Raw genomic sequence first — 121,896 nt, forward strand, 5'->3', positions numbered from 1 at the left:
GCCTGAGGAAGGGTTATGCCTGCTGAGAGTGCATTAGTTAGTAGTTTTTGGGTCTATTTTAGGCAACCAACCAACCAAATTTTTTTAATGAAAATTTAAAGATACAGCTCACCTTAGGCGAACTGTATCGAAATAAGGATTAGGCGTGTGCAGGCTCTTCCTGCTCTGGCCAGCTGCTGGCCTGAAGAAGATGCTCACTTTTCTCACCTGTACAGTTCAGCTGCCTTTGATGGATTTTTATTGAGTGTCTGCTCTGTTGGCCACCACGGAGCTACTGTTAAGTTGGAGGTAACTGAGAGAGAAGAGGTTCAGACCAAGTAAAAAGTAGAACGTCAGAAGGAGACCAGCAAGGAGCTAATAGGGGTGAGACTCAGAGGAGCTGAGGAGGGAGAGAAAGGGAAAGGCAGGGTCAGGAAGGTCCTCCATGAGCCCTGGCCCCCAAGAACACCAGGTTTCTCCCAAGGCACAACTACTCCAAAGCCCTAGAGAAAATGCTCTGAAGTCTTGGTGGTAGAAATTTCATTGGAATTCGGAAGTGGGTCTATTTGGTTTCCTTCTTTCTACTCCTTCATCCTTCTACCTGCTTTCCCAAACACTGGCACCAAGAAGAAAACAAGTCTCTGATGCACAAGCTCCCGAGAGCCCAGCAGCAGGTCTTCCAGTTTCTTAATTGGAGACATAAAGGCAATCATGCCTGCCTCCCGCCTCCTGTAGAAATGAATACATTTTGGTAAACTATTTGAAGATGCACGGGAAGATGCAATCATTCCTGGCTGAAACGGACCATTGCAGGCTCACCTCATGAAACACATCTCATCTGCCCCCTCTCATAATCGGATTATTAGTGTGAAAATGGAGGCTGAGTGCCTGATGAGGGATATCCCTACAATAATATTGATAATATTTACAATGTCTAGAGCGCCTTCCTTTGGTCTGGTGGTTGGGAAAGGGGTTGGAGTGGTTCTAACATAATCTTCACTTCAGAAGCCTTGGTCCTACCAAGAGCAGAGGCCCTGAAACAGACGCTCTCCTGAGAGTCCATGAAGGAACAAGGCTCCTTTCCGTTACTGGGCGGACCCAGTAACTCCTACTTCCAAGCACGTGGCTGGGACAGCTCCATTTTCCAGGGAGCCGGTGTGATGGTTTTTGACCTGATAGTAGTGACTTGGTTCAGTTGTTTCCTGAATGTTCTTACGGAAATAATCAATGTATTTCCAGTGCGGTGTTCTACCTTAGCCGACAAAACAAGAGTGAGGCTCAGCCTGGAGTGATTCCATTAAACCGGATGGGCACAAGATACAGGCCTATTTGGTTACCGTCCTGGAAGAGATTTCATCTAGAGGCGGCTAAACAGGAAACTGGAATTTCTCTCCTCTCAAATGATTCATTATTGCTGCAACATCTTAATAAAACAGACAAGGGGTCAGTAATTCGAGCTCGGTAATTAAATGGAAAAAGAACAGCTTAGTGCAACGGTTGAGCGTGGTAATAGATTCTGACATATAATGATATATAAATGAAGGGAAGGGGAGTGGGGATGACAAGGTAGATGAGATATTAGACAGCTGACCCCAAGCTTGTCATTTTCCAGTTGGTGCAGAACGGAGCTTTGTTCGGGTAACATGGCTTTTGTTGGCCGGGGCCATTGTTGGGGCCTTTGACAGGCGACCCAGGCAATTTCATTTATCCAGATATAAGACAATTAAATGAAAATGAAATGTTTGCGTATTTCCATTTCTTTTAATATTGGCACATGTGAAGTTTCCTAAGAAGCTTGCCTGGAAAAAGAAATTTATCTCGGCTTTCAAAGTGGGTGGGGTGGAGAAGGGCTAGTAAAATTCCTCCTGTGACTTTGGGGGCTATACGAGTAAGAAGGAATTCCACAGGAAAATGGAAAGAAAAAAAACCACCTCCAGCTGTCATCTTCACTGTGCTTATCTCTTGCCTAATTATGAGATTGAGAGGACGTTGCCTCAGGCAGTGAAAGGCTTGGTTTAAGAAAGAGAGCTGTAAGGATGCTTGGTTTACCTAAATAATAGGCTTTGTCAAATACCTATGGAGCGGGTGAGCTGTCATTCTGGGAGCTGGTTTTCCAGCACTCTGAACTGTCTTGTGCCTTCCAGCAGCCCTGCTCTGTAATTAAACAGCCAACCTAAAGATTAGGGGCTCCCGTGAAGGGATTCATTGCCGGTACTGCACATGTCTGTAGCTAGAACCCAATTTTATAGGCCTTCTGGTTGTCAAGTTTTGCTCTCATTTTCCTTTTCCTCTTCAGAGATAATCACACAAACAATTTCATTTGTCTTTCATGCAGAGAGAGAAATAGCAGGTTTAACAGTCCTGGACACCCATCTATGGTTATCTCAGTCAGGGGAATTTTCTACTCTTGACAATGGTCCATCATAAAATGGAGGTGGCACAGGAAAAAGTGCAGGCAGGACCAAAGGCTACCAGCAAGCCACATGCGCAGGTGGTTCAAAGCTCCTTGCCTCTGCCTCTGCTGTGCCACTTCCATTTTCTAATGAAAGTCCCCTAGATCCCCCTTTGAGGGAGGCCTTGCTGCCTGGCTGCCGGCAGGGCAATCAGTAGAGAGCCTTGAGCTGACATTTCCTCCAGGGTCGGCCTCAGCTGTGGAGAGCTGCCCCCCCCAGTCTCTCCCTTCTGGGGGCCAATGACATGAGGTGACTAGGCGAGGCCTGGCCATGTCAGACGGATGAAGACCACCCTGACCACAATGCTGTGTCTCATGCACTTCGCTGGATGCTCCAGGGTGTTTGGGGCCTGCATAGTTCACCTCTTCCCTTTGCCCAAGGCTGCCACCACCCTCGTCCTTTAACAAGTGCTGATCTTGGATAATCATCTCCCACTTCACATTCCTTTCTGGCATCTGCTGCTGGAAAACAACCTTCCCAGAGACCCAGCAATAGAGCAGTGATGTAAATCTCCACAAATGTTCTTCTTGCTCAAATAACAGGTCTGTGTAGCTGAATCGTTTGGTGAGATGGTTTCATTTCCAGGCTGGTAGTGGCTCTGCCATCTGCAATACTTGGGTTCCAAGGGTATCCTGCTCATTTCTCTGCCAGCCCATTGGGGGTAGGGGTGGAGAATGTGAAAAGGAGACGCACCTGCTTCTTAAATGCCTCGGCCTCAAAGTGACACACTTCACAGGGCCACATTCACAGAACAGGGGGTGGGGCAGCCCCGGCTGGGTGCCACCTGCTGCCCATGTGGTCTCCCTGTGGTCTCCCCTTGGTCTCGTGTCAGCAGAAGCTGACATTGATGCTAGCAAGTGAATGTAAGCTGTATGTTTGGAAGATGATCCTAGAAAACACTAGGAGAGGATGGAGAATGACACAGAGGGAGGGAGAAAACCCATAATAGGTGCGTTTTCAAGCAAGTTGCCACCTTGTACAAGCAGAGTTCACACCAGCATAACTCGGGGAGGAGGCAGGGTAGACCACGCCTGAAGTCAGCCCCCCGGGAAGGAGGTAACCACATCCCCCACCGACCCTCTGCTCGTGGTCACTTGAGGCTGACCCTGGCGGCGTCAACTCTCTGATGCTTTAGGTGTTCCCTGCGTGGAGAGTGGCAACAACTCAACCGGCAGCCCTCAGCCTGTGGGTGCAAGTGCAGGGAGGAAACACCGCATCAGCCTCACACTCTTCGTGTGGAAGGGAAGATAAATTTTAGTGGACTATTAGCCCAACATTATCTACTTAATATTGTTCTTCGAAGCTACTCACTTAAAAATGGATTTACTTTTTGAAATATTTGGCCTCCCTCCCTCCCTCCCTCCCTCCCCCCTTTCCTTCCTTCCTTCCTTCCTTCCTTCCTTCCTTCCTTCCTTCCTTCCTTCCTTCCTTCCTTCCTTCCTTCCAAAGCACTATGTTTCAGGCACTGTGCTAATCACCCGGATTGTAGCAGTGCAGGAGGCTCAGGACCAGCCTTCGAAATTTCTGTTTGGTACACAATGACAGAAGAGCTAGGTTGAAGCCAATGGTAAATTCCATAGAACTGAGGGGATACCCATGACCTTTCCATGAATTTTTTAAACACCCATTTTATTTGTAAACAAGGCATCTCCAAATATTGTTTTTTGTTGTTGTTATTCAGGAAAAATGCACACGTGCAAGTGGAAATGATCTCTGTGTTCATGTGTGTCTGTGCACACGGGCCTGTGCCTGTGTGTACCCGCATGTGTGTGTGCACATACCTGTGTGTGCCCGTGCGTGTGTGCACACGTGCCTGTGCCTGTGTGTGCCCGTGCATGTGTGCACATGTGCCTGTGCCTCTGTGCCAGTGCGTGTGTGTCTGTGTGCACGTGCCTGTGCCTGTGTGTGCCCGTGCATGTGTGTCTGTGCACACCCGCCTGTGCCTTGTGTGCCCGTGCATGTGTGCCCGTGCGTGTGTGTCTGTGTGCACCTACCTGTGCCTGTGTGTGCCTGTGCGTGTGTGTCTGTGTGCACGTGCCTGTGCCTATCTGTGCCCGTGCGTGTGCATGTGCCTGTGCCTGTGCCTGTGTGTGCCCCGCGTGTGTGCGCATGTGCCTGTGTGTGCCCGTGCATGTGTGTGCATGTGCCTGTGTGTGCCCGTGCGTGTGTGTCTGTGGCATGGTGACAGTGCGGTCCTGGGGAGCCCGGCACATCAAAGGGTCACTGGAGGAGTGGTTTGCTTTGCTTTTGAAGAGCCTTTCTGCCTCTTGAATGCAAACACAGCCCATCCATCTTTCCTCCAAGTTTAATAATAGTTTTGTGAAAGCCCCAGGGACTCTTTCCCTTGCCTAACCTTCAAACCAGATTTACAGTCAAGGAATGTTAGACATGAATTAATTACCCCACTAAATACAAGCAAGACACAAGTGCACATAAAAGGGAAGAGAGAGGTCCTTATCTCCTATACAGAAAAGGTTACCAGAAAATGCTGTTGTGTGATTCCTCCTGCCGTCTCACCCCCAATGCATTGGAAAGCCACCTGCTCCAAGTCATTTTCTAAGGAGAATCCCTCCCTCCCCCAACTCTCTTCTCAGCTCCAGATCCACAACCCTGCATCCAGGCATGGATCCCTCACTTTCAAGGAGGCAGAGGGGCAAAGCCCCTGTCTTTTCTCTTCTGGGATGGCGTTTTAATTGCCTCTTGTTGCAGATGTGATTTTTGTGCAATTATTTCTAGCTTCTGAGGAGGTAAATGCTTTGTGCTGTGTCAAAGCTGCTGTGCATTTTGTCTTTTAAATTGACTTTCATTTGCCTCAGCTGTGATTTCACCAACTCCATCAGTGCCATCTCTGGAAACTTCTCAGGGAAATAATAAAAAAGTTCAAAGCAAACAGACAATGAAAAACCAAACAGCTCTTCATTGCCAATCTTCCTGTGAACTGGCATGACTTGGGATGCCTTGATTTCAGAGGAGGTCTGTGGGGATTAAAAAAAAAGAGAGAGAATGTTAATTGCTCCCTTTTCAATTTGACTTGAAACTTATATGATAAATAAAAGTATTTGACTTGAAACTTACATGACAGATAAAAACACTTTAAATACACACACACACACACACACACACACAGAGAGAGAGAGAGAGAGAGAGAGAAATTGGTACCAAATCTTTTCCATCAAACTGCACTTTCAAAGTTCTTCTTGTAAATAAATGCTAGAAAAGTAACTTCATGGCTCAGGGCAATGTTAGGACAATTCTGTAAACTTGGCCCCTTTAGAATGAAAGTTTCAAGATGTGACAAAAAAAAAATGGTGGTGGAGTGGGGGAGGAATAAAAGGCCTCTGGAGCCACAGTTTATTCAATATATTGAATTAAGATTTCATAAACAGCAAAAATGTCATCCCAGAGAGCATATGCAGAAATCTGTTTTCTTCAGAACTTCTAAAGTGGAAACTGAAACATACAATGGAGACAATTAGATGAAATTTGAAAAATGTCAAACCAAGGAGAACTAGGGCAGCTTTAGTCTGAGACAGCTCGGAAGGGGATCCATGCCTGTATACATGGGTTGGAGGGGGGTGGTGTTCCTAAATGAAGGACTGCAACTGCCCGGAATGACAGGATCCAGAAGTAATTGAATCAATTAAGTCGAGGAGGGCAGAACATTTTTGAAAATCTGCACTGCCGCTTTGTAGGTTTTTTAAAAATCTAATCTTGATAATTCCATGTCCAGGTGACACTGACTGTGCGAGGCGGCTTTGCCTTCCAATTCCCCATGCCAAGGTCAGTCTTATTTGTAAACACAAGGGAGGGAATAGTGGTTTGTAAAGTTTGACCTGGACACAAATCAGGAGGGAGACCCTCCATGGGCATGCATTTGGAAATTCAGGCTGACCCAACCTAGTTGGGGGTGGGGGAGCCCAGGGCAGAAGAGAATGGGTGGTGTGGGGAAAGGCCCAGGGGTCAGCAGCCTGGCTCCAGACCATGTCTCCCTTCCTCTCTCACTATGGTTCCTTCAACTTCTTGGAGTCTATTTATTTGCCTTCACTTTAAATGGAGAAAACGATGGCTGCTTTTCCAGCTTGTGGTGAGGTTTCCAGAGCAAGCCTATGGAGTGAGCTTTTTAAGCAATTGGTTTGCTTGGTGATTACTGTGGTCTTTGAATAACCCCTCATTCTCCATCCTCAGAATCACTAGTCTCTTGTGTATTGACCAGGCCACTTCTAGAAGGCAGCATTTTCATGAGCCACCCTAAGCATTGCTGAGGTTGACAGGGGGCATGGCTGCTGAGCACCACACAGGGAGTATCTTAGGGAATCCTCACTGCAAAACAGGGGGTGTGTGGTCTTCAAGCTGTGAGTGAGGAAACTAAGTCACAAAGAAGTTGGAAGATCACACCTCGAGGAAGGGGTCTGTCTCCGTTGTGCACAATCGTGCCCAACTGTGTGGTCCCCACAGTAACTGCCAGCCCTAGGAGCTGCTTACATGTAAATGAACTAACATTTAATTTAAAATTCCATTCCTCCATCACAACAGCCACATTTCAAGTGTTCAAAAGCCACACAAAGCCCGTGGCTCCCATACTGGTTAGCGCTGACATGGACCATCTCCATCACTGCAGAAAGTTCCACAGAACTGCACGAGTCCTTCTATTTAAGTCTCAACCCAGGGACAGAGGGCTTATAAAACAGGGTAAATTTGGTAGTGATTATTCACTTGTTAAAAAAGAATTGTAGACTCCCAAAAGGAGTTGCCCAAATGACTTCTGTTAACCAGAGGATTGAAAAGTCTATTTTCATATCATTAACTGCTTGACAGAAAAGGCTGTTCAGGGAGAGGGGAGGGAGTTGGTGATGAGGCTCTGGAGAACATCTCCAAATGTTGGGAGATGCTTTTTCATGAGGAGGGTCCAAAATGCAGATGGAGCAGAGTCCTCCTCTGAAGGGGACACCCTCAGGCCAGCAGGTTCCAGGTCGCCTCCTCAGTATTTTCTTCCAGCTGGATTTCAGCCGCAAAACTGGGATGCCCAGCTGCACAGAGCAGGTCAACAGTGAGTCTGGAATGTTCCATCTGCAGACTCCTACCTCTCTCCCCACCTGGCTTCTGGTCCTGGCTTGACCAACAACTTGCTATGTGACCTTGAGCCTTTGACTTTCCGTGCCTCCACCTCCCCACCTGTAGATGAGAAGGCTGGGTAGCCCTGCAGCACCCTACACATCCCCTTCCATATCTTCTCTCGGTCACTCATTATTTGTGTGAGGTGGGGGCAGAGGTCAGAGCATGAACAAGACAGCATGACCCACTCATCCCACGCTGTCAACAGCACGACCCACTCATTCCATGCTGTTGAGACACCTACCTGTCCATCAAGTTCTCCAAGCCGGCCAAGTGTGAGGTGCTCGTGGGTAAATGATAGCCTGGATGAGCCACTGAGTTCACCTTAGGGTTCAGTGTCCCTGGAAGTAAAGTAGGAGCCAGAGATTCTTGTTTAATGAAGACATGCTCTCAGGAGCCACCTGTAGGGGAATGAAAGAGAGGGCTGGAAAAAGAGCCAATCAAAGAGGTGGATTCAGGAGGATCCACTCAGCCCCACCCCATAGCAAAGTCTGGAGCCTCCGTTGCTCCTCAAAGTCTCTCCACTTCTGAGTCCCAGAGGCGAGAGACCTAGGCTGGTAGACTACCCCATCAGGCAGTCACTGATTCTGCTCATTCATTCATTCCATATTTCAATATTCCCCCCCACCCTTAGAGGAGGAGATACAGCCTCTCAGGCAGCCCCAGGCGAGGCGGCTTCCACTGGCCAGTGGCAGTCTTCCAAAGATCAGTGCCTGTGTGAGCCACGAGTTGTCGTGGGGTGGGGGCGAGTGTATCAGGCACGTAACGGGGCTTTGGGTGGACACCCATAGCTTCCCCCACACAGTTCTAGTATCTTTGTTTTCACGATTCTTCTATTGTTGAAAGGCAAGGAAAGGCCGTTTGATTTCTGTTTGAACCTCTTTCACTCCAGGTTCTTGGTTTTGCTTTGCCTTTTTTCAGGCAGAGGTACATTTTCATTCCTTCCACTGTTTATTGAGGTCCCTCAAATAGCAGTGATACCTCCTCCCCAGGAAGAAATGAAGCCATCTGGTTTTGTCCCCAGCTAGCTGTGCCATGATAAATGACAGCTCAAAAGTTTCAGCCAGCACAGAGCACAATGGAAAGTCGCCTCATTAACAAAGTGTATCATTGCATGTTCTGGAACAATCCATCTCAAAGGGGGCTGCATTAATTAGAAATATTTTCATTCAGCATGAGGCTGTGATAGAACATTTGGCCGTCTGGAAACAGGAAAGAGATACCCAATTGCCCAGTTCACCAATATGTTTTGCAAAGCCTTGGTATTTAAATGTCCCTAAATAGACACTGCATTTGGCTTGATGCAACCTCCCCCTTTAAGATTCCCATTTAAAACTTTTGCCTTGTACATGCGATACTTTTCTCATTAATCAAAGTGCTTCCTTCTAATAAGGTAAGGTGGTCAGGGAAGTTGAAAAGATTTCTTTTCTTACCAGACCAGAAAGAAAGGAAACGTTTTGAAAGACTTACTCTTTTTTTTTTTTTTTTTTGAGACGGAGTCTTGCTCTGTCACCAGGCTGGAGTGCAGTGGCACGATCTTGGCTCACTGTAACCTCTGCCTCCTGGGTTCAAGCCATTCTTCTGCCTCAGACTCCCGAGTAGCTGGGACTACAGGCACGCGTCACCACGCCCAGCTATTGAAAGACTTACTCTTACCTTTCATGATACACTAGGCTTGTGTCTGTGTCTCAACAGCTGAGAGAAGCCTCTGGCTTCAGCTTATCCATCTCCAAAGCCTCAGATGTCTCAATGCCCTGGAAGTAGCAAAATTAAATCTGACAATGATTAGGAGAGTAAGAATGTTACAGTATGTACTCTTCTTTGTAAAAGGCCGGAATTAGGTCTGGGTTGCCCCTGGCTTCCCATTCGTAGCACAGATACATTGGAAGTGGTGTTGGAAATGGCTCAGTAGGTAGACCATGAGTTGGGAGTTCAGATGGACTTGAATTCAATATCCCAGTCCTGCTACTTATTGGCTGTGGATTTTGGATAATTCATTTAACCTCTAAGCCTCAATTTCCTCCTCTGTAAAATGGGAAAAATAATATAAATCTTATAACATTGCTGTGACAATTAAGTGTGCAGAGTAAACGCTTAATACACATTAGCTATCATTATTGTTAATGACAGTATTACTGGCCTAAGGTTCCCATAGGGCTCAAAGGCAAAGTCCTCGAAGAACAGTCCTCCTTCCTGGAGGGAGTTTATTTCACATGTATTTTTCTGGAGCTTTCTCATCAATGGGTATTGGCATTTCAGTTTCTGGTCTTCACCTCAGGGAAGAGAGTGTGGGTGGGAAGACCCCTCTTGGGAGCTGGGCTTGTCTTGACTCCTACTTGGGGGAGTTTCATACTAAGTAGTGAGGTCAGCTTTCTTTATGGAAACTCAGCCTTCTCCCTGGACTGGGCAGCTCAGAGCCACACAGGCTGCAAGAGAGCTTTTGTGTCTTTTTCCAGAAGGCAACAAGGCTAAGAATGTAAGAGTGTAGGTCAGTTGGTGACCCCAGAGCTCAGAATTCTAGTGGACTCTGATGGTCCTGCTGATAAGATGTAATGAATGTTAGAAAAAAAAAAAAATTCTAGAGATAAGGGTTAAAGAAGATTCCCATGCCAATCACTTTCCCTCCCAATTGTGGGAAAGAAACACATAGAATATAATATCATAAAATTTAGAAGATGATAAAATAACCTTGCCTTTTCTCCTTGGGTGAAGCTTTTTCCATTTTTGGACCCGTTTCTACTTCGCTTCCCAGCTCACATATGTCTGCATAGGTTTAATTAGGATGAAACATCCATGGTTCAGCACACTCTTTGGCAAATGAGGGAAATAAGCACAGAAATAAAGACAGGAAACCCCACTTGCATGCCAGTCTTGATCACCTGGGATTCATGGCAAATCTTCCCCTTGGGCTCTCCAGGCTGCGTAGGATACAGATTTAAAGAGGGAAGCAGGAGATGGCCTGGAGCGGGTGGCGAGGCTCTGGTGGTGAGGCCTCGAGGGCAAACACAGAAGTTCCCAGGAGGAGAAGTTCCTTGCACCCCACGCGCTTCTGCCCTGCTGACCAGACCAGTGTCGTTTTTTTGCAAGAAGGAAAAGGCAATTAAAAGTGCTTCCAGACACTCCTCTAATGGATCAAACAATTAAATTCAACATGTGTCTCTTTAGCTCAGATATTTTGTTGAAACATAATGAGCATTCATTCGCCTCTTATTGTAAATGAAATATTCTCCAGGCTGCCATAATTTGGAGAAGGGGATTCATGAGGAGCTTTTCAGCTTAGCCAGGCACAGGGTGGCATGTGACTGTCAGGGTAACTAACTCAGCAGAGGTCTGAGAAGATTGTAGGGCCTCAGAGGATGGACTCAGGGCATGGTGTGAAAGAGGAGGCACCGTGAGAATTTGTGAATGTAGGAAGAATGCATGGGAAGGCGGTCTTTTTAATTCGCCTGTTTCCTAACCAGATCCTTTCCTTTCCTTGCAGTTAGGAAGTTTTTAGAGGATTCTGAAATGAATCAAGGCATACTATTAGAATGATACCATCTACAGGACACAGATGCCCTTGCTTCTCCGAGTGTGGAGGGAAGACACTCTTGGCGCTTCTTATTACTCATTTCTGGCTTCTTTGGAGAGAGCCTAACAGTTGTTCCCATCTCCTGTGGGCAAAGGAGGCTGCGTGTCTGGGTGAAGCTGTAGCAGCACCCAGGCTCAGAATTACAGATGCAGGGGTTCTCTATGGCATCCCAGGGGAAAATGACTTGTGACAAAGCCATTTCCAGACAGAGAGCCAAAGCTATTTAGATGTATGATGTCTCCAGTAAGAAAAAGTTCCCAGATAAATAAATACAACCCAGGGATTTTACCCTTGACCACTGTGATCCAGAGCCCGTAATGTCAGAAATGGGCTATAGGGATCAGGGATAGCATTCAGAATGTGCCTGATTCAAACGAGTGAAAGTCTGTCAAAGGTAAGATTACATTTGTCTTGACTCCAACAATTGATTGTTAGGTCTGTAGGGTATTTTTTTCCCTCACTCCCTCCCTCCCTCCCTCTCTTCCTTCCTTCTTTCCTTTCTTCCTTCTCTTTTCCTCCTTTCTTTTTCATTTTCCTTTCCTTTCCTTTCCCTCCCTTCCTTCCTTCTTTCCTTCCTTCCTTCCTTCTTCCTCCCTTCCTTCTCTTTTCCTCCTTCCCTCCTCTCTCTCTCCCTCCCTCCCTCTTTCCTTCCCTCCTTCCTTCCTTCTTTTTTCCTTCCTTCCTTCCTTCTTTCCTTCTCTTTTCCTTCTTTTTTTTTCCTCCCTCCCTCCAATTCTTCCTCTTTCCTTCCTTTTCTGTCCAGGACATTCTAGTCCACTTGTTTATAGAGATGAAATCAACTGGCTAATTGTCAGTTTTTCTCTCTGCTTTGTAATAAGCATGTCTTACCTGAGCTAGGTGCTTACTCACGCAAGATAATAAGAAATACAGAAAGCCACAGGAGCATTTAGAAGACAAACCAGTCATAAAATTGCCTATTAGGAACTCTAATTTAAAATCATGTCCAAAAGCTTCTGCATTCTTTCTGTTCACACCCAACCTCCACCCCCTTTTAAAAATTTCCAGCACTACATGCAACAACGTGGATATTTTCAAAGGTCATGTCCACCAGGCTCCCCTGGAGCCTCACTTACTTTCTCATCAAAGGAAAACAGGGTGAAAAAGACACCAAGAAATTCTGGGAAAATGTTAATTAGGTACAAAAAGGCAAATGCAAATCTCAGATTTTTCCAAAAGCTAAAATGAAATTGCTTTTCCGCACTACCTGTTGCTGAGAAAACGTACTGAGGCAGGTGGGTGAGTGGGTTACGTGTATGAAGATGGGGGACGCTGCAGCCTGAGTCTGTGTGTAAAAGTGCTATTCTACAGAAGCCAAAAACTCCTTCAAAAGGTTTCTGTAACCAAATGAAGATAAAAATGTGTTATTTTCATGTCATGTTAATGTGCTTTTTTTCCCCCTGCCACTAATTATGCTATTTCAAGAAAATAATTGGAATTAGCTAGAAGAAATTAAGACTAGAAACTTGCAAATTATATAACCTAATGAATCTAACTTTTGGTAATGAACTTAGTTGCTACTTAGCATGCATCACTAAAGCCGGCATGAAACAGAGGAGCCCTCCTAATTCCTTAATTCTACTGAACCATTCTTAATAATTCATAATTAAGTCTGCCTCAGAAATGATAGTCTCCATGACAATATTGATTTATTTTCTTTTTGCATCTTGGCCAAATGTTGAGAATGATAGAATTCTGAGTCACAAAAGGCTAGTGCCATCAACAAAGATCACAGAAACAAAAGGATAATAGAAGGGCGTCACCAAAGCCCTTTCTCTCTTAACTTCCAGAAAAAGGAGATAGGAAATAAAAGAAAACGGAGCGTGGGGCTTATGTGCTCACTAGTTCGTTTTCAGCATGAGGTAGCAACTGAGAACACATACTAATACCTGAAAAATAGAAGCCCAGAAAGATATGTATCTAGGATATGGGAGCAAATGTCTTCCGAAGGCTGGAGGAGAGACCCTGCTCTCTCTCTCACCTCATCTCCAGCTTCCTTTCTGCTTGAAAGATCATCAAAGTCTGCATTTACAGAGAAAGTGAGTTGAATGAAGAAAAATTCGAAAAATGCCCTGTTTAGTCTTCATCACCTTCTCACTGGGTCCTTTAGTTGAATACACTCTGGACTTGAGAATGTGCGCTGTTACCATGAACTTGAAGAACTCCAAATTGCCCTCCAACTGTGATCACTCGTTTCACCTGCTCTTCATAAAAATGTTCTGCTCCTGCCAAAAGAGTCCCCAAAGCCCCATCGTCTGAACCCTGAACTCTGACTTTGAAGAAAATGAAGTCCACTCAAACGCTCAGTTCACAAAGCAGTGCTATTATTTTTAGAACATGTAGTAATGAAAACAGTAATACTTACAGTAAAAGTAATAGACTCAATTAAAGCCTATCTTCAGAGATATAAACAGGAGTCAAACAGTGCATAAGCCTCGTATTTTAAAAGTTCAATTAAGAGTCTGCCTTTAAGGGGGTTAGAAAAGACCCAGGGCGTTAATGGGCCTGCTTGAACATGCTATGTCTTGGAATGCCAGATTCCAAAAGTCAGAATTTTGTTAACTCTTCAAGATCTGTTTGTGATTTATTGTGCTTTTTCCTTTAATGCCTTCTGGCCAGTTGGGAAACAACATTTTATTGACTGAGAGTCTGATGTGTATTGAATGGTGTGCTAGAGGCTTTTTAAAATGACATAAAATTGTCCAAGGCCAGCAACATCTTGCAGATGAAATTGCTGAAGCATCATGCAGACAGAGGACTCCCTTTGGGTGAGAAATGTAACATTTGAAAGGCTGGGTTGAGTTACACATGAACCCATGCCCGCCACCCCAGACTGTACCCTCACAGGGAGACTTTGAGTCCTGAGTAAGCTTGGTGATGTGTTGAGAATAGTAACAGAGAGGCAGACAGTCCTGGGTTCGAGTTTGAGTTCTGCCATCAACTAGTTGTGTAACTGTGGCCAAAGTCATGGCATCTCTCTGAACCTTCATTTCTTTAGCTATGAAATGAAGACAGGCTGGGTGTGGTGGCTCATGCCTGTAATCCCAACACTTTGGGAGGCGGAGGTGGGAAGATTGCTCGAGCCCAGTTCAAGACCAGCCTGGGCAACATAGTGAGACCCCATCTCTATTAAAAGTTAAAAAACAAAATTAACCAGATGGGGTGGTGCAAACCTGTGATCCCAACTACTCAGGAGGCTGCAGCAGGAGGACTGCTTGAGCCCCAGGAGGTCGAGGCGGCAGTGAGCCGTGATTGAACTGCTATACTCCAGCCTGGGCGACAGAGTGAGACCCCTCTCAAAAAAAAATTAAAAAAAAAAAAACCCAGAAATGAAGATGATTACCTCTGCTCTACTTGCTTTCTAAGTTGTTGAGGAATTCAAAGGACATAGGAGACGTAAAAGCAAAAGGTAAAGTGTTTGCACGTTGCAAACAGAGCTCTCTCTGTAGCAGTTGTATGACTTGACTTTAAACAAGTCACTGAACCTCTTTGTGCCTCGGATATCTTGCTTATAAAATGAGGATAATAGTCATATCAATCTCATAGGATGATAGTGACTATTATGTGAATAAATATGAAGTGCCCAGCACATCATAACTGCTATACACATGTTTCTCGTTCTTACCATTAATGTTCATGTTTTTTTGAAAAGAAAAGAGAAAAATAGATTGTTATTTTTCCTCCAAGAAGGACCCAGATTTTGTCTATAAAGGCATGGGACCTTTATAGAACTTCCTGGGAATTCCCTGAAATAAATCCTGAAGGACAACAAAGCCGTTAAAAAATGGAGTCAGTGATATAATTTTAAAAGCAACATGTGGGCCAGGCGTGGTGGCTCACGCCTGTAATCCCAGCACTTTGGGATGCCAAGGGGGGCGGATCACAAGGTCAGGAGATCGAGACCCTCCTAGACAATATGGTGAAACCCCATCTCTACTAAAAATACAAAAATTAGCTGGGCCTGGTGGTGAATGCCTGTAATCCCAGCTACTTAGGAGGCTGAGGCAGGAGAATCACTTGAACCCAAGAGCATGAGGTTGCAGTGAGCCAAGATCATGCCATTGCACTCCAGTCTGGTGACAGAGCGAGACTCCATCTAAAAAAAAAAAAAAAGCAGCATGTCATACCCACAACATGGAAACAAATGAGATTTTACTCTCAGATAAATGGATGTCCAATGTACATGTTTATCTATGAGGATTCATGCAATAAACAAATAGCAGAACACTTGTCCATCCACCTAGAAGCTAACATGTGTTGAGCATCTGCTGCGTGTCAAGTTCTTGCTGAGTTCCAGGGATGTGCCTGTGAGAGAGACACCTTGACGTTCTCAGAGCTCACAGCATAGTGGAGGAGAACGATGATGAAGTGAAGTACCCATGTGTCAACAGAGGAATAAAAAGGAATGGGTGGTGGATTCTTTTGGGTGTAGGGGAAGGGGTTTGGAGAGACTCAGAACTGGGGAGAAGCTTTAATTGGATGGAGAAGAAGTCGCCCCTTCTGGGAAGAGCAAGCAGCACAGAGGCATGGCCACGTTGGGCATGCGGAAGGGATGGCAGGTCAACCCTTTGTGGGAGCAGAAGGACGGAAGAGCTGGGACAAACTCACAAGGAGCCTTGGAAACCATGCTGGGACTTTAGGCTTCAGTGTGGAGGCAGCAAGCAGGTAACAAAGCCCATAAACTCATGTGGAATGTGAGCTGTTCTTTATTTTTGAGTGTTCACTCCAGGTGGGGCAAAAATCGGACCAGAAAGGGCAGAGACCAGGCCCTGGGAAGTCAGATAGAGGCTTTGGCAAGAGACAGTTGCCAAGATGAAACTGGCCCAGATGAAACTCCCTCATCTCCTGACTTTGACACATGTCAACACACATCTCTCATCTTCTAATGAGAGGTGACAGAAGAGAGGTGCAGGGAAGGGGCATCTCGCCATCAGCAGCATTTCTCACCCCACCCTATCTGGGAAACCCAGAGAAATAGCACGGGAAGTGGAGATGGGGGGATGAGTCCTCTCTACATGGAGGAAACCCAGGAAGAAAGAGAGGGCCTGGAGTCCCTTCTCTCCATCCTCTGGGATTGGCTTTCTGGAAATGAAGGGAAGGGTGAGGAAGCCCTGGTGTGATTTCTCAGGGGACGAGCTGCAAGAATTGGTAGAATCCCTGCAGGACTAGCATTGATAGTGGAGATGGAGGTCATAGGAAAATCATTTTATCACCCTGGATAGAGTGGCTGCCCGTAATGAACATGACACTTTTCAATTCACACTGAATACATTGATGGAGGAGCACATGGCGGGCTGTATACATTCCTCATTGATATGTGCCATTGGAAACCAAGAACTAATATGGAAAAAGATTGTGTGAGCATCTTCAGCAGTCCCTAGGTAATCATGAGGTGCAAGCACATCCACAGGTAGCCTTGGGAAATGTTCCAATCCCCTTTCCCCTTGCTGCTGCTGCTGCTGCTGCTGCTGCTGCTGCTGCTGCTTTAATTTTAAAAAGTTAATGTTGGCCTGGCTCAAAGATCCCTGTTTTTCTATTCAAACAGCTTTCTTGAAGTTTGGAAAATAGAAAATATTCCCCTGGGTGTAAAGAACACACATTTCAAGAATGAGTAACCTGGCAAAGTGAAATTAAAAAGCTGGCCGTAGATACCACAGTTGTCAGACACAGTGTTTTATTATCCAGGTTCTTAAAAGTAAGTGCTAAGTAAAGGTTTCTTCCACCGCTATGCACAGAGGACTATTAGCTTGCTCTCAGATTCAGTCTTCAGGCGCTTCTCAGACATCACCTCCAACACCTGCTCAGCTGAATATCTGATATTGCTTTTTTCCCTCTCTCTCCACCTTCTCTCTCCCTGAGCAATAAAAGCCCAAACACATACTTGTCATTTGCCCTCTGACATAGCTAAGATTTAAAATGTTGACAATATCTGAAATATAAAACAAACCCACTGCTTCTAAAACAACAACCACAACAAAGCCGCTAATAGTTACAGTGTCCCTGTCAGTCCCTATTTATGAGACACCGATGCCTTCCCACCACAGACGTGGACCCTGGAGCAGCTGGGGAATGGGAGAAGCTATGCCATGATATAGGGTGACAGATGATGGAATGACACTGAGAAGTTGAGTGTTTTTTAAATTTCATAGGAAATGATGATTCCTCTTGGCATGGAGACACTTGGATCTCCTTTCTCTCCCGAGGATATAGTTATCCTCAGACTGAGTTGGAACAAACATTCAGCCGGGGATGAATTTACGACTTTAGCTCATACAAGATGTGATACATTTGCACATAGCCAATTAGCGTCGGGCTCCTCAAGCGGATGTCCAGATTCACCCTCGGGTCCTCAAAAAGCTTCCAAAAGACAGCTGGGTGTGAAGCCGGAATGCCCCAGTTGGAAAAAGCCTCCACTATTTATTGGCTCTATTATTCAGAGGGCAAGCTAAGCCATCTTGAGGCCTCACTTTCCTCTTTACAGAAGGATTAACACGGTTTACATGTGGTGTCAAGATCATGTGAAAGCGTGGACATGCAATGTCCTAGCATGGTGTCCAGCCTTCCTGTCTCTCTCCAGGCCTCCCTTTCTTATTCATTCACTCATCCATCCATCCATCCATCCATCCATCCATCCATCCATCCATCATGAATTCCCATTCATATACCAGACACCATGCTGTCACTGGGCACAGAGCTGTAAACAAGAGAGATTGTGTCTGCCCGTGTGCGACTCACAGACTGAAGAGGAGAGAGAACCTTTCCAGACTTTGCTAAGTGCTGGGAAGAGAGCAAAGCAGCGATGCTTCACAGAGCACTGGGCAAGAGAGCCGGGAGTGGTCAAGGCCGGCTGCTGTGGGGTGGGAGAGAGGGGACAGTCGTGTTAACACCCCTGCAAGGGCATGTTTTTGAGCACCCCACCTGTACCAGGCACCCTGCCAGACTCTGAAAACGACATTGGTTAAAAAGAACATCCGTGGCTACCACCCTCATGAAGTTCACAGTCTAGTAGGGGATATGGCTGTTACCAAAAGAATCACACAAAGAAGTAGAAAATGATGAGATTGGTGTGGGCAAAAAGAGGGGCTTGGTGCCAAGATGGCCTATGTTAGGGGTATTTGGCCCATTAAAGGGTCTGAGAACATGGCCCTGAAGCAACCATGTTTGAGCTGAGCCCTAAAGGTGGAGTACGGTCAGGGCAGAGGGAACCACTAGGCCAGGCATGCCTGGGGTGTGGGGCAGTGAAGACCCTGAAAGGAAGCAGAGGGCAGGGTGCAGCTGAAGGAGGTGTGGGTGTAGGGGAGCCTTGTGGGAAAGCCTGGCCAGGCTAACAATGCAGCAAGGTTCTGCAGATTGCAGGAGGCGGCCTGGGTGCCGAGCAGCGCATGAGCCACCCGAGCATCCGGGGGAGGTGCATCTGCCCTCAGAAGCCAGGCAGAGTCGTCCTCTAGTCTCTTTTGCTCTGTTTCCCATCTTACCCCTCCTTGTCCTCCCTGGGTCAGAAGGACTGAAGGGGGCCCAGCCCAGTGAGTTGGGGAGCCCAAGGTGGAGGTGACTGCCCCCTTAGTTTGCTGCCCTAAAGGTACTGCCCCCGGAATTCCCTTCCAGGGACATCTTATGTATGTGACTGTGTTCTGCTCCTTTCTGGTCATCTCAGCGGTACCGCACTGCAGACACCGGAGTACATTTTACCCACAGCAGGACAATCTAGGTTGAAAATTAGTTTTTGCGGCAATGTTTATAAAGTAGAAGATTGAAAACCCTGTGTCATGTCCATCAGTAGGGAATGGGTTGCACAGCTCACAGCAGGACTTCTTAACTCCGGCATTATTGACATTTGCGGGGTGGGGAATTCTCCGTGGTGTGGCCTGTCCTGTGCATTGCAGGATATTTAGTAGCATCCTGGAGGGCAGAATCACCCCGCAGTTGAGAACCACTGGATGAAGATTCATAGACACTATTGTCTTGTTGCTCAAGAAAAGAATGGAGGGTCCCTTTTCTGATTAGGAATCCCAAGCAGACCCGGCATGAGCACCCTCCCTTGAAGCCAGCAGCTCAGCGTAAAGAGCTCCCAGACAGCCCTTGTCGGGCCTGGGGACAGAAGAGGGTGAGGACTTGAAACATCACCAGCAGAGAGTAGAAATGGAAACCACCTGTGCAGTTTTCCTCCATGCAGGCTGGCTCTGCAGCTGCAATAAGAAACATCGAGAAAAGCCGATGAAGTGAAGAAAAGGATCCAGAACAGATGTGTTTCCTGTACACATTTCAAACGTGCCGGGCAGAGGCCGGCGGAGGCCCTATGGGACGCAGAGAGGCCCCGCTGTGTTGAGGTCCCAGCTGCCATTTTGCCTGCCTTCTTGGGCTCCAGGATGTTGGCCTCAGGCTCCCTGATGACCAACCCTGTTTGGGGTTAAGTGAGCACCGCTGGACAGACATCAAGTCATTGAGAAAAACTCCACCCTGAGAGGCATCTTAAGCCTCTTGGGATTTCAGTACGCTTAATTGATTCCAGTTGGTGTCAAATCAGCATGTTTTGCCTAATTATATTCATTTTTGCAAGTGGTCGTCACCGGTTTCATTTACAAGAACTCAGAGTAGCCCCAAGAAATGAACTAGATAGCTGGCAGAGCAGCCCACAGTGGGGAAAAAAAGTCTGTTTTTGTGAACATTGATTGACACATGCCTTTCCACAAACCCAGGCTTGCAAGGAGTCGTGCTCATGGCCGCCTTGTCTGCTTTCCATCTCTCAGTGTCTCTCTTTTTAAGGCCTCCTTTGGACGACTGCAATGTAAATCAGTGGCCTACATCAAGTTTTCTCACTAACGTTTTTCCTTTCCCTAAAAATGGGAAAAGGGGCCTCCACAGGTCATCAAAAATGTGACTTAGGCCTGGTGCGGTGGCTCATGTCTGTAATCCCAGCACTTCGGCAGGCCGGGGTGGGTGGATCACCTGAGGTCAGGAGTTCGAGATCAGCCTGGCCAACATGGTGAAACCCCATCTCTACTAACAATACAAAATTAGTTGGGCATGGTGGTACATGCCTATAATCCCAGCTACCTGGGAGGCTGAGGCAGGAGAATTGGTTGAACCTGGAGGTGGAGGTTGCAGTGAGCTGAGATGGCGCCACTGCACTCCAGCCTGGGAGACAGAGCGAGACTCCGTCTCAAAAGAAAGAAAGAGAGAGCAAGAGAGAGAGAGAGAAAGACAAGAAAGAAAGAAAGAAAGAAAGAAAGAAAGAAAGAAAGAAAGAAAGAAAGAAGGAAGGAAGGAAGGAAGGAAGGAAGGAAGGAAGGAAGGAAGGAAGGAAGGAAGGAAGGAAGGAAGGAAGGAAGGAAGGAAAGATGTGGCATAAAAACAGAGCATCTGGCCAGAGATCATTGTTTAATGGAATCCTCTCCGAGGGTTCCCTCTCCTGCAGACCCCTCCGGGGCATTTCAGAGAGAAAAGCCTCGAAGCCCAGCCCCGAGAGGCAGACCAGAAACAACTGAAAGCATGCCCCGACTTACAGATCCAGCCCATGTCAGCCTCCCCGATTGCGGGAGTCAGACACATGTACCCTGGAACAGAACAAGGTGTGCAGTTGGGGAGGAGACATGCCACTGTCTAGCTTGGGGCCCACCTGCAATGTAGCCCTCAAATAACAGTGAAGTGGTTAAGGGCACTTGTTCTGGAACCAGGTAGACCCAGGTCCAAATGACAGCTTTCTGACTGACTTTCAGTCATTTGCCTGTGATCTTAGGCAAGTGACTGGCAGCACTGGGGTCCTGCAACATGTGGGCAACCATATCTCCCCCAGGGGTGACTGTGAGATCAGAGGAAATGTGTGCAAAGCACTAGCACAGGGTGAGGCTTTGGCACACCGTGCACTGGGCTGGCTGTGATACATGGTAGCTGGCACAAGGTCAGGCCTCAGACAGCTGCAAGTATTACAGGGTAGTGAGACATTGTGACCACTGGGTTATCAGCAATGTTCCCCAGCTCTGATAATTCTCTCTCCTCACCCCAACCTGTGGGAGTGTGGAAAACGGGTACTAGTAGGAAAATAGCCGAGGGTTTGGCAGGATTCGGGCCATTTCAGGGCTGTTTATGGATGGAAACTTCTCGGTCTTTGGATCACAGCAAGGAAATTTCCAATCCTTGGGTAGCTCATTTGTGAGGCAACAGCACCCCCTGTGGGCGGAAAGCAGCATTTCTTCTAGAATTTTCTCTGGGGCTTCAGGGAACCTGCACCCAAAAAGTAAACAGGGGTGTAAATGAGTGTGGTCTTTATTCAAAGAGGTAAAGGCGGCATCAGCTTCCCCCCTCTTATCTGTGGGTGATTGCATCCATTTCTTCCCCCTCATTCTTCCCAGCTTTCATTGCTTCTGAACTGCTGGCAGTGGGGACAGTGGGGACAGTGGGGAGGGAAGTGTCTGTGTCTGAGGAGCCTGCAGTACCCCCTCGCATCCTCTCAGGCTTAGCTGCGCCGGCTGCCAGCTCCAGCTCCACCCTCGGGGACAGCACTTACTCGACACATCCGAGTTTTGGTTTGTCCTGGCCTTTTACAGTCCTGGAACTGTGACCGAACCCCCACTCACACTGACCTCTCCCCAGCACCCTTCACCACCACCACTACAGAAACTTGCAAGCTATTTGGTTTGGAAATTCCAGAAGGCCAGACTCGCCTGCGGGTCCGGCTTGCCCCTGCCCAACTCCCAGCTCTGTGGTCTCAGGCAGGCCAAGCTGCCTCTCTGAGGCCCTGGAGCCTCAGCCCCTGAGGGGCCGTGGTGGGGCATTCACAAAGCAATCCATGGTCATACCTGGCTCCAGCAAGCCCACAGGCTGTGCCTGCCATGTTGACACGCCCCTTCACACTGCCAGCGAGTGTCTGTGCGGTCCTGTCTCGGGGGCTTCCCCCACCTGTGGTCGGGGCGTCGTCCCGTTCAGCCTTGTGACATCTCTGCGAGCTCCCCTTCTCATTGCCAACCTACCCTGAGAGATGCAGCTCGGAGAGGGGAAGGGGCCCGGCCTGCTGGGGATGTCCCTCCAGTCTAGAGCAAGATTCTCACCCAGTCCTCCCATGGCCCAACAGAACCCTGGGGGCTTCCAGGCCCCACACCTGCTACTCCTCACGCCCCTTTTCTCAGCCTCCATGGAAGCTTGGAGATGCAAGTCGGAGAAAACAAAAGCTCGGCAGCCCTTCCCAGCCACTCCCAGCCTGGCAGTCCGCAGGCTGGCAACACAGAGAGGGCTTCAGGAGCAGGCCGGCTTTGCTCTCACCTGCTCTCTTGAGCAATCTGTGATGGCTGTCAGAGAATCGCCTGCTTTAATTAGTTCTTCACTGATTACTATTAAGTGGCACGTTACGTAATTATCCCAGGGCCAGTCCCAAATGGAGTCTATTTCAAGCAGTTACCTGAATTTTGTGAATGAAAATTATGGTGATTCCATCTCTACTACACCACCCAGCACCCAATCAACATGTATAACGGCAAACTCAATAACCCCCCAACGGGCGGTGAACAATGCCATGGCTCCTGCGTCCAGGCTGTCTGGGAGCTCACAGGATGCTCACAACAGCCCTGACATGCGTTTGTCTCACAGGTTGGAAAACTGAGGTTCAGAAAGAGTGGGTAATTTGCCAAAGTCACACAGCTGGGCAGTCATACAGCTGGGAAGTCACACAGCTGGGACTGGACCTCAGGCAGTCCAGCTCCAGAGTCCCAGCTGCTAACCTCTATGCAGTTTAGTTAGTGACTACAACTGCTGTTTATTTAATGGCTTATGTTGTTAGTTAACCACAGAGATAGATGGTTTGTACGCATCATCTTTCCTAATCATCACTACCAAGTGGAGGTGGTATTACGCCCATTGTACAGATATAGAAACTGAGGCACAGAAAGATCTAGCTAGCTAGAAATGGTAGAGATGGTTTTCTAGGGCTTGACAAGCCTGTTAGCATGTACTCTTAGCTAGGAGGCAGCACTGTGGAGAGGTTTGCCTTTGTCCAGAAATAGAACGTGTGAGACCGCATCGGAGCTAATGCACCTGCTCCGTCCAGGCACTTCCCTTGGATCATTCAAAGCCCACATCACCTTTGTGGGATTGGTCTGATTATTATCCCCCTTTCACAGATGAGGAAACTGAGGCTAAGAGGAACTGAGGGAAAGACTTTGCCAAGGTTCCACAGCTGGTGAGTAGCAGGACCAGGACATAAGGTTGCTAACACCACAGCCTAAGCTGTTAGCCATCACTCTCTCAGTTACCAGGATTAATATCACCATGCATGGACTGACCTCTGTTTAGGGATGTGCTTTGGCCAGAAAATGAATTCTAAATGATTGTTCCTTCAGGATGGGCAGTAGGGTGCTAAGAAGGCACTATTTCTTCACTGGTCTCTGCTCTGAGAGAAGGGATGTGCTGCACATGTAGTTGCCTGGGACTGGGGTTCTGGGAGGTGATTGGCTCACGGAACTGGTGGTAAGAAAACCCAAGATGCACATTCTTTTTTTTTTTTTTTTTTTCTGAAACAGAATCTCTCTCTGTCGCCTAGGCTAGAGTGCAGTGGTGTGATCTTGGCTCACAGCAACCTCTGCCTCCTGGGTTCAAGCGATTCTCCTGCCTCAGCCTCCCGAGTAGCAGGGATTACAGGCACCCACCACCATGCCCGGCTAATTTTTGTATTTTTAGCAGAGATGGGTTTCACCATGTTGGCCAGGCTAGTCTTAAAACTCCTGACTTCAAATGATCTACCCTCCTTGGCTTCCCAAAGTGCTAGCATTACAGTTGTGAGCCACCGCACCCAGCCCCAAATGCAAATGCTTATTGCTTTCCCCGAGTCTGCTGGGAATCCTGTCCTTCTTTCTAGACTCCCATCCTTCATCTTTCGTATCTTAGGTCCTCTGCCTACTCCTCCAGTGACACTTCCACAGAGGACAGAGGCTTTTTCATTTGTGTAGAAACCCGTCTATTTCTTTGTCTGCTCAGCATCTACGTGACTTTCTTTGGTAGCAGCAACTTATTCTACCTCGGGGAGGAGCCCACACTCACTCTCAGTCCACACTGCTGCCATGGGATTTACCCTTCCTCCTCCCTGACCTAGTGGGCAAGCATGTGACTCAGCCTGGCCAATCAGAGTCACAGTCATTTGTTAGTGATGGGCATGTGACCAAATTCAGGCCAGTGAGATCAGGTCTGGGAATATTGCTGAGATTATTGGGAAGGTTCTCCTTTTCTCCTGCTGGGATGGTAGCCTGGAACTGCTTTTCTGCAAGGCCTGAGAAAGACGCTGTGGTTCTAGTCTTCAAGATGTCCCCTCACGAGTCTCACCTCCTAGTATTCATGTCCTTATGTAGTCCCCTCCCACCTTGGATGAGGCTGACCTGCGTTACCATAGAAAGTTGCAGGAATGATGGAGTGTGACTTTCAGGCTAGTTCATTAAAGACATTGCAGCCTTCACCCCGATCTCTTGGGCCTCTCTGCCTGTCTGGGGAAAGCCTGTGGCCATGTTGGGAGGTCACTCAAGCAGCTGTGTGGTGATAGCCACATGGAAAGGAACTGAGGCTTCCTGCCAATAGCCATGAGAGTGAGCCCTTTTGGAAACAGATTCTTCAGCTCCAGCAAAACCTTTAGATAACTGCAGCCCCAGCTACTATCTTAATTACAATCTCATAAGAAACCTCAAACCACTACACCACTTCTAAATTCCTGGCCCGCAAACACTGTGAGATAATACATGTTTATTGTTGTTTTAGGCAGCTTAATTTTGTGGTTGTTTGTTGCAAAGCATTAGGTAGCAAATACAGACACAAACACAGAATACAGCACTGAGAGGTGGAGAATGTCAGATTCCTCATATTTCAGCCACCTAGATCCAGCCATGCCTAAAGTCAGCAAGCTTTGATTTCTCAGTTACATGAGCCAATCATTCCTCCTTTGGCTCAAGCCAGTATGGATTTCTTTGCAACTGAGGAGCCCTCATCAATACAGAGGTTGTCACGAAAATGTGTGCCCCAGGAGCCAAGAAAAATCTCAATCACCAGTTTCCAGGAAGGGCAGGAACCACAGGAGAGGACTTGGGGGTAGAGGCAGCAGGTGGTGGAGGCCCTTTCCACTAATGTCTGCCTGAGCACGCCGCAGCCCCTGCTGCAGGACCTCCTTCCTCCTCGCACACAGCCTCACCTGGATTCTCATCTTCTCCTTGTCCTTCTCCTCCCTGCCTCATGCTTCCTGCTTTCTTGTTGTTCCAGCTTCTTTGTGTCTTCACCTTCACCTTCACCACAAGCTCCCCTACACTCAGGCTTCTCCTTGGGTTCAGCCTATAGAGACCTTCAGCAGGAGCTCAGCCAGAGAGAAGAGACTGAGATTGGTTGTTTATCCCCCTGGTCCCCCACATAAGGGGCTAAGTGTCAGTGGCACCCCTCTGCTAGCCCTCAGGTCACTGGTGCTGTCGTCAGATTCCGGTAAGCATTCCTTCCTTTTGCCCCATCTGGCACGAAGGTGGTCGTGTCCTCCCACCTGATCTGGGCCCACACTATTTTTCTTTCCAATTATATAAATAAAACATTTGCAATTTTAAAAACTCTACAGTTTGCATGCGTGAGGGTGGGGACGACAGCACCAATCAGGCCATGGGGACACAGTGTCCCCTGACAGCAGCATCAGGGCTCAGGCAGGCTGGGAGGACACACAAGAGCTGGCGACCTTGGATGGGGCAGTAGCTCCCCCGGCCCGAGGAGTGCCGCCCCCCGTGTGGCCGTGCTGCCCAGCAGGCCAGCTCCTTCCCTCTAGGGTGCCAGCAGCAGCTCCTACTCCTCACGAGTCAACTTGATCATGGCCTCGGGTGAGCGGTAGAGTAACATGAGCTTGGCAGACAGCTCCTCCTCCAGCTCCAGCTCACGGGTTTTGCACACCAGGAAGATGTCCTGGCAGAGCTCGAGGATGTGGGCCACGCACGGCAGCTCCTCCAATATGATGGAGTGCAAGATCTCTCTGAAAAAGCTGCACACGAACTTGCCCATGACCAGTGTGACCCCCTCAGCCCACACCTTATAAACTGTCCCTGTTCTCAATTCCCCTCCGCTTTCACAGTCTCCTGCCCATGCCCTGGCTGATACAGTGATCGATACAGTCACTGTATCAGTCATATCTGTTTTGCAGAGGAGGAAGCTAAGGCACAGAGAGGTAAAACAACTATGCACTGTCACACAGCGAGAAAGTGGCAGAGCCAGGATAGCCAGGCAGTGTGAGTCCAGAGCTTTTCAGCTGTGTTCTGAAGGCAATGTAGTGACAGGCTTTGATCTGTGGTTTAGAACAAAAGCTTGGACTGAGGTGTGGATGCTGGGCTGCAGTGAAAGACCCTGACATTTGGAATTAACAGGCTATGGCTATCGTCCAGGTCTGAGATGATGCAGTGGGGTGGGAAGGAAGAGCAGTGGATGCCACACTGGCAGAACATGGTGGAGGGTCCTGGATGGGGCCTGGGCTTGTGATGTGGGTGACTCGGGGGATGGTGATACCATCCCCTGCGATGGGAACAGATATGGAGGCGCCGGTATGGCTCACGGCTCTGAGGGCTGGGTTTTGAAACTCTCAGAGCATCTTGGAGTTGGCGTTGGCCTCAGCTCCTGGGAAACAGGATGCAGACCCCCTCAAGCTCATGGACTTTCTTCATCCGCCCCCTGAAAGCTGGCAGCATCTGTGGCTCCCATTGCAGTCGTGGGCTGTGTCTGATCCTCGAGGCTGGGCTTCAGCCTGCCCTCCACCCCCACAGGCATCTGAGAGCCTACTTTGCGTTAACACCGAAATGCGTCAATGGGAAGCTCAACGCAAGCCCCTGCTGGGAGCCTTAACAGTTTCCAGCTAACTAACCATGCCTCATGTATGTTTAAAATAGTTTTTGCTATTACTGCAAGGCCCACAAATCAATTTCTTAGTCACAGAGCCCACTTTATCTCCCAGCACAGGTGAGTTGAAGCAGGATGCTCATTAAAAGAAACAACGGGGTATAAACGCAAGCACAGTGGATTGGAGCCCCAGGAAACGTGGATCAGCACTGCTGGCGAATGTTTGCGATCAGCCAGAGACATGCAGTACCCAGGGAGGTACAGAGTGCACCATCCCACAGGCAGAGCCAGACACTGCCCCAGGCCCTTCTCCTTTGCCATCTCCCTGCCTTCCCACACTGCCAAAGTGGCAGGGGCTCTTGCATCCCCATCCTACAGAAGGAAACATGAAGGAATTAGAGGTGGAGCCACTCCAGCCAGGCAACATCTTGAATATTCCTTGAGTACCTACTGGGTGCTTGGTTCCATGCCAGAAGCTTGGGCCACAACGGGGAAATAAGACCACGGTGTCACTGCTCATGGAGCACTGGCATGCAGATGGGGAGACAATACCACAACAAAGAAGGAGACATCCCCAGAGTGTTCACGCTCTGAAAAAAGTAAAACAAGTTGATATGATATTAAAAATCTCTGGGAGGGAGCTGAGGGTGCATGTCAAAGAAGGTCTGAGACCCAAGTCCTTAGAGTGAGTGCCTCATGAGGGCCTGGGAGGAGCCTCTCAGGCAGAGGGCAAAGCATGTGCAAAGGCAGTGAGGAGGGAACAAGCTGAGGCATGAACAGGAGGGTATAGTGGGCCAGGCTTTGTGTACCGTGCTGAGGAATGTGAGTGAACTGAGTGTGCTGAGATGGCACAGGCTGGGGGAGAACAGGGCGCTGCTTTTCAAAGCCCAGGCATCTTCTTCAGCACTGTGGGCCCTGTTCCTAGGTTCCAGGGCTCAAAATGTGAATGTATCTTTTGGGAGGCCACCATCCACCCCCCACAAAATGCATAAGAACCTGTGTAGAGATACAGACACTGATATGGATATGGGTGCAGATAGAGATGTGCATAGAGATGTAGCTAAATATAGAGTGACATTGTGACATTGTAATTGATAATGATTGAAGATTTATCATGAATGATAATGATAAAGGTAGCCAAATATGCCATCTGGGCCAGGCGTGGTGGCTCACGTCTGTAATCCCAGCAATTTGGGAGGCCGAGGCAAGAGGATCACTTGAGGTCAGGAGTTTGAGACCAACCCAGGGCCTTCAAGGTTCCTATCTGCTCTGCCAGCAAGGCCCACCCATCTTCTTCTCTGCCACTAAAGGGGTGCTGGGACCCGGTGTCCCCCAGGCTCCCATCCTCCATAGCCCCCACCCACCTGTGCTTTGGCAGGAGATGAGCCTTGAGTGCTCAAAAGTCACAAGTCCCCCAAATCCCCAGGGTTTCAAGGAAGGGATCTTAAGGCCTCCCTGTGCCAAGGCCAATGTCTCACCAGAATACCTGGTTCCTGAGGCCAAGGCTGGGGTCGGGAGATGTGTTGTGGTTTTGTTTTCTATTTTTATTTAACCCATAAAGATTCCAATACATGGCACTAAAAAATGAGAGATCTGCCAAATAGGGGTGGCCACACATGTTACTATTAACAGTTAAAATATTAAAAATTCTCTAATATCATGAAATATCCAGTCAGTATTTAAATTTTGAATTGTTATTTTATCTGTATGTTTGAAAGAGGATCTATAATAGGTCTATACATTGTCAGGGATTCACTGAAATGGATCAAAACTCATCCAATATGTTTACATTTAGGAGTTCATAGTGACATAGGACAACAGAGCATTAAACTAAGCCTGGACTGTCTGAGCACAACAGGCTGCACACCCACAGGGCTGCCCACCCCACCCCCAGCCCGCAGGCCTCATCCCCTGGGGGGTAAGGACTGGCAACCTCAAGGGAAAGGAGGGGAAGGGACCCCTTTCCAGGAGCAGCTGGGTTCCCACCCTTGTCTCCGGATGAAGAGGCTGCCCAGGCCTATTTTGCAGGCCACGTGGGATGGGAGAGAAGCATCTCCAGAGACCTCATGAAGAACCAATGGCCAAAGCCAGAAACCAGACAAGCGCTAAGAGAGCCCGGAAAGAAAATTCAAAAAGCCAGCATCAGAGCCATAACCTTTCCTCTATCACCAAAGTGTCCTGGCCTCTGCTTTTGGCCCTGGCCGGTGCTAAAATGTCACCGCTCAGAGTTGCAGCTTCAGGCCCATGCCACTGGGGCTGCAGGGGCAGGAGGGGGCCCTGCTGCAACCCGGCCCTCACCAGGTCCCCAAGCCCCTCACGCCAGCTGCAACAGTGAGAATGAGGACGTTTGTGACATTGCCAGATGAGATGGTAACTAATGGCCCTGCCAAGCCCCAGGGATGCAGGGAAGGCTCCATGCAGCAGATGTTCCATGATTACGAGGAAATTGAGGCAGGCGGAGGTTCCTGAGCCCAGGGGCTCTCCAGCTCTGGCAGGCTGAGCCCAGCCTCCTTAAGGATGCAGCTCTGCTTGCGCCGGGGAAGGGGAATGGGAAGGGAAGAGGGGCCATCTTGTTGGGAGCAGGGAGTCTACAAAGAGCCCCAAGCATCTGCTTCCAATTCATGACAACCTGGCTCTATTGTTGCTGTTTTTTCCTTAAATGAAGTTAATAGTTTTACAATTTGCCATATGTTGGCTTGGTTAAATTCTTTGCAGTAGTAACCCAAGTGTGAGGGCCAAGTCCTGAAAGCCCCTGGAGTTGACTCTGACCACCTGGCTTGTGTCACACCCTGAGGTGTGTGTGTCTGAAGGAACACGGGTAGTGGGTAGGGTCCCCATAAAAAACTGAGGGGCCATTACCAAGGAAGGGGAACATAGGCCAGTGGGCAGTAGTCCCACCCAAGGACAGAGGAGGGCTTGAAAAATTACAGACGGCTGGGCCATCCTGGAGCTCTCTTGGTCCCAGTGTAGCCTGGGAATCTGCATTTTAAAACCTCCCCAGGTGATTCTAATGAGCAGTGGGAGAACTGCTGCTCACCCTACGTCTGAGAGAGGCTGGAAGGACAAAGGGCTTACAAATTCTGCTATTATACTGATAACAGTAACAGCAATTGTTATTATTTTCAGTGGGAAAATTGGGGGCTCAGGGAAGTCACCTGGTACAGCCAATCTGGACGGAGGGCCCTGGCCTCTGCCATGCCAAAACCTGTGCCTTGGAATCTATTTTGAAATAGAATCTATTTTAACTTAGCAAAGTCAGAATATTTGCATGATTTCTGTTCTAGTCCATAATCAGCAATCACTTTACGTTTTTTGTTTTTCAAGCAGTAGGCAGTTCACAGGGCTGAAAAAATTGGGAGGTGAATTAAAAACTTTCTCCTTGAAGTGTTCCCAAAATCCAGACTCTGGAGCAATTAAGGGAGCCCTTCACAGCTGAACAGGAAACTCTGGCCATGGGGCCAGAGGGCAGGGCCCTCCTTGGCACTGCAGCAGTTATCAGCCTGGAGAGAGGCCGAGAGGCAGGCGTTTGACAGGGCATGGCTCTCGGGGGTCACGGCCGAGTGCTCCTGGACTGGGAAAGGTCCCGAGGGAAGATACCATGATCTTCAACAGGGGGCCTGAGGCCACCTGTAAGTTCTTTCATAAAGAACAGCCTTGAACTTCTGCAGGGAGGCAGGGAAGGGAAAATCAGGGCTCCCACAGGCAGGAGGAGAGAACCCCAGGACTCGGCTGTTGGTACTGCCAGTAGTTCCCTTTCGTCTGTCTCTCTGTCTTCCCTTGACACCTGTCACCTTGTGCCTGTGGCAGAGCATGCGTCTGAATCAGTGGGAGGGCTTGTTCCAACAGAGCTTGCTGGCCTCACCCTGAGGATCTGATTTAGGAGATCTGGGGAAGGGGAGAACTTGCATTTCCAACATGTTCCCCGGTGAGATTAATGCTGCTGGTCCAGGGGCCACACCTGAAGCGCTTCTGTCTCAATTGATGTTCTCAGCAGTTCTCTGAGGGCAGAGGAAGAGACCAAAGCTCAGAGCCGGGAGCTAACATGCCTGAGGCCACACAACTAGCAACTGACAGAGGCAGGATTCGAACTCAAGCTCAGAGATCCTGGAACCCACTAACCACAAGGTACCCTCTTCTCACTTTACGCTTTCTCCCTAGACAGTCTGAGTCAGGGCAGCCTCTTTGGAGATAGGAACTGGAACTTAACTGCACATTGGAGCCCCTGGGAAGCTTCTAAAATTTCCAGTGCTAGGGCTGCCTCCAGACCACTGAAATCTGAGTCCCTGGGGTGGTGCCCACTGGGTTGGCAGGACATCTTTAAGTTTCCAGGTGATTTCACAGCACAGGGGCTACATTTGGGACCCTGGGCTTCGGGAGATCCAGAGTGGCCTCAGCAGTAAGTCTGGGGTGGGGTGGGTGCTGCAGGGGGCAGGCACCTGCATGGTCAGCCGCACCCTGGAGGGGGCCCTGGGTGACCCAGGAAAGGGTTACTGTCCTCCCTGGAGGCAGTCGGGGAGAGGCCTTGACTATGGTTGCCGGATAAAATACAGAGTATCCAGGTAAACTTAAATTTCAAATGAACAGAGAATAATTTCTTTAGTATGCCCTAAATATTACTTGGAACATACTTAAACTTAAAACAATTATCTTAAATTCCAACTGAACTGAGCATCCTGGATTGTATCTGCTCAATGCAAGGGCCGAGGTCCCAGCCCCCAGCACCAGCAGCTAAAGGTGTATTCTCGTTCATTTGATCAAGCGTTAGGAGCCATGGTGCGTGGCAGGGCCGGGAGACTGCATCTCTGCTCAGCAGGCCCGGGCTGACGGGGAGGTGAGGTGGGAGCCCAGGGACCCTCCGTAACCTAGAGCCCCAGGTGTTTAATATTGCATCGTGGAGTTCCAGCCCTGCTGGGCAGATGCGTTTCTTTCCATTTTTCTTTGAGGATTGCAGCCCTGGGTTTACTGGGGAAAAGAGGCCTCCATCCCCGGGAGTGGGGATTCTAAACAAAGGGGAGAGTAGAGAGCGCCCCCTCCCTAGCAGGTTGCTGGAAGGCCCCATGCGGGGTGCGTGGACCCTCCCCTCTGAATGCCAGCGCCTTCCAATGCAGCAGCCGCTGGTGGTCGCTGTGGAGCACAGGGCCGGGCCTACCGGGAGGTCATTGACCAATGGGGCCGCTCCGGTTCCATCCTCGCTTCCGGGTGCGGCTCTCACCTGGTTGCAAGGTTACGCTTCTGCTTGGGTTCTTTGTTTTATTTGTATTGACTTTGTCCCTTCTTTTGTGTTGTGGCATCACCTTGTATCTTCCATTGCTGCGGTAACAAGTCACCATAAACAGCCGTTTCAAACAACAGGGCCTTATTATCTCACAGTGCTGTAGCCAGGAGTCCAGGTGGGCGCAGGGAGGTCCCAGCCTCGTGTCTCACAAGGTTGAGCGTTCAGTGTCGGCGCGGAGCTCCTTCCTGGAGGCTCTGAGGCAGAACGCTGCCCAGCTCACTTGCTGGTCCGCTGAATTCAGTTCCTTGGGCTTATAGGGCTGAGGTCTCCACTCCTCGATGGCCGTGAGCCCTGGCTGTTCTGTGCTCCTGGGGCCTGCCGCGTTTCTGCCTGAATTCTCCATACGGCCCCTGCAGCAACAGCGGGTCAAGCCCTTGGCTCACGCTTGGAATCCCTCCACCTCCTGCTGGAGAAAGATTTCTGCTTTTAAGGGCTCATGGGATTAGACTGGGCCACACAGAAAATCCAGGATAATCCTTTCTTGTGATGGCAATAACCCTAATCACATCTGCAAAGTCCCTTGTGCCACTAGTAAGGTAACATAGTCATGGGTGTGGGGATTAGGGTGTGGCACCCCAAAGGGGCCGTTCTGCTCACCACAAACCTACCTATATAGCACAGGGTGGCCATCCCTAGTGGGCTGCTAGATGGATCTTGCCCTGTGGGCACACTCCTGCCACGCCAGACTGGGACGAAGGTCCCTCCAGGCCCCAGCAGGCTCCCTGTGCGCCTGGCCTTGGAGTGCGGGTCCTGCGTGTGTCCTGTGCCAGTTCCCACCATGCCTCCTTACTGACGCGCCTCCCTTCTGTCCTCCAATCCCCACTGCGGCACTGTGGACCCAAACGGGTCCACCAGGCAACCTCGTGATTTTTCTTTTCAATGCACAAGTAAAATGTCTCCCCACCATCTCATCAATCTGAGGGACAGGAGGAATCAATACAGAACTGTGCTGCAGGTGCAGCCGGGGTCTGGGCCCCAGGATGCCCAACTATCCCTAGCCCACACTCAGGGCTATTGTGGGATAAAAAGAGAAGGGAACTGAAAGGGGGAGGTGAAGGGAAGGAGAGGAGTCTGGTTCAAGGGTCAGAGGTTGATCTCTCCTGACATGGTGTTAGGAGTGCACTGGGGTCTAGAAAGTGCCCTTGCAAATGCACTGTGGGACAGGAACACTCTGGGGGGTGGTGTGTGTTGGGATGTGCAAGTGTGCAGGGGTGGGGGGTGTCCATGAGTGCCCAGAAGCAGCAGCTGCAGTGAGGGCCCATTCCCTGCACTGTCATGTTGGAGGGGGCAGGGGACAGCCCACCTGAGCTGGCTGCCCCAGGGAGTTAGTGGAATCCCTTCTTTGATTGTGTTTGTTGGTTTCAGCTGTTCATGGGCTCCTGGCTGAGAGAGGACACACCTAGGATATTCACAAGCCCCAGAGCACTTCTGAACACCTGTGAGAGATGCCCAATGGATGAATGCTTGGGGCTTTAGGGTACCTTGAGCTGGAGATGGGTCTGGGGGCAGATGCCATAATGGTCTTCTGCTCCCTTCTAGGCACAGCCAATTAATGACAACACTTGTTCCTGCAGAACAGATCCGGCTTTGTGATCTTTTTGAAAAGAGTTTAGGGTCTCTAAAATAAAATCCTTTACCTCCCAGCCTGATTACTCTTCAGTCAACAGAAACTTACCAATCACCTTTTTTGTGTGCCAGGCATTGTTCCGGGCACTGAGATAGTGTGAGATCCCTTTCTCCCACCCCACACCCCATAGGACAGAGGTTCTTGACCCCCCGCCTACACATCAGAATCCACCAGGAAGCTTTGCAAAATTTCCCAAGAGATTCTGATGTCATTGATCTTGGGAGTACAGCTTGTTAAAAGCTGCCCAATTGATTCAAATGTGCAGCTGAATTTGAAACTGCTACACCATGGGATATCTGATTAATTACACCCACAGCCTTCAAACCCAGCCCGTTGCAGTTAAAAGAAAAAGTTTTACAAAGATGCATAGAGCATGACTGAGGATTCTATATAGGAAAAGGGGAAATTTTAGACTATTAAACTATTACAATTATGGTTTAACATCAATATAGAGAAGCTTTGTCATTAAAACAGTTTTTTAAGGTTATTGTGTGAATGAGAACACTAAAATCGAAAATTTAAAAATACCTGCTGTTCCCTGCCATCCTCCTGGAAAACTTCCAGGCAGCCCCAAATGTCTGTAAAGACTCCTTTGTGAAACGTCTATTCAAATGAGCCACAGGGTCCCTATTATAAAGCCAAACTGTTCCTGTTTTTCCTGCTGTTGTCACTGTCACTCTGGCCCATGCAACACCATCCCCTGACCGGGAGGGCAGGAACCACAGCCCGGGCAACTCCTTGAGGGGAGGGATCTTTGTTTTGTTCACTGACATAGTCCCAAGACCCACTGCAGGATGAGCGCTTGGCAAGTGTTCTCGTGCGCTTGGCAAGTGTTCTTGTGAGTGAAGATCTCTAACAGTCGGCGGATACAGTAGGTGTGCTGCACCCTCATGCCTCTTGCTCCTGCCAACATTGCTAATGAATCAATCACGACCAGCTTTCCCTTAAGCCTGGATGCAGTCCTGTAGCTCTCAATCCCACAATCCAGGGACCAGCAAAGGCATCACACAAATTCAGATGATGTCCTTCTAGTTTCAACCCACATCCAGTCTGACCTACAGTCAGAATTCTTTCCTCCCTTCCTTTCTTCATTCATTCATCCCTCCCTCACTAAGGGCAGACAGCTAGCAGGCCATTAGATCAGTGGTCCCCAACCTTTTTAGCACCAGGGAACAGCCTCCTGAAAGACAATTTTTCCATAGATAGCGGGAGGTGAGGTGGGGAGAATGCACGGGTGGTTTTGGGATGAAACTGTTCCACCTCAGATTATCAGGCATTAGATTCTTATAAGGAGCACACAACCTAGATCCCTTGTGTCACGCGCGTCTGCATGAAGAGACCTCCAAACAGGCTTTGTGTGAGTAATAAAGCTTTTTAATCACCTGGGTGTAGGTGGGCTGAGTCCGAAAACAGTCAGCGAAGGGAGATAGGGGTGGGGTCGTTGTAGAGGATTTGAGCAGGTAGTGGAAAATTACAGTCCAAGGGGGTTGTTCTCTGGCGTGCAGGGGCGGGGGGTCACAAGGTGCTCAGTGGGGGAGCTTCTGTGCCAGGAGAAGGAATTTCACAAGGTAATGTCATCAGTTAAGGCAGGAACCGACCATTTTCACTGCTTTTGTGATTCTTCACTTGCTTCAGGCCATCTGGATGTCTACATGCAGGTCACAGGGGATATGGCTTAGCTTGGGCTCAGAGGCCTGACGCCTTGCACGTGCAGTTCACAACAGGGTTCATGCTTCTGCGAGAATCTAATGCCACTGCTGATCTGTCAGGAGGCTGAGCTCAGGCGGTAATGCTCACTCACCTTCGGCTGTGTGTCCCGTTTCCTAATCCACACGTGACCTGGGGGTTGGGGACCCTTGGATTAGATCATATACAGCTTTGTAGACCCTCTAAAGACGTTTACTTTTACCTGAGTGGTGTGGAGATACACAAAGACCAATCAAAGGAGAACAGGCTAAGGCAATTTATTCAGAGCTTGCTATAGCCAGGGGGTCACCACCAGCACATTGGTTTGGCAGAGACTCAAATGCAGGCAGGGGAGTGGAGACAAGGGAAAGCTTAGTGTGTGCCCTGATTGGAGGCTGTGCGCACAGGGAAGCTGAGACAGCTAGCTAGAAAGCCGTGTGTCTCCTGTGATTGACTAGGGATGCATATTTGGCTTTCTCTGGGTGGTTCTAAGTTGCAGCTGGGGACAGAAATTAGGGAAGCTGTCAGCTGTTAGTCAAGTCCTAGAATCAGTTGGGGACTAATTGTTACCTGGGTTATTGTTTGACTTCCTAGATTATCTGCTAGAGATAACGATCCAACTTCCTACAAGTCTGACTTGTATGTAGCAGCCTGGCTTCCTGGACCAGTTGCCACAGATTATGGGCCAGAGTTTTGTATTTACATATGGTCAGGCCGTGGTCCATTTGTATATTCAGTATCTCAGTGAGATGGAGCAAGAAGGATGTTTTCCCTTAAAATATTTATTGAAATATAATTCACATACACAATTCACCCACCTAAACTGTACAATTCAGGGTTTTCTAGTATATTCACAGTTGTGTTGCCATCGTACAATTTAATTTTAGAACATTTTTATTCTTCCCTGAAAGAAATCACATGTATTAGAGTCAGTCCTTCCTCCCTACTCTGCCAGGCCTAAGCAACCGCGAATCTACCTTCTGTCTCCATAGATACTTATTCTGGACTTTTCGTATGAATGGAATCATATGGTATGCAAAAGCTTGATTTTCCATTGAAAGAGCAGAGCCCTTAACTGCCCCCTCCCTGCCCATGGAGGGTCTCTATCCTTGCCTGGAAGTGCCTTACGACAGAGAGCCTCTGTTTACAGGGTCCAGTTCCCTGAGTTGTAATGCGTGTACCCACCTATGTAACAATAATGCACCTATAACCACCACCACAGTCAGAAGAACAAGCATTTCCATCTCCTCCAGAATATTTCCTCTTGCCTTTTTGAGGCAGACGATGATACATTTTTTGGTCACTATAGATCCATTTTGCTTTTTCTTGATTTTTCATGCAAGTGGAATCATACGGACTTTTTGGTGTCTGCCTTCTTTTACCCTGGAAGGTGGTTTTTGAGATCCATTCATGTTTTGAGTGTATCTGTAACTGGTTAGATTTTTTATTGCTGAGCTGTATTCTACTATATGGAGATACGTCTACTTACTCATTCATCTGTTGATGGTCTGGTTTTCAACTATGAATTCAATTTCTTAGTTGATACAAAACGTTTGATCTCTACTTTCCTTTAAGTTGTTTCCGGTTTGGGCTGTTATAAAGTTGCTGTGAACATTCATGTGCTTATGTTTTTTGTTTTTTGTTTTTTGGTTTTTTTTTGAGACAGAGTCTCATCCTGTCACCCGGGCTGGAGTGCAGTGGCACGATATTGGCTCACTGCACCTTCTGCCTCCCAGGTTCACTCCATTCTCCTGCCTCAGTCTCCTGAGTAGCCAGGGCCACAGGCGCCCGCTACCACGGCTGGCTGATTTTTTATATTTTTAGTAAAGACAGGATTTCATCATGTTAGCCAGGATGGTCTCGATCTCCTGACCTAGTAATCCACCCACCTCAGCCTCCCAAAGTGCTGGGATGACAGGCGTGAGCCACTGCGCCCGGCCACTTATCTTTTTTGTTGACTTATGCTTCATTTTTCTTGTGACAACACCTAAATGAAACCTCATGGAAATTAAAAGCGTATTCATTTTTTATTTCTGGTCCATGTATTTTGGATCAGATCTAAGACCTATGCTAAAGGGGGGGGGGGATCAAGAAAAACTTCAGCTGAATTAAATTTAAAAGAGTTTAATTGAGCAATGAACGATTTGTGAATCAGGCAGCCTCCAGAATCACAGCTGATTCACACAGACTCCAACGCAGCCAGGTGGTAGAAGAAGATTTATAGACAGAAAAAGGGAAATGACATACAGAAATCGGCACTGAGGTACAGAAACAGCTGGGTTGGTTACAAGTTGGCATTTGCCTTATTTGAACACAGTTGGAACACTCAGCAGTCTGTGAGTGGTTGAAGTATGGCCCCCGGGATTGGCCAAGACTCAGTTATTGTTACAGGCGCATACTCCTTAAGTTAGGTTGTCAATCTTGTCTGACTATTAAGCTGGGTTACAGTTCACCCACAAGGACTCAAATATAGAAATACAAAGCCCTTCTCAGGCCATATTTAGTTTGCTTTAACAGAGGTAAAGATTTTCTCCTTGGTTTCTTTTATTTATTTGTTTATTTTGAGACAGGGTCTCGCTCTGTCACCACACAGCTGCAGTGGCACGATCTCAACTCACTGCAACCTCCACTTCCTGGGTTCAAATGATTCTCATGTCTCAGCCTCCCGAGTAGCTGGGATCCATAGGTGTGTGCCACCAGGCCTGGTTAATTTTGTTGTTGTTGTTGTTGTTGTTGTTGTTGTTGTTGTTATTTTGTATTTTTAGTAGAGACAGGGTTTCACCAGGTTGGCCAGGCTGGTCTTGAACTCCTAGCCTCAAGCAATCCACCCACCTCGGCCTCCCAAAGTGTTGGGATTATAGGCGAGAGCTATTGCGCCTGGCCCTTGGTTTCTTTTAGACACTTGATAACATCAACTTTTATGTTTAGGTCTATGGTCAAATTTGAGTTTATTTCTCCATAGATTTTATGGTAAGAGGCCAAGGTTCCATTTTTTTATATGAATATTCAGTTTTTCCAGCTCCAATTTTCTATAAGATTATCCTTCCCTATGGAATTCCCTTTGCTCCTTACAAAAAATCAGTTGACCAAGTATGTAAGGATCTAATTCTGAGCTCACACTTCTATTCCTTTGATCTATTTGTCTTCATTGCAATACCACATTGTCTTGATCACCGCTTTTTAAAAACTTGTGAAGTCAGGTAGTTTAAGTCCACCAATTTGTTTTTGTGTTTCAAAGTTGTTTTGCCTATTCTAGGTCCTTTGTATTTCCACATAAATTTTAAACTTAGCATATTACATTTATAAAAAGAGTCTGCTGAGGTTTGGATTGGGGTTGCTTTAAATCTACAGATAAATATCAAGTCTTTAATCTATTGTGAAAAGAAAATAAATCTCTGTACCCCAAAATTGCTGAGCCCAAGGGAAAAGTCAAGGTGGGAACTGCCTCCCATTCTATTCCCAATCAAAAGTTCCAGTAGACTTTTTTGGTAAAAATTAGCCATGGTGATAGATTTATTTATTAGTTACTAAAACTGATATAGAGCATTTCTCTAAATATAATAAAGCCTCTGATTCCCTGGAGTTTTCTAACATACACCAATCATTTCACCTTTGTAGTGTGGTTTCCAGCTATGAAAGATAGAAAAGCTACATACCTCCCTCACAGTTTGCCCACAAGGAAATTCCTTGTGGAGGAAGGACAGACAGAACTCAAAGTCATCCCTCTGCTCGGGTGAGACAAATGCATATCTGATTGTTTCTAAGGCATAAGTGACTATTCCTAAATAGTCTAAATTGTGCATTCATTCCTTTAGTGCATTCACTGAATACACTAAATTGTGCATTCAGTGAAAGCCTAATCAGAAACTCAAAACAATGCAACCGTTTTCTCTTATCTACCTATGACCTGGAAGCCCCCTCCTCACTTCAAGTGGTCCTGCCTTTGCGGACCAAACTGATATACATCTTAAATATATTGATTGATGTCTCATGTATCCCTAAAATGTATAAAACCAAGCTGTACCCTGACCACCTTGGGCACATGTATGTCATCATGCCTCCTGACGCTGTGTCATGGGCACATCCTAACCTTGGCTCAATAAACTTTCTAAATAGATTGAGACCTGTCTCAGACACTTTTAGGTTTACACTATGAGCAAGGTCTCTCTGTATTTATTAAGGTCTTTAAAATTTTCTCTCAATAAGGTTTTATAGTTTTCAATGTATTGATCTTAAATCCATTCTGTTAAATTTATCATTATTCCATGTTTTTTGATGCTATTGAAAATATTTTAAAATTTCTTTTTTCAGTTGTTTGCTAATATATAGAAATACAGGCCAGGTGTGGTGGCTTATGCCTGTAATCCCAGCACTTTGGGAGACCGAGGGGGGTGGATCAAGGGGTCAGGAGTTCAAGACCAGCCTGGCCAATATGGTGAAACCCCATCTGTACTAAAAAATGCAAAGATTAGCTGGGTGTGGTGGCATGTGCCTGTAGTCCCAGCTACTCAGGAGGCTGAGGCAGGAGAATCACTTGAACCTGGGAGGCAGAAGTTGCAGTCAGCCAAGATTGCACCACTGCACTCCAGCCTGGGTGACAGAGTGAGATTCCATTAAAAAAAAAAAAAAAAAAAAAAAAAAAAAAAAAACAAGAAATATAACTGGTTTTGTATATTGATTCAAAGCAATCCCAATCAAAGTTCCAGTAGACTTTTTTGGTAAAAAAAATATAGCCATGGTGATAGATTTATTATTAGTTACTAAAACTGATATGGAGTTTTTCTCGAAATATAATAGAGCCTCTGTTTCCCTGGAGTTTTCTAACATACACCAATCATGTTACCTTCGTGGTGGTCTGGTTTCCAACTATGAATTCAATTTCTTAGATGATATAAACCTATTGATCTCTATTTTCCTTTAAATCAGTGTTGGTAACTTTTTGCCTTTCAAGGAATTTCTTCATTTCATCTAATTTTTCAAATGTATTGACGTGCAATTGTTTCCGCATTTCCTGGCCATCTCTTTGATGTCTATGACATCTGCGATGCTGTCTCTTTTTCATTCCTCATACAGGTAATTGGTGAGTTATCTTTTTCATGGTCAGTCTGTAAATAGCTAAAGATTTACCACCTTTACTGATCTTTTCAAATAACTATTTTTTGGTTAATTGGTTTCTCTTTTTTTTAGGTTTTCTATTTTTCTTAATTTCCACTGTTATTGTTATTATTTCTTTCCATTTACTTACTTTGGGTTTAACTTATTTGTTTTAGTAAAATGTACGTTAACTATTTTTAAGTGTGTGACTCTGGTAGTAAGCTGCACAGCTGTGGCACTAAGTACATTCATACTAGAGTGCAGTTAGCCCCACCATCCACCTCCAGAACTTTTTCATCTTCCCCAACTGAAACGCTGTCCATATTAAACAATAACTTCCCATTTTCCCTCCTCACGACCCCTGGCAACCACCATTCTCCTGAGTCTGACTACATTAGGGACTTCATATGAATAGAATAATATAGCATTTGTTCTCTTGTGACTGGCTTATTTCACTTAGCCGAACATCTTCAAGGTTCATCCATGTAGCATGTGTCAGAGCTTCCATTTTTATGAAGTCTGAGTAGATGCCACGATGTGATTATTCATTCAGTCGTTAATGGACACGTGGGCTGTTTCCACATTTTCACTGTTATGAATGATGCTGCTATGAACACGGGTGTGCAAATATCTACTCAAGTCCTTGCTTTCACCTCTTTTGGGTATATATCCAAAAGTGGAATTGCTAGCTCATATGGTAACATTCTATGTTTAATATTTTGAGGACTCACATTCATTTTCCACAGCAGCGACACCATTTTGTATCCTGCCAGCAATGCACAAGCGTTCCAATTTCTCTGCAATGCACAAGTGTTCCAATTTCTCTGCATCCTTGCTAATGGTTTTCTGTTTCGTTGTTGTTGTTTTTATAATAGCCGCCCCAACAGGTGCACAGGTGTGTCTCATTGTGGTGGGTTTGATTTAATTTTAATTTTTGTAGCTTCTGAGAAGTGGAAGCTTAAGATGGTATTCTTCACCAGTATACTTTGCTACTCCGTTTTACTGAGGTTCGATTTCACCAAAAATTTATAAATGTCATCCTTTGATTAAAACAAATGATTGTATCATTTAATAGTTACAAACCTTAAGTGTATTTTACAGGAATACAAAGCACTTCAAAAAATTGCTTAAGTCAAACTACTTCAAGGCCATCTCATCTAGTGTTTTAAAGAGCTGGTTAGTACAGTCACGCACCACACAGGGAAGTTCTGGCTGATGACGGACCAAGCATATGATGATGGTGCCATAAGATTATAATACTGTATTTCCACTGTACCTTTTCTATGTTGAATTATGTCTAGATACACAGATACTCACCATTGTCTGACAGTTGCCTACCTTTTTCAGTATGGTCCCATGCTGTACAGGTTTGTAGTCTCAGAGCAATGGCTCTACCATGCAGACCAGCTGTGTAGTAGACTGTACTATCTAGGTTTGTGTAAATACACTCTACAATGCTCACACAACGACAAAATTACCTAACAGTGCATTTCTCAGAATGTATCCTTGTCATGAAGAAATGCCTGACTGTAATGGCTTATCAGAGCTGATGGTTAAATTTTCAGGAATTTTGTAAGCAACTTGTTAACCACATTAGATAACAAAGTTATGTTAAATTATATTTAAAATGCAAATAATTACTTAAAAGTCATCACTTCCTAATTACTTAACTGCATTTTACTGTGATCTCTTCTTGTTGTCTGTGCCTACTGCATTGGCTTGGTGAGAATTCTGTGAGATGCTGTGCTCACCTCTCCCCAATGCTCTTCTCTTTTCTTTTCTTTTCCTCTTCTCTTCTCTTCTCTTCTCTTTCTCTTTCTTTCTTTTGACGGAGTGTCTGTCACCCAGGTTGGAGTGCAGTGGGATGATCTGGGTTCACTACAACCTCTGCCTCTTGGGTTCAGGCAATTCTCCTGTCTCAGCCTCCTGAGTAGCTGGGACTACAGGCAAACACCACTAGACAAATGCCACCACGCCCAGCTAATTGTTGTATTTTTAGTAGAGATGGGGTTTCATCATGTTGGTCAGGCTGGTCTTGAACTCCTGACCTCAGGTGATCCACCCACCTCGGCCTCCCAAAGTGCTGGGATTACAGGCATGAGCCACTGCACCTGGCCACCAACACTGTTTTTGATAGTGTCACATGAGGATCTTACAGGCAGCTGTGCAGGGGGCTTTACGCTATGGAAATCAGTCCTTGATATATAGTTGTGTTGATCATCTAGACTTTTTGTGATTTTTTCATCACAATAGTGATGGGAAATGCTAATAATGCAGATTACCTTAAATGTGTGTTCTGTCTGTGGCCGTTGTATCGTGAATAGTATCAAAAAAATTGAAGAAATATTCTTCCAGTATTTGAAAACTTGTCAATTCCGTAAGACAATTGCTCCCATGATTATCAAATGAGTGAAGTTGAGACATGTCTTTGTTATTTCACTTTTGTCTTAGTAGTTGACAGATATGAAAATATCAACCAAATGTTCAGGTTGTAATTATAATTGTCAATGATACAAGCCAGATTGTTTGCTGAATTGGATATCATTCAAGCATTTGTTCACAGCCTGATAATGTTACTCTATTTTGGTGATAGAATTTTAAGAGCTGATAATGGATTTTGCAAGAAATAGAGTTATGCCGAAGTTATAGGTGTGTGAAACTTACAATAGATTCTTATTGTCTATGAGTTCTGTGCTACACACCCTTCATATCAGTGGTATGTAGACCAAGCACACATGTATATGCATATGTGCGCATATTTTTATTTTCTGAAAAGCCAGCTGTTGACATTCACCAGCACGTTACCACCCCAACCTCGCCAGGGCTCACAGGAAGTCCTCAGCTTTGAGTGTCTCTGGGAAGGAATAGGAGAAAATGTGGAAAAGCACAGCCCTGTGGTTTGTGGCGGCCACGGGGGAACCTGAGTAGCTACATCTGTGTTTCGTAAACATGCGCCAATTGTACCTGCAGGAAACTGGTTATTTAGGATGGTTAGCACATGAGTCCTTAGAGGCTTAAAAAACACCGATTTCAGAATCTAAAGCTGAGATTGCAAAGGGTTTTCATTGTGAATGAATACCACGCCAGAGGTTTTCTGCAACCCTTTTAAAAGATATGACCACAGCAAAGAAGCCCACAGATTAAATAGCTCATGGTCACTCCCTCCAGAAAAGCCTACCCATCCTCAGGGGTCCAAGTGGCCGGTGTGGGCAACACCAAACCGCGTGGTTTACAATGGGCATGAGGTCAACACAGGCTCAGGAAAAGGAGGGAGGGGCAGCGCTTCAGATTCCATACTGTTCCCAGCATTGTCACCATCACTGCTGTGCTGCACCCACCCTTCCCTGCTCCAGCCCACATATGCAGCCTCCCCCGAAACCACCCGGAAAGGACAACGGCTGTCCTTCCTGTAGCTCAGACTCAGCTCACAGAGGGTCCCTGGGGTCTAGGCTGGCCACTGGTACCGGTTTTCCTGGTACTTTCCCGGCTTTAGCACTGACTGTCCCAGGTTTCACTCTGTTTGTTCCTTACTGTTGCTGTAATAAATGTAGTAGCTTCAAACAACACAGATTCATCCTCTTGTGGTTCTGGACTTCAGAAGTCCTCAAATCAGGCTTAAATCATGGTGTCAGAAGGCTACATTTCATCTGAAAGCTTTAGAGGAGAATTTGCTTCCTTGCCTTTTCTAGTTTCTGGAAACCTCCTGGTTTCCTGGGGTCTGGGCCTCTTCCTCCATCCTCAAAGCCAGTGACGTAGCATCTTCCAGTCCCTCTCTGACTCTGGCACTCCTGCTAGCTCTTGCAGGGATCCTTGTGATTATAAACTGAATCACAGAGTAACCTCCCCATCTCATGACCATTGAGGCAATCCCATCTGCAAAGTCACTTTTGCCATATAACGTCACACATTCACAGGTTCTGGGGATTAGAATGAGGACATCTAGGGGCACTAGCTACACCCAAGAAGCCCCTCAGTCCTGGGCAAACCAGCGTGGCTGGTCACCCCACTAGGGTCCTGAAGGCTCATTAAAGCGTAGCCTGAAGCAGGAAGCAACCCTTGTCCCGCCGTGGCCAGTTGACAAGTGCGCCAGGGGCTGGGGAGATGATTTACACCCAAACCTGGAGGATGCCTGTGTCTTTCCACCCCAGATAGGGCCAGGATGATTCATCTCAACCCAGTAGTGTGCCCTTGTGAAAATTAATTAACCTTTTTGGACCACAATGTCCTCTATCAAGTGAGAGTAATAAACCTTCACTTTGTGCGTTGGCGTGAGATGGAGTGGGAGGGTGTGCGCAGTCCCTCACGAGGCACATAAAAAGAGTCTTGATAACTGGGAGCTCGTGTTTTAATCAAAGCCCTATTGTCATGGGTTTATTCACATACTCTTCTCATTTCAAAGAGGGTTCCTTGGGCTCACAATGGCTCATCAGTTAGAGTGGCGGGACCAGGACTGCAGTTTGGAGCAGGAAATAAAAGGACAGGCTGGGAAATGAACAGGAAGTGAGAACAGGAGCAGGGCCCAGGTGGGGCTGGTGCACAGGACGTCACCCCCCAGGTTGGGATGTGCCCAAGGGTACAGGACACACGCTGGGCCTGGAGCCTGCACCTGGGCCACTGAATCCCAGGGATCCAAGTCTGTGTGCTGGGCATTATGTAAAACCACAGGACAAACCAGGGCATCTCTTAATTAAGGATCTGGATATGAAAAACATATTTATATTAAAAGATGCAACCTTGAGGACATTATGCTAAGTAAAATATACCAATCACAAAAAACCAAGACTGTAGGAATCCACTTCTATGATGTCCCTAGAGTAGTCAGTTCAGGAACAAAAAGTGGAAAAGGGGTTCCAGGGGCTGGGGAGAAAGTGGGAAGGGGGAGTTATTAACGTGTTCAATGAGGACAGGCTTTCAGTTTTGCAAGATGAAAAGGTTCTGGAGTTGGAGGGTGGTGATGCATGCATGGACTTAACACCACGGAATTGTGCGTGTAACAATTGTTAAGGTGGCAGATATTAACCGAGGAGAGCTGGTGGCCGTGGTGCCCTTCTAGGTGATCGCCCCTGCAATAGTGCCGCTGTGCTGTAAGTAGGGTGACCAACTCATCCTGGTCTGCCCAGGACTTCCCCAGTTTCCGTCGGAAAGTCTTGTCCCAGGATACCCTCAGTCCTGGGCAAGCTTGGAGGGTGGTCACCCTGCTTGTGAGACACACACACATGCCGTCTTCTGAGGGAGCAGGGCTGCCCCTAAGGCCCAGAGTTCTTAGTCCTGACTGTGCCAGAGAACTAACCAGGAAGGTTCTGGAAACACAGGTGCTTTGGCCCTGAACCTAGGGAGCCTGATTTAACAGCTCTACAGAAGGGCCTGGGCTGCTTTTTCACTTTAAAAAATATGCTTCTCGACCGGGCGCGATAGCTCACACCTGTAATCCCAGCACTTTGAGAGGCCGAAGTGGGTGGATCATGAGCTCAAGAGATTGAGACCACTCTGGCCAACATGGTGAAACCCCGTTTCTACTAAAAATACAAAAAAAAAAAAAATAGCTGGGTGTTGTGGTGCGTGCCTGTAGACCCATCTACTTGGGAGGCTGAAGCAGGAGAATCGCTTGAACCTGGGAGGTGGAGGTTATAGTGAGCCAAGATCATGCCACTGCACTCCAGCCTGGAGACCGAGTGAGACTCTGTCTCGGAAAAAAAAAAAAAGCTTCTCTGCAGCCAGAGAATCAATTTCCTAAGTGGAAGTGTAGGAAGGAGTGGCTGCTGGGCCACTGCCCTTGGCTCTTGTCAGATGTCACCAGTTGACCACCGGTGTCCTGGATGAGGCTCATTGTCTGCCCCATGTCAGGTAGCCCTGGGTAGATGGGCCTCTGGGGTGAGGCTGGTGATTACCCCTCCAGGCCTGTGTGTTCACCCACTCTGTGGGGCTCACTCACGTCCCAGATCCAAGGCAGGGTGAATGTATTGCCCAGTCCCAGGCATGTTCTCTTCCATCTGGGGGATCTGGATGAGGCCTCAGAGTGAGCAGGGAACTGGCATGACCGTGGTCTGGGATCAGTGGGACAAGCGGCAATTCTCGCCTTGTCGAGACCTCCTGGATAGAGGTCGCTCACCCACGGGGCACTCAGCCATGTGTGGAGGGCGGAAGCCAGCACAGCTGGTGTGTCTTCCCACTTAAAAATTTGGAAAAGAAAAACACTGGTTCTCTAATTTTGAAAGAAGCAGTCTCATATTGGGGAATGCAGTTTTAAATCTCCTTTATTTAAGTGAAGTAGAAAATAAAATACATGTATTTCAATCCCAGGAAAATGCTTAACCAATCTTCAAGTGTCCACTAATACTGGCATCTTTCTCTAATGAATAAAAAAAAAAATCTTTGCCAAAGGACAGTGTTATGATTACTCTTTTTGTGAACAAACTAGTTGTACTTAATAAAAACAATACTATTTGACAATTTAACTTTTGAAAATTTATTAACCCCACATGCACACATATGTATTTTAAACTATCAGCACTTACTATGTGATTTGTTCACAAAAGATAAATTCAGCAAAAGAATGAAAAAGAAACAGACAAACCCCTCTGGCAGGCGTTTGCCCTGCACTCAGGACCTGTTGCTGTGCCCAGCTCCGGGCCGCTCCCTCTGCCCATCTTACAAGATTGTGCATGGACCCCCTGAAACCCCTTGTAATCCGCTAGCAGCCACTAGAAGGAGACGCCATCATTTCTGAGCTTCACCATGGCTGGGAGGAGAAGCACAGCAGCTGCTCATATGCTGAATAATTTCTGGTTCTCTTTTTTTTTTTTTTTTTGAGATGGAGTCTCGCTCTGTTGCCCAGGCTGGAGTGCAATGGCATGATCTGGACTCACTGCAACCTCCACCTCCCGGGTTCAAGTGATTCTCCTGCCTCAGCCTCCCAAGTAGCTGGGATTACAGGTGCCCACCACCACACCTGGCTAATTTTTGTATTTTTAGTAGAGACAGGGTTTCACCATGTTGGTCAGGCTGGTCTTGAACTCCTGACCTCAGGTAATCTGCCCACATCGGTCTCCCAAAGTGCTGGGATTATAGGCATGAACCACTGCGCCTGGCCAATTTCTGGTTATCTTTAAGAAAAAATTAATATCGTTGTTGTTGTAATTGTCTTCTTGCTCCTCAGTTCCACCAATTTGCTGTATCCACTGTATTTTAGGGGCTCTGAAATGATAGCCCCCATGACTTGCTCCCCTCGAGAAGGGCTACCTCTTCTCTCACCAATGGTCCCACACCTGACTGCTTGTTGGAACTTCCTGGGATGCTCTGAGGACACACTGCTGCCCGGGAGCCACCGCCAGGGATTTGGATGTCATTGGATGGGGATGAACCTGTGATCAAGGGCGATTTGAAACCTCAGGTGAGTCTGATGATTGACCGAGTGTGAGATACCTGTGCCTGGACAAACGTTTGCACACATCAGGGCTGGTTCATTTGCATCCTCAAACACTCAGCCTAGTTTTGCCTGTTACGTTTAAACTTTATATAAATGGGATGTGTCTGTTTGGGATGCAGTTAACACTGTGATGTGAGATTCATTCATAGTGCGCCTGTTCTAGAGCATGGCTTGGCAGACCTTTTTGGTAGACGGCCAGATGGCAAATGTTTGAGGCTTTGTAAGCCACCTGTCACCTCTGCTGCACAGTTTTCTTTCTTTCTTTTTTTGCTTTTATAATCCTTTAACCATCCTTAGTTTGAAAGCTATGCAAAAACAGGCCCCAGGCTGTAGCGTGTGTTGACTTCCTGCTCTAGTTGATTCATTATCATGTTATATTTCCATTTTATGAATATACAAATTTATTCTACTGTTGAAGGATATTGGGGCTGTTGGCAGATTTGGCTGTTATGAAAAACGCTGTTACAGGCAGCACGGAGCATGTCTCTTGGTATACAGTTGTGTGTGTCTGTTGGGTACATACCTAGGGATAAAACTGCTGGATGGTGAGGTTATGGTATCTCCACTTTTAGTGGATAAGGCCACACAGTCTCCTGACATGTTTATAGCAATTCATGCTCCCACCTGTGTGTATCAGAATTCCAGTTGCTCCATACCCTTACCAACTCATGGACTGTCGTATTTTCAATTTCAATATTGCTAATGGGTATATAACGTTTATTATCTCATTCTGGTTTTAATTTGCATTTCTCTGATTAGTAATAAGGTTAAGTATATTTACATAAGTGCATTGGCTCCTGAGAGATCTTTTATAAATCACCTGGTCAAGTCTCTAGCAAAGCTTCCCCGCCCTCTGTGTTTTTTAGCTCTGTTATTTATTCATTTATTTTTAGTAGAGACGAGGTTTCACCATGTTGGCCAGGATGACCTCAATCTCCTGATCTCGTGATCAGCCCACCTCGGCCTCCCAAAGTGCCGGGATTACAGGTGTGAGCCACTGCGCCCGTCTGCTCTGTTATTTTTTACTTAATGGTTTATAGTAGTCATTGTACATTTTGAGTGCGAGTCCATCATCATTTACATGTGTTCCAAGTATCTTCTGTCACTCTAGACCTCACATTGTACTCTCTCGATGCTTCCTGTGAATGATCAGAAGTTCCTAATTCACGTAGAAAACTTTATCAATCTCTTTCTTCTCTGCTTAGTGTGTTTTTCATTCTGACTTTTAGAAACCCTTTCCTACTTCAAGGTCATGAAGAATGCCTCCTATATTAGCTTTTGGAAACTTTGTTTTAGCTTACAGAGCGTGTCTCTTGGTGTACTTGTCCACACATTTTTGCTGGAATTGATGTTCGCCTGTGGTGTGAAGCAGTGCTCGAGATTTGTTTTTCCTTTTAATGTGAATATCCAATTGGTGTGGCACCATTTATGGAGAAGATCATTATTGGCAGCTTTCAGTATCACTCTTATTATAAATCATGTGTCCATATATGTGTGCGTTTATTTCTGGTTTCTCTCTTTTCTTCCATGGACCCGTTCACGTCTCCTCACATCAATATGACACTGTCTGAATTCCTGTAGCCTTATCATTAGTCTCAAGGTCCAGCACAGCAGCTCTCTTCCCTGATTGTTCTTTTTCATAAAAGATTTGACCATTCTCAAGGTCCAGCACAGCAGCTCTCTTCCCTGATTGTTCTTTTTCATAAAAGATTTGACCATTCTCAAGGTCCAGCACAGCAGCTCTCTTCCCTGATTGTTCTTTTTCATAAAAGATTTGACCATTCATGGTTCTCTGCACGCCATATATTGGAGTCAGCTTGCCCGTGATCATGTTGCTGGAGAAAAATGGTCTTTATTTCTATCTTTTCTTATTCCGTATTCATTTACCGTGTGTTTGTTTCCTGGCTAGCACCAGGAGAGTGTTGAACAGAATGGTGATAATTTGGGCATTGTTGTCTCAGTCCCAATATCAAAAGGAAAGCTTTCAAATATTTCATGCACAAATGCAGTGATTGCTGTAAGGTTGTTTCTGTGTGTGTGTGTGTGTGTGTGTGTGTGTGTGTGTGTGTGTCCACTCTTTATTACGTAAAGATTTCTTTCTATTCTTAGTTTTCTAAGATTTTTATGATGACCAAATTTCAATTTGTATCAAAAGTTTTTCTACTTTATTGAAAGAATCATGTGATTTCCCCCCCACCCCCTGCTCCCGAAAATGTGGTGACGTCCATGAATTTAATTTGCAGATGATACGCCAGCCTTGTATTCCTGGAATAAACCAACAGGTGTGTACGTAGTTGGTCCCCAAGACCACCCCAAGGTTTGGTGATTTGCTAGGGATCTACTCAGCATACAGTGATACTCACAGCTATATGATTTATTACAGTAAAAGAATACAGAGCACAATCAGCAAAGGGAAAAGGTGCATGAAGTAAAGTCTGGCTTTTTGGGGGGCTGGTGCTGTAGGCATGCTCTTAGCACATACCGCATTTCCAAGTCCCAGGAGAAAAGCAGGTATCCAGCATATACCATACTATTTGCATAAAGAAGTTGGGTGCAGTGAGCCACTCTTAGCAGTTAATAGTGGGGACTCTCCTGAAATCCAAGTCCCCAGGTACCAGCCAAGGGCCTACCTTGCAAGCAGGCCTTTTCAAGCACAGTCATATAGGCCTGCTGTGTTGACTTTTCCACACAGTGTGATACTCTCATATGTCACTGGATTCAGGTTATTGTATCTGGGTTTTGGTATCTCTGTTGCTAAGTGAGATTCACCCATCTTGAAGGTCTATGTCAGCCTTTAGTGCCCATGTTATGCTGACCTCATCAAACACGGCAGGAAACAGTCCTTTTTAATTCTCTTCAAAGGTGTATGCAATATTGGCATCATCTCCTCTTGCTGAACTTGGTAAACTTCATTAGTAATGCCACCTGGGGCTAGGATTTTCTTTTTAGAAAGAGTGTAGGAGTATTCACATTTGTCATTCTTCTTGAGTCCATTTCAATAACATATGTGTATTTAAAAAATTGTTCATTATCAAAGTGTTCAAACTTCTTAGCAGAAAGTTTTTCATAATATCCTGTCATCTTTTTAATATCTGTATGATAAAAATGTTCTAATTTTTATTCCTGATATTTGTGCTTTCTCTCTCTGGTTGATGCCTGCCCCTGATGTCTGCTACTTCTCTAGGTTTTGATTCACAATATTTTGGTTTTTTAAATGCTATTTAATAGATTTTTTCTGACTTTTTACCGCTACGACTTATCACTGGTATGACTGTGGGTAGATTACATAAATGCTTTGGGCCGTTCTGATCACTGTTATAAAATAAGGGCACTGACTTCTACATGAGGCTCTTGTGTCAGATCTATGATGGAATGAATGGAATGTACCTAGCACAGTGCTGGGTAGACCTTCAATAAAGGCAAGCTGTGATTGTTTTAAAGCTGGCTAAAGGCCAGGCACAGTGGCTCAAGCCTGTAATCCCAGAACACTGGGAGGCCGAGGTGGGTGGATCATCTGAGATCAGGAGTTCAAGACCAGCCTGGCCAACATGGTGAAATGCCGTCTCTACTAAAAATACAACAATTAGCCAGGTGTAGTAGCGCACACCTGTAGTCCCAGCTTCTCAGGGGCTGAGGCAAGAGAATCTCTTGAATCTGGGAGGCAGAGGTTGCAGTGAGCCAAGATTGCACCACTGCACTCCAGCCTGGGCAACAAGAGTGAAACCCCGTCTCAAAAAATAAAAAATAAATAAATAAATAAAGCCAGCTAAAAAGGAATCATAGGAAAATATATAATACAGCAACAGAACAAAATTAGAGGTGAGGATAAAAAATTAAAAATGAAGCAAAGGAAAAAATAGACAGTACCATAAACAGAAACCACAAATGAGAAATACATACTTGCTAGAAGCAACCACTGCTTTGCTTCTAAACTCATTCTTGTAAATCTGGAGTTTGTCCTGTAGGGAACCCCGGGCCACGGTATAGATACGGCTATTATCCTGATGTTACCAGGGTGGGTAGACTGAGGCACAATGAGGTTAAAGACTCTTCCTTACGGCTTTAAAAAATGGAACTAATGAAACTCAGAGCCAGGGCTTGAACTCTGGAAGTGCATCTCCTAAACCAGGGCTCTTAATCTATACATACACTGCTGTGCTGCCAGAATTTCTTTGAGAACTTGTTTTACATGAAGTCTTACAAAAAACAAATGTTCCGTTTAAACAAATGCAGTCATGTTGTTTAGTGGGATACAAGCTCTGAATGCATTTTGAAGAAAGAATGAAAATGTTGGGACTTTGCACCACCCTGTGGTGCGTTCCCTCTGCGCAGCCCAGACTTCCCGCAGGAGCTCTGCTTTTTTCCCTGTACTTCTGGGACACGGAGGTGGAGAATGTGGATGAGAAAGCTGTCCGTTTTCTTTCAGCCATTATGGCACAATCTGATCCATTCTGTCAGCATTTCCCCAACTTGAACAGATTTTCTTTTGGAGAAAAAGAAGCTGCAAAGAGCTCTAAGTCTGAGGACCCTGTAGGCTGAAAACTGCTGATTTAAGAATCTCAAGTTTTAGAGGATGTAAATATCTTTCAATTTTATTTTATTTTATTTATTTTATTTTATTTTATTTTTGAGAGGGAGTCTTGCTCCACTGCCCAGGCTGGAGTGCACTGGTGCGATCTCGGCTCACTGCAAGCTCTGCCTCCCGGGTTCACACCATTCTCCTGCCTCAGCCTCCCAAGTAGCTGGAACTACAGGCGCCCGCCACCACGCCCGGCTAATTTATTTATTTATTTATTTATTTATTTATTTTATTTTATTTTTAGTAGAGACGGGGTTTCGCCGTGTTAGCCAAGATGGTCTCGATCTCCTGACCTCGTGATCAGCCCACCTCGGCCTCCCAAAGTGCTGGGATTACAGGCCTGAGCCACTGCGCCTGGCCTCAATTTTAAATTAATAATTCAACAGAGCGGATTTATCTTTCAACTTGTTAAAGTCAAAACAAAACAACAACTTTTGAAAAATTACCACTGAAAAGAACCCAGAAAATGAGAAAACATATCATGAAAGAAAGCTCTGGCCTAGATCCCGCACGCACCCATGTGGGTCTGCAGTCACCAACAACACTGAGATGGCTGATGGGTGGTGTTCTTCAGGATAAAGCAAAACTATTGCTCAGGAGGATAGTCATGCTGTCCCTAGTCAAGGCTGCCTCTGTTCACCTCTTCAGCCGGCAACTCTCCAGAGCCCAGTGCACCGCCCTCTCTGGAAGTCTGAAATGGACTGGATGGCATTGTCTATCTAGAGCGGGATGTGGTCCCAACACAGCCACTCCCTCTCCATCTCCCCAACCCATCTACCCAGCAGACCTGAAGGAAACCCCACCAACTCCATTGTGTTCTCTTTGTAGATAGAGCCTGTTTTCCTCCCCAACTACACAAAGGACTCAGATTTCCACCCTGGTCTCTGTCTGGCCTGTTGGCGAAGGTGTCTGGACCAAATGCAACTCAGCCAGCGATGGGAGCTCCTGGCTATGAATGGATCTTTCTGCTGTCCACTTCCTCTCAGAGGGAGATGGACACCCACAGTGGGTGTTGTTGGGTGGGCTCAACCCTCACACTGCCCCTGCCCATGATGGTCCCTTATACACAGGAGCTCCTGTTTCATCAAATTGCTGTTGTGATGGTTTGTTACATTCTCTCCCTCCAATCAGAGGGGGACTCAGGGGGTTGCCTCGGACATAAACTCAAAAGACGGGGTGAGTGAGAAAGTGAGACAACAGGAATGAACTCAAGGGTGAGGAACCCAAGCAGCTTGGGAAGAGGCAAGAGCACAGATCACCCTCTGTCCTCCCCGGGTCCTGTCATCCCAGGTCCCTGCCAGAGGCGGGTGGACCTCACACTGGGCTCTGAGCCTGTGCTTTCCAGAGAAGGGCCCGATCACCCTCGGCTACCTGGCTGTGGACTGGGATAGTATAAAACCCCTGGCACATCTTCTACCTGGAAAACATAAAAATTTTAAAAAGACCATTATTTTATACCCCGAAAGACACGCAAAAATAGGGAGAAAAACATCAAATTTTAATTAACTTTAAAGCTCAAAAAGGAAAAAGAAATGATAGAAATTAAATGCTTTCATCCTGTCACTCCAGACTCAGCAGGGTACATGATGACCTTCTATTTGTTCAACTCAGCAAGAATGTGATAGAAAAATTGGTGAAGACTTGCTGTAGCCTCTCTCTCAGCGGTTAGAAACATAATCACATCCACGGCTGGGTGTGTGGCTCACGCCTGTAATCCCAGGACTTTCGGAGGCCGAGACGAGCAGATCACCTGAGGTCAGGGGTTTGAGACCAGCCTGGCCAACATGGTCACTAAAAATACAAAAAATAGTCTCCACTAAAAATACAAAAAAAAATTAGTCAGACATGGTGGTGTGCACCTGTAGTCCCAGCTACTTGGGAGGCTGAGGCATGAGAATTGCTTGAAACTGGGAGGCGGAGGTTGCAGTGAGCCGAGATCACACCGCTGCACTCCAGCCTGGGTGACAGAGCAAGCAAGACTCTATCTAAAAAACAAAACAAAACAAAACAAAAGAAACATAATCACATCCACAATTCACAGTGCAAAGCAATTACATGACAGCACGACTATTCTAGATATTTCTGGATGTTAGTATCATTGCTGTTGATATTCTCCTTCTTGTTCTCAAACCAGCTCCATGCTGCTCCATGCCAGCGCCTTGCCCGCCTTCTTCCCTCGCTCCCTCCCACATTCTAGCCTCTGAAATTCCATGATTCTGTTGTGTCCTATGCCAGAGGAGGCTGTCTCGTTAGACCAGTGGGTTCTCCGATCTGGCCACTCATGAACCACACGTGGGGTGTGTTTGAGAATACACTCATGTTCCCAGAGATCCTGACCTAAGTGAATGGAATAGGGCTGAGCATCAGGATTATTTAAAGATGTGCAGGTGGTTCTGATGTACAGCCTGTTAAAAAGCTGCTGTCCAAGACCCCTGTGTGTGGACCTGCCACCCCTCCAGGAGATCTCTCTCTACCAGAATGAAGGGCTTTAGGGTTAATGCTGTGCTGTGGCAACTGGTGCCACCAGGTTCCCATGCACTGTGGGATGGGCTGACCATGCCCCACCCTTGACGAATTATTTGCCAGTTCAGGTATGGTCATCCATGAACCGAAATATGGACTAGACAAAGTCTGATACAAGGCTACTGTCTCCTATACTCAAATATCCAGCTAGTGGTGTCTTAAGCTCTCGTATGTTAAGTTTGGGGGATTTGTCTTCTTCCCTCTGGAAATCTAGATAAGATACAAAGTGAGCGTCATCCTGAGGATACCTTGTCCTGGGAAGATTGGAGATTGATGATGTTTCTAATGACTGAGAGAGGGGCTTGGAGATTGGGGACCACGGGGACAGACAGGTCTCATCCAGGCAGCTCCTGGGACACCTCTTCAACCAGCCTCTGGCTCTCAGGGACCGAGAAACGCAGCCCAGGGCAAGCCTTCCCCTGGGGGAAACAGCTCAGAGCCCTCAGCACCACCATGCAGAAGCAGTTTCTCTTGCTCCTGGGGAAGAGGCCTGGGGGCTTTCCTCTCAAATGCTTACCCTCCACCTGGCTACCTCCAACCAAACAGCAATTCTCCTCATTCAGAAACTTTAGAACTTTCTCCCAGCTTCTTTAAATGGCACTTTCTTTGCATCCATCCTCGTTAGGCCTTCAGCTTTCACATATGGTCTCCCCTTTTGTCTGAGTCCTGTGTTGGGGTACAGATATGCCCACAAATGGGATGAGACACTGTTCAAATAACGGACCAATCTGTCATGACACTGGTGTGTGACAGCCTTCAGACACCACTGTGTGTACCTGTCTCTAGAAGTACAGAGGTGAGGCCCCTTACTCACATTTCATAGGACAAGGCATAGAGATAGGAAAGCATAAGAGGAGAATTTTTAAAAATTACCTGCACTGAGATCTTGAACCCCCAAGAACCCAGTGCTCCCCAATTGCTGTGTCCCTCGACACACAGAGGGTGAGGGATCATGACCTGGAGGTGCTTGGGGTATGGGGGGAGCGTTGCGCACCCCTGCTCACCCACCAGTCTGGGCAGCTGCAAGGACACCAGGCCTTTGGAGGGGACTGCTGTCTCCAAATCCAGCATGCGGGTCATGGAGGCAGGCGTGTCCTCTGTGCACACGAACATTCCTCTCCCTCAATCACTTCCTGACTTCATTTAGACAGGCATGACTCTCTCTCCTCGAAACATACAATCCTTTTCTCCTCTGGGAACTCTGGCTCTGCTGGGGAGCGCTGCCAGCTGGATTCTAAAGAAGAGGAGTGGCCGGGCGCAGTGGCTCACACCTGTAATCCTAGCACTTTGGGAAGCTGAGGCAGATGGATCACTTGAGGTCAGGAGTTCGAGACCAGCCTGGCCAACATGGTGAAACCCCATCTGTACTAAAAATACAAAAATTAGTCGGGTGTGGTGGCGCATGCCTGTAATCCCAGCTGCTCGGGAGGCTGAGGCAGGAGAATTGCTTGAACCTGGGAGGTGCAGGTTGCAGTGAGCTGAGATTGTGCCACTGCACTCCAGCCTGGGCAACATATCAAGACTCAGTCTCCAAAGAAAAAAAAAAAAGAAGTGTTTCGCATTTCCCGGCATCACATGGCCCTGTGGTTTAGTCTTTGGGTTAAAACTGCATCTTCCTCAGTGTGGATGACGGTGGCTGCTTCTGGTGTTGGAGGCCTGCTGAGTTCCTGCGCTGTTCCTGACCTCCCGCTCCAACCACACAGCAGCCCTGTGTCCCGTGGTGCCCAAGAGGGGACTGAGCTCTCACACCGAGGCACTACACCGGGTGGCAGTGTCATGGAGTCGACATGATCCATGGACTTAAAGGAATACTTTGTATCCTTGTGCAAATACAGCTGTAACATTTTTGTAGAATACCAAATTCAAAAGCATTTTTCTTAGGGAAAAGAGTATTCCAGAGGAACTGGTGTTGGCATTCAGGCCACCTCCATCTCTTCCCTTTTCCCTGCCCATGATGTCCTCACAGGTGGGAACCCCTCAGTCCCCTCTGACCCAGGAGGTCTTGGGGGCGATGTACGAAGGAACAGTGTTCAGCTTTGTCTCGGCACTAAGAGAAAGGGCAATGATGAAAACCAGCCCCTGGTTACACTGCGTCTCGCCAAGTGCCAGGGCTGTCCTCACTCTCACTTCTCAACTCGGGGTGATTCTGTCCCCCCAGGGGACAACTGGCAGTGTCTGGAGACATTTTTGGTTATCACACAAGGTGGGCGCGCCCCTGGCATCTATCAAGTGGCGATGGAGTGCTGTGAAATACCCTGCAATGCATGAGGTGACCCCCGCCACAGAGGGTCACCAACCCACCCTGGCAAGATTGTCGTGGCTGAGGAGCTCTTCCTGTGGCTGCTGGAACGACCACACACTGGGTGCTTGAAAGCAACAGAGAAGTACTCTCTCCCTTCTAGAAGTCTGAAATCAAAGTCTGAAATCAAGGTCCGGGCTCCCTCTGGTGGCACCACGGGAGAAGCTGTCCCTTGCCGCTCCCACTTCTGCCAGCTGCCGGGTTCCTCAGGGGTGCCGTCCTCACTCCAGTCTCCAGGACCCGCATCTTCAGGTCTGTCTCTGCTTCGGCTTCACCCTCTCCTCTGTGTGTGCCAAGTCTCCCTCTGCCTCCCTCAGATAAGGATACCCACGGCCGCATCCCGGCCCAGGGATAATCCATCCTCTTTCAGATCTTCACTTCATCCCATCTGCAAAGTTGCTTTTTCCCTGTGAGTTCACATTTACAGTTTCCAGAGACTAGGACATGAGTATCTTTTGGTGGCGGGTGTTATTATTCAGCCAACCACACATATGTTGACAAAATCCCCACAGCACTCTATCAGGTAAGCTCCTAATAATGGCCCCATATTACAGATGGGATAACTGAGGCACAGACAGGTGAAGTCACCCACTCCGTGCTGGGGCTGGGATGGAACCTGGGCTATGGGATCCGGCATTCACCCTGAGTTTCTGCTCAGCTCTGACCGCCTTGGCAGACACAGAGTGGCAATGCAGCTCCTCAAACTTGAGCAACTTCACTTTCTCATGGACACAGCGCTCAAACCCTCAGGACAGGTGTGAAGATCCCAGTGTGGAAGACTCGGATTTAAGAATCACGATCATTAAATCAGGAAGATGTCTTTCCGTTTGGATTTTGCAGGATGACTGTGCTTTTATATTTGGTAAGATAATGTACAACTTCTCATTGATATGAATTTTTAAAAATATGTGACTTGTTGGGAATTTTCCGCCAGAGTGCTGTGTATACCGTCTTGGATCTGAAGGTGGGTTAGTTTGCCAGAGCTGCCGTAACAAAGCACCACGAACCAGGTGGCATAGAACAGCGGAAATCCATGGTCCCACAGTGCCAGAGGCTGGCAGTGTAGAATCAAGGTGTCAGCATAGTTGGCACCTTCTGAGGCCTGGAGGAAGGGTCTGTTCCAGCTTCTCCAGCATCTGGTGTCCCCAGGTGTCCCCTGGCTTGTGATAGTCATCCCCATGTTCCCATGGCATTCGCTCTGATTCTGTACAATATCTTCTTTCCATGTGTCTGCATCCAAGTTTCTCCCTTTTATAAGGACATCAGTCATATAGATTAGGGTCCTGATCTCTGGTATGACCTCACCTTGCCTAATTGCATCTCCTAAGGTTCTATTTCCAAATAAGGTCACTTTCTAAGGTACTTGGCTTTCAGAACTTCGACACAGAAATTTTGGGGGACCACAATTCAACTCACTGCAAAAGAATTCTATATTGAACATTCTTGAGACACGTTTTACTGTGTCTGTAGAGTAAAAGAAAGTTTTAAGAAAGGTGCAACTTCTCTATGCTTGCTACTTTTGTTTTTATTAATATTACCATTACTTGTGGTTTCATGTCTGAACCCCTTTGGTCCTGCCACAGACCCAGCTGCCCTGGTGCCTGTGGCCTCAGCCTCTGTCATCCTCAAGTCCGGGCTGTGGGTGACCATTTAGTACAGGCCACTGAAGCCTGTGTCCACATCCTCCAGCCACAGATCCTCAGGGACACACCCATTGTTGAATGAGTTACTCATTGTGGTGAGGGGAATGCTTGCCATAGAGAACCACAGGGGCTTCTCAGTAAAAGGAAACCTACTACATCAGTTATTTGCCTGGGCTTGGGGAAGTGGGGGCTTTCAGGGTTGGCATGTGAGATGGGAGTAAGTGTCTTTCAGACCTCTGCCCCAAATATAATCTGACCTGGGGTCAGACCATGCTGGATCAATGACGTGGGACAGCTGCATGACCACTCATCAATTAATTACACTTTCTGGCCGCAATGTTCTCAATCAGATAAGAATAGGCCGGGCATGATGGTGGCTCATGCCCATAATCCCAGCACGTTGGGAGGCCGAGGTGGGCAGATCACCTAAGGCCAGGAGTTCGAGACCAGCCTGGCCAAAATGGTGAAACCCCAGCTCTACTAAAAATACAAAAATTAGCCAGGCATGGTGGCACGTGCCTGTAATCCCAGCTACTTGGGAGGCTGAGGCAGGAGGATCACTTGAACCTGGGAGGCGGGGGTTGCAGTGAGCTGACTGCGCCATTTCACTCCAGCTTGGGCAATAAGAGTGAAACTGTCTCCAAAAAATGAGAATGTTAGCGTATACCTTGCAGGACTGAGTGTAAGAGAGCATGTGAAGTGCCCACAATGGCTCTCCCAATTAATGGGAGCTCCTATTTAATCAGATCACCATTGTTTAGTATGTATTCATGCACCTTCTAGTCTCCATGAGACTTTCATGGGTCGCAGTGACACACAGAGCAGAGCAGAACAACAGAAAAGTGCATGTGTTGGGACGTGAAATGGGCTGGGGTGAGGCTGGAGCATGGACCACCTGCCCCTGACCTGGGCACATGCAGAAGGGCTGCCTCTTGGGCTCAAGCCCTGGCTGAGGGTTGCTCACCCTCAGGGGTCCTTGTCCATGTGCTGGAACTATGTGAAGTTTAAGGACACACTTGGTGTTTCTTATATCTTACAATTAGACAATTAAACATATCATCATTTTACTCATCACAAATATGTCTAACTTAGGGAAACTAAAGTATAAGGATTTTGAAAGATAAAGCAATATAATTCAAAGACATTTAAGCAATGGACCAAATCCCTTAATCTTAAGAGCCTGGCCTCTGCAGGGACCCAGCGCATCTCTTCCAATAAAGGTGATAGACAAAGAACTGGAAAAGTTGGGCTGTCATCTTTGTAGCATCTACCAAAGAGAAATGCAGTTGCTTCCCAATTTTAACAATTGTCTCTGAGTTAAAAACAAAGTGATTGTCCAGCAGCAAAACCATCCTTGTTTATATTTTAATTGTTAATATTGCTACTATTGTTATTTCCTTTTCAGTTCAACTGGATTGGGTACCATTCCCTGCTTGTCTACACTTTACAATTAGCGGGGCAGTCTTTAAAAATATCCAATACCAAGAAGCTCTGCTCCTGCTTAGGCTGTAGAAAGTCACAAGAGATTGTTGCTCCCACCTTAACATGAATAATCTATGAGACTGTAAGTGTTCTGAGCCCATCTGAAAGCGGAGGCTACAAGGCAACCTAGTAAAGTAGATTCCAGGAAGTGACAAGACCCTCTGAAGACAGGGTACACACAAACTCTCTCACCTTGGGCAGAGATGGAAGGAATAGGTGATCACCCTAAAAGTGCTAGGGGAAAACAGGTGAAATTGTAACAACTCTTAAAGGCTGCTGACACAGGCTAGCATGACAGTTTGGAACACCAAGGAAGCCTAGACACAAGGGGTTCCACACTCTCTTGTTAGCTCTTTTCCCTGGATCTGTGCTAGATGCTGGTGAGAAAGATCAAGAGCAGGGCAGGAAACAGAGAGCCTTATGAGGAGCCGCAGGAACAAAGCCCCTGTGTTTCCCCAACTCTCCTCTCTCATGACACTATAGCCTCAAGATGCGGAAGAGCTGGAAAGCTCCCTACTCACTATTCTAAAGCAAAGATCTATTCCCTTGAGGGGAGAGGGGAGTGTGGAAAATAGGTCAATGGAACATTTCCAACTGAAACACAAAGAAGAAATAAAAAAACAAACAAAAAACATAAAAGAGCATTCAAGAACTCCAAGACAATATCCAATGATCTAAAATACCTGTAACTGGAGTCCAGGAAAGGGAAGAGAGAGAGAACAAGGAAGAAGATATATTTAGAAACTTCTCAGCAATGGCCTCTTCAGCATTAATAAAATACAACAAACTGCAAATCCCAAAAAGTCAGAGAACACAAAGCAGGATATATGCAAAACAAACAAACAAACAAACAACAACAACAACAACAACAAAAGCCTTGACGTATCACAGTCAAGCTTATAAGAAGTGAAGATAAGGAGATCTTAAAGACATCCAGAGAATGAAGAAACATTACATACAGAAAGACAAAGATGTCAATTACAACAGACTTCTCATCAGAAGCTATGTGAGCCCAAGACAATGGAACAATATTTTTAATACTGAAAGAAAGAAAAACCCCTATCAGTGTAGAATTCTACATTCAGTGAAAATATCTTTCAATAATGAAAATGAAATAGACTTTTTCAGACAAATGAAAGCTTAGGAAAAATGCAACCTGTATCCTGCACTAAAGAAATATGCATGTTCCTCAGGAAGAAGGAAAATAACATGAGTTGGAAATTTGTATCTACACAAACAAACGAAAAAAGCTTAAATGATACAGTAAACATATAAAATACCTCTAAAAGGTATGGAGAAGTAGAAAATATTTGACTGTCTAAAGCAAAAATAGTAAAAATATTGTGTGGCTTATAACATACATAGAAATAAAGTTTAGAACAAAGGAAAGGCAGCACAAAAAATGGGAGGGAATGTACATACAATGTGGTAAAGTCTCTTACCCCATCTGGGAAGTGGTATAACATTATTTGAAGGCAGGCCATGGTAAGTTAAAAACGTATATTATAAGCCCTAGGGTAACCACTACAAATTGAAACAGTGAGATGTAGTTGATGACTTCAAATAGAACATTTTTTAGAAGAGAAGAGACATAAATCCCACCACATTGATAATACATTAAATGACAATAACCTAAATACTCCAATTAAAAGGCAAAAAGCAAGACTCAACTATTTTCTCTCTACAAGAAATTTACTTTAGCTATAGAACTGTTAAAAGTAAAAGGATGAAAAAAGACCTACCATGAGAACATTACTCAAAAGAAAGCAGGACTGACTATATTGACATCAAACAGTGTAGATTTCACAACAAAGAACATCAGGAACAAAAAGGGACATGGCAAATGCTAAAGAGGGCAATGCATCGAGAAGATATAACAATCCTAAATCTGTATACACCAAATAAAAAGGCTTCCAATTACAGAAGGCAAAAACTGACAGAATTGAAAGGAGAAATGGACAAATCCAAAATGTTTTGAGTCGTGTAAAGGCAAATCCAACCACGTGGCTGATGCACGCTGTCCCTGCCACCCATTTCTGTCTCAACTCTCTCCTCCACAACCTAGAGTTTCCTACCAGCCCAGGGCCCTGTGTGACATCAAGGGATTATGTGAAGTTTTGGAAGAACACTAGGGCAGCTTTCTTCAGGATAATAATAATAGCAGATATTTCTGGTGTCCTTGCACTGTGCCAGCTATTATTATGTCCTTTGCTTGAATTTCCTCATTTCATCTTCAAAACAATCCTGGGTGTTCAATCCTGTTTACTACAGTTTTACAGATGACGAGACTGCAGCACAACAAAGTTAAGGAATGAGCCCAAATCGCCAGGAAGACAGAGGAGCTTAACCGCTAGACAGGGCTACACTGCCCTTCTTTTTTTGTTAAGCTATGTAGAAAGGTGGTATTTTCAATGTTAAATGCATAAATGTTAAAATAAATGTATCGTGTCATAGAATACAAATCTGATGGCATTTTTAAGAGAAATTATGGACGTCCTCTTAGGAGAAAGCAAGAAATCCAGGAACACCAAGGATCCAGTCTTGCTCACCTCAGGCTCCCTGAGAGAAGGTGCAGCCTTCTGGGCCTTCAGGAAGTCTTCTGGAGCAAAGCGTGAAGGATTCAAACAATTCCAATGATAAACCCTAAAGTTTTAGGGTCAAAAGTAGTCTTTCAATTGTGATTTTTCATCGCAATGGAGTTTTACATTTTACATTGCAACATAAGTTTTAAACATTTTCTTGTGGAATGGCTACATGGTGCATTTCCAAGGGTCTGCAGACTCCTATGAAGAAATACTGAGATATATGGCCAGGCACAGTGGCTCCCACCTGTAATCCCAGTGCTTTGGGAGGCCAAGGTGGGTGGATCACTTGAGCCCAGGAGTTCAAGACTAGATGGGGCAACATGGGGAAACTCTACCTCTACAAAAAATAAAAATAAAATACTGAGATAAGAGATTCAAGTAAGATAAGATTGTTTGCTTGTTTTCCAATAAGCAAACAAATGTTTAGAAGCACAAACTCCCCACATCAGCATCCTTACTTTTACGGTATTATTACTGCTGTTATTTTCTCTATTTGTCCCAGGTCACACCCTTGCTCTGCTTTGTCCTAATGGCAGGACAGTGTCTGTCCACTTAGAGCAGAGGCTGTTGATGTGACCTCCTTCCACACTTCTCTCCTTTCTGGCCCTCATCAGTGATATGATCAATCATCATCTTCCCACCCACTGGGTAGAGTCCTGACCTCCAAGCTTGTACTCTCAATGACCTATTTGTCCTCCAAAGCCAGATGATGCTCTTCTATTCTCATGCTCCTATCTGGTATGATCCGATCAAACATTTCATAGCACAGGTGTGTGATTTGTATAAATTAATGAACCGTTCCAGACCTCTGGGTCTTTTATCAAACGAAAGAAACACTCCTATTGTTGGTCAAGATCTAACAGGAGCACGAGAAGACTTCTGGTAGTCCCTGGCACATAATAGCCCCTGTACAAGTGCAAGCTCGTGTTTAATCAGATCACCTTTGTTTTGCATGTTTTAGGCTCACTCTTCATTCAAAGAGGGTTCAGACACACAGTAGCACATATATTAGAACAGCACAATAGAGATTTGGAAAGAGTGAGAAAGGAGAGACAAAGGGAATGAAAACCAGGGTCAGGTTTTCCATGAAATGAACCGGAGGTGAGGCTGGGGTACAGAACGTCCACTGTGCAGGCCTGAGCACTCACCGGAGGGGCTGGGCTGCCTGGGCTCCAAGCTCCTGCCTTGGATGCTGTGTACACATCCAAGCATGTCCTGGGGGTCCTTGGCCACATTCTGGGCTTATGTAAAGTTACAAGACAGACCTGATGCACCTTATACCTCAAAGTTCCTAAAGTTAAAAATGTATACATGAATAAATATCATCTATATCCATATATCAGTTTTTGTATTCAAAGTAGCAGGCATTTCATAGGAAGTAAAATATTAGAACCCTTACAACTTAAGGCACAAGAAGCACAATTCTAAGAAACCTGATGCTTGCACCCCAACCTTGATCCTGTGAACTCTGAGAGTTCCTGGTAGGTTTCCTCTGTCCCCGTTAGAAGGTCTCTGGGGGAACTTGGGGGGATTCGATGGTGACCATGCTTCTTTGGGTATGCTCACTGGAGGAGTCAGTGCCTAGAAGTGAAAACAACTGGTGAGAAGCATTCCCCTTCCTGCTTATTTCTGTACCAGCTTGTCATCTCTGTTATTGTGCCCCTCTTTCTTCTCATCCACTCCGCAGTTTTGATGCCATTTTGTGCCCTAACCCTCACCACCCCTGGCTGTGTTCCCGCTTCTAGGAGACAAACAATGGTTCTTTCCTCTAGAAAATAATAATGCAACCATGGTGGTGTGTCTGAATTATATGGTGTGTGCAGGGGGTGCTTTTAAAATATGTTGATACTTAGAACCCCTCCCTAGCTATTCTTATTTAATTGTGCTGGTGTTAACTGGCATAGACTTTTAAAAAATCAACCCAATTGATTCTGTTTTATAGCTTGGGTCAAGAAGTATTGTCCCAGAACAACATAGACCCAATAAGCAGCTTATGTACCACCTCCCTCTTGCAAGACAGACATCCCTAATCAATCACTGTGATTGGCAGAATTCTAAGATGAGTCTCATGATCTGTGTCCCTTGGTATTACACCTTGAATAATCTCCTTCCCTTCAGTCTGGGGAGAACTGGTGACTTGCTTCTGGCCAACAGGACATGGCAAAGGTGATGGGCTGTCATTCCCTTCATAAGGTTACATTATCTTCAGGTGGGAGAGACTCGCCAGCTAGCCTTGAAGAAGCAAGCAGCCATTTTTTGAGCTGCTTCCCAAACAAGTCACAGGTCAGGGGGCTGCAGGCACCTCTAGGCACCTGAGGGCTGACCACCTGTGAGCTACTGGAGTCCTTAACCACACAACCAAAGGGACATAAATTCTGCTAATCATCATGTCAGTGAGTTTGGAAGTGGGTTCTGCCCCAGTCGAGTCTCCAGTTGAGAACTCAGTCCAGTGAGGCCTTGGTTGCATTCGGGTGAGACCCAGAGAACCCAATGAAGTTGTGCCCAGACCCCAGACCCATGGAATCTGTGAGATAATAAATGAGTGTTGTTTTAAGCTGTGAGATTTGGGCAATTTGTTATACAGCATACTATATGGATACAGTAATGAATGTCATCACCTAGGACAGGAGGAGGCCCTGCAGTCTTTAGCACTCCAGTCCAGGAAGCTATGGCCACAAGCTAAGTGTGGCCTCTGAGATGAAATCTGTTGAAATTTGTATTAGTTTCCCATTATTGCTATAACAAATTACTGCAAATTGAGTGCTTAAACAATACACATGTATTATCTTACAGTTCTGGAGTTCAGAAGCTTGAAATGGGCCTCAAAGGGCTAAAATCAATGTGTTGGCAGAGCTGTAGTCCTTTCTGGAGGTCCTAGAGGAGAACCTATTTTCTTGCTTTTTCCAGCTCCTGAGGGCTCCTCACAGTCCTAGGCTAATGGCCCCTTCCTCCATCTTCACAGCTGGCAATGGCAGGCCATGTCTTCCTCAAATCACATCACATCACTCTGACGTTGCTGCCTCTTCTGTCTCTCTCTTCACTTTTAAAGACCCTTGTGACTGACTACATTGACCCACTTGATAATCCAGGATACTTCTCCTGTCTTAAGGCTTAATTAATTCCCCTTTGCTATGTAACTGAACATACTCAAGTATTTCAGAGATTAGGACATGGACTTTTGGGGTGCCTTCTACAGCACCCCACACCTGGATAAAGAATGTACTCATCCCCCTTTCACTGCACAACCCCTGCCCCCAGAGGGCTTGGCCTGCAGCTTTATGCCTGTTGTCCCAGCATAATCATTAGTAGCACCTCACTTCTCCAAAATGTCTATAAATTATATTGTCGCCCTTTTTGAATACTAGGAGTTCTCAACCTTAATATAGCCAATGATTCCTTAATAACATCAATATCCAGTTAATGCTGCATTCCTCTGATGGTTCCAAGTGATTTTTTTTTTTTAATTTTCAAATCAGGACCCAGATAAGCTTTCATCCCAATTTGTTGATATGTTTCTACAGTCTCTTAATCTGTAATCAATAATCCCTTTCAATATATTGTGAACAAAAGTTCTCTGAAAAAGAATTTGGAGGAAAGAGACTTTATTTTAGTGAATAGTTTGCAAACCAGAGAGTCACAGCCTTCGGTGTAAAATGAAAGATGCTTTACAGAGAACACAGGAAGCGTTTGGCTTTTATAGAGAAAGTTCTCAGACAGGTGCATTTATGTAAAAAAAGGATTCAAACAAGCTTAGTTCCGATTAGCCAACACAGCTGAGTTCTGATTGGCCAGTATAACTGAGTCCTGATTGGTCAAGCCAGGTGGGCTCTGATTAGTTGGCTGGTGTTAGCTCTGAAAGTCACAAAGTGAAACAGCCGTGTGGGTTTTGCGGGAACTTAGAGTACGTGCGTGGCCTCTACTGAGCAAATGACTGCCTGTCTCTATTTGAAATTTAGGCCCAGTGAGCCACTCAGGATCCTCTTGAAGGACTGACTCTTTCAGGTTCACATTTGTTCACACTTGATTTTAACAAAATCAGATCATTTGTCCAGAAAGTTTCCCACATCTGGACTTTGCTACCCACACCCTGTGTGGTTTTTGTGTTTGTTTGTTTGTGTTTGAGATGGAGTTTCCCTCTTGTTGCCCAGGCTGGAGTGCAATGGTGTGATCTCGGCTCACTGCAACCTCCGCCTCCCAGGTTCAAGCGACTCTCCTGTCTCAGCCTCCCAAGTAGCTAGGATTACAGGTGCCCACCACCACACCTGGCTTTTGTGTGTGTGTGTGTGTGTGCGTGTGTATTTTTAGTAGGACAGGGTTTCATCATGTTGGTCAGGCTGGTCTCAAACTCCTGACCTCAAGTGATCCACCCACCTCGGCCTCCCAAAGTGCTGGGATTACAGGCATGAGCCACCGTGCCTGGAGCTCCAGTGTGGTTTTTAAACACACACTACTGCTGCTGCTGCTGCTGCTGCTGCTGCTGCTGCTGCTGCTGCTGCTTCTTCTTCTTCTTCTTCTTCTTCTTCTTCTTCTTCTTCTTCTTCTTCTTCTTTTTTTTTTTTTTTTTGACAAAGTCTCACTCTGTTGCCTAGGCTGGAGTGCAGTGGCGTGATTCTGGCTCACTGCAGCCTCCACCTCCTGGGTTCCTTGCCAATTCTCCTGCCTCAGCCTCTCAAGTAGCTGGGATTATAGGCACGCGCCACCACGCCCAGCTAATTTTTGTATTTTTAGTAGAGACGAATTTTCACCATGTTGGCCAGGCTGGTCTTGAACCCCTGACTGCAAGTGATCCACCCACCTCGGCCTCCCAACATGCTGGGATTACAGGCATGAGCCACTGTACCCGGTGTCCCCCATGTGGTTTTTAAACACATACTTTCCTTCTCTTCCTCTTCTTTTTTTTTCGACAAAGTCTCACTCTGTTGCCCAGGCTGGAGTGTAGTGGCACGATCCTGGCTCACTGCAGCCTCTGCCTCCCAGGTTCCAGCAATTCTCCTGCCTCAGCCTCCTGAGTAGCTGGGATTACAGGCATGCACCACCATGCCCAGCTAATTTTTGTATTTTTAGTAGAGAGAGGGTTTCACCATATCGGCTAGGCTGGTCTCAAACTTCTGACCTCAAGTGATCCACCTGCCTCAGCCTCCCAAAGTGCTGGGATTACAGGCATAAGCCACCGTGCCCAGCTGACTTTTAAATAGATGCATTTCCATATTTCCTGTGAATGGATAGCTATGCCCAGAGGCTAGATTTTGTTCAAGTTTGATTAGTTTTTTTTTTGAAGTGGGAAACAAAAGTACTTCCTAGGACGAGTGATCTGCACCCGTCGGGAGCATATTGCGCCTGTCTCTCCTTTTTGGATGTTTGGAGCCACGTACAGCTACTGCCTAAATCTGTTACTTAATCAGGGGTCCCAACATAGCAACATTGTAATTCTATCAATTCTTCATTTATTACTTGGAGCTATAATGCTTTTATAAAGTTAAAATTTTCTTCACTGCTTGGTTATCATGTGGCATAGTTTGTATAAGAAAGGCAGGAAAATGATTGAACCTTTTTTTTTAAAACCAATTTCCAAAATATTGAGTTGGATCCTTAAAATATGATCAATGAGGTTTTGTTTAGTAAAATTAATTTAATTTTTTTTTTAAATTTAAGCATTGTTTGTGTGTCTCCATTCATGGCAGTTATCACTGTTAGTGATGTTTACTTTAGCCCATCTTTGGTGGGATTTATTCAAGTTGACACCTGGGTCTCTTAAATACCACCTTAGTAGGCTTTGATAATGTCCTCACTTCCCGTTATGATAAAATGCTCCAAGATTATCTGGAACATTTCTTGCCTGAGACAAATAATCAGTTATTTCTCCAAGGAATCCTGGTTCCTTTTAGAGAAAAATGAAGTAGTGACCACAATCTATGTGCTGGGAGTATGCATTGCTACTGCAGTGGTCATTGTTTCTAGGCCTTTTCAGAGGATACAACTGGGTGTGTGTGTATATATATATATATATGTGTGTGTGTGTATGTGTGTGTGTGTGTATATATGTTAAAATAGATCCTGAGTTTATGCTGATCCTTTATAATTAGATTCAGAATTCTTGGGATCTTACTGAACCTCTGCATCTTCTTCCTCCTATTCTAAAGACTCCAGCGGCCAGTGGCAAAGTAATTATCCCATTACTTTGCTTTCTCTTGCAATCTACCCAAGACACTGCCAGAATGGAACACAGCATTACCAGCAAAATTAGTGTCACTACAATCAGGTTAGGTTTGTGTGTGTGTGTGTGTGTGTGTGTGTGTGTGTGTTCTTTTTTTTTTTTTTTTGATGTAACTTACTAGGGACATACAGTCAAATATCTGTGTTTTAAAGTCAGCCAAGAGAGTCCCTATGTCTGGTCATTCTACCAACTTGATATAGTGTTAAGTTTAGCTGTTTCAGCTTGACTGCAATTATTAGGGATTGCTTTTTTTAAAAAAAAAATTATATATAATTTTATTACTACTTATGAATTAATCTTACATAATTATAACTGACTTTACATAATTATGTCAAAATATTTGCATGGCTCTCGAGTCATGTTTACTGAAAGGATATACCCTGAGCCGTCCAACTCCCATTCCTGCCCCTTCTACCCTGGTCCTTGACTCTTTCTGCAAGTAGATATATTTTTAACATTTTTGGTTTATTCTTCCTTTTAAAAAGATAGGCCGGGCGCGGTGGCTCACGCCTGTAATCCCAGCACTTTGGGAGGCTGAGGCAGGCAGATCATGAGGTCAGGAGATCGAGACCATCCTGGCTAACACGGTGAAACCCTGTCTCTACTAAAAATACAAAAATATTAGCCGGGCGTGGTGGCGGCGGGCGCCTGTAGTCCCAGCTGCTCAGGAGGCTGAGGCAGGAGAATGGCATGAACCTGGGAGGTGGCGCTGCAGTGAGCCGAGATCGCGCCACTGCACTCCAGCCTGGGTGACAGAGCGAGACTCCGTCTCAAAAAAAAAAAAAAAAAAAAAAAAAAGATAGTCAAGTGTGTTTCTGTCTTAGTCTGTTCAGCCTGCTATCACAGAATATTGTAGACTAGGTGGCTTATAAACAGCAGAAATGTATTTCTCAGAGTACTGAGCTGGGAAGTCTGAGGTCAAGGCACTGGCAGACTCAGGGTCTGATGAGGGCAACTTCCTCATTCGTAGATGGCTGTCTTCTCACGGGGTGAAAGCGGCAAGGGAGCTCTCTGGGGTCTCTTTTCTAAGGGCACCAATTTCATACATGAGGGATCTGCCCTCATGGCCTCATCATCTCCCACTTCCAAATACAATCACATTGGAGATTAGGTTTTAAACCGAAAGTTTAGAGTGGCACAAACTTCAGTCTGTAGCAGCACACACACACACACACACACACACACACACACACACACTTATATCCCACCTTCTTAGATAAACAGAATGTCATACAGCCGGGTGCGGTGGCTCATGCTTGTAATCTCAGCACTTTGAGAGGCCGAGGCAGGTGGATCACCTGAGGTCAGGAGTTCAAGACCAGCCTGACCAACATGGTGAAACCCCGTCTCTACTAAAAATACAAAAATTAGCTGGGCATGGTGGCGCATGCCTGTAATCCCCAGCTACTTGGGAGGCTGAGGCAGGAGAATCCCTTGAACTCAGAAGGCAGAGGTTGCAGTGAGCCGAAATCATACCATTGCTCTCCAGCCTAGGCAACAAGAGTAAAACTCAGTCTCAAAAAAAAAAAAAAAAAAAAAAAACTACCATACATATTATCTCCCACTTGGCATTTTTCAATTAATAACACTAGAGTCACTCCATAGCAATAGGTAAAAATACTTCTTATTCCTTTTTCTGCTGAATGATCCTCCATTGTGTGGGTGTACCATAGTATATTCAACCAGTCCCCTCTTCATGGGCATTTAAATTGTTTCCAGGTATTGCCAAAAAAAAAAAAAAAAAAAAAAAAAAAGCTGCAGTGATTAGCCTTATACAAATGCCTTTTTATATTTTTGCCCATGAATCTTTAGAATGAACTCTTAGAAGTGGGATTGTTAGGTTAAAGGATATAATGCATATACCATTTTTTCTTTTAAAAAAAAAAATGTCAGCAGGGTGCAGTGGCTCACACCTGTAAGCCCAGCACTTTGGGAGGCCAAGGCAGGAGGATCACTTGAAGCCAGGAGTTCAAGACCAGCCTGGGCAACATAGGGAAACCCTGTCTCTACAAAAATAATAAAAAATTAGTGGAGCGTGGTGGCATGTACCTGTAGTACCAGCTACTCAGGAGGCTGAGGTGGGAGGATCACTTGAGCCTAGGAGGTTGAGGCTGCAGTGAGCCATGATTGTGCATGGCACTCCAACCTGGGTGACAGAGCAAGACGCTGTTTTAAAAAAAAAAGAAAAGAAGAAGAAGAAGAAGAATAGAAATGCTTTCTCATTATATTTTTCTTTCCCACCAGCGATGTATAGGAATGCCTATTTCACAGTGTTGTCAATAGAGAATGAAGTCCATCTTTTGGATATGAGACAAATGGACTAAAGAGAAATTGTTTATTAATTAATTTTAATCAGGATTTCTCTTATTCTGAGCAAGCTTGGACCTCGTTTTCTTTATTGAGGGCCATTTGCAATTTTTGGTGCCCTATTCTTAAGCTCCTTCTGTTGTCTGACCGTCATCCTTCTCCCATGCATAGACTATTTCACCCCCAGTGCAGACCTGCCGTCTAGGTATTGGGAGACTCACATGCTGGATTCGGGGAGTTGCTTCCTTGAGCTGCACCTTAAACCTTCCCTGTATATTCTGCAGCTTGTAGAGATATGTAGATCAGAAGTTCACTAGAGGCAGCTCACTTTGGTTTTGTTTTTTAAAGTCTGAGGCACAGCGATAGCATTTATTTAATTCATAATATTCTATAGGTAATTTTAATGCCATTTTTCAATTTTCCACGTTTATAAAAAGTTGCCATTCATAAATCTTGAAGTGTGAAGAACTAATTTTCTCTAATCATTAAATATTAGTGATTATTACCACATCTATTTATTTTTTAATTATTATTATTTTAATTTCCATACGTTATTGGGGAAAAGGTGGTGATTGATTACATAAGTAAGTTCTTTAGTGGTGATTTGTGAGATTTTGGTGCACCCATCACCCCAGCAGTATACGCTGCACCCTGCACCCTATTTGTAGTCTTTAATCCCTCACCCCCTTTCCACCCTTTCCCCCTGAGTCCTCCAAGTCCATTGTGTCATTCTTATGCCTTTGCATCCTCATAGCTTAGCTCCCACTTATGAGTGAGAACAAACAATATTTGGTTTTCCATCCCTGAGTTACTTCACACAGAATAATAGTCTCCAGTCTTATCAAGGTCGTTGTGAATGCCATTAATTCATTCCTTTTGATAGCTGAGTAGTATTCCATTTTATATATATGTGTGTATATATGTGTGTATATATACGTATACACGTATATATACACACGTGTGTATATATACATATACACGTATATATACACACGTGTGTATATATACATATATACACACACACATATATATCAAAGTTTTATATATATATAAAAACATATCAAAGTTTATCCACTTGTTGGTTGATAGGCATGTGGGTGGGTTACATGTTTTTGCAATTGCGAATTGTGCTGCTATAAACGTGCGTGTGCAGGTATCTTTTTTGTGTAATGACTTGTTTTCCTCCAGGCAGATGCCCAGTAGTGGGATTGCTGGATCAAATGGTAGTTCTACTTTTGGTTCTTTAAGGAACCTCCACATTGTTTTCCATAGTGGTTGTGCTAGTTTACTCTCCCACCAGCAGTGCGGAAGTGTTCCCTGTTCACCGCATCCGTGCCACTTTGTAGGGCATCTTTCCTAGGTGGGCTTTGCCCCGCAGGGCGTGTGGCTACATCATTTCATGTTCAGTGATGCTGAACACGGGCAGCTGGTTCGCCCATTGGTGGCCTGGGCCTGACAGAGCCAGTGTCATGGTCCCACCAATATATCACTTCCACAGTTGAGCATCCATTGATAACTCTTACCTAGATCTGTCACTCCCTTTGAAATTATTAGCCAGCATTCTCTCTTACCACCAGTTTGGTTACCCTGAGACTTTCGTATAGGACAGTCCAGATAACTATCTTATTCTTTCTTGTTATTTTTCAGAATAATACAATGAAGGGTTGTGTTTAGAGGGTAAAATCTGGGTGTTAGGTGTGTGCTCATTTTAAAGTACTGCCAAGTTGCATTTTTCTAAAGCATTTTAGTAGACAGAGAATGAAGAAAATATCAAAAAATATCAATTTAACCTCATAATATTTCTTTAAAAATATTTCTATTTTTAGAAATATTGATATGTTGATATTAATTGATACTTTCAAATTCAACTGTAAGATTATAAGATATTCCTCAATTTCTTTAACATTTTCACTTCTTTTCTCTTTAGGCTGAAAATTTTGGTTCCTAACAATATTAACATAATCACTTGCTTGATCCTATAACTGTTTCAAAATAACCATGCCAATCATAACTCATTTTTAAATTTGTAGGTGTTTTCCTTTTTAGAATACATCCTATTAGGCATATCTCACAAAAACTGTGTTTTAAAGTCAGTTGAACCCATGATACTCTCCATGTGCTGATGCTGCCACCAATCTGATAGAATTTTAGATTCATTTGTTTCTTTCTGTTTTCAAATTTCAGATTGCTTTTCTACTCATATTTAATATTGCTTTGTAGTTATACAAAAACATGTACATGGTTCCAAAACCAACATTATATAAAAATTACATTCAGAGAAGTTTGCATCCTCCCTGTCTCCTCCACTCCAATCCACCTCTCTGCCACGATTCACCATTTACTAGATTTTGGCTGGTCTTTCCATTGCTTATTTCATGATGCAAGGGACTAAGTAAATCCATTCATATTTCTCTTTTGCATGATTTTTAAAATATTTTTTCCAGTGTTTCTTTGCAGAGAGTCTTAGAAGTAAGATCAATTGGCAAAGAATAAATGCACATGAAATTTTCTGGTGAGTTGCCAAGTTCCACTCTCTTAGGGATTTGCATTCTCACCAGACAGATAAAAGACTGACTGTTTCTACACAGTATTATCACCAGAGTGTGCAATCCAAGGACTGAGCTTTTTTCAGTTTAATAAGTGGCCATTTTAAGTTGTATTTCTCATATTATTAATAAAGATGAGCGTCTTTTCATACAATTGAGGGTCATTTACATTTCTTGTGGATTCTTTGTTTATATCTTTTGCTTGATTTGAAAAATTTGATTTTTGCTCGAATTCTTCTTTACTTATGACTGTTTTCTGTACAATACAGATATTATGATTTTGAGATTGTTCCATGTTTTATATATTAACATTTTCTTTATTTTTATAGCTGAGTAGATTTGGACATGCCACAATTTGTTTGTTGCTAGTAGTTGGAGATTTGAACTGCTTCCAATTTGGGGCTATTAGGAATAGTTCTGAACATAAATAATTCATATACCCTTGTAAGTGTGTGTGTGTGTGTGTGTCTATGTAATCTTCATTTCTCCTGGGTAAGCACCTAGCAGCAGAATCATGGGGTGGGTGACTAATGCATGTCTGACTGTAGAAGGTGATCAATGAATGAATGACTGTATAAGGTGATCAATGCCTGTTTGACTGTACAAGTTACTGCCATGCTATTTCCAAGGGGCTACACCATTTTGCATTCTCATCAACAATGTAATGGATCTATTATTAATTTTCAAAGAGTAACACAAACATATTTACAAATTAAGTTTTGATTTCCCACACAGTAGAATATCTCAATCTATCTACAGCATATAAGCACATATGTATCTCCTGCATAAACCAAAGCTTTTCTCAATCCTCAACCCATTTGAAGGGTGCAAAGCGGTCACAAACCCCACTATTAGGAACTACTGTTTCAGAGCAGCATTTAGAGATGGAAGGTGTCTGTTTTCTAGCAGCCGCCAGGGGCACCCGTGATCACTTCTGTGTTTCTCTAACTGAGCAAAGTTCATTTTAAAGGACACACATCCTCAAAGATCCCCAGAACATGTCTCAGTGCACCACCTGAAAAGCACCAATTCAATAATATAAAATTCTGGACTATAAAAATCTCTTTCATGGTGCATTAGCACTGCTGCAGCAGGGTTTTGTCATTAGGTGCTAAAGCTGCTTGTGTTTTTTGTTTGTTTGTTTGTTTTTGAGATGGAGTTTCACTCTTGTTGCCCAGGTTGGGGTGCAATGGTGCAATCTCGACTCACTGCAACCTCCGCCTCCCGGGTTCAAGCAATTCTCCTGCCTCAGTCTCCCAAGTAGCTGGAATTACAGGCATGCGCCACCACACCTGGCTAATTTTGTACTTTTTTTTCTGATAGAGATGGGGTTTTACCATGTTGGTCAGGCTGGTCTCTAACTCCTGACCTCAGGTGATCTGCCCGCCTTGGCCTCCCAAAGCATTGGGATTACAGGTGTGAGCCACCGCACCTGGCCTAAAGCTGATTTTTATTGTTGTTGTTTTATATTTTTCATCACAAACTGCAAAAGTAAAAATTTTCTACTACCCCTCCTATCCCCAATATTCCCCCATGTCCCCAATGGATGTGAAAATGCAAATTGCAAAAATGCGAAGTTGCACAATTCAGCATCCATAAGGTAAAAACTGACTAATTGTTCTGGAGCAACACAGCCTGTGTATACTTGCTACGGGTCACAGCTCTCAACCCTGCTGTGTGGCAGGCAGCCCCTCCATGGAGGGAGGGCACTAGAAGAGGCCCGGGGACCTCTATCTGCACCCCATGTGCTCGTCCCCAGCTGGGCGGACCCAAGGCAGGACTCCACCTGGATGAGGGCAGCTCCTGAGCTGTGCAGCCTGGGCCCTCCCCGTGCACCTGTGCCCTTGCAGATGAAGAGGGCGGCTCTGCCTGCAGCGTGGGTGCCATCCAAGCCAGGGCCAGGGCCAGGGTCTGCACAGTGGGGAGTCCTCAAAGCAGGTGAGGACCTGAAGTATATGGGCTGCAGGGCAGGCAAACCCCCAAATTGGGGTTTAGCCTGAAAATGTTCTTGGCTTTACCCAGGAAATAATTCAGGGCTGAGCTAGAGGCATAGTGGTAAGCTCTGTGACGGTTCATACAGAGCAGGGCTACCCACCAGGCAGTGTGTGGAGAGCAGCAGCTGTGGGGCAGTGCTGCCACCATATTTATACCCACTTTTAATTACATGGAAAGTAAGGGGGGAGTTATTCAGAAATTTCTAGAAAAAGGGTGGTAACGTCCAGGTGTTGCCATGGCAACGGTAAACTGTCATTGAGCTGGTGGGCGTGTCTCATGCAGATGAGCTTCTGCCTATTCCATGTTTCAGCCAGTCTTCACTCTGGTTGGGAGTCCAGTCCCGCCTCCTATATCACATTCAGACTCAGTAGCTTCAGGCGCTTGTCCAGGCTACCTTTGTTGGATAGAGGGCGACAGAAGCTCAGAACGGCACATACACTAGGGCAGGGGTGCAGAGAGGTGCAGTGCAGCGGGGCTGCATGGTGGGTGAGGGGGATCTGGGCAGGAAGTTGACCCCGCCAGGCTGGAGCGCAGGTCACCCATGGTCCCGGCTCCACCCGGGTGGGCGCTGCAGGCTCTGAGCCCTGGCTCAGTCCGAGGGTCACTCAGCCACCTCGGGGGACTGGACCGGCCCCGGGTAACAGGAAGCTGGGTGTACACCTGGTGCCTGGTCAACCAGGAACATTTGAACATTTCAATATCCATTTCTATTTTTTTAAAACAAGCATCCCCCTCTGTCAGTCATTAATATAGAATCACTATGGAGCGATGACTACGTAAAATTTCCATGACTTTTGGAAAGTTTCCATGAGTTTGGAAAGAGCCACCCAGGGAATCTCCTCTCCCGCGTCCGCACCCCGCGCCCTCTGCCGGGCGTCTGGCGCATTTCTTCCAGAGAATACGGACCCGAATTATTACAGCGGAGCCTCGGCCGCAGTCTCCCCAGCCGCCGCCAGAGGGAAACCTGATCCCTTGCAGGATTCCTAGGGGCTCCCAGAGAAGCCCCAGGCTGTGCTTCTGCCTGCTAGTTCTGGGATGGGTGAGCCTTGGGAAAGCAAAGAGAATAGAAAGTAATTCTCCATGCGTCCTCCTCCAGCTCCACCGGTGCTCAGCATACGGTCAATCTGGTTTAAAACTGTCCCCCTATAGCCTGCTTTTTTTCCTTAAAGAATCTTCAAGCAAATCCAGGACTTTGTATGGCTTCACTTGTAAATAATTCAATATATCTCCCCTCAAGAAAAGACTTCTTAAATACTTTACGTAAACAACTGTGTCATCCTCACACCTCACAAAATTGCCGTCAATCCCCTGCTGTCATATGATGACCAGTTTTCAGCTTTTACGGCTTCTTGGAGATCTCATAAATGCCTCCTGGCAACCGACTTTCTCAAACTCATTTCCAGACGAGACCGGTTACCAAAATACCAGGGCCTGCTGCTCAGGGCACAGGAAGCCAATGGCTGAGACCATGGGTATTGCCAGGGAAGAAGGCTTTAAGCAGGTGCAATAGGTAAGGAGATGGGCGCTCGGTCTCAAGTCCATCTTCCCGACAGACTAAAATTAGGGGTTTATATTGTAGGGAAGAAATGTAACAATGTGTGGGAAAACAGGAACTCAGAAGGAGACAGGAAGCAATCATGATAAATGAGGTGCCTGGCATCTCCTCCTATGGACATGGTGATCTGGCGAGTTTCAGTTCTATAATACTTTTTGAGAGGCCTGGAGTCCTTTACTGAGGAAGGAACTCAGATAAAACAAATATAAGTTTCAAGCCTTAAGACCAGAAGGGTCAATTTTTTAATATATATATATGTATATGTATGTATATGTATATATAAAAATATTAAATATATATGTATATGTGTATATATAAATATTAAATATATGTACATATATATACACACACATATATATACACACACATATATTTAACTGTCTATGGGCCGGGTGCGGTGGCTCACACCTGTAATCCCAACACTTTGGGAGTCCGAGGCAGGTGGATCAGGAGGTCAGGAGATTGAGATCATCCTGGCTAACACGGTGAAACCCTGTCTCTACTAAAAAAAAATACAAAAAATTAGCCAGGCGTGGTGGCAGACGCCTGTAGTCCCAGCTACTCGGGAGGCTGAGGCAGGAGAATGGCGTGAACCTGCGAGGCAGAGCTTGCAGTGAGCCGAGATTGCGCTACTGCACTCCAGCCTGGGTGACAGAGCGAGACTCCGTCTCAAACAAAAACAAAAACAAAAACAAAAAAACACAACTGTCTATGGGACTATTGGGTCGCCTTCAGACCCATACATTTATATTTGTTGGATAATATGTTTCTAAAGTGTCTGTTTACATGTGGGGCTCCTTTCTTCCTCTCTCTCTCCTTCCTTCCTTCCTTCCTCCCTCCCTCCCTCCCTCCCTCCCTTCCTTCCTTTCTCTCTTTCTCTCTTTCTGACAGGGTCTTCCTGTGTTCCCCAGCCTCCCAGGCTGGTATGTGGTGGTGCGATCTCAGCTTGCTGCAACCTCCGCCTCCCAGGCTCAAGTGATCCTTCCACCGTAACCTCCCCAATAGCTGGGACTACAGGCACATGCCAACATGCATGGCTAATTTTAGTAGTTTTTGTAGAGAGAGGGGTTAATCATGTTGCCCAGGCTGGTCTTGAACTCCTGGGCTCAAGGGATCCACTCACCTCAGCCTCCCAAAGTGCTGGAAATACAGGCATGGGCCACTGCGCCTTGTCCCTTCCTTTCTTCATTATTTGCTCGTGTGTCAGCTGTTGGGTTTTTTATGTTGTTTTGTTTTCTGTGTGACATTTATTTGGTGAGCACATTTCATACTTACATTAGAGGGCGTCTGGGTGTGAGATAACCGCCCCAACACCCCTGTATTCCTGGGAACCCGTCCTCGCAACACCAGGTTGGGTCCTCTGGGAAAGCCTGCAGATGGATCAGGGATGCATTCCTGTTGCTCCACCCAGAGGCAGGAGGGTCAGGCTGTGTCTGTTTCTGGGCTGTTGTCATTGTCAATGCAGTTGGATCCTTCATCATCCGTTCACCGTCCACGTCGCTGCTCATGGGGTCAGCAGCCATTCATGAATGTTGCCACGTTCCTTCCTTTCACAAGAAATTGCAAAATGGTGACGTTCTATTTGTATCATTCCTTCAGCATTTATAAGCCAGATTCTTCTATATATAAGAATTAGAAGAACATTTTCTCATCAGTATTTGGTTTTTCTGGTATATGGTTTGGATAGGAAAGGCGGGATCGATGCTTCTCATTCCTTCAAGTTACATCATAAAGAGGTGGTGTTCGAGCATTTCGAAAATCTTTCTTAAAATGACAAACTCACATTCTTTTCTAAAATTGATGTGTTTCAGTCACCTGCCACTGTCATTCTTCTGGACGGTCCATGTCTTCACCCAGGCCAGGGGAGCCTCTCCAGGTCAGCTCCTGCACCCTTAGGCTAGCACCCCAAAGTGGAGAGTGTCCTTGCCTCCTGGCTGACAAGATGCTCCTGGCTTAGCTTACGCATTTACTGCCCCAGAGTGGAATCAGCCCTTTCTTCCAGGAGACCTGGTCCAGATCTGTGGGTTCAGTGAGGGTGGAATAGAGACAGTGAGGCACCCCCAGCCTGAAGCACCTGGCAGAGAACAGACCGCTACAGACAGATGATCATACATTAATCAAATTGCCATTGGTACACACTCACTCAAACTCCTTCCTGCACAGAAAAGGCTTCAGAGCCTCACCATGGTCCCTGAATTCAGAGCAGCAGAACAGAGATTTGCAGTGGGTGAGACAGGGGAGACACAGAGAGCAAAACAAGAATCTGGACAGGAAGGGGTCCCAGGCGTGAGGCTGCTGCACGGCCTGCCAGCCCCAGCCCCAGGCCCTCTTTTGGGTCCCTGAGTCCCAGTACCTCTGATTGGGCTGTTGCCGCCTGGGCCCTTGGCTGGGTGCTGGCCACCTGTGAGGCCAAGGATGAACCTTGGGCTCTCCTCACTTGTAGGAAAATAATTGGAACACCACTGTTCTACCCAAATCCACATCCATACAGTTGAGAAGAAAACATGAAACTCCACTTTTAAGGGTGAAGCAAAGGACCGTGGATAGATGTTGGATTGCACCGCACAAGGGGCTGCCCTCATCCTCCGCTGCAGCGTCCTCGCTGGCCGCCCCTGTTCTCAGTGGGATTGTGTCCCAGTGTTCTCAGTGGGATTGTGTCCCAGTGTTGGAAAGATCTGGAGGACGTTTTGTCCAGCAAGTGCCAAGGGAAAATATAATTTAGGAAATTTTCAATGCCCATGAGGGTCATGAAAGATAAGCAACAGTGCTGCCCAGGACAGCCACAATTCCTGCTGGATTGTGACTGTAATTGACATTCTTATCACGGGTCTCCGTCACAGCTAGCTGTCATCACTGGCATTGTCCTGCTGTGTTCTAGAATCTACACAATGCATCTGCCTTGACCCTCAGGCCCTCATTCTACCCTGAAGCTCACCATCCAACAACCAGCATGTGTGTGAGGCCACTGCTCAGCCAAATCCACGGGCTATGCAGTCTCAGCTCCCAGAGCTCTGCCCAGCGCACTGTCCAGCAGCCCTGGACACCTCAGCCCCAGGTGCATCTGAGCCCTCCCTCACGCTCATCGCACAGCATCACCAAGCCACCTCCAACCTCTCTCCCCAGAGCCCTTGGGAGGACTCATGACATTCCAAGTTGCTCTGCAATGGATTAGAGATGGCATCTTAATGAACCCTTTTGCTCTCTTGCACCTAGACACCTGGATGTGATTTTACACTCCAGGGCTTGTCTCCCCGGAAGCACAGGTGTGACTGAGGCAAGAGCCAGCTCAGGGCAAGGAGCGCCAGAGAAACTCACACACAGGTGTTTCAGCTCTGACCCAAGGCTCAGTCCTGGCTCCTCAAATTGCTGTGTGTCCCTCCGGTGGTTACCAGAAGAATTGCAGGGCTTCTGCTCTTAAAGGGAGAAGAACCTGCAGCAGGTTCCCTGAAGGGCTGTGCAGGGGACAAGAGAGGCTTGGCCAGCAGAATATTGATGGTGCAAAAGCCTCTTCATCACTGATGGTGCCCCTTGTAAACTCATAAAAATGATGAAGCATTTGTGTTTTGCCTTGGACTCAATTCTCAGCTTTTGTTTTAATATAAAAGCAATCAATTTCTCCCTGAAATCTAGTAAAATGTCCTAGGAAAATGTATGATTTTTATGTGAGAGCTGCACTAACACCCAGCCCTCAGCTCAGGACCCTGTGATGACAGAGGCCGGCCTGGAAAGGATACAGCTGAGCTGGGAGCAGGTGTGTGCTCGCCTGAGCCCTTGCCCCACTTCCAGATCCTGCCTGATTTTCCCTGATAGAATGGCTGTGATCAAAAAGACATCAGATAAGTGTTGATGATGATATGGTAAAAATGGAACCCTTGGACTCTGCTAGTGAGAATGTAAATTGGTATAGCTACTATGGAAAATATTTATGGATTTTCCTCAAAAAATTAAAACCAGAACTACCATATGATTCAGCAATCCTCCTTCTGGTATATATCCAAAGGAAATGAAGTCAGAATGTGAAAGAGATATCTGCACTCCCATGTTGATTGCACCATTATTCACAACAGCCAACACATGAAAAGAGCCCACGTGTTCATCCACTGATGAGTGGATCAAGAAAACGCGGTAGACATAGATGACATGGAATACTATTCAAACCTAACAAAGAAAGACATCCTGACCTTTGCAATAATGTGGATGAACTTAGAAGACATTATACTAAGTGAAATAAGCCAGGTAAAGGGAGAAAAATACTGCACATTCTTCCTTATATGTGGAATGTAAAACTGCTGAAGTTGGACCAGGCGTGGTGGCTCACACCTGTAATCCCAGCACTTCAGGAGGCAGAGGCAGGTGGATCACAAGGTCAGGAGATCAAGACCATCCTGGCCAACATGGTGAAACCCCGTCTCTACAAAAAAATTAGCCAGGCGTGGTGGCGGGCACTTGTAGTTCCAGCGATTTGGGAGGCTGAGGTAGGAGAATCACTTGAACCTGGGAGGCGGAGGTTGCAGTGAGCCGAGATAGCACCACTGCACTCCAGTCTGGCGAGAGAGCACAACTCTGTCAAAAAATAAAAATAAAAAATGCTGAAGTCATAGAAGCAGAGAGTAGAAATGCGGGTATCCAGGGGCAGGGTAGAGGGCAATGGGGAGATGTTAGTCAAAGGATACAAACCTTTAAGCAGGAGAATTAATATCTGGAGATCTGTTGCACAGCATACTGACTACTGTTAATAAGATGTAATGCATACTTAAAATTGCCAAGAGAGCAGATCTTAAGGTCACCACACACAAAAATAAGTATGCAAGGTGATGGATGTGTTAATTAGCCTAATTTAATCACATAATGTGTACATGTGTGCATGTATCAATACACCACCTTGTACACCATGAATACATACAATTTCTATTTGAACCAAACCTTCATAAAGCTGAATATAAAAGGAAAGTGGGCCCAGGTGTGGTGGCTCATGCCTGTAATCCCAGCACTTTGGGAGGCCAAGGAGGGCAGATCATCTGAGGTCAGGAGTTCAAGACCAGCCTGGTCAACATGGTAAAACCTCGTCTCTACAAAAAATACAAAAATGTGGCTGGGCACGGTGGCTCGTGCCTGTAATCCCAACACTTTGAGAGGCCGAGGTAGACGGATCACGAGGTCAGGAGATTGAGACCATCCTGGTTAACACAGTGAAACCCCGTCTCTACTAAAAATACAAAAAATTAGCCGGGCCTGGTGACATGCGCCTGTAATACCAGCTACGCGGGAGGCTGAGGCAGAAGAATCACTTGAACTCGGGAGGCAGAGGTTGCAGTGAGCCGAGATCATGTCACTGCACTCTAGCCTGGGTGACAGAGTGAGACTCCATCTAAAAAAAAAAAAAAATTAGCCAGGCATGGTGGCGGGCACCTGTAATCCCAGCTACTTGAGAGGCTGAGGCAGGAGAATCGCTTGAACCTGGGAGGCGGAGTTTGCATGCCGTGAGCTGAGACTGCACCATTGCACTCCAGCCTGGGCAACAAGAGTGAAACTCCATCTGGAAAAAAAAAAAAAAAAAAAAAAGAAAGAAAAAGAGAAAGAAAAGAAGAAAGAGAGAAAGAAAGAAGGCTGAGTGTGGTGGCTTACACCTGTAACCCCAGGTTTGGGAGGCCGAGGTGGGCAGATCACTTCAGGCCAGGAGCTTAAGACCAGCCCGGCCAACATGGTGAAACCCTGTCTCCACTAAAAATACAAAAAAATTAGCCAGGAATGGTGGCACATGCTTGTAATCTCAGCTACTCAGGAGGCTGAGGCATGAAAATTACTTGAGCCTGAGGGGCGGATGTTGCAGTAAGCCAAGATTGTGCCACTGCACTCCAGCCTGGGTAACAGAGGGAGATTCTGTCTAAAAAAAAAAAAAGATAAAAGAAAGTTGGCTTGGGTTAATTGTAAATGTACACTGCAAACTCTAGGGCAACCACTTTTTAAAAGTTAAATTAAAAAGTATAACTGGTATGCTAAGACATGAGGGAGAATGAAATAATATTAAATGATAAAATCATAAATGGCTGAAAAGGGGTGGAAGACACAACAGAAACAAAACACAAGGGCTACAAATGGAGAAACCACAACAAATATGGAAGAATTTAATTTATCTCTATAAATAATCATTTGAACATCCATGTTCTAAATGCACCAAGTAAAAGCCCAGAATTTTCAGAGTGGATCAAAAAATAAGAGCCAACTATATGTTGCCTCCAAGAGACACATCTTAAAAATAAAGATGCATGTAAGTTAAAAGTAAATGGATCGAGAAAGATATACCATGCTAATGCTAATCAACGTGAACTAGAAGTAGGTATGTTAATTTCAGCCAGAGGTGACTTCAAAGCAAGGAAATGTATTAGGGATATAGAAGAGCATTGTATAATAATAAGGGGTCAATTCTGCAAGAAGACATAATTTTTAAAGTGTATGTGCTGAAAATAGTGTGTCAAATTGCATAAGGCAAAAAGTGATAGAACTGCAAGGAGAAATAGATGAATCAAGTTTTTTAGTTGGAGACTTCAACACCCCTCTTTTGAAATAGAACCAGCAGGCCGAAAATCAGAAAGGATATAGTTGAACTCAATACCACTGTCTATACTGCCTAAAACTGTCATCTATAGACTACTTCAACCACAGCAGAATACACATGTTTCTCAAGTTTATATGAAACATTCACCAAGATTGGCTGCATTATGGGATGGTAAAATTTACCTTGAGGTACATAAAAGAATAGAAATCATATAATGTCTTCTCTCAGATCTCAATTAAACTAAAACCAATGACAGAAAGATAACTGGAAAATATCAAAATCTATAGAGATTAAGCAACACACTTCTAAACAATACATGGGTCAAAAGAAACATTTGAAGAGAAACTTAATGATATTTTGAAAGAAATTAAAATGAAAACACTACTTATGAAAATGTGTGGGATTCAGTGACAGCAGTGATTAAAGGGAAATTTATAAAATTGAATGTGTTTATTAGAAAAAAGAAAGGTCTAGGCTGGGCGCGGTGGCTCATGCCTGTAATCCCAGCACTTTGGGAGGCCGAGGTGGGCGGATCACAAGGTCAGGAGATCGAGACCATCCTGGATAACACGGTGAAACCCCGTCTCTACTGAAAATACAAAAAATTAGCCGGGCACGGCAGCACAGGCCTGTAGTCCCAGCTACTCGGGAGGCTGAGGCAGGAGAATCGCTTGAATCTGGAAGGTGGAGGTTGCAGTGAGCCGAGATCATGCCACTACACTCCAGCCTGGCAATGAAGTGAGACTCCGTCTGATTAAAAAAAAAAAAAAAGAAAGAAAAAAGAAAAAAGGAAGGTCTAAAACCAGTTATCAAAGTTCCACCTTAGGAAGCTAGAAAAAGAAGAGCAAACTAAATCCAAAGTAAGCAGAAGAAAAGGTCTAATAAAAATTAGAGCAGAAATCAATAAAACTGGAAACAGGAAGTCAATAGAGAGACTCAATGAAACCAAACACCAATTCTTTGTAAGGATCAATAAAATGAATAAGCCTCTGGCCAGTGTAACTAAGAAAAAAATAGAGAGAACAAATGACTAATATCAGAAATGAAAGCGGGAACATCCTAAGTGCCCATAGACATTAAAAGGATAATCAAGACATGCAATGAATAACTCTATGCCTAAAAACTTAAAACCTGGATGAAATACACCAATTACTTGAAAGGAAAATATGCCAAGACTCACACAAGAAACAGACAATTGGAATAGCTTTATATCTATTAAAGAAATTGAGTAAATAGTTAATAACTTTCCAAAACAGAAAGCAGCAGGCTGAGATAAATTCACTGGTGAATTCTACCAAACATTTAGAGAAGAAATTTTACCAATTCTCCACAGTTTCTTCCAGAAGATAGAAGGGGGAGGGAATATTTCCTAAGTTATTCTATGAAGCCAACATCACCCTAAAACCAAAACCAGACATGATAAGAAAACTACAGACCACAATCTCTCATGAACATGGATGTAAACATTTTCAAAAAAATCAGCAAATTGAATCCAACATGCATAAAAATAATTTTACACCATGACCAAGGGGGATTTATGCCAAATACACAAGGCTGGTTTGGCATTAGAAAATCAATTGATGTAATCCATTACATAATGAAGGTAAAAAAAAAAAAAAGAAAAGAAAGAAAAAATCACACGATCCTATCAATAGATGCAGACAATGCATTTGACAAAATCCAATTTATGGTTAAAAAATCTCGCAGTAAACTAGGAATATAGGAAAACATCCTCAACTTGATACATATATCTAGAAAAACACCCTACAGCTGGCCGGGTACGGTGGCTCATACCTGTAATCCCAGCACTTTAGGAGGCCGAGGCGGGCAGATCACGAGGTCAGGATATCGAGACCATCCTGGCTAATACAGTGAAACCCCATCTCTACTAAAAATACAAAAAATTAGCCAGGTGTGGTGGTGGGCACTTGTAGTCCCAGCAACTTCAGAGGCTGAGGCAGGAGAATGGTGTGAACCTGAGAGGCGGAGCTGGCAGTGAGCCGAGACCGCGCCACTGCACTCCAGCCTGCATGACAGAACGAGACTCCGTCTCAAAAAAAAAAAAAAAAAAAAAAAAAGCCCTACAGCTAACGTCGTATATAATAATGAGAAACTTGAAACTTTCCCACTAGGATCTGGAACAAGGCACGGATGTCCTCTCTCAACACGCCTTATCAATATTGCACTGGAAGTAATAAAGAATACAATAAGATAAGAAAAAATGTGTACCGGTTAATAAGGAAGAAATAAACTGTTTGCAGATGACTTGTCTATGTAGAAAATTCAAAAGACTCAACATAAAGTTTTCTGGAACTAATAAGTGATCCTAGCAAGGTTGTAGGATACAAGGTTAACATACAGAAGTCAATCATTTTCCTTCACATTTGCACTGAACGAGTGGAATCTGAAATTAAAAACACAATACTGTGTTTATTAGCACCCCCCAAAATGACATGTATAGATGTAAATCTAAACAGAATCTCAGTGTCACAGTTATTTTTCTGTTCAGAAAAAAAAAATGTTACGAAGGAAAATGACGTATGCCCCAACTATAGTGGGTGGTGAAAGACGCAGGGTGAGGAGGAAAAAGCAAACATGTTGAGAAAAACTCGTTATCATTTTTTATTTTAAATATCATACCCACCCATTTCTACAATTCCTGAGTCACTCAACATTTCTGTAATTTGAAAAACATGGGCCTGGGTGTGATCTTATCTTGCTTTTGGCATTTATCCTACCTGGTGATCTCTGAGCTTGGATCTGTCGTTTCATGTCTGACATTAATTTGGGGAAATCCACAGTTATAATTGTTTCCGATGTTTCTTCTCTTCCTTTTTCTATTTCTTCCCCTTTTGGGATTCCCAAGAGGCATTTATGAGATCTCCAAGAAGCCGTAAAAGCCGAAAACTGTCATCATATGATAGCAGGGGATTGACGGCAATCTGTGAGGTGTGAGGATGGTACAGTTGTTACTTAATATATTGAAGAAGCACTTTCTGGAGGGGAGATATCTTGAATTATTTGCAAGCGAAGCCATGTCAAGTCTGGGATTTGCTTGAAGATACTTTAAGAAAAAAAGTGGGCTATAGGGGGATGGTTTTAAAGTAGATTGGCCAAATGCTGAGCACTGTTGGAGCTTGAGGAGGACGCATGAGGATCACTTTTTTCTCTGCTTTCCCAAGGCTCACCCATTCCCAGAACCAGCAGGCAGTGCTTGCTCTGGGAGCCCCTAGGAAACTTGCACGGGATCAGGTTTCCCTCTAGCGGCGGCTGGAGAGACTGCGGCCGAGGCTCCGCTGTAGTAATTCGGTTCCGTATTCTCTGGAAGAAATGCGCCCGCCTCCCGGTGGAAGGCGCGGGCTGCGGACGCGGGAGAGGAGAGTCTTCGGTGGCTCTTTCCAAACTTATGGAAACGTTCCGAAAGTCATGGAAATTTTACATATTCATGGCTCCATAGTGATTCTATATTAATGGCTGACAGAGGGGGAGGCTTGTTTTAAAAAGAAATGGATATTGAAATACTCAAATGTTCCAGGTAAAACAATGCACCAGGTGCACACTAAGCCTCCTGTCACTTGGTTCCAGCCCAGTCCCCCAAGGTGGGTGAGTGACCCTCGGACTGAGCTAGGGCCGAGAGCCTGCAACGCCCACCCGGGTGGAGCCGGGACCATGGGCTGACATCGCTCCAGCCTGGCAGGGGCCGCTTCCTGCCCAGACACCCCTCACCCACGTCCAGCCCCGTTACTGCATGGCTGTACACATGTGTTGTAGTTTATGTGCCGCTTTGATCCCTCGTCGCCCTCTGTGAGAAGAAAGGAGCCTGGACAAGCATCTAAAGCTTCTGGGTGTGAATAGATACCCAAGCCCTTCAGGCCTTACCTGAGTCCAGGTCCCCTCGCTATGCACACCCTGGCCCTCTCCCAGGATGGCGCCCACGCTGCAGGCAGAGCCACCGTCTCCATTTGCAAGAACACACAGGTGCGCAGGGAGGACCCAGGCTACACACCTCAGGAGTTGCCCTCATCTAGATGGGGTCCAGCCTGAGGTCTGCCCAGTGGGGGATGAGAGCATGGGCTGCAGGTGGAGGTCCCAGGACCCCTCCTAGCGTCCTGCCTCCATGGAGGGGCTGCCTGCCGAGCGTCAGAATTGAGGGCTGTGGCCTGCATCTGGTGTAGACAGGCTGTGTTGCTGCAGAGCAATCAGTCTGTTTTGATCTTATGGATACTGAATTGCGCAACTCAGCATTTCCGTAATTTGCATTTTCACATCCACTGGGGACAGCCAGAGTGCTGGGGATGGGAAGGGTGTGGAAAAATTTCACTTTTGCATCTTTTGATGAAAAAGGTAAAACAATCAACGTTAACAACAGCTTAGCCACCTAATGACAAAACCCTGCTATTTCAATGCTAATGCACCATTAAAATAGATTTTCATAGTCCAGAATTTTATATTCTCAGCTTGATGTGTTTCAATGAGTGGGCTGGGACATGTTCAGGAGGTCTTTGTGGATTTGAGTCTTTTAAAATGCCCTCTGTTCAGAGAAACACAGAAGAGATCACGGCTTCCCCCTTGTGGCTGCTGGAAAATAGACACCTTTCATTTCTAAATGCTGCTGTGAAACAGTGGGGTCTAACAGTGGGGTCTTGTGACCCCTTTGCACTCTTCAAATGTGTTGAGGATCCACAAAAGCTTTGGTTTAAGAAGGAGGTACATATGTGCTTATATGCTGTAGATAGATAGTGCTTATACATATGTGCTTATATACTGTAGATATTATATTGTGTTGGAAATCAAAACTTAATTTCCAGATATGTTTGTATTATTCTTCGAAAATTAATAATAGACCCATTACATTGCTGATGAGAATGCAAAATGGTGCAGTCCCTTGGAAATAGCGCGGCGGCACCTTATACAACCAGATATGAATTGATTGCCTTATACAGTCAGACAGGCATCGATCACATTTTACTGTCAGACATGCACTGGTCACCCACCCGGTGGGTGATCCAGTGGAATCTACAGCTAGTGATATGGAAGGGGGGCAGGGCAGTGCTGGGAAGGGAAGGGCATGGTCCCTGGCTAAAGCTCCACCCCTGGGCCTGTGTTCCCAGACCTAGATGAGGACAGGCACTCCTGCCTTCACGCTCAAAGGTTGCATTTCCCAAAACCACCCTGGCCCATTACACCCCCATCCTGTGCCTATAAAAACCCCAAGACCTTAGCAGGCAGACACACAAGTAGCTGGAAATCAAGAGAAACACATTGGTGGAAGAGCACACAAGTGGCTGGATGTCAAGAGGCTGTCGAGGGGAGCATGTGGGGGAAAAGCACACTGACAGACCCAGGCAGGCTGGCGGGGCATCCACCGGTGGAATGATGTGGGGTTTGGCCAGGGTGGTCAGAGGACAGCCCAGGCCGCTGAGTGGCCCAACTCCTGGGGGAAAACCACTCCCTTCTTGCTCCCCCACCTGCTGGGAGCTACTTCCACTCAACAAAACCTTTCACTCATTCTCCAAGCCCGCGTGTCCTCCGATTCTTCTGGTACACCAAGGCAAGAACCCCAGGATCCAGAAAGCCCTCTGTTCTTGTGATAAGGCAGAAGGAATTGGGCGAATTGAGTGGACTAACACAAGTTCCCCCTGGAGGTTTGAGCAGGGGGCACTGAAGAAGTGAGCCACACCCCCATCGCACGCCCTGTGAGGGGGATAAGGGAACTTTTCCCATTTCACTAGGTGCTTACCCAGGAGACATGAAGACATACATAGATGCACACACAGATGCACACACTCTTACAAGGGCATACAAATTCTTTATGCTCAGCATTATTCCTAACAGCCCCAAATTGGAAGCAATTCAAATCTCCATCCATTAGCGAGCAAACAAATTGTGGCATGTCTCAATCTACTCAGCTATAAAAAAATTTTTAAACATGTTAATATGTGCAACATGAAACAATCTCAAAATCATTATGTCTATAATATATAGAGAATGGCTAAAATCAAAGAAGAATTCAAGTAAAAACCAAATTTTTCAAATCAAGTAAAAGATATAAACAAAGAATTCAGAGAAAATGAAATACGAATGGCCCATAATCATATAAAAGAGGCTCAGCTTCAAAGAACTACAAAATAGAGAAATACAAATTTAAATAGAAACACAACATACCAAAACTGCAACAAAAGCAGTACTAAGACAGAAGTTTATAGCAGTCAGCATCTAAACTGAAAAAGAATAAAGAAAAGAATGATACACCACAACCACGTGGAATTTATCCCAGGGATGCAAGACTGGTTCAACTTTCAAAAATCGTGATGTAATCCATCACAGCAAAAGGTTAATGAAGAAAAATCACATGATCATATCAATAAATGCAGGAAGAAAGCACTGGACAAAATCCAACATCCATTCATAATAATAAAAATAATTCCCAGCACACCAGGAATAGAGGACCTCCTCCTCAATTTGAAAAATTATAGCCATAAACAATTGTAGCTTACATCATAGCTAATGGTGAAAAACTGGAAGTTTCATGAGAAGGTAAAAAATAAAGCAAGAATGCTTTCTCACCACCCCCTTTTTTAACATTGTACTGGAAGCTCTAGCTAATGCAATATAGCAATACAAGAAAATAGAAAGTACACTAATTGGGGAGAAAGAAATAAAACTGTGTCTGTTTGTAGATGACATTATTGTCCTTGGAGAATATACAGGAGTCTATAAAAATATCCTGCAATGAATAAGCCATTATAGCAGTTACAGGATTCCAGGTTAATGTAAAAAAAAAAAAAAAAAAAAAAAAAAAAAAAAAAGCAATTGCTTTTCTAAATACCTAGGTATAACTCTAACAAAATATATACAAGCTCTGTGTGAGGAAAATGATAAAACTGTGTTAAAATAAATCAAAGAGGAATTAAATAAATGGAGAGGTATTTCATGTTTATGGACAGGAAGACTTGATGGTGTCAGAATGTGAGTTTTTCCTGCGTTGGTCTATAGATTCAATGCAACGGCAGTCAAAAGCACAGCTAGTTATTTTGAAGACAATGGCCAATTGATTCTAAAGAGGCAAAGGACTATAATACCTAACATAATATTTTAGAAGGACAAAGTTGACCTGACACTGCCTAACTTCAGGATAGGATATAAAGCTACAGTAACCAAGACAGTGCAGTAGTGGCAAAAGAATAAGCAGATAGACAAATGGAGCAGAAAAGAGAGCCCAGAAATGTATAAACAAAAATATTGTCAACTGATCTTTGATGAAGGAGAAAAGGCAATAAAATAGATAGTCTTTTTTTTTTTTTTTTTTCTTGAGACGGAGTTTCACTCTTGTTGCCCAGGCTGGAGTGCTGTGGTGTGATCTCGGCTCACTGCAACCTCCACCTCCTGCATTCAAGTGATTCTCCTGCCTCAGCCTACCAAGTAGCTGGGATTACAGGCACCCACCACGCCTGGCTAATTTTTTTTTTTTTTTGAGATGGAGTCTCGCTCTGTCGCCCAGGCTGGAGTGCAGTGGCGTGATCTCCACTCACTGCAAGCTCAGCCACCTCCCGGGTTCATGCCATTCTCCTGCCTCAGCCTCCCTAGAAGCTGGGACTACAGGCGCCCGCCACTACGCCTGGCTAATTTTTTTGTATTTTTAGTAGAGACAGGGTTTCACCGTGTTCACCAGGATGGTCTCAATCTCCTGACCTCGTGATCCGCCTGCCTCGGCCTCCCAAAGTGCTGGGATTACAGGCGTGAGCCACCATGCCTGGCCTATTTTTTTGTATTTTTAGTAGAGACGGGGTTTCACCATGTTGGCCAGGATGGTTTCAAACTCCTGACCTCAGGTGATCCACCCACTTCGATCTCCCAAAGTGCTGGGATTACAGGTGTGAGCCACCGCACCCAGTCAAGATAGTCTTTTTCGACAAGGTGCTGGAACAACTGGACATCCACACATTAAAAATAAATCTAGACACAGACCTTTCACAAAAATTAACTCAAAATGCATTACAGACTTAAATGTAAAATACAAAACTATAAAACTCCTAGATGATAGTATTGGCAAAAATCTAGATTATCTTGAGTTTGGCAAGAACTTTTTTAGCTATAACACCAAAGGCATGATCTATGCAGGAAAAATTGATATTCTGGACTTTATTAAATTAAAAACTTTTGTGACACACATTGTCAAAAGAATGAAAAGACAAGCCACAGACTGGGGCAAAATAGTTGCAAAAGACATATAAAGGACCATCAACCAAAATATACAAAAGAAATTCTTAAACCTCAACAACGAGGGAAAAAACAACCTGGTTTTGCTTGTTTGTTTGTTTGTTTGTTTATTGTTTTTAAAAAGCTAAAGACCTTAACAGACACCTCACCAAAGAAGATCTACAGATCGCAGATAAGGATATGAAAAGATCATCCGCATCATATGTCGTCAGGGAAAAGAAATTAAAGCAACAATGAGATACCACTACACACCTTCTAGAATTGCCAAAGTCCAGAAAATGGACACCACTACATACTGGCAAAAATAAGGAGCAACAGGAACTCTCATTCATTGCTGCTGGAAATGCAAAATGGTGCAGCCACTTAGGAAGACAGTTTGGTGATTTCTTACTAAACTGCATAAACCCTTACCGTATGATCCAGCAATCACACTCTTGGGCATTTACTCAAAGGAGTTAAATACATATTTTTACACAAAAAAAACCTGCACACAGATGTTTATTATGGCTTTATTCATAAGTGCTAAAACTGGAAAGCAACCAAGCTGTTCTGCAGTAGATAAACTGTAGTACATCCAGACGATGGAATCTTATTCAGGGCAAAAAATAAATGGAACTATTTAGCCATGAAAAGACATGGAGGAATCTTACATGCATATTACCAAGTAGAAGTAGGAAATCTGAAAAGACTAGATACTGTATAAGTCCAACATTCTGACATTCTGAAAAAGACAAAACTATGGAGACTTTTATACCTTTCATAACAATTAACTCAAAATGGGTTACAGATTTCAATGTAAAATGCAAAACTATAACACTCCTGGATGATGGTATAGTCAAAAATCTAGATTATCTTCAGTTTAGTGAGAATGTTCTATGCCCAATTAATTGAGAGCTTTTTATCATAAAGTACAAAGATCAGTGGAGGCAAAGGGTTGGAAGAAAAATTGATATTCTGGACTTTATTAAAATTAGAAACTTCTGTGAAACACATTGTCAAGAGAATAAAAAGACAAGCTACAGACTGGGGCAAAATAGTTGCAAAAGACATATAAAGGACCATCAACCAAAATATACACACACAAAAAAATTCTGATGAATAGACAGAGCACAGAGGGTTTCTAAGGCAGTGAAAATATTCCACATGATACTGTAATGGTGGATACATGTCATTATACATTTGTCCAAACCCACAGAGGTACAACACCAAGAGGAAATCCTAATGTAGACTGTGGGCTTTGGGTGATAATCATGCGTCAGTTTTAACAAATGTTCCCCTTTGGTGGGGGATATTGATAATGGGGGAGGCTGCATGTATGGGGCAGGGGACATCTGGAATATTTCTGTGCCTTCTGCTCAATTTTGCTGTGAACCTAAAACTGCTCGAGAAGTAGTCTTTAAAAAGACAAAGGAAACCATACTTTCCCCCAGATTTTAGGGGTATGTTTGATTATTTTTATACTAAAACAAGAACAGAGATATTGAGTAGATGACAAAATTCAAATTTTTAAAAGAATAAGTGGCACCAGCTAGGTACGGTGGCTTGTGCATGTAATCTCAGCACTTTGGGAGGCTAAGACAGGCAGGTCGCTTAGCCCAGGAGTTCAAGGCTAGCCTGGGCAACATGGTAAAACCCCATCTCTAACAAATAGTAAGGAAAATTAGTCAGGTTTGGTGGTGCACTACTAGTAGCGCCAGCTACACAGTGGGCTGAGGTGGGAAGATCACCTGAGCCCAGGAGGTTGAGGCTTCAGTAAGCTGTGATTGTGTTACTGCACTCCAGCCTGGCAACAGAGTGATATCCTGTATCAAAAAAAGTGGTACCAAAATATTATTTGTTGCATTACTAATATTTGATTATAATGTTGCATCATATTAATATATAGCTACTTACCTTTCTTGCCACAGGGAATCTGTTAAGTTTTATCTCTGTTTATAGGACTTACATATAGGTCTTACATTTAAGTATTTAGTCCATTTTCATTTGATTTTTGTATATGGTGAGAGGTTGGAGTCTAGTTTTATGCTTCTGCATATGGATGTTGTTTTCCCAGCACCATTTGTTGAAGAGACTGTCTTTTCCCCATTGCATGTTCTTGGCATACTTGTCAAACATAAGTTGGCTGTTACATGGATTTACATCTGGGTTATTAATTTTGTCCTATTAGTCTATTTGTCTGTTTTAATGCCAGTACCATGCTAATTTGGTTACTATAGCTTTGTAGTATATTTTGAAGTCAGGTAATGTGATGCATCTGGCTTTGTTCTTTTTGCTCAGAATTACTTGGGATACTCAGGGTAGTTTGTGATTCCATATATATTTTAAGATTTTTTTTCCTATTTCTGTGAAGAATGTCATTGGCATGTTAATAAGGATTGCATCAAACCTGTATTGTCATTTTAACAATATCAGTTCTTCCAACCCCTGAGCATGGAATATCTTTCCATTTTTTGTGTCGTCTTCATTTTATTTCATCAGAGTTTTATAGTTTTCCTTGTTTAGATCTTTCAGTTCTTTGGTTAAATTGATTCCTAGTCATTTTATATTCTTTAGAGTTATGATAAGTGGGATTGCTTTCTTGATTTCCTTTTAAGATTTTTGCTATTGGTCTATATATACTACTGATTTTTGTATGTTGATTTTGTATTCTGCAACTCTACTGGACTTGTTTATCAGCACTAACAGTTTTTTGGTGAGTCTTTATGCTTTTTTAAATATAAGATCATGCCATCTGCAAACAAAGCTAATCTTACTTCTTCCTGTCCATTTGGATGCCCTTTATTTTTTTCTTTTGTGTGATTTCTCTGCCCAGGACTTCCAGTATTATGTTAAATAACAGTGGTGAAAGTGGGCATCCTTGTCTTGTTCCAGATCTTAAAGGCAAGGCTTCCAATTTTCACCTGTTCAATATGATATTGGCTGTGGGCTTGTCATGTATGGCTTTTCCTATTTTGAGGTATGTTCCTTCTATGCCCAGTTTTTTTTTTAGGGTTTTTTTAATCATAAAGGAGCACTGAATTTTATCAACTGCTTTTTCAGCATCTATTGAAATAATAATATGATTTTTGTTCTTGGTTCTATTAATGTGATTTGTCATGTTTATTAATTTTTGTATGTTGAACCATTCTTGAGCCTGGGATGAGTCCAACTTGATCAAGGTAAATGATTTTTTTAATGTGTCATTGGATTCGGTTTGTTAGTATTTTTTTGAAGATTTTTGCATCTATATTTATCAATGATATTGGTCTGTAGTTTTCTTTTTTGTTATCATAGTGTCCTTGTCTGATTTTGGTATCAGGGTAAGGTTGGCCTCATAGAATGAGTTTAGAAGCATTTCCTCCTCGTCAGTGTTTTCGGAGAGTTTGAGTAGAAGTGGTACCAATTCTTTATTAAATGGTAGAAGTCATCAGGGAAGCCCTCAGGTTCCAGGCTTTTATTTGATGGGAAACTTTTTATACAGCTTCAGTCATGTTACTTGTTATTGATTTGTTGAGGTTTTCTATTTCTTCATGCCTCAGTCTTTGTAGGTTGCATGTGTCCAGGAATTGATCCATTTCTTATAGGTTTTCCAAATTGTTGGTGTATAGTTGTTCATAATAGTCTCTAATGATTCTTTGTATTTCTGTGGCTCAGTTGTTATGTCTCATTTCTTGTTTCTTATTTTATTTAGTTGGGTCTCCTCTCTTTTTTTCTTAGTCAATTGGGCAAAAGACTAGGTTTCTTGATTGTGTTTTTCTTTGCAAAAACCAACTTTTCTTTTGTTGATCTTCTGTATGGTTATTTTAGTGTCAATTTCATTTAATTTTGCTCTGATCTTTATTAGTTCTTTCTACTCATTTTAGGTTTGGTTCGTTCTTGATTTTCTAGTTTTTTTTTTTTAGCACATCATTAGCCTGTTTATTTGAAGTATTTTGGTTGTGCTATGGGCATTTATTGCTATAAACTTCCATCTTAGTGCTGTTTTTGCTGTATCCCATAGGTTTTGGTATGTTGTGTTTCAATTTTCATTTGTTTCAAAATATTTCTAAATTTTCTTCTTTTTTTTATTGACCCATTGGTTATTCCAGAGGATGTTGTCTAGTTTCCATGTGTTTGTGTATTTTTCAAGGTTCTTCTTCTTATTGATTTCTAGCTTTATTCCACTGTGGTCTCAAAAGATACTTGATATGGTTTCAACTTTTTTGAATTTGTTGAGATTTGTTTTGTTGCCTAAGATATGGTTTATTTTGGAGAATGTTTCATGTGCTGAGGAAAGGAATATGTATCCCACAGCAGTTGAGTGAAATGTTCTGCAAATGTTAGTTAGGCCTGTTTGATCTACTGTGTAGTTTACCTTCAATGTTTCTTTGTTGATTTTCTGTCTGGATGATCTATCCATTACTCAGAGTCAGGTATTGCAATCCCTTACTAATATTGTATTGCAGTCTATCTCTCCCTTTAGATTTAGTAATGTTTGCTTCATATACTTGAGAGATCCAGTGTTGGGTGCATAGGTATTTATAATTATTATATCCCCTTGCTGAATTTACTCTTTTATCATTATATAGTGACCTTCCTTATCCCTCTTTAAAGTTGTTGACTTGTAGTCCATTAAATCTGATATAAGCATAACCACTCCAGTTCTTTTTTGATTTCCATTCATGGAATATCTTTTTCCATCCCTTCATATTCAATCTATGCGTGTCTGTATAACTGAGTGGGTTCTTGTAGGCAGCATATAGTTAGGTCTTGTTTCTGGATCCATTCAGCCATATGATGTTTTTTAATTGGAGGGTTGAGTTCATTTATATTCAGTGTTATTATTGATAAGTAAGGATGTACTACTGCCATTTTGTTGCCTGTTTCCTCATTGTTTTGTAACTCTTCATTTTTGTACTCCCTTCCTTTGTTGTTAAGTGTTTTAATGTGTATGTTTAAACTTGTTGCTTTTTATTGTTAGTGTATCTATTACAAAACAGATCTTATAGCAATTCATTTTAAAGAGATGACAACTTATCCTATATCACAAAGAATAAAAACAAATAAAAAATTTTAAAAACCTCTACACTTCAATTCCACTCCCTTACCCCAATATTTAAACTTTTTGTTGTCTCAATATAAATATTTGATATATATATATATATATAGGTTGATGTAGCTATATTATTTTTGATAGATTTGTCTCTTGGCTTCATACTAGAGTTATAAGTGGGTTATATACCTCAATTACAGTATTATTCTGGGGTTGTCTGTGCACTTAATTTTACCAGTAGGTTTTATATCTGCAAATATATATATATATTTTTTGCACTTCAGTATTTTTCTTCTTTCATATTGAAGAACTTTATTTAGCATTTCTTCTAAGACAGATCTGGTAATGGTAAGCTCTCTCAGCTTTGGTTAATCTGGAGTATACTTTATCTCTCTTTAATATTTGAAGGATAACTTTGTTGGTCTTTAATATTTGAAGGATAACTTTGCTGGATGTAGTATTCCTGGATCACAGATTCTTTTCTTTTCTTTTCTTTTCTTTTCTTTTCTTTTCTTTTCTTTTCTTTTCTTTTCTTTTCTTTTTCTTTTCTTTTCTTTTCTTTTCTGTTCTGTTCTGTTCTTATCTTTTTTTTCTTTCAACACTTTGAAAATGTTATCCTACTTCCTCCTGGTCCATATGATTTCCATTGAGAAGTCTTTTGCCAGGTAAATCGGAGCTCCTCCTTATGTTATTTGGTTTGTATCTCTTGCTGCTTTTAGGATCCTTTCTTTGACCTTAACCTTTGAGAATTTGATTATTATATGCCTTGGCTTGGTCTTATTTGAGTCAAACCTGCCCTTCCTGTACCTGGATATTTATCTCCTTCTCAAGTTTTGAGAAGTTTTCTGTTATTTCTTTGAATCAGCTTTCCACTGCTTGCTCTTGATCAACTCTCTCTTGAACACTAATAATTGTTAGGTGTGATTTTTTTGAAGCAATTTTCAATATCTTGTAGATGATCTTCATTCCTTTTCCTTCATTTTTCTTTTTTCTCTTCTGACTGTGTATTTTCAAGTAGCCTGTCTTTGAGTCCACTTATTATTTCCTTTGCTTGATTTGTTCTGAATTTTCAGTTCGGCAAACGTATTTCTCAGTTCCACGATGTCTGTGTTTTTTAAAATTTCAATATCTTTATTAAACTTATATTATAAATTTCTAAGTTGCTTTTCTGTGTCATGTTGGAGATCACAGAGTTTCTTTAAGACTTCTATTTTGAATTATTGGTCAGGGAGCTCGCATATTTTCATCTAGCTAGGGTCAATCACTAGTTCTTTGCTTTGTCTGTTTGGGAGGTCATATTTCCATGCTCACTGTGGTTTCTTGTGGATGAATGCCAATGTCTTTGCATTGAAGGATTAATTATTTATTCCAGTCTTCTCTGTCTGGCTTGCTTTGTTTTTTATTGAATATGCTTGCTGAAATATTCTTTGTAATTTATAATTATTTCTTTTTTCTTCCTCACTAAGATGCTGTCTCCTTTTTGGCATTAGAATGCACCTTAAGACCAGGTTTGTCATGACTTTAGTAAAAGCCAGCACACTGATGTTGCCCATCTCAAATAAGAAAGGTCCCAAAGAAGATATACCAGTGGTCTGGGAGAGTTCATGCCCTAGGGTCCTGTAGGAGGCACTTTCTACAGTACGATGTTGCTGAACAGCCACTCTGATTTAGGATCGCCTTTGTCCAAGCTACAGAGCAGAGTTCCCAGGACTGGGAATGGCAGTCTTGCTGTCTCCCCTTGTCTCTGACTGTCCTCAGGGATGTTTTTCCCTTCAAGTACTTATGATACATTCTGTGGAATGAGGCAGGGACAGGTCTCCTGCCAGGAGAGCGAAGCCGGGGGGAAGCTGGTTGCGCACTTTGATTTCAGGTTTTCCAATGTAGAAACTGAGTTGGATATATGAAGAGGAGGAAAAATGGCAGATAGGAGGCAGGTCTAACTTGTAGCTCCCACTCGATGGACACAGCAGTATGTGGAGGCTCACACTGTGAACTTTTGCTCTAAGAACTATCATAGGAACATACCAGGGAAGCCAAGAGAAGCTATAGATGCTTTGAAGAAAGTGGATTGCTTCTGCAGGCCCTGGGAGACAGCCAAAAAGCTGCAAGCGCCCAAAGTGCAAAAGTGTAAAACGGGGACGTTCCCTCTTGAACACACACCCTCACTGGGGAACCTGAGGGTCCAGATCATGGGAGAAGGATTTGACCTTACTTGGAACTGAGACAAATTTAGACAGTCAAGTGAAATACAGGGGTAGAAGAAGCAACAGAAAGTTCTGTGGACACCCTTGGTCCCCAGGAAAGCCATTTCTGACTTTGTCTCACAGAGATTCTTGGGGAGGGCTGTCAGAGGAACTGGGAAAAGACCACGGGGAGAAGGAAACTTCCAGCTGAACTTTGTAACAATTTCAACTGAACACGAAGTTTCCTGGAAAGAAGCTGGGAGAGGGAGTGAATTGGGAGTGCAGACACAGCACAGAAGCTGTGGCAGGTGATGAGGTGTGAAACCTAAAAGCCCTTGTTTGCCTTCTCAGCCGGAGACTGGTAGCTTGGGGAAAGTTCTCAGGCCTGCTCACCCACTGTCTGGAAATAAACAGTGCTGTTGGCAGGGGGAGTTAGACCGGCCTTTTGGGCTGTGCGGAAGCTGGGTGAGGCCTGTAACTGCCAGCTTTCCCTCACTTCTCTGGCAATTTGTGTGATGCAGCAGAGGCAGCCATAATCTCCCTGGGAACATAATTCCATCGACCTGAGAGCCACATGCCCATCTCCTGTAGCAGCTGCAGCAAGACCTGCGCAAGGAGGGTCTGAGTTCAGATGCACCTAGCCCTGCCCAGGGAGAGTCAGCTCAGAGGCACCTAGCCCTGTCCCCACCTGATGGTCTTTCTCTACCCACTGCGGTAGCAGTAACGGAAGACAAAGGACATAATCTCTCGGGAGCTCTACGGCCCCACCCACCACCTAATCCTCCATATACTACTGCAGCTGATGCTCTCTTGAGAGTGCCACTTCCTGGCTGGAGGCCAACCAACACAAAACTAGCCCTATAAACAAAACTGCAACCCAGGACCCTCACAGAGTCCACTTCACTGCCCTGCCACCTCCACTGGAGCAGGTATCCAGGGCTGAGAGACCTGAAGACGGTTCACATCACAGGACTCTGTGCAGACACTCCCCAGTAGCAGCCCAGAGCCTGGTAGTTCCACTGGGTGGCTAAATCCAGAAGAAAAACAACTATCACTGCAGTTCAGCTCTCAGGAAGCCACATCCCCAGGGGAAAGGGAAGAGCACTACATCAAGGGAGCACCCCATCAGACAAAAGAATCTGAACAGCAGCCCTTGAGCACCAGATCTTCCCTCTGACATAGTCTATCCAAATAAGAAGGAACCAGAAAAACAATTCTGGTAATATGACAAAACAAAGTTCTTTACCACCCCTGAAAGATCAAACTAGCTCACCAGCAATGGATACAAACCAAGAAGAAATCTCTGAATTGCCAGAAAAATAATTCATAAGGTCAATTATTAAGGTAACCAAGGAGGCAGCAGAGAAAAGTGAAGTCCAACGTAATAAAATTAAAAAAAAAAGATACAAGATATGAAGGGAAAAATCTTCAGTGAAATAGCATAAATAAAAAACCATCACAACTTCTGGAAATGAAGAACACACTTAGAGAAATGCAAAATACACCGAAAGTCTCAGAATCAAACAAATAGAAGAAAGAATATTAGAGCTCAGAGACAAGGCTTTCAAATTAACCCAATCTAACAAAGACAAAAAAATTTTTTTAAATGAACAAAGCCTCCATAAAGTTTGGGATTACGTTAAATGACAAAACCTAAGAACAACTGGTGTTCCTGAGTAAGAAGAGACATCTAAAAGTTTGGAAAACATATTTGAGGGAATAATTGAGGGAAACTTCCTTGGCCTTGCTGGAGATCGGGACATCCAAATACAAGAAGCTCAAAGAACACCCGGGAAATTTATTGCAAAAGGATCATCACCTAGGCACATAATTATCAGGTTATTTAAAGTCAAGACGAAGGAAAGAATCTTAACAGCTGTGGGGTAAAAGTATTGGTTAACCTATAAAGGAAAACCCATCAGAATAACAGCAAATTTCTCAGCAGAAACTTCTACAAGCTAGAAGAGATTGAGGCCCTATCTTTAGCCTCCTTAAACAAAATAATTATCAGCCAATAATTTTGTATCCAGTGAAACTAAGCTTCACAAATGAAGGAAAAATACAGTTTTTTTCAGACAAACAAATGCTGAGACAGTTAACCACTACGAAGCCAGCACTGTAAGAACTACTAAAAGGAGCTCTAAGTCTTGGAACAAATCCTCAAAATACACCAAAATACAGCCTCCTCAAAGCATAAATTTCACAGGACCTATAAAAGAAAATCACAGTGAAAAAAAAAAAAAAACCAAGGTACTCAGGCAACAAATAGCACAATGTATAGAATAGTATCTCACATCTCAATACTAACGTTGAAGGTAAATGGCCTATATGCGCCACTTAAAAGGTGCAGAATGGCAGAATTAAGAAGAATTCACCAACCAAGTATCTGCTGACAAGAGACTCACCTAACACATAAGGTCCTTAAGTCCCTTTACTTAAGGTAAAAGGGTGGAAAAAGATATTTCATGCAAATGGACACCAAAAGCGAGTGGGAGCAGCTATTTTTATATCAGGCAAAACAAACTTTAAAGCAACAGCAGTTAAAAAGACAAAGAGGGACGTTATATAATGATAAAAAAGACTTATCCAACAGGAAAGTATCACAATCCTAAATATATATGCACCTAACACTGGATCCAAAATTATAAAACAATTACTAATAGACCTGAGAAATGAGATAGACAGCAACACAATAATGGTGGGGAAATTTAATACTCCACTGACAGCACTGGACAGGTCATCAAGACAGAAAGTCACCAAAGAAGCAACGGAGTTAAACTATACCGCAAAACAAATGGACTTAACAGATATTTACAGAATATTCTACCCAACAACTGTAGAATATACATTCTCTTCATCAGCACACATTTTCCAAGGTAGACCATGTGATAGGCCACAAAGCAAGTCTTAATACATTTAAGAAAATTGAAATTATATCAAATACTCTCTCAGACCACAGTGGGATAAAATTGGAAATAAACTCTAAAAGTCACCCTCAAAACCACACAAATACATGGAAATTAAATAACCTGCTCCTGAATGATCGTTAGGTCAACAATGAAATCAAGATGGAAATTAAAAATTTCTTTAAACTAAACAATAATAATGACACAATCTATCAAAACCTCTGGGATACAGCAAAGGTGGTGCTAAGAGGAAAGTTCGTAGCATTAAATGCCTACATCAAAAGGCCTGAAAGAGCACAGAGAGACAATCTAAAGTCACACCTCAAGGCACTCGAGAAACAAGAACAATCGAAACCCAAACCCAGTGAAGAAAAGAAATAACCAAGATCAGAGCAGAACTAAATGAAATTGAAACAAAACAAACAAACAAAAAAGGATAAATGAAACAAAAAGCTGGTTCTTTGAAAAGATAAATACAATTGATAGACCATTAGCTAGATTAACCAAGAAAAGAAGAAAGAAGATCCAAATAAGCTCAATGAAAAACAAAATGGGAGATATGACCACCAATCCCACAGAAATACAAAAGATCATTCAAGGCTACTATGAACACCTTTATGCACATAAACTAGAAACCCTAGAGGAGATGGATAAATTTCTGGAAATATACAACCCTCCTAGGTTAAACCAGGAAGAAGTAGAAGCTATGAACAGACCAATAACAAGCAGTGGGATTGAAATGGGAATTTAAAAAGTTGCCAACAAAAAAATGTCCAGGACCAGACAGATTCACAGCTAAATTTTATCACACATTCAAAGAGAATTGGTAGCAATCCTATTGACATTATTCCACAAGATAGAGAAAGAGGAAATCATCCCTAAATCGTTCTATGAAGCCAGTATCACCCTACTACCAAAACCAGGAAAGGACATAACAAAACAAGAAATCCGCAGACCAATATCCCTGATGAACATAGATGCAAAAACCCTTAAGAAAATACTAGCTAACCAACTCTAACAGCATATCAAAAAGATAATCCACCATGATCAAGTGGGTTTCATACCAGGGATGCAGGGATGGTTTAACATATGCAAGTCTATAAATGTGATATACCACATAAACATAATTTAAAACAAAAAATCACATAATCATCTCAATGGATGCAGAAAAAGCATTTGACAAAATCCAGCATCCCTTTATGATGAAAACCCTCAGCAAAACTGGCATAGAAGAGACATACTTAAGGTAATGAAAGCCATCTATGACAAACCCACAACCAACATGGAAAAGTTGAAAGCATTCCCCCTGAGAACTGGAAAAAGACAAGGATGTTGAACACTTCTGTTCAACATAGATGCAACAGATGCAGGAGGATGTTGAACACTTCTGTTCAACATAGTACTGGAAGTCCTAGCCAGAGCAATCAGACAAGAGAAAGAAGTAAAGGGCATCCAAATTGGTAAAGAGGAAGCAAACTGTCGCTGTTTGCTGATGATATGATTGTATACCTAGAAAATCCTAAAGACTCCACCAAAAAGCTCCTAGAACTGATGCATGAATTCAGCAAACTTCCAGGATACAAAATTAACATACACAAATCAGAAGGTCTGCAATACACCACCACCAACCAAGCCAAGAATCTAATCAAGAACTCAACCCCTTTTACAATGGCTGCAAAAAATAAAATATTTAGGAATATAGTTAACTAAGGAGGGGAAAGACCTCTACAAGAAAAACTACAAAACACTGCTGAAAGAAATCATAAATGACACAAACAAATGGAAATGCATCCCATGCTCATGGATGGGTAGAATCAATATCGTGAAAATGACCACACTGCCAAAAACAATCTATAAATTCAATGCAATTCCCATAAAAATACCACCATCATTATTCACAGAACTAGAAAAGAAATCTTAAATTTCATATGGAATTGAAAAAGAGCCCACATAGCAAAAACAAGATAAAGCAAAAAGGACAAATCTGGAGGCATCACATTACCCAACTTTAAACTATACTATAAGGCCATAGTCACCAAAAAAGCATGGTGTGGGTATAAAAACAGGCACATACACCAATGGAACAGATAGGGAGCCCAGAAATACAGCCAAATATTTACAGCCAACTGATATTTGACAAAGCAAATGAAACATACCTTGTGGAAAGGACACTTTATTGAACAAATGTTGCTGGGATGATTGACAAGCCACATGTAAAATAACGAAACTGGAACCTCATCTCTCACCTTATACAAAAATCAACTCAAGATGGAGCAAAGACTTAAATTTAAGACCTGAAACCATAACAATTCTAGATGATAACATTGGAAAAACCCTTCTAGACATTGGCTTAGGCAGACTTCCAAGAACCCAAAAGCAAATGCAGCAAAACCAAAAATAAATAGATGGGATTTAATTAAACTAAAAAGCTTCTACAAAGCAAAAGAAACAATCAGCAGAGTAAACAGACAACCTACAGAGTGGGAGAAAATGTTTGCAATCTATACATTCGACAAAGGACTAATATCCAGAATCTACAACGAACTCACAGAAATTAGCAAGAAAAAAATAAACAGTCCCATCAGAAAGTGGTCTAATGACATGAATAGACAATTCTCAAGAGAAGATATACAAATGGGCAACAAACATGAAAAAATGTTCAACATCACTGATGATCAGGGAAATGCAAAACAAAACCAAAACGTAATACCACCTCACTCCTGTGAGAGTGGCCATAATCACAAAATAAAAAAATAATAGATGTTGGCATGGATGAGGTGAAAAGGCAACACTTTTACACTGCTAATGGGAATGTAAACTAGTGTAACCACTATGGAAAACAGCTTGGAGAGTCCCTAAATAACTAAAAATAGGACTACCATTTGAACCAGCAATCTTACTACTGAATATCTACCCAGAGGAAAAGAAGTTATTATATAAAAAGATATTTGCACATGCATGTTTACAGCAGCACAATTCACAATTGCAAAAATATGGAACCAGCCCAAATGCCCATCAATCAATGAGTGGATGAAGAAATTGTAATAGATATATGTATATATGTGTGCATATATATACACACACTATATATATATAATATATATAATACTATATATGTGTGTGTATGTGTGTATATATATTCGTATATATATACACACACACATATATATACACATACACACACACACACACACCATGGAATACTACTCAGCTATAAGACAGAATAAAATAATAAAATAATGCCAGAATAAAATAATGGCATTGCAGCAACCTGGATGGAATTTGAAACCATTATTCTAAGTGAAGTACCTCAGGAATGGAAAACCAAGCATCATATGTTCTCAATCACAAGTGGGAGCTAAGCTATGAGGATGCAAAGGCATAAGAATTACACAATGGGCTTTGGGGCTCAGGGAAAGGGTGGGAGGGGGGTGAGGGGTAAAAGACTACATGTTGGGTATGGTGTACACTGCCTGGGTGATGGGTCAAACAAATTCTCATAAATCACCAGTAAATAACTTACATGTACCCAAATACCACCTGTTCCCCAAAAACCTATTGAAATAAAAAAATAAAGAAAAGACATTGAGTTGGGGGATATTTTTTTATGAGCTTGGTGCAAAACAGTTTGTGGGGAGGAGTGTTGTGGATATGACAGTCTGATTCTCTTACCATCTACTTGAATTTTTTTCACTTCCCTGTGGTAGATCATTAGTGAGATGAACCAAGGCTACTATGAACTGTCTAATCCTAATATTTGAGTTCTGAGATATTGCTAGCGATCATCTCTCACTGCTATATATTTGGTTTTGGTTTTCTGTGGGAGGGGGGTTGAGTGGAAGCATCTTGTGTTTATGCTGCCATTGTGGAATTGGAAGTCCTATACTTATTCAGGAGACGGTATGGCATGAGGCTCAGAGTAAAAGGTCTGGGAGATATCTTTTTCTGGTTCTGATGACACTTTGCCTGAGAACAATTAGAAAAAATAATTATCTGATAAGCTGGAGAGATACTAAGGTGGCCTAGTCTTCAGGGGTTAAGATCTCAAAGAAAAGGGAACAGAAAATGAGCCAACAGTCTGCAGCCATTCTTCCCTCCAGATGTTTGCTGGTTCTTAAAGAAAGGGGGAGATGAAGAGCCTATGCCCCCAGAAAGGCTAGCAGAGTCTTGGGACGTCTCATTTGGCTGGAGAGACATATGTTGACATTTGGGACTGCCAAGTGAGGCAGGTCTAAAGGACCCAGATGCTGGTGAGAAATGACAGAGAAGTTACTAAATTTTTTTTTTTTTTTTTTTTTTTTTGAGACGGAGTCTCGCTTTGTCGCCCAGGCTGGAGTGCAGTGGCCGGATCTCAGCTCACTGCAAGCTCCGCCTCCCGGGTTTACGCCATTCTCCTGCCTCAGCCTCCCGAGTAGCTGGGACTACAGGCGCCCACCACCTCGCCCGGCCAGTTTTTTGTATTTTTAGTAGAGACGGGGTTTCACCATATTAGCCAGGATGGTCTCGATCTCCTGACGTCGTGATCCGCCCGTCTCGGCCTCCCAAAGTGCTGGGATTACAGGCTTGAGCCACCGCGCCCGGCCAGAAGTTACTAAATTTTTAAGATATGCAGGCATAAGGCAAAGAAACTAAACAGAAAAACAAAGAGAATTTTACCCAAAACAGAGAATTTTAGGCAGTGTATCTTTTTTTTTTTTTCTTTTTAAGACAAAGTCTCACTCTGTTGCCCAGGCTAGAGTGCAGTGGCACAATCTTGGTTCACTGCAACCTCTGCCTCCTGGATTCAAACGATTCTCCTGTCTCGGCCTCCCAAGTAGCTAGGATTACAGGTGCACGCCACCATACCTAGCCAAGTTTTTTTTTTTATTTATTTATTTATTTTTTTTTTTATTTTTTTTTCTGTATTTTTAGTGGAGATGAGGTTTCTCCATGTTGGCCAGGCTGGTCTGGAACTCCTGACTTCAGGTGATCCACCTGCCTCAGCCTCCCAAAGTGCTGGAATTACAGGTATGAGCCACCACACCTGGCCAGTGTATCTATTTTTAATGCTGCATAACAAATTGTCACATATATAATGGCTTAGAAACCTGCAAAAACACATTTTCTGTGGGTTAGGAGTCCAGGCATGGCATGGCTAGGTTCTGTGCTCAAGGTCACCAGGCTGAAATCAAAGGGTGGGGGGCTATATCCTCATCAGGAGTTTGGGGTCCTCTTTCAGACTTATTCAGAGGGTTGGCAGAATTCAGTTCCTTGCCATTTTAGGGCTGTGGTCTGGTCGTCTTTTGGGAGATTACTTCAAGCTTCTAAAAACTGCTCTCAAGTCCATGCCATGTGGCCCCTTGTGTCTCCAAAGGCAGAAACAGATCATTCCCTTTGCTTGTGATCTCTTTGAATTAAGAAAGGACTGAGTCCTTTTCAAGAGCTCAAGTGACTAGGTCATGCCTACCTGGTTCATCTTCCTTTTGATTAACACGAAGTCAACTGATTATCAACCTAGTTGTGGAAGTGATAACACATTATATTCACACAAGTTCTTCCTACATGAAAGGGAAGGGGATTAGACAAGGCAGATACACCAGTGAGTGGGAATCTTGGGAGTCATCTTAAAAATCTGCCTACCACAGACAGTCTAATGGTACTGAGTGTCATGCACATCCGTGTGAAGAGACCACCAAACAGGCTTTGTGTGAGCAGCATGGCTGTTTATTTCACCTGGGTGCAGGCGGGCTAAGTCCGAAAAGAGAGTCAGCCAAGGGAGATAAAGGCAGGGCCGTTTTATGGGATTTGGGTAGGTAAAGGAAAATTACAGTCAAAGAGGGGGTTGTTCTCTGGCGGGCAGGAGTGGGGGTTACAAGGTGCTCAGTAGGGGAGATTTTTGAGCCAGGATGAGCCAGAAAAAGGAATTTCACAAGATAATATCATCGCTTAAGGCAAGGACCGGCCATTTTCACTTCTTTTGTGGTGGAATGTCATCAGTTAAGGCAAGACAGGGCATTTGCATTTCTTTTGTGATTCTTCAGTTACTTCCGGTCATCTGGGCTTATACGTGCAAGTCACAGGGGATGCGATGGCTTGGCTTGGGCTCAGAGGCCTGACACTGAGGAGAAAAATAAAATAGAATCCAGGACCCTCCAAGAAGGAGGAGGCCTAAGAAAATACCCCAGTGTTTCCCTCTGAACTCTAGGGAACTGAGTCCTAGGAGTGGGAGTAATTCAGCGGTAGATAGAGTCATATAAAAATGACTACCCAAAAGGAAATCACTTCAGTCTTTTGTTAAATTAAAGCTCCTATACTATTTACCTACCAGAGGGCTAGGTTGAGCCCTCTCTGGAGGAAGATAATGTTATCCGGAGTTGCTATAGCCACATACACAATGTTCAACATTGAGTAAAAAATTAACAAGCATACCAAGAATCAGGATCAAAAATGTCAGGCCTCTGAGCCCAAGCCAAACCATGGCATCCCCTGTGACTTGCACATATACGCCCAGATGGCCTGAAGTAACTGAAGAATCACAAAAGAAGTGCAAGTGCTCTGCCTCACCTTAACCGATGACATTCCACCACAAAAGAAGTGAAAATGGCCGGTCTTTGCCTTAAGCGATGATATTATCTTGTGAAATTCCTTTTCCTGGCTTACCCTGGCTCAAAAAGCTCCCCCACTGAGCACCTTGTAACCCCCACTCCTGCCCGCCAGAGAACAACCCCCCTTTGACTGTAATTTTCCTTTACCTACCCAAATCCTATAAAATGGCCCCGCCCTTATCTCCCTTGGCTGACTTTCTTTTTGGACTCAGCCCGCCTGCACCCAGGTGAAATAAACATCCATGTTGCTCACACAAAGCCTGTTTGGTGGTCTCTTCACATGGACGCGCATGACAAAAAACATAGAGACAACAAAAACATAGTCAAAGAAAATCCTGGTATTTAATTTATCAGACATGGACTTCAAAATAATTATGATTGATAGAAACAAGAAAGGTAATGACATGAAAGAGGATATCACCACAACACAGGGATCTATAAGATAGAACCAATTCTAAAACTTATATGGAAAAGCACAAGCTCTCAAACAGCTAAAACAATCTAGAATAAAAATAAAGTGCAAAGAGTCACTCTAGCAGCTATTAAGGCTTATGATATAGCTACAGTAATCATGATGGTGTGATATTCAGAAAGGAGACATACATAGACCAATGGACTAGAACAGAAATCCCAGAGGAAGAGACACATACAAATAGGCTCCACTGATTTCCAACAAAGGTACAAAAGCAAATCAATCAGGAAAGAATTGTCTTTTCAACAAATAGTACCGGAGCCATTGAACTACTACAAAACAAATTAATCTTGACTTAAACCTCACACCTTATGCAAAAATTAATTCAAAACAGATTACAGTCTTCCATGCAGAAACCCTGACGCTTTTAGGGAAGAAAAGAAACATAGGAGAAAAATAATTGAAATATTGGGTTAGGCAAAGAGTTCCTAGACTTTACACCAAAAGCAAAGCCCATAAAAGGAAAAAAAAATAATACATTGGAACTCACCAAAGTGAGAAAAATTTGCTCTGCAAAACTCACGTAAAAAGGGTGAAGAGACAAGCTTCAAATTATAAGAAAACTATCTGCAAACCACATATGTGACAAAAGGCAAGTATCTAAAATATATAAAGAACCCTTAAAACTCAAAAGTAAAAAGGCAAACAACTCAATTTAAAAATGGGCAAAGAAAATCCATACAATCATCATAGTCAAAAAAAAAATTAACGGCCAAAAAACACAAACAGATATTTTACTCAAGGGATATAAAGGTGGCAAATAAGCACATGAAACAATGTTCAACTTCCTTAGCTGTTAGAGAAATGCAAATTAAAATCACAATGAGTTATCATTATATACCTATCAGACTGGCTAAAATTTAAAAATAGTGAGAACACCAAATGCTGGCAAGGATGCAGAGAAACTGGATCACTCACATGTTACCGGTGGAAATTTAAAATGAAACTCACTGAAAAATAGTTTAGCTATTTTCATAAAACTAAAGATATAATTTCCATAAGACCCACTATTTACATTCCTGGTTATTTAACTCAGGGAAAAGGACACTTACTTTCATGCAAAAACCTGTACACAAATGTTCACGAGAACTTTATTCATAATGGCCCAAAACTGGAAACAACTCAGATGTTATTCAATCGGTGAATGATTCAGCAAATTGCAGTGTACCCATACCATGAAATACTTCTTAGTATTAACAAGGAAGGAACGAACTGTTGATTCATGCAGCAATCTGCATTAGGTTCACGAGAATTATGCTGAGTGCAAAAGGCCAGTACCAAAAGAATACATACTTGACTTAGCCGTTTTGCACTGCAATAAAGGAATACTTGAGGCTGGGTCATTTATAAAGAAAGGAGGTGTATTTGATTCATGGTTCTGCAGGCTGTACAAGATGAGGGCCTCAGGTTGCTTCCACTCATGGCAGGTGGTGAAGGGGAGCTGATATGTGCAGAGATCACATGGGGAGAGAGGAAGCAAGAGAGAGGTGGAAGGTCCAGGCTCTTCGTAACAACAAGCTCTCAAAGGAACTAATAGAGCCTTAAGGGAAGGCATTAATTTATTCACGAGAAGTCCACCCCCATGACCCAAATACCCCCCATTAGGCCCCACCTCCAACATTGGGCAACAAATTTCCATATGAGGTTTGGAGGGAACCAACATCCAAACTGTAGCAATACTGTGTGACTCCATTCGTATAATATTCTTGCAATGAGAAAATGCTAGACATAGAGAACCAGATTATTGGTTGCCGGGGATAAGGATGAGGGGTGGTTATAAAGAGAAACATGAGAAATTCTTGCAGTCATGGAACTGTTGTAGTAGTGAATATACACAGCCCTACACGTGTGATAAAATTGCATAGAACTAAACATACACACCCACACATACAAAGAAGTACAGGTAAAGCTGGTAAAGTCTGAATGGGATTGGAGGACTGTGTCAATGTCACTATCCTGGTTGTGATATTGTACTATAGTTTTTCACAGTTATTTCAAATAAATAATGGTTTCTGTTTCAGTCTCTTTTGTCTAATATTAATATAGCCACTCAAGCTCTATTACCACTGTTGTTTGCACAGTATATCTTTTTCCATTCTTAACTTTCAACCTATATTTTGAGATAAAAATATGCTTTCTATACACAGCATAAAATGTGTTAAACAAAAATTATGGGAGACCATTGTTTTGGACTGAGCTCCTGCACTGGGCCCCGAAAGACCAGACCAAATCAAACCAAAACAGAGTCACTCATGCTGAATGACACATGATCAAAATGACACTTTGAGGCAGCAGGTATCATAGAGCCTCAGACCAGTTTTTCCTAAAAACAGGAGCTTCCGGTCTACCTCAGTTAGTGTAATAAAGAAGTCACTTCTCCTTTAACTCTTAACAAAAAACGTAAGTTGAAGTAACCTGACATTAGCCAATCAGCTTCTTTTTCCCGCTATTGTTCGTTTCCTTGTTCCCACCTATTGCCTAGTGGGAGCTTTGATTCTACTTTGTAGAATGGAGACTGCCCTTATTTATGAATTGAAAAAAAAAAAAAATTTTAAATTTGTAATTTTGTCTTTTGACAAGTTGAATCTTATTTTTAATCCAGTCCAACAACCTCTGGCTTTTGGTTGGACTGTTAAATCTATTCACCTTTAATGTTGTTACTGATAGAGTTGGATTTCCATCTGCTATTTTACTTTCTGTTCCTTTTCTCTTCCTCAGCTTACTTGTTCCTATATACATGCTCCTTTTGCATTAAGTGAATATTTTCTAGTGTAACATTTTAATTTCTTTCATGATTTAGCTATTTTTTTAGTAGTTGCTCTAGGGTCTGCAACGTACATCTGAACTTGTCAGCATAGATTTACACTAACATAATTCCAGTGAGATATAGAAAATTTACTCCTCTATAGTTCAATTCCCTCACCCAAGTTTTCTGTTACTTTGTTATGTATATTATTTCTAAAGGTGTTACAAACTCAACAATGCATCGTTGTCATTAGTTTTATAATTTCATGTCCTTTAAAGAATCTCAGAGAAGAGAGGAGAGCTAGTATATATTTATAGAGTTTGCTTTATTCTTCTTCTTATTGGCCATTTGGATTATCTTCATTTCTCCTGTGGATTCAAGCTTCTCTACGGCATCATTACTCTAGACAGCTTTGTTTTCCGTCTCCTCCTTTGTGTTGTTATTGTCACATAGATTACATTTTTATATACGATAAACCTAAAGTGTAATTAGATGCATATTGTTCTATATGATGGCTTGCAAAATCAGTCAAGTGAAAAAAGAAGAAGAAATATGCAATTACACTGTCTTGTACAATTACCTACATAATTACCTTAATCAGTGCTCTTGTTTTCTTAATGGTCTCACTTGCTTTTAGTCTGAAGAATATCTTTTAGTATTTTCTTATGGCAAGTCTGCTAGCAGGAAATTATCTTAGTGTTTGTCTTAGAATACATTTATTTTTATTTCAGAGAGATTTTTCCAAATATGATATCTTTTTGTTGACAACTTCCCCACCCCTAGCATTTTGAATTTGTTATTCCACTTCCTTCCGGCATTGATTTTCTTGTTCTGATGGGAATTCCACTGTTATCCTTACTGGGGGTCCTTATATGTGATGAGCCATTTCTCCCCACTACTTTTACAATTTGTTTTGGTCTTTATTCGACATTTTGATGATAAAGTGTGTGGATTTGGATCATCTTGTGTTTACCCTATTTGGATTTTGTTGTGTTCCAGGATGTGCATATGAATTTTTTCAGGTTTTATATGAACTGTTCTATTTTAGCTTAAAATAATAGTAAAATAATTTTCAACCACCAAGGTATTAGAGGGGCAAAATGAAATATATAAAATTCTTGATTAGTTTTTTAAATGACAAGAATAAAGATAATGAAAGTAGGGCAAGAGGGAAACCAATGGTAAGATGATAAAAATAAACCCAAATACATATCAAAATATATTTAATATAAATAGATAAATGATCCAGTTAAAAGACAAACATTGCTAGACGGGATCAAAAGAAATAAAACAACATAAAACTAAACAAAATGCTTTCTGCTTTCAAGGTGCATTAGGAAAGTATGAATGTGAACTGTTGGAAGAGATAGACCAACTAGCCGGGCGCTGTGGCTCAGGCCTGTAATCCCAGCACTTTCGGAGACCAAAGAAGGCAGATCACGAGGTCAGGAGATCGAGACCATCCTGGCTAACACGGTGAAACCCTGTCTCTACTAAAAAATTAGCCAAGCGTGGTGGCAGGCACCTGTAGTCCCAGCTACTTGGGAGGCTGAGGCAGGAGAATGGCGTGAACCCAGTAGGTGGAGGTTGCAGTGCCTAGATCGTGCCACTGCACTCCAGCCTGGGCAACAGAGCGAGACTCTGTCAAAAAAAAAAAAAAAAAAAGGAAAAGATAGACCAAATATTAACTGAAAGAAAGTTGGCTTATTTATACTTACTGTATATCAGACAGAGTACACTTTAAATTATGATACATTACTACAGGTAAAGGATCATTTCATAATGTCAATAGGGTCAATCTACCAGGAAGGTATAATAACATGAAACATTCATGTACCTAATAATATAGCTTCAAAACATGCAAAACGAAAAGCTCTTGCAAGGTTCCCCAGGGAAGTTATCACAAAGTTACCTCATTGCGGATGAGTGGGTGGGGTATTGTTGAACAGATGGAAAAGGGGCAAGTGCTTTGTCACAAAAAGGAGCTGGATTAGGGTCAGATACCTCATTAGATATAAGCTGATTTTGTCTTCGATTTTGAAAAAAAGTTAAGTGGAAGGGCTGGTATCTGTTAAAAATTGAATGCACAGTGTGGCTAAAGAGTGAGTGTCCTGATAAAATATCCAACTTCATAGATGATGCAGATTTCTTCCAGGTGGCAAAATGCATGCAATTCTGTGAGGCAATTCTGCTGTAAACCGATTAAAAGATGGCAGGGGAGCCTTGGTTACATTTCCGCATTAAGAAAGTAAGTAATCCTAACTCTACGTATTCAATGATAACTATGAGCAATCAGTAACAAAACAATAGAGAGCCATGGCGTATTGTTCCCACAGACATTGGCTTGATCTGCTGCCACAACTGAAAAAAGCCAACAACATCTGGCCAAGCACCATAATGAAGTCAATTTTAGAAACAAAGTGAGAAATATAAGCTTGTATAAAACCATGATACAGCTGAATGCTAAGTTCTGCATATGCTTCCCATCACGCTACATTCAGGGACAAAGAAGGCAAGGAAGACCCAAGGACAAAGAGCTGTAACCATTTAGGGAATATTATAAAAGACTTTACTTAAAAACAACTGGGCTCTTTAGTCTGCACAGGTTAAGAGAATAGGGTGGAATCTGTAAAACCATGGATGTTATGATCAGGAAAAATCCAGACTCCATTCAATCCTGGTACATGTAGTAGTTTCCTGTGGCTGCCAAATTACCCCCAAATTAATGGCTTAACCACAATAAAAATATATTGTCTTTGAGTTCTGTAGGAGAGGAGCATGGTATGGGTCTCATGAGGCTAAAATCAAGGTATCAGCAGGGCTGCTTCCTTCTGGAGGCTCAGAAGAACATTTTTTCCTGCATTTTTTAGTTTCCAGAGGCTGCCTCTGCACCTTGGCTCATGGCCTCTTGGCCATCTTTGGCTAGCAGCACAGGTTGAGATCTCACATGGTCTCACCCTCAGCTCTCCTGCCTCTCTCTTCTACTTTTGATTACATTGGGCCAACGCAGATAACCCAGGACATTCTCCTCAATTTAAGGTTGGCTGATCAGAGACCTTAATTCTATCTGCAACCTTAATTCTCCTTGGCATTCTCCTTAACTATTCATACCTTCTTAGGATTAGGATGTGGATATCTTCCTTGCAGGGGGATTATCCTGCTGATCACAATATACAAAAGTAATGAGTAATAATATCCCGAGGCCTGAAAGTAGCTGTGTTTTTTTTTTTTCTTTTTTTTTAGTACAAATAAAGGAGGTACAATTTTTTCAGCAGGTGATACTGGCCAAAAATATACTTAGTTTAAAAACATCATGGATGATAAATGCTTGACAGATCAGCAAAGGATGCCACAGATTCTGGGGACACATTCTTAACCTTTTATGTTTTCTTTTTCTCATTTACAAGAATCATGTAAATATTTAAATTCATGTAAGAAAAATGGTGGGAAGAGTCAAGATGGCTGACTAGGTACAGCCAGGAAGAGCTTATTTCATGGAGAGACCAGATCATCAAGAAGACTGCCACACTCTAAGCAGATCTTTGGAAGGAAGGCATTGAGAGTGGACGGAGGGAGGACACAGCCTCTGGGCTGAATGGGAAGGAAACTGCGAACCTTGCATGGGGCTGCCAACCACCAGGACTAGTTCCTAGCCCCGAGCAGCTCCTGGGGAAGGGGCAAGTTAAATAGGCATCAAGTGGTCCACTCCTGCCTCAGACCTCCAGAATCCTACTTGCAGGAGAACCCATGACCTACGTGGACATTACAGCTGGCAAGGAGAGCTGCTTGGAGAGTTGCTAGGAACAGCACTTCAGCCTGTGTGAAGTCCAGAGGGTTTGGCACGGGAGCGTCTGCAGTGGAGCAAGCCCAGGGGTGCGCATTCTGGAAGGCTCACCATGCTTCTCTAGCTGGCTTGGGTCTTTGTCGATTGTCAGACCTGGACAGAATATCTTTCCAGTGGGACGGGGCCAGTCTGATCTGAGCACCCCTTTGCCTGCCAGCCTCTCCAGGGTCCCTGCCTGGCTGCACCTGCATCTAGCACAGCCTGAGATGCCTAATCAGTGCACTTCCCACTGGCTACTGCCACAGCTCCTTTACCCGCAGACCCCACCTAACAATCAGAGAACTTCTACAAACAGGCCACTGCCAGCGTGCAGCAACCTGCAGCCCTCCCCACTGCTTTGTCAGGTCACACTTACCCACAGCCTCCCCCAACTGTTTTGCTGAAGTGCTTATGCATGGACCACACCATTCCACGGCCACCAATGTGGGCACATGGACCACACGGTGCCACAGCTCTGCTCTGCTTTTGATATGCAAAAATCATACAAAAGATCAACAAATCCAAAGGTTGGTTTTTTGAAAGATAAATAAGATTGATTCACTGATGGCTAGACTAATGTAGAAAAAAGAGAGACGCTCCAAACAAACATAATCAGAAATGACAAAGCAGACATGACCACCAACCTCACAGAAATACCAAAGACTCTTAGAAACTATTCTGAACACTTACATGCACACAAATCTGAAAAACCTAGAAGAATTAAATAAATTCCTAGCAACATACAACCTTCCGAGATTGAACCAAGAAGAAATTAAAGCCCTGAACAGACCAATATTGAATTCTAAAATTGAATCAGCACTTTGAGAGGCCAAGGAGGGCAGATCACTTGAGGTCAGGAGTTCGAGACCAACCTGGCCAACATGGTGAAACCCCATCTCTACCAAAAATACAACAATTAGCCAGGCATGGTGGCACACACCTGTAGTCCCAGTTACTTGGGAGACGGAGGCAGGAAAATCACTTGAACTTGCAGTGAGCTGAGACTGTGCCATTGCACTCCAGCCTGGGTAACAGAGCAAGTCCCTGTCTTAAATTAAAAAAAAAAAAAAAAGGAAAGAGAAAAAAAAAAGAGTAAAATTGAATCAGTATTAAAAAAAAATCTACCAACCAGAAAAAGCCCTGGACCAGATGGATTCACAGCTGAATTCTACCAGATGTATAAAGAAGACCTGGTACCAATCCTACTGAAAGTATTCTGAAAAATTGAGGAGGAGGGATTCCTCCCTAACTCATTTTATGAGGCCAGCATTATTTTGATACCAAAACATGGCAAAGGCACAACAAAAAAGAAAACTTCAGGCCAACATCCCTGATTAACAAAGATGCAAAAATCCTCAACAAATACTAGCAAACCAAATCCAGCAGCACATCAAAAAGCTAATCCACCACAATCAAGTAGGCTTTATTTCTGGGATGCAAGTTTGGTTTGACATACACAAATCAATCAATAAATGTGATCAATCACATAAACAGAACTAAAAACAGCAGGCTTATGATCATCTCAGTAGATGCAGAAAGGGCTTTCAATTAAATTAAACATCCCTTCATGTTAAAAACCCTCAACAAACTAGGTATTGAAGGAACATACCTCAAAATAACAATAAGAGCCATCTATGACAAACCCATGGTCAACATCATACTGAACAGGCAAAAGATGGAAGCATTCTCTTTGAGAACCAGAACAAGACAAGGATGCCCACTCACATCACTGCTATTCAGTGTAGTACCGGAAGTCCTAGCCATTGTAATCAAGCAAGAGAAAAAAACAAAAGGCATCCAAATAGGAGGAGAGGGAGTCAAACTGTCCCTCTTCACAGATGATATGATTCTATACTTAGAAAACGCCATAGTCTCTGCCCAAAGAATTGTAGATATGATAAACAACTTCGGCAAAGTTTTAGCATATAAAATCAATGTATAAAAATCAGTGGCATTTCTATACATGAATAATGTCCAAGCTGAGAGCCATATCAAGAATGCAATCCCATTCACAATAGCCCCCCAAAGAATAAAATACCTAGGATTATAGCTAACCAGAGAGGTGAAAGAGAATGGAATGCAAACACCGCAAAGAAATCAGCAATGACACAAACAAATGGAAAAACATTCCATGCCTCAAGGACTGGAAGAATTAATCTTGTTAAAATGGTCATGTGGCCCAAAGCAATTTACAGATTCAACGCTAGTTCTACCAAACGACTGGTGGCATTTTTTACAGAATTAGAAAAAAACTATCCTAAAATTCACATGGAACCAAAATGAGCCCAAATAACCAAAAAAATCCTAAGCAATGCACCATGGAATACTATACAGCCAGGAAAAGAATGAAATCATGTCCTTTGCAGCAACATGAATGGAGGTGACGGCCATTATCCTAAGTGAATTAACACAGGAACAGAAAACCAAATACTGCATATTCTCACTTATAAGTGGGAGCTAAACATTGAGTACACATGGACACAGAGAGGAACAATAGGCACTGGGGCCTACTGGAGGGCGGAGGAGGGGAGGAGGGTGAGGATCCAAAAACTACCTATCGGGTACTATGCATATTACCTGGGTGATGAAATAATCCATACCCCAAACCCCTGTGTCACACAATTTACCCATGTAACAAACCTACACACGTACCCCCTGAACCTAAAACAAAAATTGGAAAGAAAAATAAGAAAAGGAAAACATTCTACCATGAATACTTACTTCAGTTTTTAATGTTGCTTTGAATCTTTTCCATATACAATCTTTGTTTTTTGAGACAGAGTCTCACTCTGTCACCCAGGCTGGAATGCAGTGGCACGATCTCGGCTCACTGCAACCTCCACCTCCCGGGTTCAAGCGATTCTCCTACCTCAGTCTCCTGAGGAGCTGGGACTACAGGTGTGCGCCACCATGCCCAGCTAATTTTTGTATTTTTTTTTTTTTAATATAGACAGGGTTTCACCATGTTAGCCAGGATGGTCTTCAATCTCTTCACCTTATGATCTACCCACCTCGGTCTCCAAAAGTGCTAGGATTATAGGTGTGAGCCACCACAACCAGCCTACAAACATCATTTTTATATCCATACACAGAATAAATACATACTCACCTCCTTTTTTCTCCTCATGTATGAAACACGCATTTTCTATTACTCCCAAAGTGTTGTGATTAAATTTTTAAGCGTGCTGGCTATTAGCTGCAGGAAGGACGTGAGCAGAGAGTGAAGCCATGGCCTGAAGTGTCCACAGATATGTGCACAAAGCCCCGCGGTGTGCACGGGATGGGATCTGGAAGGGCGTGGGGCAGGGACAAGGCTGGGCTGGCCTGGGCCACCATGTCCTGGCAGGGAACTGCGAGGTCTCTGAGAACTGTAAAGGCCAGCGTGGCCTGGCAGGTTGTCAGGAGGGTAAGTGGGTCAAAGGAGGAGGACAGAACATATGGCATTTGGCTGTGTGTGAGTCAGATTTAGAAGTAACATGCAGACTCCGGTATGCAGGCCTCTATTGGACCCTTGTCCCAGGTCCAGCCTGTACCAGGTCAGCCCTCAGAAAGAAGGGGCCTGCTGTGGGAGGAGTGCAGTGGTGCAAGGGAAGGGGGCTGCACTCCATTCCTGCACAGAGCCCTGGGATGGCCTAAGCCCCGGGGAGAAGGCCGTGGTGTGACTGTCGGCACTCAGGACCGAGAGTCCAAGGCCCAGAAGCAGCTGTTTTCCCCAAAGCTTGGGATGGGTGGGAAGCAGCAGGAGAGCCTTGTATCTGGCACGTACATCCTGGAAGGCAGTTTGGAGACCGGATGAGGTGGAGGATGCGAGGGCCATCCTGGATGCCTCAGCTCTGCAAATACCCCAAATAGACATGACCTGGAAGTATGGGATTCTGTCTTGGCCCTCCCAGCAGGAAACGGACTTGGAAGAAAAGCAATCTTGATTCATGATAATCACGTCTTTTTTCTTGTATATTTGGTTTGTGAACTGAGGTTCGTATGCACTGAGGCTCTTGTTCCCTCCCTTCCCCGAGCTGGATCATGACCTTCGCTCTTTGACCCCTTGGCTTAGGGAGGCCTGGGGTTGGCCTGAGCATGGAACTCCTTGCTAGAGTTGGCGCAAGGAGCCGTCACGGCCATCACCCTCACTGTGGGTTCGTTCAGACCCCACCCCATTGTTTCCCAAGGTGGAATGCAGGTGCCTTTCAGTGACAGGTAAAACACAGCAAAGCGGCAGAAATTTTAGGTGAGAGGGAAAGATGAGGCCAAGGAAGGGAAAGAGAGGACGGGGGTGTGGCATTGGCCCCCCAGGACTCACAACCTGATGAAGCTTCCATATGTAGTAAATAAAAATATAGGGCACCCAGTTAAATTTGAAGTTCAGATAAAGAATGAGCATTTTTTAGTATAAGTCAGTGCAAATATTTGCATGGGATATACACTGAAAAATTATTTATTAGGTACCTAAAGTTCAGATTTCACTGGGTGCCCTGCGTCTTACCTGGTGACCCTACACAATGAAGTCTCCACTTCCTTAGAGAGGGCCAGGAACTGCACTCTCAGAACCTCCTGGCCAGACTCCAGAGTGTCACCAAAGCGCCCCTGGGGGGCTCAGCAGCAACGTGGGGCGTTTTATTCCTGTAGAGAGTGAAACAAAACGGTGTTTCATACTTTTAAAAATGTGGTTGTATTTTGGATGAATATATGAAATTAAAGTAAAATTTAAAATATAAGGCAATTTATAAAATAGTTTTATCACACTCCCCACCTGTATCCCAGGCGTCGGTAGTTCTCTTCGTCGGGGAATATCTGAGATTCTCAGTTGAAACACTTGGGGTGGCCACTAGAGGGAGGCTTACAGACTTCACAGTTCACAGCTTACCCACCATGGAAAAGAGAAACGTCTTTTCAGAGTAGTACAAGTAATTCACATGCTACTATCGTGTTGTCGTTTCTTTTCCGATAAATGTTACTGTCTTTCTCCTCCTTAGTGTCTTTCTTCTCCCCCTCCTTCCCCTTCAGCTACTCTCAATTCTGTGTCCTTTGTTTAACCCATACAAATATCCCTGCTGCGTAGCTACTTAGGTCCCACTCTGAGACCCCCTGGCCCAGCAAATCCTGGCCCAGCAGCGGGCTGCTTGCTCCATGACAAGGGATACCATTTTGTGAGCTTTCGCCGTGTGTCAGGCGTGGGGCTATCGGATTGGCCTGTGGTATCCATCAGGAAACAGTACCTGGGCCAAGTGTTTACCCCACAGGGCATTTAAGGCAGGGGACTGGCTAGTGGGGGTGGTATGGCTGTGAGCCAAACCCAGGGACTCAGAGGAGCAGCAAGTTGCCACACCTCGGCTGGAGGGACGGAGGGTGGAGGTGGGGTGGTGGGAAACTGGGGCCAGGTCACTGGATGGAGGCTGCTTCCTGCACTGCTGAAGATGCTGTGTAGGGCGGAACAAGGGTTGTGGGGAAACATCCCGGCCTCCTGCCAGGGCCTTCAGGAGCAGCTGATGCAGGAAAGGCAGCGCCGCCCCCTTGCCATCCAGAACAGAACAGGGGAGACAAGAAAGGGCGTGAGGACACAGTGCCCTGGAGCCAGTACACATGCCTCATCTCTTTCAAGTGTGC

The 121,896-nt window shown here is 44.2% G+C and overlaps 1 long non-coding RNA gene across 1 annotated transcript; it reads right to left on the reverse strand.

The window, feature by feature from the left end:
- Window positions 1-54,125: 54,125 nt before the first annotated feature.
- LOC144332209 (uncharacterized) lies at window positions 54,126-121,094 on the reverse strand. Its single transcript, XR_013400094.1, has 3 exons — window positions 121,043-121,094; window positions 119,402-120,912; window positions 54,126-58,712 (listed from the first exon to the last, which is right to left on the reverse strand). It is a non-coding gene; the product is annotated as an uncharacterized LOC144332209 (long non-coding RNA).
- Between the last annotated feature and the right edge of the window lie 802 nt (window positions 121,095-121,896).

Source organism: Macaca mulatta, chromosome 10 (genome assembly GCF_049350105.2).
Source record: "Macaca mulatta isolate MMU2019108-1 chromosome 10, T2T-MMU8v2.0, whole genome shotgun sequence".
Classification (NCBI taxonomy): Eukaryota; Metazoa; Chordata; class Mammalia; order Primates; family Cercopithecidae; genus Macaca; species Macaca mulatta.